We start from the raw sequence: 102,500 nt of genomic DNA, 5'->3' as shown, positions 1-102,500 counted from the left end.
TTAAAAGGAGCATTAATGGTAGTGACGAAGTTTCTAGTTTTGAGTAATGCTCAGCATCCAATCATGGGTTTTTATCTTTTATGGTACCAGGCTGTCCAGGAATGAATGAGTGACAGTCCGATGCCAGACTAATATATGGCTTTGTCCGGATGGCATGCATGGCCACTACAGCAGGTGCAGGATTGTGCACCATGGCACTGGGAGGCATTGTCTTACCAGCACCTTCCTTTAAGTAAAGGGAATACCAAGTATTACCTGATGCTGAACTGCAACCAGCACATGCTGCTTTACTGAAGGTACATTTGGAGTATGCACGGTGTCTCAGAAATAAGCATGTATTTATTTTATGTGCGTTATGGTTTCTGCAAAATGTTGCATATTTTTCTTCATGAATTCGCAGCATTTTAAATTCTCCAACACAGAAAATAATGGGCCTTAGTCATCATAGGGTGCCTATTGTCACTGACTATGGTTTAAAATGACTATGGTTTATCATAACTGCAGCCAACATAGAGTTGCTGTAATTCATCTTGCTAATGTATAGCACCATAACTTACGTGGTTCATTAGTTGAGCAGTGGAAGTTTCCCTACTTTGTGGAGGACTGTACTGGGTCGTTGGAGCTGTTGAAGTGGAGGGAGTGTCCCAACAGTCTAGAGCATCGGTCGGAGCCTTGCTGCATGCAGCATTTTGCAGCACTTGTGTCTCATGGAGGCCTTCAAAGAAATCAATGCCAGGACAGTTGTCTCCGAGCGCAAGCTTTCCAAGGTTGTAGCGAGCTTCTGTAGTCAGCAGAGGTGCATTTGGGAAGATCCCACCAAACACTTTGTGCACGAGTGCCTGGTGTTTACAATATGCGCCCTGCTGACCAGAGCGGCAGGTGCACAGGCCGATGTCAGAGTACACATTGTAAAGCTTGCTATCTGGACTGCTGCCATTTGGGATGACATAATGCCCATCTCTGTTGCACCTAATGTTTTTTTCGGTGTCTTTTGGCAGCTTCTTTAAAAGCCTCTCATAGAGGAGCATGTGTCCAGTCATACGTGAGTGTGCATGGTCTAGTATTCTGTGGAAAAAATATTTCTGCCACACAACAGAGAGGAATTCAGCTAGGGCTACAACATTAAACGCTTTTGTCCTGTGCAAGATTATGTCTTTTAGGACCCTAATCGAGGCCTCTGAATAATTATTTGTGTTGTGGCCTCTTGTCTTCGCTGACAGTCGGAAGAGAAGCACCCATTCTTCTTCTCTCTCCAGTAGAGTGTCGACGTGGGTGATGAAGCCCTTGTGCTGTTGGGAGTAAAGGTCTTGCTTGGCGGCCTCCAATGTGTCTTTTCTATTAGCGTGCATGATCTGCAAGGTTTCCAGCAAAAAAAAAGAATAACTCCAAGCAGAAGCATTTAAACACTAGTGCAATATATAAAAAAACTAAATATTTCAATTCTGAACCACGTTATATGAAGTACACTCCAAACATTTACATGTAGTCTGAGAGCTTAGCTTTGAATTAGTCAGTGTCCAAAATTTTTAGCACTGGTGCTGCCATCTCAAGAGCATCTGCTGTATTGAAGTGCAGCAGCAGGTGGAAACACTAGTATAGCTTCAGCGGCATTGTAAAAATTCTCACTTAATTATGAGCTAGAACAAAGTTGCTACAATGATTTATACATATGCTGAGTTTGTCAATTCGGTCTATAGATCCCTGGAAGAATGAGCAGGTGCGTTAATTTTGGATGCACATTGGGAAAAATTTCGTGAAGGCCTTGACAGTGATTAAGCAAGCATTCACGCAGGTTTGCAAGGCCTGTATGAAATGCTGTTACCAAAATTAAACTTCTTGAATTGGTTACAGACACGGCAGCAGATTTAACTCTTGTTGTGCATCATTTTATTGCCGTATTTGTGGTTGAGATCCTGACCACTCTTCGGAACGAGGAGTGCATTGACACCTGCATGGAGCTACATAGGATTGTCGTAAATGTGCAAACATTTTGTTCCAGGTCACTGTTGCGGCTACCTGGTGTTACAATTATGACTCTGAAAGAAAGCAGCCATCCTCCCAGGGAAGAGCCTGCACTTGTGATGAATGGTGAGACAAGTGTAAAGTCGGGTGCATGTTCAGGACTATCCTTGGCATCCATGGCATTGTGCATGAAAAGCGGACACCAGAACGACAAAGGAGTCAATTCCATCTGCTACTGTACCATCTTGCAGCACCTGGAGACGTCCCCTTAATCGGCCTACTGAATGATTTCAAGGCTCCCTTTTCCAAATTTGCTGCTTTTATTAAAAAAGAGGTGGAGCTACCACCAGAAAAATGTATCAGGGCTATGACATTGCATCTCACATAAAGCGAACAACCTTGGCTATATCACTCTGTTACAACTAATGAGGAAGTGCTGTAGGCTCACTCCCACAGTCTCCTAGCTACTGTGATCCCCGTAAAGAAAATGTAGCTCCCTCTCCTGAAATAAATAAATTAAAGTGGATTTGAAGCTTTAACTGCTGGCCAGGTTTGCTCCAACAGGCTACAAGGTCAGGTGGCGCTTGCGTGTGCGCCAGCCAGGTAAAGCGTCTAAAGTGGAAGCAGAAGCACGGTAAGCACTAGACAGGTGCAGCATTGGAAGTGAACTGCTGCACACGGCCGGTGCTCAGCCAATGGCAGGAATTTGAAAAGCTTGAAAGTCAGTCACGAGGTATGCCTTGCAGGCCCACCTGGTCACGTGATGCGTCACCTGTCCAATCTGATCTCTGCCTTCTGTGCGACTGCCGTGTCCAAGAAACTCGTAAACAGCAGATTTCCTGTGTCACCCATGTTTAGAGCGCTCGAACAGTGTGCACCAATCACTGAAATCTGAAATCATGTAGCAGCCATTGTTTTTTGGCAAAGGGCTATTTCCCACCTGGTTTATAGGCCTATTCGACTATTCCTGTGGAAAGGTTGTTCAAGAGCCTAATGGTCACGGCAAGGTATAGCTTTATTTGGAACTCTATGCATTACTTGAGAGCTTTACAGAAGGGTCATGCATACTGTACGTTATGAGTGCACTTGTGCTGCAGTAGCTTTGCACCCTGACAACTTTGTTGAGGATTGAAGGCGAGGATAGCGACTTTCACCGGTTGCCATGAGCACCTCATTCACGACGGTATTATTATGTCCCTGAAACGCTAAGGTCTTGGCCAGGAGCACATGACCATTCTAGAGAGCTTGGAAAGCAGTTTGATAGGGTCCGCTTTGAAGAAACAGGCACACACAGCCGACCTTTTGAACAAATAACTGCCACTTTTCCCTGGCTATTTTTTGGCTGTAATAGGGCAAGTCCAGTGACTGCAAACTTTAGATACAAAGAACCTAATCCGTGTGACCGTCAAGTTTATTATAAGTCGGCTAGACTGTTTAATCTGGTCCATGATCACGAGGTTGTGTACAGCTCTTTATCTGAACAGTATTGTCTCATTCCACAGTCGCAAATGGTTCCTTGTTCTGCCTGCTTGTCGCTGACACCTGTGCTGCCCCTGCTGTGCTGCATAAGTAGTCCCACAATCTTTGTGATGATGAATTGAGAGGTGAGAACTCTCCTATGCTAGGCTGTACTTTTTACAATTATGCGTGTATGATGCCTACAAACTGAAACACGAGTGGTCAGTGCTTTGGCTGCATCATCATGTACCAGACATGCTATAGTAGCACCCATTCTTCAACCAAATACCATAGGCCTGCACAGCACACATACAATCCATGACTTGTGAGACACTGTCTTGTGACATAGTATCAACAGCACAATACCTGGCCTTTCCACCGCAGTGGCTCAGTGCTTATGGCGCTTGGCTGCTGACCTGAAAGACGCGGGTTCAATCCCAACCACAGCGGTCTCATTTTGATGGAAGCGAGATGCTAGAGGCCTGTGTGCTGTGCGATGTCAGTACATGGCATGGGGCCGTCATTATCCGGAGACCTTCACTACGGAGTCTCTCATAGCCCGAGTCGCTTTGGGTGATTAAACACCCGTAAAACATCAAAACTCTTTCTTCTGAATCGGTCGCTCATTGCTGTTTCTGCATGCATTCAGATTTTTATATCGCTGATAATGAATAAATTCCACACCTTTTGAAAAATGGCCATCAGTGACTTCCTTTCACTTGGGCTGACTCCATGCTTGGCAAGCGTCAGCCACCGCCACTCAGCCTGCGCTACATGAAAGTGGCATAGCAGCTGCCTGGCTTCTGGCCAATGTCCAAGAATTGCTGCTTTCTCAGCAGCACTGTTATCAGTCATAAAAGTCTCTGGTGCCTGCAACAAGAAAAGGCCGCATATTGACAGCTATGGAACAGCTGAGTTATTCCCATGACATTAAGGAAGCTGTTTCTTACATCCTGCGCCGAACCGCCGGCCGTTGGGTTATCTTCACCGATTCAAAAGCATCTCTGCAGATCCTGGCCAACCTGCTGAAGAAAACGAATCACCAGCCAGTTTCCCTGGACATTGGGTATATCCATCATTTAGCTATTGCCGCAGGCCACTACATAACATTTCAGTGGGTACCTGCTCACTGTGGCATTATGGCTAATGAAAAAGCAGATGAAGCGGCCCGTAAGGGCCATCAACATCAGAGATACATTCGAAGTTTTCTCACGAAATCTGATGCGTCCCAAATGGCTAAAAGTTTTGCGTACGAAGAAACGTATCGGCTTTGGAGTTTGCCGACACATCAGTACCAATTTCTTCACTCAGTCGACCCACATCTTAGATCAAGACTCTCACCCAGAATTCCTCGACAACTCGAAACACTTTATCACCGACTTCGTCTGAATGCTGCATGTACAAATGGCCTGCGATACCGTTTTGGACAAATGAACAGTCCACATTGTGACAACTGTGCTTCGATAGAAACTGTGGAACATATCCTGCTTGAGTGCCCTGCGTATGCTAACGAGCGTGCGTACTATGAACATTGCATGCAGAAGCTCTGCCCAGTGCCCCTAACAATGGACAAAGTTTTAGGCCCCTTAGCCTGCTTCAGGCAACAGAGACTTGCAATGAACTTTCTTTTTACATATTTAAAAGACATTGGACATCTCGATAAGCTCTAAATTCACTTGCAGGTTACCTTCATGCATTCTTCTTGCAGTGAACTTCGTCAGCCCATTCGTCGGACTATGCACTCCATCATTCCATAGGTTACATCAATACTCGCCACTGCATCCTTAGTACCCATTTCATGGCTGCATTTTATCTTCGTTTTTTTTTTTCCACCTCTTCCACGCTGCTCTCCTTCAGTCTTTATCTCCCAAATTCCCCTCCCTACGCAGAGTAGCATGCCAGCGATATTGAAACGCCGGCTAAATTCTCTGTTTCTTCATTAAAGAGTCTCTCTCTCTCTCTCTCCCATGACAGACATTTACGGGTGCAGGGTAACATGATTAGAACGAACATTGGGAGGCAGTAGTTTAGCTGCATTGTATGTCAGTTCAGCTGACCTTGCTACATTACCCTGTGTTGCTATGAGGGTATTTTTCACTTCGGCTTTGATAGCATTACTTAAAGGGTCCTAACACTATGCAACTATAATTTCTATCCTTGCCAAACATAGCTTGATATTTCAATGTAGAGGTGACATTTACACAGCATAGTTCAGCGTGTCAGGCAGGCTATACCAAAGAAAGCTTAACCTAACCACTTCAATTCTATAGCTTGTTCATTTGTGGTTGAAGTCTTATATATGACAGGCTGGGCAAGCAGGAATTTAGGAAGCATTGGGATAGGCTTGCATTAACTCAGCTTTTTTTTCATCAAAGTGCAAAGTCATATATTTTAAAATTTGCAGATTGTCACACCGCCTCATGCAGCAAACTATTGAAGCTTAGAAGTTGCAGGCATGGCCTGTGGCCAATGCTGGTATTGTTAAGCAGTGGCTCTGTCTCTGCTGCTTTCAAAAAGTACAGGCTGGCGCAGATCCATATTCTGAATTAATGTTGCCTAACTCATGTATTCTAGCATTACCTGGCATTTCTTCAAACAACATGCAGTATAATTTACAATTTACATGTGCCCACCCCACAGCCTCCAAAGGAAAAGGGGTAGTTGTGCTTCAGCAGCTCGAAGCCTGCTGAGTAGCCCTCAGTAGTCTGACTGCTGTGCACAATGACTGCTATGGGTATGGCACCAGCTGATGTTGCTGTCAGCATAATTGTCACGCTGCTCCTTGTTGAGTCACATGACGTTGTGGAATCAACGAAGATGACTTCGGAGGATGATTCCAGCTGCTGGGCACGCCTCATGATTGGAGTTACCAGGAGCACTGCCCAGCTGCCTGCCCCTCCCTCTGAGTGCACCTTCACATCAACTCCTGCATAAAAAGGTTTTCATGTTTCAGTATGGCATAACATGAAAGCATAGTTTGTGTGGCAACACAGATAATCTTATGAGGCACTGAGAACAAATTGATTCCTACATCGATTCCTACTCTTATATGGACGAAGAGCACATTTTCACTGAAAAGAATTTTTATATGGTAGGAAGGACATTAAAATGGAAGAAGGGTATCGCCATCGCTGCCCATTTTCACAGCTACATTTTAGTGATTTCAGGCGAGATTTCTTGTTCCATGCAACAAAGAACAAAGTATGATGTGCCTGCATAATGTAACTTTATGTATTGCTACTGGCAGTCCACTTTCATCTCACCAGGGAAATTAAACAGCTAAATGTGCAAAATATAACTAAACAAACTCGCAACACAATGTCATCACCGCCATTGCAAGTTTTCATTAAAATAGGGCAAAAATATTGCAGTGTTAACTCCTAATTTTTTCAGCAAAAACATACTTATACTGTATGTTTTTCTCTTGAGTTTGGTGGCTATGCAATATTCCATTCCGGCGCAAATAAGTTTTGAAGTTTGTCATTTCCGTGGCGTCTGTTGAGGTGATTGCTTTAAGCAAGACTGCATTTTCGGCATCACAAACATTCCCCGTGCGTTTATACTTTCTAGCTGCTTCACTAACAAAATTTTCATGCTGTTTTAGGTCATCGTAACATTTTATGAAAGGACTCATTGTTTTCAGTCACTGCTTCAGCCATGCAAGACGAATATGCATATTTTTCAATGATGCTGTGTCGGCATTTCAGCATCACGCGAAGCACGCCCCTGGCCACAGGCTGAATTTCAGTTTCGGCTTGCTGTTCTTGCTTTTTTTAAAATGGGTTCACTAAATAACTTGAAAAATGGTTTTTTTGTTGTGTAGAGTGGACTCCAAAGATGTGATGCTACTGTCAACTTGAAATGTTTGATAAACCTTAGGAGTAGCACTCACTTTAACAGTCCTTGAAGTATTACTGCTAGTCAGACCTCAGAACTTCACCAAGCTCTTTTTTTTTCTTATTCTATTGAGTAGTCCTTTATAAGTCCTGGCCTTATGATCCACGTATTGCAAGTCCTTTATCTTCGTTGTATGCTGTTCTGTGTTTTGACGATTTCTCTAAAAATGGGGTTTGGTGGGATTTTTCTTTCACTCGGAGCATAAAGTGCTTCATGGACCTGTGTTACACAAAGGGGTGCAATTCTTTCAAGACGTATCACATGTTAGTACCTCCGTGTGCAGATGTTTACGCTCACTGCCCGCTTGGTGGGTGTGCTACATTGTAGTTTTGTCTAGGCAAAATATTTGGCTGAAAAGGGTTAGGGCATATTGCTTTCTTAGTAAGCAGAACAAATATTTGTCACTAACTTGTGTTAAGGAAAGCTATCTCCTGGCATTAGGCGTGAATAAATTTTTCGCATTACAAAGAAAGCTAAAGGTGCAGTGGGGTAGGCAACATTTTTGGTATCTTTGTGTAAACAAAGTTAAAGCTGACAAATTTTTCCCTTATTGGTTAATAGGTGCTTGGCATTGCTAAGCGAGTATCTCTGTGTCTCAATACTAGATAGCGATCATGCTCAGTGCATTGTTTCTGTTAATTGTCCACCCTCATCAGTACATTGAACAGGCTAATGAGACACATATTTGAACTTGCTTCACTTCTTCCAGAGCAATAATAATGCATTTAGCTTTAAGTATGTTACTGCTTACAACACAACCTTGCAAAATTGACGGCTTTCTCAAAACAGTTTTCTCGGTGGCAGATGGTCCAGTCTAGTGTCCATAAATATTGGTTCGCAATTCAGCTGTGCACCTGTGCGTAGTGCGCGAGTTTGTGTTGAAGTGGCATAGAAAAATAGACTGCTAGAGGACATCACAACTCAGACTGTTTTTGTGGCGAGCAACTAGAGGCCATGCTGTGTTGCTCCTTTAGCAGCATTGTGCATGGATGCTTCCCTGCTGTGGTGTGGTCACTGAGCAAGGCAACCAGACTGGGAGCACATGCAAAAACTGGTTTAGCCTTCATACTGACATAGCTGCTTATTAGCCACAGAACGATGTACAGAAAGGAACCCTTATGGAGGACTAGAAGTAAACTTCTGAAGGTAGTACATTTTATTCCCACTGGCAGCTCTAGCAAGTGGCAAGCAACAAAAAAAATGTTCCCTTTAACACGTTGTACAAAGGTCTGTGGCATGCACACTTAGCTGTCATCAAGCCCTTCTTTTTTTTGCTTACCTTGTTCTGCATACTCGGGGATTTTCTCCTGCAGCCTCATCAGTGGTTCCTGAACTGTGCCATAATGTGTCTCCCGCCAGGCCTCGTACATATAATAAACAGTCCTTTTCGTTGGGTTTAGTGCACCACTGGCAAGTTTCAGTAGGCTTCCAGTGTCACCTTCAACACACAAAGACCCTTCGTGCAGGCGTATCGCATCAGCCGGAGTAAGTCCATCAGCGAAGTACTGGTGAAAAAGTTGTTTTGTTTCTTCACTGCATCGCAGAAGGCAGAGAGCGGCTGCACTCTCCGTTGCATGGTTGTGCTGGGTGTGCAACTTGATCAATGCACACAGCGGAGAATTTCTTCGGAGATACGCATCATTCTTTTGGGTGTTGTAGTTGACTTTTTTTATCTTTATATCGATCATTGCATTGCAGTTTGTTGTGTTTGGTGTTTTTTTTGTTGAGGCAGTGGAGGTGGCACCTCCGAACTTTGTGACACACCATTCTGCAAAGGACACATGTTCATTCTATAAAACACCACTTTCTTAAATTTTCTAATCTGCACATTGATATACTTCAAACTAATGTTAGGTGTGCATATTTCGCTACCATTGTTAAAAACTTCTGTAAAACACCACTTTTTTCAATGTTCTAATCTGTGCATTGATATACTTCAGACAAACTAATGTTAGGTGTGCATATTTCGCTACCATTGTTAAAAACTCGATCGTGTAAACTGCTGGCCTATTTTTGCATGTATCCTGCCACACTGCTCAGCACAACCTTAAATTATAGTAAACAAAACTATTTACCAAAATATAACTACAAATCATTACTCATGTGCAAAGTCCAGCCTGCAACAAATTTATGCTAACGGCAGTGTTATAATTAATTTGTTTCTGAAACAGCACTTTCGTTCCAGGTAAGGTAGCTTTCCCGCATCGCATGTTAACTGTGATTTCGTGTCGCGAGAATTTTTAACAAAAACTAATTGAAGTTATGTAATGCAGCGCTTGAGATGCTATTCGACGAAGATGGGGAAATATTGTGGGAAAGGTAGCTTGTGGTTGTGCACTGCCGCTGTTTAGACCATATTTCGCGACGTGAAGCTTGCTTTCCTGCAAAGCTAAGGCTCGTCCACAAATGTGCAGTGTATACAAACTACCTTGCAGTTCAATTCCCCCTTCCCGGGGGTGGTAATTAAAGTGCGTGACAATTTTTTACCTTGGAGGATTTTCATGAACTGCTAACGAGAAATTTTTTTTAATGCGTTTGCGGGCGACCCGGATCATAATCGCACAATAATGTATGTGCCGAAAGCGCGGAGTAAACAATTCAGACCTACTTCTGACATTTGCCCTCCTTTTGGGCACTGCAGATGATCCATGATGTATTCGTAGCAGCGCTGTAACGTTTCACCCACTCCGAGGCCCCTTCTTCACTGGGAATGCCGCTTCGTAAAACGACAGTATGTGCTGCCGAAGCAGCAACATCTCGGAGGCATTGCCAACCGAAGCCAAGGCCCTCCTCGGGAGGAGCAAGCATGGTTTCGTTGTTGAACTTTTTTCCAGACTGAACTTAAATCAACGTCAGCGAGCTCCCGCAACTCGGAAGGAAATCGAGCACGGCGAAACCGCGCACGTATGCAGACGAAAAAGACAGCCACTGAAAATACAGTGAGGAGGGTGGAAAGCAGAAATCCTCTATTCTTTCCCCAAGCACGTGCCAGAAGCTGGGTCGTCGTCCCCCCCATTTCTCGGGAGAGGTCGTCTCCGTGGGAAGTAGTGATTTACTGAGAGGCGTGACGCCCGCGCTTAGGGTGCCTCGATGCCAGCTATTCGCGCTAATCCTTCCGGCGCCGACTCATCCCCTGCTGACCGGCAGTACACGAGAGGTAGAACACTGGCAGTGCATCGCGCATTTCGGACGCTGCCCAAAGCCGTGTGAAAATTGGGGAAGAATCCCGAACTGCCTTGTCAGAGCCGCCGGGGGCCGACGACCTTTTCTCGCTGAAGAAATTTCTTTTGCTGTCAGCGGAGACGGCAAAGCCTATGTGTGGAAGCTTCTATGGGGCATCAATGGAATGCACATGCAGCGAGCTGCGTACGCGGAACCTCACGCCCGGCACGCTCCAGGAGGTGCGGGGTCCACAGTGTTCAGGCCGGTGAGCCCTGGGCTCCGTCTACTTGTACATACAGTGCCATTGCATTTTACGAGTGTAGCTAGCAGACGACAGAACAGAAGCGGGAGTTTCGAACATGCGACGCCTTATTTGAAATAGCAGCCGTGGCCACAACGGATCTTCGCCTCAATGGACCGCGTCATAAACTTATGTGCGGAAGACGGCAGCGAACTGCAGGCACGGCCATGCATCACAGAAGATGGGTGGGCAATTCATTTTTCATGAGGATAAGCTGGTTGATGTTACCGACGGTGAGTATATGAGCTTTTTTCTGCTCGAGATGCATGCTCCAGCTAGATTGCTGGCGGTCTCAACGCGAATTTGATGTTGCCCGTTTGCGACACAACTGTGCGTGCGTGCGTGCGCGCGCGCAGTCAACGAGCCCATTTTCATCACACCTGAGGACGCTGGGCTTCACGTGGAGTCGAGCGCACCATCAGGAGGGTCTGCTCCGGCCCTTGCAGCCGCGCCGCCACTTGCAGAGGACATATGGACACCTGCCAAGACCATATTACTAATAGAGCTGGTAAAGGTCAGCGAACTTTAATTCTGGCCCTATATACGCGTACACGTACGTCTGGTGGAAAAGTTTATAATTCACCGCACTGGTTCATTTCTGTGCCGCGGTGGACTGTAAACTTTTGCAACAGACGTACGTGCATTACGTGCTTTATGCATATACGTACGTGCTTTATGCATATTTATTGTTTCTGCCATTTCCTGGTCAGTATACTTATGTTAGGACAATCGATATGTTATTGGACTAATTTATTTCACAAAAAATAAGTGTGCCGTTCATACCTATGCGCGCTCTGTAAATATATATGTACTTTAACAAAAGAGCATTTCTTCTCTGTATAATAAAACCCATGTGTTGCCATTATATGGACTGGGTAAACACTGGTTCATTCCCACGTTGTGGTCTCGCATACATGCTTGGTCTCGCATACATACGTGGTCTCGCATATATGTTCCACATACACACACTCCACAAACGACCTTGTTAGTTTCTTACCATGTGCACTTGCAGTGCGAGCTGACATGACAGCAAGAAAAGGTACCACAGCCTTTTCTATGAGGTAAATATCTGTATGTTAGTAGTGTGATGCATTTCCTGGCATTAATATTCATGGGCCAGTGCGACCACACAGGGCAAGCATCCTCTTCTTGATCAAATTCTTTAACTGTCTCACCTATTGTATTTTTAAACAAGCAAAACACACATTGATATGTGAAAAAAAAAATTATTGCAATGCATTTTGAAGGAAAGGCAGCCAGGCAAACTGACATTTGATGAACCGAGGTAATCAAGCTATAACCCAAAGCTCTCTGTACAGTATGCAGAAGGGAGTACATGTTGGTTCGCAGATGTGCAATCACTAGTTTTCTCTGAAGACTGCATGAGTATGAATATGGCATTACAGAAACCTACTTAGAAGTGGTATGCACATAAACGGCTACCTCTTCAAGGCTATTATGTTGTAAGGAGTGCTCAGCACACAAGTGAAATAAGGACTCTTGCATGTGTCATCTTGTATGCAAGCCCTGTAAACAAAATACACACAGACAATATGGTTTGTTTCAAGGTGTTTTGTGAGGGACATCAGAAACATCACTTCCACTTGTATGTTGTACTACAGGCTTGACAAAACACAAAGAAAAAAAAAATTGTCTATGCACTTTTTTCTTTAAAAAAAAGAACGACATTTTTGAGTGAATGTACATGCTAGTTCATACAACACTTCTTGTCGAGTCATCATGTGCCCCTGCATGTAAATTTTTTTTAACATTTTATATATTTACACAAGCATGCATCTTTAACACAGGACTTGTTAGCCGGGTGGCTCTGTGACTTTGGCATCTGGCTGTTGATCCCTAGGTCAAAGGTATCATATCCTGGCTGCAGCGGCCTCTTATTGATAAAGGTGAAGTACGAAAGTGCCCATGTTCTGTGCAACGGCAGTGCAAGTTAAAGAACCACAGGTGGTCCAAATTAATCCGGAGCCCTCCACTGTGGTGCCCCTCACAGCCCATATGTGTGTTGCTTCAGTGCCTTAAACCCAACAATTTTGAATTTCTGCTAGGACGACGAACAAGTGGAACACATATAATATTGCACAATAAATATACTGTGAAAAAAGACATGCATCCTTCACACACGATTTGTCTGCATTACAAACAAATGGAATACATATAATGGAACAAATTATTTGTACAGTGCATCCTTCACACTGATCTTATCATGAGTATAAATAAATGGATCAAAATGTGTATAATGTACATTGCACCGCTTTCATGGGATTGTCAGCATTTGAAACAAGTCTGCGAACACAATTTATATATGCGTCAGTGCACACACATTAAAGACAGAGTCAAGATAACAGGCGATCCTTCACAACCACCAGAAATGGCAAAAAACACATTTTAGAAGTACGCACTGTGAAAGTACATTTAAACAGGCTGAGCAAATATATTAAGGAAAAGGAACACAGATGCAAGATACGCTAAACTTCGAACATACTACAGCTGGCCCACCAAAATGCTATGAACAGTTACGAAAGCAATGTCTACAGCATCCTTGCAATGCAGTCTCTGAATGTGGGTGGGCATGGTTCAATGCCACTGTCATCATTCTGTGCAATGACATCCAGGCCTGGTGCTGCCACTTCATCATCACCCTCCTCATCATTATTGTAGCATACGCACCAGTTGTGCAGAACACAAGCTCCAATAATGATGAGGACGACCTGCTTGATGGAGATGGCATTTACATAAAACAGCCGCCTGAATCGGTTCTTCAGCAGCCCGAAGGCCCCTTCAACTACAACCCTCTGAAGGCTGTGCATCCGGTTGTAGTTCTCTTGGTATCCAGCCAGCCCTTTTGCAGAGCTTTTGTATGGCGTGAGTAGCCAGGGCAGCAAGGGGTATGCCAAATCTCCAAGCAAGTATCCACCTTCAAAAACATATATGCATTCTTTTTTTGTGTGACCTGTTAATGAAACATAATCTCAATTTAGCTAGAAAATCAAGGTGTGCCATGCACATATTAGATGACAATAAATAAATTCTGTACCACATATAAAACTGTACCACATATAAAAAAATGTACCATTAATATTGCAAATGAAATCAATTTTATCAGATGCCAAACAAAATGCATGCACGTTTCTCTAAAATCATTTTTTCACTTATTTATTTGTATATTATTCACTTTTACGCGGAATATCTTTTTTTTTCCTCATAAGCAATTAGTCATTCCTACCTCGGCACTTGTCTTCTGCATCCTCATAAAAAAAACTTTCTGAGGACCCGGGCATCGTGAACGGATCCTGGATACCCGGCGAACACATCGATGAAGTCTTTTCTCTCATTGCAGGTTGCTTGCAAAATCACCGAATGGTACTTTTTCCTGTTGTAGTAGGACTGCTCCGATTCCGATGGCCTTGCGATTTCGACGTGACATCCGTCAGTGCAACCAATTACTTTAGACAGTCCACCCAACCCTCTTTTGTTGCCCATTTCCTCAAACCGTTTGTGGTACGTCTCCACTCCTCTTCGTTTGGCCAGCTGATTACTTGTTTTGGCAGAGGCGCGCTAGTGTTCCTGTATAGCATATACAGGAACACTAAGGCGCGCAGCCGAAATGAGCGCATCGCGTAGGCTAAATTTTTACCACTGAGGCGAGAAATGAGCCCGTTTCGCTTATCGCGCGTTTTCTGCGAGAATTAATCTTTACCATAAAATAATGTTTCGTCAGCTCGCATCATTATTCCCGTGAACTGTGCTGCTTTACGTACAAGCCCAGTTTGCATTGCATAGCTGGACTGAAGCGCGTTTTGTGCGTGCACATTTCGAGACGCTGCCCAGGATATGAAGGACGCGGTAGTGGAAGGTTTCGGAATGATTTTAGCCACCTGGGTTTATTTAACGTGCACTGACCCTCTGCGTTGCGCCGCCATCGAAACGCAGCCACTACGGCGAAAAGAGCAGGTTGTAATGCGTGCTGTAGGACCTCGCAACTGCAGTCGCATTGGTTGAAGCTGCCCCAATTAACGCACAAACCAGTTTTTGTCCCCGCTTGCGAACCTGCAGCATGCATGCCATCTTGACGCTCATAATCTCCGACGATTCTATACAATGAAGCAACACATCTGGCCATGAAATCGTTTATTTACAATTAAGTGAAGGCCCCATCAACAAGCAGCAAACCATTGCCTCCCTTCTGGGACCAGTAGACCCCAGCTCAAAACTAGAAGGCTTCCTTGGACCAGTAGATCCAAGCAAGAAATCAATTGGGGCCCTACAGGGACCATTTCAACTAGCAGCAAACCAGACGGCTTCCTTCTGGGACCAGATGAAAGCGAACGTTAGAAAGCAGGATACCATTAACAAATTTTTACCTGGAGTGGGGGGGGGGGGGGGGGGGGCATTTGCAGGATTTGATCTACAACACAAGGTTTCAGTGTTTTCCGTTTCTCACTATCCTCCTGACTTATAATGACGCCTGTCTCGCATATCTCGGTGGACACCCGTTCCGTCACGCGGTGCCAACTATACTGCTACTACGACGCCGACCGCTTTTCGACTGAACGAGCGCTAGCTGTATAGGCTATCGCGTAAAAAGCCAAAAGAAGCACAAAATTGCAGGGGAAAAAAAGAAAAATGGAGGGAGAAAGCAGACACGGAAAGGCTTTCGCATTTCCGCTCATAAGCAGACTTAAGTGCAATCCTGTGATTTTTTTGTCAGCGCTAATGCCTGCAGCCCATATCTCTCTCTCACCACCACGATGTACTACCTGAAAGTGCGACTGAGGTGTCCACTGTCCCAGGGGGCCAGTTAAGCGCCTTTCCTTTGCTTTCGAAGAAAATTGAAGATTGTTTTTTGAAACTGGCTTTGTGGAACGGAAACGACGCAGTAATTATTATTATTATTAACTGTCTCGCATATATCGGTGGACACCCGAACCAATTTTGAGGAAAGAAAATGGGGCAGTAAATGTCCCATTTATATGGGTGGACCCCCGAACCGCGCCGTAAGGAAGGGATAAACGTGGTTGGGCTGAAGGTCAAACTCCGGCGTACGCGAAAGGCGTTGCAGCTAGCCCAGTGTAGCTTTCGCTTCAAAACCATACAAAAGCTATCGCGCTACGGCAGCGTTACTTCAGGGTCTCAAGATACGCTCCTCAGAGAAAAAAAATCCATTTTCCTCCGAGACGCTGTCCCCAATGGTGCTTTGCGCATGCAGCGGGCGAGAGATATACGCCAGCAGCTGTCACGTGGTAGTTTATGTATTTCGCAGGCTTTTTTTAAGACTGGTAAATAAAGCTGCGTAAACGGTACCTTGATTCAGCCAGCTGTTTTCAAAATGATCTACAACTGATATCACACTTTATTCCTGAAGCCAATGTTTAAAAAGTTGGATAATTAGTATTTGCTAGCTTATTCACTTTGGGGAAAGAAAACAGTGCTGCAGACCAGGCCACGCGACTCGCAACATTACTCGGTTGGTTTCATTTGGCTAGAACACTCCACATGTTCAACTTATGCAGTATGTTGAGGAGTGCATCACGGATGACAATGATGAATGCGGTTTTCAAAACAGTTGTGGCGTTAGCACTGCATCCTTCATGGAACTGTTGGTTTTTTACCTTAACAACACGTACGTAGAGTGGGACGGTAAGGTTTGTTTGCAAAAATCAGGGGTCTGCATAGGTTCCATTTTCTAGGCAGGGTTGATAGACTAGTTGAGGGAGAGCTGGCCGGAAGTAACACTCGCATTTTCCGCTATGTCGACGATTTTTTGATACTAGGCAGGTCTCCATTCCCGGGAATTTCACACATTCTGGATGTTTTTTTCCCACAATGGGTCAGGACTGGAGTTTACGCATGAAGTTCCTTATCAAAGGTCCTTACGGTTTCTGGATTTGAAATTAACCTTTGATCCTGAGCAAGTCTGTTGGGAGTACTCCCCTCGGAGCGAGAAACCATTGTTTAACTACAGTTCTTTCCATTCTAAACTTGTGAAAACTGGCATTGTTAAGAACCGCATCGGTATTGCCTTGAAGAAATCTTGCCCCCATAGAATGGGATCCAGCCTCAACGCACAGGTCAGCAGGTGCAGGTTACCCGGATGCTCTTATCGTGTCCTGTGCGGAAAAAATGTCTAAAACGCTGAAGACATCCGGGCTCCCCTCATAACTTAGCTCTAATCCAAAAGTAGGGAAGCTGGCGGTTATGCCGTACATCCACGCCCTGTCTCACCGACTTAAGAGAGTAGGAGTCCGATATGGTGTAAGGATGGTTTTTTTTCTGCACCAATAAACTGGGGAAAGTAGGGGCTGCAATACAGAGGAAGTGTGAGGGGAAGGTTAGTAGGAAACAATGCAATATCACGCATGGGAACAAGTTTGTTACCTGTAAGAAAGGCGTGGTATATCTTATTCCTTTGTCCTGCGGGCGTATATACATCGGCCAGACCGGGCGGTGTATCAATGTTTGCCTCACAGAGCATGCCAATTCCGTCAGCAGGAAAGAAAATAGAAATGTATCACAACACTGCATTGCGTGTAATTGTACTCCGTTTTTTTTTTTAATACGACCGTACTGTTCGTACAAGATGACCCGCTCAAAATCTACTTTCCCTCACTGTCCTTAAACCCCATATGCCTTGAATAAATCAGCCCTGCTGCTTTCCACTGTAGGGTGAAGCCCTTTACAGAAAAGTATCAAGTGTTCAGCCGTTTCCTCCTCTACACACGCAACGCACAACGTGTCTATCTCGCGGTACTTGACTCTATATGTCAGTCTGCAAAACTCCCATCCTGGCCTCAAACAACAAAGAGCTTCCCCTACAATTATCATAGATATTTTCTTTGGCAATTTCCTGCTTAAAAATCCTGTATGTTCCCAGTGCTGATTTCGTCAGCATCCCTGTTTTCCACAGAGCTCTCCCTGTTTCTTTAACCTTTTTCTTAACCGATAATTGCTGATTTGCCCCCTACTGCTGTCCAGATATTTGCTTGTCAATTTTCTAGTTCGCTTTCTCCATTTCGTGTCAACATTCTTTATATACAGGTATCTGAAAACTTTCCTAGCCCACTGCTTTTCCTCCATTTTTCTCAATCGTTCCTCAAATGCTATCTTACTGCTAGCCTCTCTGCTCTCGAAAGACGCCCATCCCATATCACCTTGTACCCCCTGATTTGGTGTATTGCCATGTGCTCCCAAAGCTAGCCTCCCTATGCCACATTGTTTAATTTCTAACCTTGTTTGAACATCTGGCCTCATGCACATGTAGGACCGCATTACCAAAAGTCAGGCTAGGAACCATCACCTCTTTCCAGATCCCTCTTACCATTTCATACCTATTGTAATTCCACAGTGCCCTATTTTTCATGACAGCTGCATTCCTACTAGCTTTATTCATTACAGATTTTTCATGCTCCGTCAGATATACTCAGCACCGTTATTTATCCACACCCCAAAATACTTGTACTCATCCACTACTTCTAGCGTGAACTCCTGTATTCTATGCTCGCCGACCTCATCATTAAATATCATGACTGCAGATTTTTCCTTACTAAACTTGAAACCTAATCTCTCTCCCTCTGTGCCACATGTCTATCAACTTCTGTAAATCTTCCTTGTTGTCAGCCATTAGCACTATATGATCGGCGTATATTAGTCCTGGTAATGACTGCTTAATCCATTCTACTTGCTTGAAAAAAGAAAGGTTGAAGCCTAGTCCCCTCCTCTCTAGCTTGGTCTCCAACTCTTGCTGGTACAACATGAACAACAAAGGAGACAGAGGACATCCTTGCCTAAGCCCCCACTGTATCTCTACAGGCCCTGATACACTTTTTTCCCATTTTATAAGCACTCTGTTACCTTTATATATATCTTTAAAAAGATTAATTACTCCATCTTCCACATCCAACGTGCCCAGTATGTCCCACAGATACTCTTGAATAACGTTGTCATCTGACAGCGCCGCCATACGGCGTGGACGCGCGCTCTACGGCGGGCAGAAAAACCCCTGACGCTTCAGGCATGTTCTTCAGGATGCATTGCTTTGGTTTGAGGTGCGGAATGTCGTGTTTATGCCGCTACGCTATCACTAGCGCCATGGGTAAGCAACGGGGTAGGTGCACAAGTTCCTTTTGCCGAGACAGAGTAGCCGGTTGCTGCAACCAGTCGCGGGAGTGGTATATTGGTGGGGTGTCTAGGCGTGCGTGCCTACCCAATGACCCCTACCACGGTTGCTCATTCATCAAAATAAGGCGGGTGCCTGCCGTGACATTCGTTAGGTTAGGGCAACCTGAAAAGAATGAAAAATAAGCCTCTGCCTGCACCACTAACGTACAACAGGCTTAATTCCAATATGAAGATAAATGAAAAGGCCCGAAGGCAGTGATATAATTTTACCACCCATAGGTGGGGAAAATGGGAAAAAATGAGGGGGGTTAAAAGCTACATAGCGACCCACAGTCGGGGGAGCAGGCCCAGGGAGACTTCCCTGATCTCCCCTGGGAAATAGTGGAGAGGATGGGTGAAATGGGTAATGGGAATTGGGATGTGAATGAGGACAGCGAGTTTTTTGCTCTGATCCTTCATAAATCTCAACTCCATTACTGGCCTCCCTGGCTAGGACAGGGAGGGCGTCAAGATTGCCCAATGGTGCGGCTGCACTCGCGGGATGCTCGACCACGCACAAATGCAACGGGCTCCGACCGCCGAAGAAAGGAAAACCTAACCCGTGACAGGAGCGCTGAGGTGAAACGAGCGAGGGGAGGGCTGCGGATGGCGGCGACGGTGCGATTTCGGCTAACGTGCCATGTGCAGCTTTCGCTGTAAAAAGTGGAGATATCCACTTGAGCTTCCAGCCTCCATTGAGAACCTACCATGAAGCATAGTCACATTACTCTATACTCGGGGAACCGTATGTCAACCGCTTAAGGTTGTTGGGCTTTAAGCAGAGAAGCTTATTTCAGCATACAGCAATTCGACGCTGCGTTAAACTCCTCTGCTAAAACTTCACCCAGGGAACGACCAACTGCTTAGGGTCATTAGATGGTTCAACAAGTTCGCAGGCAAGCTAAAGAGCCAGACCACTTCCAGTACACTGGGTCATCTACAAACGTCAAGGATGGCTATATAAATACACCACCACTGAAAAGTACTCAATTCCGGCATGACACGACTCACTGCCACCTCTGCAGAGAAAAAGAGGGAGGACGGGGGGGGGGCTTACTTTTTGTGCTCAAAGATCACAGGAATACCACACAGATTTTTCACCTTGATTCAATAACGCACAGCTGCACAAGAGCACAACTGCTGCACTGCATGCAACCTTTACACATACCAGTCACAACATAGCTTGGCAGTGCAACACTTTGTTCCCAAGAGAAAGAACATTTTGATTTACACTTTACAAATCCAGCATGCACCACACTGGTCAGCTTTCATTCAGGGCACATTGCGCATGCATTGCGAGTATGTGCTCATCTCTGTAAGAGCCACTGAAGTGCTGCTTAGGAGACACACAAATGGACAGAAAGATGCACACCACTAGTGCGAACTTGAAACTGTTTAGTACTCTTTGGTGACACATTTTTTGCATACAGGATTTCACGATCACAAGCAGTGTCATGTATACAATTGAGAAGTTTCACATCATGCAGCAGGCAATATAATGGACAGACTGGCAGATGTGTCAACACGAGGCTACAAGAATATCAGAATGACTGCAGTATAATTACCCATCCCAGAAATACAGCCTCGCACTGCAACTCCTGCAAAGAAAAATGTGACCACTGTTTATAAAAAAGAACAGAGGTAGTAAGCCATAAAAGAGAGTGAGTTGAAAGAGAAATTGTATAAGCCTTTTTGATTAAAACTGCAGATGAAGGAATACGTGTAAGTGATCCATCAACTGCACGCATGAAAGGCGAGACCAAAATGATGGCATGAGAGCGGTGAAGAAATGCGCAAGCCGAAACTTCTCGATTGCATAGATGACATTGCCTGTGATCATGATATCCAGTATGTATAAAGTACGCAATCAGAGCCAAAAACCAACAAAAAACCCAGCAAGTCACACGCCACGTGCTTAAGTTTAGGTGGGAAAACATTACCACGTGATCCTGATTCCATTATCTAGGAACTCTCTACTGGAAAAGCCGATTGAACAATCTCGTGCACCACTGTCACAGCTGCCACGGGTGTTCTCCACTTTTCAAGAAAACCAAAGTGCTGTTCCCTCACAGAGATCGAGTGATGCGAGAGATAGTGGAGGCCTTCCATATAGCAAAAACGGCTTTCGTGTGTCAGTGACACGTCGATCAGCCTTTTGAGTAGAGAGATAGAGTTCCTAGATAATTGAATCAGGATTGCGTGGTAATGTTTTCCCGTACTTGGCGTGCGACTTATTGGGGTTTTTGTGTATATATTGATGCCTGTGAATAAAAACAATTTCAGGTGCGAGTAGCGCTGTCCCCCCTTTGTCGTTGTTCTTGTAGCGGTTGAATTTTTCCTCAATTCTGTCTCGGCAGTTATTCTCATTTAGACCAATCACGAGGCACCAATTAAACAAGTTTTGAGTGATAGAAGTTGTTAAAAGTGTTGCTGCTAAAAAAAAAGATATACATTTATCTCTGCAACATGTTCATGGTCACTATTAGTGGGTGCATGCAAGTGCCATGACACATATGTCCATGTTTCATGCATGTAAAGGGTGGTCCACTCTTATGGTGAAAATGCATGTGTGGCCGCGCTCTTTGGAGCAACAGTGCGTCCATCGCAGCCATACATCAAAGCGGAGTGTTGGATGACATACACCACCACCTCCAGGGTCCCTCTGCTCCTGTTACACTTTGCTTTGATGCACGGCTATGACAGACACACTGGCGCTCTGAAAAGCTCTGCCACACACTTTTATATTCACCTTAGAAGTATGCCACCCTGTAAATTTTATAACCTGGGAAAGTGATCAGGATAGAGTTCCATTTTTAGAACTTGCATATTTTAAGCCTACATCACTTTCTACTGAATTTCACACATTGCCACTAAAAAAAGGTTTAATTACTCCTGCTCAGTTTGTTAATCAGTGGATGAAAGTATATGTATATGCACCTATACATAATGATTGTGTTGACTTGGTTGCTTAAATAAGTGTGAGATATCCTACATGCAAGCTATGGTCACCAGAGGGCATGTGATAAGTACCACAGATCAAAGCTCATGTTGCCATTCGCATTATAAAAGGGCACAAAAGGCAAGTCAAATATACCACTGCTGTCTGCACTTCCGTGGCTAGCTAAGCTAATAAAAATGAATTTTCAGTAAACTTTACCACCCTTACTATTTGAACAATTTTCTGGTGCTCGCCACAACCAAGCAGAAAATATGCATGCAAACACAGACACATTTTCAAGCATTATGTTTATTGACATAAAAATATGCATCTCTTAAGCTCTGATGATATTGCACTCTTAAAACAAGAACACTTGTTTCAACCTAATCCTGGCACTTATCACAAGGCAAGCAGTGTTATCACCCGTACAAGCATGCCTGCAGGCAATTTTTTTTATGCTGTTGCCAGCATGTGAAGCTAAGGACCAAATATTTAAAAAGTATCACTGAAGTCTAACCAGTGACCAAAATATTGTTTGTATGTAGTCGTGTGTCATGGAATGTTTTTCTTCTTGACCCTGAAAAGGGAATATTCATATGGCATTGCCACTCCCATATGATGATATTTACAACAGTAGGCATAGTCCTTGAAGGAACACACTTTGGGTACCGCTCAGACATCATGGACTTTAGGCATGCCTGAGGACGATCCTCTTGGAGGTGGACCACCATTCTTCTTGAGGTTGACAAGTGCAGCTTGCAGGTGCTGCACTGTGAGAGCCAAGTTCTGTATCTGTGTGATGAGAATCATTATTGCATTATATTGAGACTATCTATAAATATTACACTCAAGGTACATTGCTTTCAGTGGCAATATGTGTGGACAGAGAAATAATGAAATTGTCGCAGCAATCATGCTTTCCCTTACTGTGCCAACTGCACAGTTAAGCAGCCATTTAATGTCATCACAGCTACAAAAAAAAAGCTTTTCATTTTGTGGCCCTAAGGCATGCTGCACACAGCATGTTTCACAGTACGCCACTGAAATGTGAATAATTTTAAACCATCACATTTAATTAAAAAAAAATAAACTGGCAGTAAAATGCCACAGGCAAGAAGAGAACATATAACACTGCTTAAAGGACGAACCGTGCACAACCACCAGATACTTAATAAAACTGCAAAACAAGGTGTAGCAACGCACCTTGTTGTTGGTCATTTATTGTACATAGCATGACAGTGTGATATGATAAGGTGATACCATGACCAGGCCGTGCACAATTTTGGAAGGATGCCGTATACACTCGCATAAGGGCCACACTTCTTTTTTTAGATTCGGACAGGGTGAGGCCCTTACATGAAAGTGACATTTTCCACTAAATTTTTGTGACTATAATGCAACCTATATTAAATGCACCCCATTCGTGCAATGACCTGCATTTCAAGACGATTTAGCATGGGCCTAGAGTACCCTTTAGTCATAATGCATTGAAGTTCTCGGCGATATGACAACCGGCAAGAACCGCTCGCAACAAATCAGGTTGGTAGATCACTTTACTGCCAAACGTGACATCACGTGAAGTTGTTCCAAATGAGAATTAAGGTGGAGATAAGTGTGTATAGCTATGGGATTTGGCATTCCTCCGTGATGACAGTTCGGTCGAACTGGCACTTTGTACATGAGACCCGTGGCTGTCAGTGCGAGGTGGGTACATCCTCGCTTGCTTTTCTGCTTTTTTTTGCTGTCGAAAATGTAGCTTCATATTATTATCCTGTTAGGTTATTGTGCTCTTGGTAGCACTCCATCAATCATGTTGCGTGAAGAAAATGTGAAACGTAATTGCTGTTTGCAGACTTTTTTTAATTTATGAGTGTTAAGTTGGAGAGGGGGGAGTGGCCCTTACATGAGCACAACCTTACTTGACTGTATACAGTAAATCATCAAATGCTTGCAAGTTGTTTTAAATCCACCAGTAATAGTAAGTACCTCAGCCTTGGACTGTGCATTAGCCATGCGCTCCACTTCTGCAGCCTTTTCAGCAAGCTCTAGTTTGCCTTGTGTGGAAATAAGTTGCTTTTTGAGGGTTTCACATTCTTCCCTTGACAGCTGAAGTTTTTTTTCAACATTTTGAAGTGCCTGGGCACTCATCTCGACCTGCAACAGTAAGTCACATTGGTTTCATGTCATGGTCACCAACGCACTTCTCTCGGAAAGCACAGCAGATGATGAGAATGTGCCGGAAATAAATGCCATTGTTTCTGCACGACGCTAGCTCTTATGGATTATGATGACAGTTAGCCATAATTCTTACCTGTTTTAGTGAAGAATCCAAGTGAGTCTGAAGTTGCGTTGCAAGCATGTTTTTTGACTGAGCCTGAAAAGAATTGCAATGGGAATCATTGCAGTCAGAAAATCTTGCAGCGCTTCAACAAACATCTGCGAACATACGGCTTACCATCATGAATTTTCTCCTTAAATGTTAAAACTGTGTTGCGACAATACTTCTTCCCATATTAAGCACACTACAATTAATTCTCGGCGTTCCACGCACTAAATCTGAAATTCTCAATCTTTTTAGCCCCAAGAAACCACAACAGCTTTCAAAAGGTGCTGAACAATCCCACATCTTGGCTTCTGTTCCTTCCTGCTTGACATGCGTGCAGGAAGGACCATACAGATGCACGGCACCTGGAAAGAGGCCTAAATTCAATGAACAGGTCTGGCTACAGAGAGAAGCAGCCTGTTATGAGCAATTACAGTACAATTAGTCCAAAAATAAAGTGGGTAAACAAACGATCGGGGCTAAGGCATTCATGGATTTAGGTGCAGGCAGAACCCAAAAATCCCTCTAAAGGACTCAAGGACTCTCATGACATCTAGTAAGACAGCCCCTGCACTATAAATACATCTTGTTAGTTTTACTGAACGCTTTGATTTCAATGAGCATGCACCAATCACCTCGACAACATTACTGTGAAGGAACAGCTTTTACAAGAAAAGCACTCTACTAAAGGGGGTTCTCAATATTTTTGGCCTCGAGAAAACCCAATAGCTTTCAAAAGGTGCTGAGGAACCCCATGTGTCTTGACTTCTGCCCGTTCCTGCCTAACGTGCATGCAAACGAGCATGCAAAGGTCCATAAAAAAAAAGGGAAATTCTATCTAAACAATAGCTGAGAATATAATTTAACAGCATGTTGTGTTGGGCAAATTAGAAGTAATTCATATTGTGGGAATGACAACAGGAAGGTCCATTGTTCGTTTTGCGTTGGCCCACAATATGAAGCTGGGAATAGCGTGCTATAAGCAATTACAGTATTAGTCCCAAAATAAAGTGGGTTAAAGGGAGGGTGGTGTTTGATGTAAGCATGGATTTAGGTGCTGAGGAAGCCCTAAAAGCACTTCAAGGAACCCAAGGGATCTGTGGAATCCAGCTTGAGAACTGCTGCTCTAATGCAGTATAATAAATAAAAGCAACTACATTTGAGAAGTGAGCATAGTCAACTTCAATGCCAATTAATACTGTGTGTATGTATGCGTGTGTGCATGCACGCGCACGCATGTATGTGCATTTCTTAATTGCTTAAATAAACAATTACATTAGCTGAGCTATACAAGGCTTTTAGTAATGAGGCAACAATTAACAGTGTCAAATGTGCACCATATGCAGTAAAAATAAGGATATCTTTTTGTTGAAGAGCACAAAGCTTTTGTAGCATAAGCACCACTCCTAATGGAAACTAGCCAGTGTGCCTGGGGTTCAAGCTAAGAGTAAAAATTTCAGGATACGTTTTCAGAACAGATTTCCGAAAGAACATCTGTCCCATTACAGAGTTCAATGCATTGCACCTAAGCATACCACATAAAAGTTGGTGTGTTGCATTTTGTGTGACTAATGCTGTCAAAAGAATAGGAAGAAATGTGTTGGATAGAAAAATGTTTACACCTGCTTCTAGCTTCACAAGTTGTAGTGGAAAAATCCTCGCGGACAGCAAAACTGGAATCTTTAAATTTTTGCCCATTTAAAGTACGTTCTGTTTGTCTTTAAAGAGGGTCATTTTGGCTACAATTGGTCTGTGCCTAACAGATTTGAGTTTGTCTAGTCTAAGAACCCTTTCAAATTGGGAAGCAGTCATAGATAAATCTAGGTGCTCTGAACAAAACGCTTACGATTTTCTCTTCAGAATCTGCCCTGCTTTCATTTTGTACATTGCCAATGTCAAAGAAAAGCAAGTTATTTCGACACAGTCTTTTTTCAGCATCATCACATCTTGAGTAAATGTTAGAAAGCTTAGAAGAAATGTCTCGCATGGCACTGTCAGCTACAAAAGGATCAGACCTAACAAGTGAGGCTGTCGTCGTTTCAAGGGCTGCCACTCTCAACGTCAGCTGACTTTTTTATCAGTAGCATCCTGCCTTTCTTTAACATCTTTGATTTCAATAAGGATTGTAGCCTGGCCAACTTCAATTCTTTGGACAGTCAGCAAGAGGGTTTCCAATGTTTCCCTTTCAGTTACATTCATAGGCCTAGGATTGCTTTCAATGTCACCTGATAGAGTAACAGACCATAAAAAAAAAAATAAGTAAAGGCGAGATGGCAAAGACAATACACGCTTCAGTGCATCAATACATTCTCCCGGGCACAACACTGCAAATAGGCAATTGCTGTTCTTCACACAGGTAGCACCTTCTAAATAACTAACCTGGAAAATTCTCTTGCCAAAGATGACCTCATAAATTCCTGGACAAAAACTAATTCTTTTGTTGAAATGTTGGCCAGACACAAGAATCTTCCACCCTGCCCTACCTTCTGTTCAAGTCTGCGTTTCAAGGAACATCCTCACTCTCTTCTATTGCGAGCTGCCTCACATGTGTCCCAGACAGTAAGGACCTAGACTGCATGTGTGTTTTCGGCAGTCAGTCACTGAATATGGTTAGCAGCAATAAGAAAGCGAATCTGCTACAAAGGCAAGATGGATTTCCATTGTTACACATGCAATCTGTATTTGTGTCTAATCAAGAACAGCTGCCTGTATTACATTCATTATAATTACTGGCCTTCGAGTTGGGTTTTCTGCCGAACTAGAACTAGTTTAGGAACATGTACCATATGCCTATTGCTGCAGATTTGACACAGTACTGATTTCCAGTATTTTAAAGGAACTAGCAAACTGTTGCAATTTTTCTCTTTCATTCTTTCATAATTTGGATGAAAGGGTTAAGGATTCCTCCTGAAGCCACATACTCAATTGATGCACTGAAGACTAATTTGTCAGCGAGTACACTAACAAAACATACCTCTTCAGCAGCTAAGTTCAACCGTTCTTTCAAAGAACGCAGCTCACGATCTCCTTCCTGGTGTCCAGTTGAGGGAAAATTCTGGAATTTACAGAACAACCTTAAATCCAACAACAGGAGCCTCAAATATGTCGCTCCTATAGTTTCACAACTAGCCCTCTTCGCCTGCCTGGTTTCCTTGCCATATTTCAGCACACAGTTCTCCTTGCACCGCACAGTGATTTCCCAACTAGCAATTGTTACACACCCTATAGGGTCCACTCTGAAGCCTTGTAGGGATCAGGTGGACATATTACAACAACAAAAAAAATTCAACCTTTCTCTAATTACATTTGTTTTTAATTTCCTGGCTTAACTGTCAAAAGGAATGCGAGTGCTACGTTTTCCAGCTTGAAGGCTTTCTACACTCATGCAAAAACTGGGCATGTGTAATGCTAGACAAGCAGGTCACTGCTAATAAGTTTTGCACAAGCACCTTTTGTAATGCCAATTTGGTGTGTTCAAATGTCCTGCTTGACTTTACAACTAGTGTTTCTAGAATAAAAACTTCTGATTGCACCAGGTATTCTGTAGACTATAGTTTGAGAGGAGCTATAATCAGGGACAACTATCTATGGCTATGCAGTGGAAGTTACGAGCACAAGACACTGGCTTCCACAAGCGCTTTGTCCTCATGCACTCACGAACCAGAGACGAAGGCCTGTAAGCTGGCTGCACATGCTCATAGCTTCCACTGCATAGCCACAGAAAGCTGTCCCCGAGTATAGTAAAGAATATCATTTAAGGGGGTTATTAAGCTAGTGGGAAATGTTGAAATACTCAGCCAAAATCAAATTTTTTACAGCCAGGGCTTCTTTAGCATCCTTTACTAGATACAAAAGGTAGCGACATGAAACAATATACCACAAACATCCTTTGACCAATATGAGCTGGAAAAATATACATTCCTGCATTAAAAAATGACAAGTATAACACAGGCTTCCTTTTAACGACTTACAAGTGCAATGCTTTAAAAAATGCCTCTAGCACTCAGGGAGCGAAATTTACTTCAAGCAGCATATGTGAAAACTAAATTTGAGACACTTGGTTATGGGAATATATTAAATCAGTGCATAAAAAAAAGCTCTACTTGCATAAAATTAATTCCACCTCAGCCTACTTGTACCATGGCTAAACATGAACTATGCAGGGCAGCACAGATACTTGTCCTCAAGTAATGCCAGATTTGGAATGTGAAAATTACTTGTCTAGGCACATAAAGTGGTAAACTACCACATTTCTAACCACATTTTTAACTCAAACATAGCAAGCATGACAGCAGAAACATCTTACAGGTGACTACTCAAACCACCTGAGTGAAAGAGTAGTATGCTGCGCCCTAACAGTGCCTCAAAATTTTCACACAAAACAAACATTCATGTCTTAAAAATTCTCCTTTCACTTTTCCTAACCCTAATTTATTTAAATATTTAATTACTAATTACTGAATACAAATCACAAGTTACAATGGTAGTTTTGCAGAGGGTTGTTGTGAGAGGCTAATGCAATTTGTAGAATCTTAAAAAAAGTAATCTGTTGTTGCCCTTCTTCACTCCAGTTTGAAAACTGGGCCCACAAAGAGCACTAGAAGTGCTGCCAAAGTGATGCTTTTAACAGTAAAATTTTTCCTGCAATGCCCTTTTACGAGCAGCATGCTCACTGCCTTGAGCAGCTTCAGTGAACACAAGATAATTTGAGCTGATATAAGGGAGAAACACACACAAGGCATGAGTGCAGTGAGAAAAAGTGAAACATATCCGTGAAACATATTGTTCATACAACATTTGAAGCAAGTTTTGCTCCCAGAGATATGGCTTTATGTTGCTTTCAGGATGAGTGAAATGGTGCTTTCCATGAGCTTGTTTCCTTTTCCATCAGCTGAGTGCATAATGGCGACTAATTTCGCGCATCTGCAACATGTAGGAGGGTCCGTTGTTGAGAACATCATGTTTGTTTGTTTACTTACAATTGCATCTGATAAACAGAAGCAAGCAAGTGCAAAAAATTAATGACAATAGTGTCCAATCAACCACCCCTCCCACAAACAGCAGACAAGGTGGTAGTACTAGTTAACCTGATGTGTGGCATCGGTCACCACAATGAGTCGGGCTGGTGAAAGCAAGCTCACAGCCAGCTTCTCAAGTTAGCTCATTCTGACAGCATCACGAAACCAAGGTCACGCACCAAGCACATCTCTGCACACACTAAGAGCATGTTTCACTGAGCCTTCAACAAGCAGCATCATCCACCCCACTGACTACGTTTCAAAAAGATGCGGAAAGAGATAGTCTGTAGCTTTCAACATTACATCGCCACAGGATGAAATGTATTTCAAAAGCAGGCTCCTCATCTCTCATGTACAGGTGCTTGGAATGCTGATCTCTTGTTAATAGGGCAGTACCACCAATAGAATGAAATCATGACTCACAGAGTACATGTTTGCAAGTGGTCTACACTGAAGCTCGAGAGCTGATGCTAGTTTCATTAAATAACGCTTTGTGTTAGTTTAAAGTGCCACAGAAATTTCAGCATGCACCTTTTTTTTCTTGTCTTCATTTCCTGACCAGTCACAAGACACCGAGTGTCACAAGACACAGAGTGTCAACGCCAGTTCTATCCACTTCTTCGTTTGTCCTTGTCTTTTTGCGCTGCATTCTTTAACCATGGTCAGCTTACCTCCCATTCCACGTCTGTCTGCGTTCCAGTAACTCCAAAGGTCTTGTCATAAGCTTCAGTTTGGGTAATCACATCTTTCAACTCTGGTGGATGACAATGAGCACTTTCACAGCAAGCCACAATGGTTGCATCTGTCTGTATGCTCACACTGACAGGAGTGCTCCCCTCAGCATCTATTCCAACAAGGGCACGTTCAGTGTTCACCATGGAGTTTACTTGCTGAGTGCGTCGGTGATGGTCTGGCACTCCCGACTCCCTCCTTGTGTTGAAAAGCAAGCGCTTCTTTTGTACACTCCTTCCACTTTTTCTCCACGAGGAAAACAAGCCTGAACTTTCTTCAGATGCACTTCTTGTTAAAAAGGAAATTCCACTACCTAACTCTAGTATATTTTCCAATTCTAGCATTGAGATGGAGGCTGGGAAACTTGTGCTTAGGTCATCCCGCTCCTAGCAGAAAAAATATAAGAACAAAGAATGAGGTCAAAGAAAACACAAATGGATGCAAATTCTACAAGACAACCCCCCCCCCCTCCCCCCCCCCCACCAGACAATTTTATTAACGAAAGCCCAAGGTCAAACCACCATGCAACCATAATGCACTAGTAATCAGCATTTTGCATGCACGTAATTTAGACTGCACATGCAGTGCAATAGAATCAGAAAGAAAACATTTTATTTCAAAAAATGGGGTTAAGGAGGGCAAAAAAAAATAAGCTTTTCAAATATAGCCTGACAAACCTCTATTCCCCTGAGGCAACTCGTCACAGTCATCCTAATGCCGTCTACCCTGAACAAGCCCGCACCGAAACATATCATCAATCTTTTTTCCTTAGAACAGCCAAAGACTGGAATGACCTTCCGTCCGAAGTGGCAACCATCATCAATCCCGTTCGCTTCAAATCCGCCATCGAAGACCATCTGTATTCATCCATTTAAAACCCTTTTGTTTGCCCACCCCTCATGTAATGTCCTTTTTGGACCCTTGAGGAAATAAATAAATAAAATAAATAAATAAAACTGTACAACTTGCATACTTCAGGTACAAAAACATAGTGATGAAAGGAATACCTTTGTTCCCTAACAATAGAGGCATAATTACATGAAAAAGCTTATTTGTAGAGGTGTGCGAGTATCCAAAAATTTCAAAAAGCAAATGAGGTACAATAAAAACTCGTTAATTCAAACTTCACGAGACCGGCAAAAATATTTGAATTAGAAATCAACCCCCAAAAAACTGTCAAGAACTGGTTTATTGGGGTTTAATGTCTGAAAGCGACTCAGGCTATGAGGGTCGCAGCAGTCAAAGGCTCCGGAAATTTCGACCACCTGGGGTTCTTTAACATGCACTAACATCACACAGTACACAGGCCTCTAGAATTTTGCCTCCATCGAAATTCGACCGCTGCGGCCAGGATCGAACCCGCGTCTTTCGGGTCAGCAGCTGAGTGCCATAACCACCGCGGCGGCTTGTCAAGAACTAGTTGCATCACAGCAAGTTTCTCTGGTGAAAGACTGGGCAACAGCAGCATCATTCTCAGGTAAGAATAGCGTGGCAATGACTATTTTTCACATTTCAATCAATGCTTTATTTTGCGCATACTCAAGGAGCCATCAAAGCAGAACTGCTCCAAAATTGTGAGGGCTTCCTGCATCCTTCACAGTGTGACGCAGTGGAACTCTACCGCTACCACATTTCAAGTGGCACCGTTGCGTGTGAGGAGGCTTCACCACACAAACAGTGAGCGGCACTTGTTTCGGCACGCTGGAAAAATGGATCCACGCAGATGGAAGCAAAGGAAACTGCTCAGCAGCGCTGAAGCAATGAGAAAAAATAAGAGGGGGAAAGAAAACACCAGGCGACACACCAATCATGATACAGCTCAGCTAGGATAGGTTGTATGGCTAATGCTGGCTGGTCAAGCCGGTGTCATTGCAGTCCAGTGCAAAGCTCAGCAGAGCGAAACCGAAACTAAGTGATTGGACTGTTTTTCAGAGACAGGGGCTGCTCATTTGTCGTCCTGCCTGCCGCCTTGTGCAAGAGACTGCAACATGGAACTTAGGTTTTGGAGAGGGCCACATTTCAACGATCTCTAGCTGCGCTAGTCGCACCTGGATGTGGCCTCACTTTGGAAGCTTGCTCGTATGAACCGGTGCAAGACCCTTAGCATCCGAATTAGCGAGCGTCCGATGCCACAGACCCACATGGGCGTTTGCCGAGATCAAGCCAGTAGTTGGAAATATCCGAATTTCTGAATTAACCGGGGCTTATTTAATGAGCCTCCTACTTGATTCACTGAACAAATTAAATAATGAATGTTGAGAATAATTTGAAACAAATCGAATATGTTCTCAGATTTTTAAATAGTTTGCGAATAACTGGCACAAAGTTCAAATGAAAAGAATTGGTTTTTGAGGAAAGGAAATGGCGCAGTAATTGTCTCACATATGTACATGGACACCGGAACTGCGCTGTAAGGGAAGAGAGGAAGGTGGCAGTGAAAGAAGAAAGAGAGATGAAGTGCTGTAGTGGAGGTCTCCGGAATAATTTCAACCACCTGGGGATCTTTAATGTACACTGACATCGCACAGCACACGGGCGCCCTTTGCATTTCGCCTCCATCGAAACGCCACTGCCACTGTCGGGAATGATCCCTGGTACTCTGGCTCAGTAGACGAGCGCCTTCACACCACTGAGCCACAGCGCGCTGCAATTTTCTCTGGTGACCAGTCTGAAAACAGAATCCACTCCGACACCAGACAGCATGCTGTCACAGTCAGTCTGCATAAGATGGAGAGTTCAGCACCACAACACGATCCATTCGTGTAGTGGTGGTCATAATGCAGATACACAACCTCCAAGGTTTGGAGATGTGGCAGGGCTCCGGCAGGTTTAACAAACCTCGCCTGGACACCCGATCTCTGAGATCATGGCTCATAAGTAACTCCTGCCTGTCTCCTCTACTGAGATGTGTCGACATTTGTATAGCAAAAGTTAATACGTATGACAAGACATGGATAGAGTTCATAGTCTGACTTCGTATTGAAGTCAGTGTTGAAGTCAGTGACAGTGTTGTGTCTTCCGTCAGCTATAGCCCCTAAGTTATAGCATCGTACTGTAGTGCTGCTGGCAGTTTGTATGAATATTGGCGTTATGTATGAATATTGGCGCAAGTAGCAAATATTCAATAAAACATTCAATTTGTATCCAATTTGATTTTGAAGAAGTGCTATTTACACACCCTTACATATCTGCACAGTTATTACATATTCATTACTGTTTATACGTTATAAATTCTACATACAAATATGACATATCCACAATCTCAAAATGTACAGCATAAATGAAAACATACACTAACATGGGCATAAATATAACAACAAAACAAAAACATGCACTTGTACATGACACCATTGTAAAAAATGCACCATAAGCACAAACACAACAGTGCACTATTCCTGAGCCTTGAAGATGAGATCCGCAGTTCCATCCCTGCTACCTAGGCTGTGCATATGACTGCAGTACTAACAGTGCAGCCAGCCAATAAATTTGGCTTATCATGGCTCGACCATTTTAACTGCATATGCTTTTGTTGAACGTTTTTATCATTTCACTAGGAAAAAAAAAGTCTTCGATAAGTATGGGACCAAACTGCATCTAAGAAGTGAATTTCAGGTAAGTAGCACACTGCACTAATAATGGTAATTTGTACAGTAATGAGTAGCTTGCTGCTTTAAATGCTGATAATGTCTTAACTACTGACCAACAACAGACCCAAATGGCTGCACAGAGGTTCATGTAAATTCAAACGAAAAGAAGTGGAGAATACGCACTGGCTTCCTGCAAGCCAATAAACTAAGTTGCACTAATGAAATGTGTTACTGGCACTACAAGAAACACTAAAGCATTTAACCCTATTATGCCCTGTACACCATGCACAATACTAGTGTGTAGAGTTCAATGAGTTTTTACATTCTGCCTCCGTTGTGGCTACAATTTGACGACAAGACATTAGGCTTAGTAATGCAAACTTCGATAGACACATTGCTAACCCAACAGATGACACTGATTTATCAATATCAATGATTTATCAAGCAATATTTTTTTTTTACAAACTACTGAAATGCAAATGGCTGAAGATAATTGCAACAAAAAAAAATTATCTTTCCAGATTAGAAAAAAGTTATAACCTAACACAAACTAATTAGGATATTCAGTTTGTTTATCAGCATCAAATTCATGGTGTTAATGGTGGTGTATTTTCTCACCACTTCAGTTGGCATCACCATGTAAGCAATATATGCAGCATATTATCAGTAGCAAGAAAGGCACTAACCCAGTGTCAATATTTGTGACCAATGAAAGCTAATCCACAGATCTACAATCTTAATGCCTATTATGAGCAACTACAATAAAAGTTATCACCAAGCTAGTCCTTGCAAAAAAAAAAAAAATCCAGCAAGTTACAAGCATCGATTACTTATCTTCAATGCAGACAGCATTTAAAAAATGTAATGAAATTCAATTCCAGTACTGCTGTCACTTTTTGAATGTTACACTTTCTATTCCTGTTCTGATGTCATTAAAATAACTTTATATGATAGTACTGCATATCTGATGCCTAACCAAGGCACTGCATGTACTCAAAGCACTGAAGAATGGTTCATTCCAATGTTCTACAGTAATTAAAAACCACAGAAATGACAGTATAACTTACCACATCATCCTTAAAGGGTATAATATGAGAGAAAAATTTACACTGAAGAATGTTTGATTGCTTGCTATTGTATGTTACTGCAAATATTATTCCTTAGCTACCTTTTGATGCGCTAAAATGAGATGTTTTGAATAGTCCGCCAGAAATTTACATTTACATTACGCATCATTCACTTTCGCTACATTTTACAGAACTATTTCGTTTTACAACTGTATTTCTTTGTTGACTTTTTTACAAACATATTGTTTCCTTCGGTTCGATACCATGTTCGGAACCTTACTTATGTTGCCAGGCAATATTGTTAATTGTTATGCATTTTAGTGGGTTCACTGCTATCTGCCAAGTGATCCGGTCAGCATTTAGCTAAAGGAACCATTCCAGGATATTTCTGGAGACCTGAGCAAGTGAGTGAGTGTAACGTGCAAACAAGTGAACAAACAAATGATTAATGAATTAATGAGTTTTGGTATTTTGCTTACATTTTTCTATGTATACCAGAGTATCGGAATTCAATTTTGATGTCTTCAAACACTAAGAAATAAGATTAATTAGTCCTTATTTACCCTGTACCTTTCTCATAAATTCTGAATAAAAAAAACTTTTAACCATTAAAATCCAAGAACAATCAAATGCTAGCAGCTAAGAAGTTTCACTCGGTGTGTTTTCAGCTCTATACTTAGCACAAAACAACATAACTGCATTGGCATGTTCACAGCTACATACATCACCAAACTGAAGTGTTTATTTTCAAGATGCTGTTCAGGGCACTTTTGAAAGTGCTTTTTCAATGTTCAATACCGCTGGTCATCCCATGCTTGGGCCCAGTATCACAAGGCAATGGGCTGCTTACCTCATACTCTGCATCCGTCTGAGTGTCCACTACATCGAAGCTTCTTCCAGCAGCTCTAGTTTGGGTGACGACATCTTGGAACTGTCGAGGATGATAATGCACCTCTGCATTGGAGGCTGTGACAGTTGCACCTGTTTGTATGCCCACAGTGACATGTGTGCAGTTTTCACTATCTGTGGCAACTAATGAGTTTACAGAGTTCGTCATCCCTACACTCTCAGACCTGATGAACTTGTGCTCAGGTGCTGCTGGCTCTCCTCTTGGCGAGTTGAATATGAGGCGTCTCCGTACGTTGTTTAGCCTTCCCTTCCAAGATATAAGCATGCTCTCCAGAGACTCGCCCCTTTGCTCATAGGCACTTTCATTATACAGCTCTGGACATTCTTGTGCTGCAAGAGGCAGCAATGGCAAACTCTCGCTCTTTTCACTGCTCTGAAATTGACAAAAAAAAAAGAACATAAAGAGAAACCGAGTACAGAACAATGAAATAAAAAAAGGCACTATATAACAAATATGCTTGGCCATACAGAAGATGCACGATGTCAAAACACTGAAACAAAAAAAAACTGGAGATCAGCTTTTTCAAATACTTCTAACTTAACCTGCAAAACCAGAACCCCCAATGATGCAGACTTCACTAACAGCTAAAAAGCAAAACACACATGAAAGCACACAAAATACAATTCACAAAAAGGGAGTGAGCATGCACAGTAAGCACAGGCATACGAGTGTACTTTTCACATGCTTTGCTAATGATCATGACCATAGCCAAGAACTTGCCACCAGGGCAGTGCTTGTGACAACAATGTTATTAGCAAGGTCAGTTGATGAACTTGGTAAATGACGCCTCACGTATTTTAGGCATATGTGGTTTGAAAGAGGAGAACTGTACCCAAAGGCACAATCAGTGTTTCATGTGAAAGTTCCCTAATGCAACTCTTGATCCTTGCTTTTGTTTGTCGTGAGAGCTATGCAAGATCAACTTTGACTAATAAACACTACTGAAGGTGACAAAAAGTATCCTGAACTAAATGAACTGAAGAGTTTGTAAGCAATGCTTCATTCTAGCTTGAAAAAAACCTGCAAGCAGCACAGTAATTGTGGATTTAAAAAGAAACATTTTTACATCTGGTGTGGCCATTCACTGAATCATACTGCTAGTGGTAACTGGTGGGTAGTAAGTGACCATGGGCCACGTTCAAAAGGCATTGTTAATACCATAAAAAACAAATGCATCATGCTCAGCACTCAAGGATAAAAGTTAGGCACCAATCACAAGTTTGCTATACTACAGATTCAGCACCTGAGGAACGAATTCTTTCTTGCATTCAGTGCATACACTCCCACAAGATAATGTTGAAATTAATTTGATTCCAAACAAGGTATGTGAATGCTCATACCCTGAACTGTTCATGTTTTGCACATCGGTCATAGTGTTCATTAACAAGCAAAGGCACGAACTGTTGCTAACAATGGATTTCGGAAATGCTTCACAGACTATGCATTTTGGTATAGGTGCAATGTACATAATCTATACATAACTCATTTAGGTGGAATTTAGGAGTGAATTTTAGTTCCACGTAATACAATTTACAACAAGGGGTGTGTTAGCACTTCCCAACACCATGTATCACCTTCAGTAACAGCAGAGTTCAAAGCACACAAAATAAAATAAAAAGCAAATGAAATTACACGATACATTTCAATCACTTATGTCGTCAACACACATGATAAAATGAATCACACTATGCTAGTGCACATCCCCATATTTCTCAGGTATGGCAACACAGCTTGCTCTATTTTTTTTTATACAGTAGAGCTCTAAACAGGAAATCTCTAGTGGTTGCCAACACATAGCTCTGTCAGTGCAATGCTCTAATCCACATTCACATGACCACCACGCCAGTGTGCTCAGCCCTCGTCCCCCGGAGGCCAGGGAAAGGGGCTAAGGGTGGGAGCTAGGAGGGTAGGACAACTAACGGTGCCAGTACACTTCACTGTCCTAGCAGGGAGTCTGTGAGGGAAAGCACAATGGCAACTGGGAGGGCTGGGAGGGGAGGGTTAAGCTGTGTAGCTGTGATTCTAGCAGAGTGGTATTCGCAGATGGTCGCACGAAGTCCCAAAAATATGGCTACAGCGACAGATGGCATGAGCAAATCTTGACCACGTAATGTAGACGCATCGCAAATACTGGCCATAATACTGCGAAATCCATATCACATCTTAGGTGGCACAAAAAATCAGTAAATAGGCAGCAGGCATTAAATAATGCTTCTCGACGAATAGCAGGCGGTCTTCTTTGTCCCAATTAAACTGGGCTATCTGAAATCCTGACGCTCAATGCTACAACTAGCATTTAAAAAAATATCAGCTAAAGACAAAAAAAATCATGACACAGGTCATTTTCAAGAGGGTCCCTGGTCTCTGCCATACTTGCTAAAAAAAGCTACATACCATGCTCTTCAGTCCCACACAAAAATTCACTATTTTGCAGCTAGGTTACTAACCACTTAAAACTGAAAGTTGACTTCTTATAATGTTTATATAACTGATGGTGTAATGAGTTGGAAAGTGCATTGGTAGCTTTTAAACTGTTCATAGTACCTATGGGTCACAGGTGACCCATACTCAATGGGCACATATATTAGTGTGGGCAAGAAAAAGAAAGAAAAACAATGCTGCCCAGCCCTCTCAATGCGCACAGTAAAAAGCCAATGAGAATGCACATCTGTGTAGCAGTTACAAGCAGTTATAAGGGAAGACTGCAGCAGCAGTCTTGCAGTGGGTGGCACCTGAACCATACAACGAAGAAAGGGAGGACAGAAAGGGGCAGAGTTTTAAAAATACTGATCACTATGCTACCTACGGATGAATTTCACTGTATTTACACTAGCATACACATTATGATTTTTTTGTTTCATAAATGATCAGAATTCATTCAAATATTTCCTTATAGTAAAAGAAAATTTTCTTTAAAGACAGAGTTAATTGCACCAGTCCATTTTGACAAAACGCTTGAAAAAATACATAATAAATGTAGCCATGTAGTAATATTATGACAGAAATGCAACCGAAGTTTTAAAATGCCTCTTGCAATATTTTCTAGTGAGCGTTAACATGAAGCAATGCAATTGTAAAGACCTGTTAGAATAACTAAAGCAGACAAATGCATCACTTTCAAACACACTGATGAGCTCCATCCTTTCAAAAGCTTAGAACTTTCGGTAAAGGTTAAAAAGCTAAAGGTTAGCCTTTGAAATGGTAGTTCTATCTGATCAAACTGTTCAAACAAATGTACCTTTCTGTTGTCTGTTTCAGCTGTCAATACACTGAGCTGCAAACCTGGCATTCCAAGGCTTTCAAATTTACAAAAAGAATTAACTGCTCCGTGCAAAATTCAACAATCACCAGTCTGAGCAGCAAAGCTGATTTTGCCCGATGCAGTGCCTCCAAAAACACAGAACACTATTTATGTGCTCCTATGTACTATTGGGGACAAAAGTATCCAGGACACATGAGCGGAAAGCAAAGCCAATAGAGCTGTTGTTTGACGGCAGCTCAAGACTAGATTTCGGAAAGTGAAAGTTGGCCTCGGCTGCAGTAGTGTGTAATTTTAAAGTAAGGTGATCATAGAAAAGCATTGCGCCTGTGCTTACAGATTGCTTCTCGCTTGCCCTGGAGACTTCTGTCCCCAACAGTACATATATAGACAAGCGTCAGGCCATGGCGTCAAAGAGATGCAGCGGTGCTGGCGTCAGCAGTGACTTTCGTTGTGTAGGCAAAAAGCGAGACCTTCTGCATTGGGTGCGCCACGCTTTTAGCGCCACGTGGGTGCGCCACGTGCTTTTGGGCACAATTCACAGCATGCCGACAAATTGTGGTGCAGTTGGTTGAGTCGCAATGCAGAAGAAAGGAAGCGGCATAAGTTTCCACAAGTTTATTGCATCCACAAGTTTATTGCAGTCAGATAGGCATGAAAGCGACGGGCAAAGGCCGAGGAGCAAGACAAGTTTGGCGATGGATCGGATTCTTGGCAAATTATTACTGCCGAGCTTGTAGGTTAATACACCGAGCTTGTTTCGCCCCTTGGGTTATCATAGTGCGTTTCTGCATTCAAATCTAATAAGTTGGTTCCTGTCTCTGATCGACGTCGCATTGTTGCTGTTCGGTCGCGTGAACTGTGCAAAAATCAAGTAATGCCTGCAACTCGTTCTCATTCTGTCGTGCTCTCAACATAAGTTTAGGCGCGATATACCGTGTGCTTGGGATCGTAAGTTGAACGCAGGGGGCTATTTTCAGATGCTTATCACCTGGACACTGTCCCGAGCATCACTTCACGAACAAAGAAAATGCAAAAAGCTGCTGACTGCCGCCTTCAGCGTTCACACCGTGCCGTGCTTAAAGAAGCACCGGACTCGGGTAGTAGCACGCACGATTTTTTGCTTTATTTTTGCAAATTTCAACAAGTGTGTCGCTGCAACACCGGTCCAATGACGCTAGGATCTCGACAAAGTCGCGCAGTGTTATTTCCCAAATTATTTGAATTTTCACAATGTAGGACAATCAGAACCTGGCGAACACAGCAAATTCCACGCCAAAAGCCACTCCGATCAAGCAGAATGTACACACATCAATAAATTCTAAAATAAGAAGCAAAATTTTATACAGCAGAGTGAGCGTAAATTTCATTTGGAGCTCGAGGAAAATGTCTCTGCACGCGCACGTGGAGCTCTCGGATCACATTTGCCTTATTCAAAGCAGCTAAAGCGTTTATTAATTTCCAAGGTCTCCGGAGTGAAGCGGCTCGGCGAAAATAGGAAGCACATTACAAGGTTCGTCGTGTGAGAAAGCTGATTCGCGTCGTGCATCACGTCGTCCTATCTTGCACTAGCAATCGGATATGCTTTATTGGCCCATAAGTTGAGAACTGTGGATGCTTTTAACTGTCGCCAATTAGTAGCAGAGAAGCACCCGATGAAGCGCTCTGCCTACTAACTCCTTGTGGCGAACAGGCTGAAAAAGTGCACAACTACTCTTCGATCATCAAAAAAAAAAAAAAAAACGTTTCTAACCACAAGCAACGCGCACGCTTTGAAATATTTGCGTACACCAGTTGGTTTTGAAGGCAGCTTGGCGCAGTGCAGGCGTGCCGTGTTTTGCCTACACCCCGCGTCGCTGCCGACCGAGGCGCCACCTTTGTTTACAAACATGACGCTTGTCTATAAGAAAGCCAAAGTGCAATAGAATGGTAAAACTTCCAACTAGACTTTTCAAGTACTCAATGACCAAGCCCTAGGCAAATCAGAATTATCATGGAAAATCTCAATTCCAAAAAAAAAATCAAATGCATCATGCTTACACTTCTGAGCAAAGGGACAATATGAAATATTACAAGATGTATACGTATACCAAGCAGCCAAAAAGAACAAGCACCGGTCTAAGTACTTCTGGCGACGCTAAATGGCCCTTAGGATGCAAATCATTACTTTCTGACTTTGTGACAAAGTTCTCCAACTCTCGGACATAGCTTGAATATTGACAGCTTAGTTGTGACCACCCTTGCCCTTGCTCATCTCCCATCTCTGCCCCATCCTTTGACATAGGACGGCTGGCTCGCCATCCTTACTTGCCATCCCTGCTGATAGGATTTACACAGTACAGTGTGCTGATGCCTTACCTCTACTTTAAACCAGGCAGCTTCTGAAATGAAATTTTTGCTCTCTCCTGCAAGTCGGCACTCATGTCAACGTTTCTAGGCTGATTCATTCATGTGGTACCATTCATCACTCTCAGTATTCTTTGAATTACACACTCTAATGAGTCACCACTTCACGATAACCATAATTTACTGCATCTGGCTGTTTTTTTCCTCCAAACATAGTAGCCAGGCCATGGCACATCTTATGCAAATCCTATGAACTTAAAGGCCGAAATTTTGCTATCAACACTACACAACAATGTCATGACAGCATGCTTTAGATTCACAAACTTTAAGAGGACACATCTGACACAGTTTGCCTTTGGTAACCAAACACAAAAATGACCTCACCTGGGTTTCTCTGCACACCCATGAGGTACCAGGAAAGGCAGAGAAGTACATGCAAAAAGGCAAAATGGAATGCTTTAGAAAACAATATAAAAGATAACCTTCATACCATGTATCACAGATGCACAAACTTCTGTGAAAGGAGAAAAAAAGATGCTAAGATGGCAAGCGATGCAGCAGTAATCGATGTACAGTAATGCACAAAATCTTGCGAGACGTGGATTTGCAGAAAAATAATAATTTCTATGTTGCATCGCTAGCCAGTTGGTTGGTATTTGTTACAATAAATGGAGCACACGTCTCCTCTTTCATGTGTGATTTTCATTGACCTACTTTGTCTGACCACTCACAAACAAATATTTTACTGCAAATTCATACCGTGCAAACTTTTGCCCATAACTGTACTTGCTCCACTACATGCTATATTAGTAAGAACAAGTGTCTCATGCCCACTTGCGATGGGATTTCCTATAATGACTCCTGCTATTTTTAAGGAGTAATGACCCTAGTAGATGCATTCTTCTAGCTGTGAAAAAACAAAACAGTGCTTTGATATACCAAGACAGCAGTAAGAACACCAGAAGGAGCACTTTCCTCATACATGCACCTCTATGTATATGCATGTATGCATGCTACACCATACTGACAGCCTAGTTAATGCCCAACTCAAAGAAGGCTATGTTCAAAATCTAATACTGAACCTCAGGAAATGCAGCAAGAAATACACATTTAACATCTTTACTACTTCACTTGAGTGAATCTTGTTTGACTATCTTATTTTTCTATACGAGCTTTTATATAATATTATAGAATTAAAGAACAAAGGGGAAGGACAAATAATTTCGATAAGTTATAGTACAAGGGAAGACTGCTACAACTCTGAATAGCTCTTTGCTTTGCATACACTAGACCATTTCAAGCCCGTTACCTCGCATGAAGTTGGCTCACACATCTGATGTTCTCAGGGTCATCTTCAACTGGTGCATTTACCTTATGTGTCACCTAGAAAAATGCCGAAAAAACAAATGGAAAAAGTTCTTAGCCCAAGTCTTTCATAATGACTCCAACTTATCAAGAAATTATTTCACTCGTTCGAACAGGGAGAGAAGTAAGCCCACAAGGGAAATGTGTTAATGGCACCAAACTGACAAATGGTAATACTACATGCGAAAGCAACATCCCTGCCTAAGCGATACTTCACAGGAAAGTGCCAGGTGATTTTAGACCTTTCTAGTACTTCAGCAAAAAATAAAACTTAGTGCTTGGGTTTTCTTGCACTTCACACCTATAACAAAAGTATTGCCTTTTAATACACATAGGCAGAAGCTCTGTGTATGATTTTATATCTCACAAAAGCATAGGTAAGGCAGGGATCCACTATACTTTTAATCAGCACATACATTCTCTAGCCAAAGACCGCTTCTTCCAAAACCAACCTAGTAACTTTATGGTTTTCACTGCACCTGACATGAGGCTGCAACAGCGCATATGCCGCAGTACGCATGTGTCATACATCAACTACCACTTCATTCACAAACAGTCGTCCATTATTCCGTGTGCTTAAACACAAACAGCAACATTACAGTGCTTGAAACTGAACTTTTAGGCGAGTAAAAAACTCGTGCCTGAAACTACATGCTCAAGCTCAGCACGAAAAGCATTCAATAAGTATATAAAACAGGTGTTTTGCAATACAGTAATGATCCACACAACTGACCTAGTGAATTAAGAGAAGTTGAATTTTTTTTAAAACAGCGAGTTCGAATTGTTGTTTGACGTTTTTTGAACTTGGACACGAACATCATGCATAAACTGACAAAACTAAGTGCAAAAAACTATTTACCGAATAATGAACAGCCACAGCCCTGGTCCACAAAGCTTTGCTACAGATCATGAGCTGCATGACACTTATACCGATGTCTGTGTCAATACCCCTGGAACTAACAGGTGAAACACACTTTGGTTTGTTGCATGTGTGGTCTAAAGGCAGTAAATTTAAAATTGCGTGATTGTGACGGCTGCATTTTTATGGAGGCAAAACGCTAAAGCACCCGTGTGCTGTGCTATGTCAGTGCACGTTAAAGATCCCCAGGTGGTCGAAATTATTCCAGAGCCCTCCACTACGGCACCTCTTTCTTCTTTTCTTCTTTCACTCCCTCCTTTATCCCTTCTCTTACGGCGTGGTTCAGGTGTCCAAGGATATATGAGACAGATACTGAGCCATTTCCTTTCCCCAAAAACCAATTTTAAAAAAAAAGTCCGCAATGCCTGCAGGCACACAGTGCTTCCTTGTATGAATCTAAGCCTCCAGTCCACCAAGGTGCTGCAACAGACACAGGCCACAGCAGTGACACAATGCAGGCAGAAGCAAAAGCATCACACTTTCGTGCATCAGCAGTCAAGTGATATTCGAGGGCACAGATAAGCATGCACTAGAAAATAGCCATACAATAACCTCACTATGGGAATGAGCACACGTAGGTCAGAGTACGTTTCAATGTTTACAACATCAGACAGATGCAGGATGGAAAGGATGCTAGTTGCGTTCTGGCTGTCTTTTGAATTATTTTCGTTTCAAAGCTGTACTGAGCTATCACATGAAAGAACACATGCAAATCAGAGAGGTCATCATGTTTGCAGCCATCTCTTACTGGCCATTATCTGCTTGATTTTCACAGCCATGATCTATGTTTCAAACAAGATGCATAACCCTTTGAGACGCTGTGTAGACAATTGTGTACAAAGCTAACTCACAACTTTTAAAGCGAAAGCTTTACTACTCCAGCCAGCGAGCCATTTCGGCTCGTCGCGCACTTCAGCCGTATGCACATGGCCGCAGAACGAACTTGAGCTGCGCTCCAACAGATGGCGCCGCCGTCGATGCCACTGCTGTCGCGGCTGCCGTCGCCGCTCGCTCCACCAGATGTGCTCATGTGCTCCGCTGGGGTAGAGAGAGAGGAAGTGTCGCCTCGCGGGAGGTATATAGGTATATGTATGTGTGTGCGTGTGTGTGTGTACACACACACACTCTCGTACACTTACACTACTCGTATATATACACTTTGGAACACTCTCGTAGCACGGCGAAGGAGCCAATGAAAGTTGCATCTCGGATCTTTATACGGCAGGTGCACACGCCAACCGGCGTCACCACATGGCAACTAGCTGTGCGTATTTGCGGCCCATGCCAAGGTGTTAGAACCTTTCTGAGGGTCGTGGCTAGGTGGCTGCTCATGACCGAAAAGTCGGATCCGGTATCCACGAGTGCTGACACGTCATAGCCATCGGCGGCAACAAGAATTTCGGCGGCGGAAACTATTCTTTGACAACTCGTCGGTGAGGTGTTTGGTGCCGTCGTCGATGGGGTCGTCGGTGAGGTCATCGCTGTGGTCGTCGACGTGGTCATCCGTGCCATCGTTGTTGCGGTCGGCGGTGAGATCGTCGTTGAGGTCGGCAGCTGGGGTCGTTGGCGTTCGGGTCGTCACATACAACCGTCGGAGGAAGGCTGTTCACTCTCTGCAGCAGCGGCGGTCCTACCCCCGGAGGCCACCGTCTTCAGTTGTCCCGGCGGGGGGACGTACATCTGAACAGGCCAGCGGATGATGCGTGACTGGGAACCCGTCTTGGAGACGGCGACCTAGACTGACGTCGTGGAGGCGGTGAGGGCAGCACATGATCGGCCAGGTACTGCTCAATGCCTCGCGGTCTCTCACCATAGCGTGGTCGAGGTGCGCTCGGAGGAAATCTTCTTAATCCCATCCGCCAGTATGGGCAGTTGCGGAGGACATGACCAGGCTCCCCGCAGTGGTAGCATAGTGGCCGGTTGTTGGGTGTGCGCCACATGACCGCTTTTCTAACGGGGCGCGGGTCACGCAGCTCGACGGGGGGAAGGTATTCCTGCGTTGGTTCGGCAGCAGGGCGGACTGCCTGCGGCACTGGCCAGGTCTCCGCAGGGCTTCACTGTAGCTCATGATGTACGGCTCCGGTTGTGGTGCCGGTGGTGGCTGGACCACTCGCCGAATTCCGTCACGGACGGCATTGGCTACAGCTGCAACACTGGCAGGTGGAGCATCTAAGCGGAGGGTGCGCAGTTCTTCTCAAACCACACTCCGCACAAGCTCTCGAAGCGCCTCGTCTCCGGCGACTGGCAGTGACGCACAACAGTTGGTGGCCGCAACACTGCCCAGACGATCGACCGTACTGAGCACTGCGTTCCTGCAAGGAACGTTCCATGGCCGTGGCTTCTTTGGCGAAGTCAGCGACGGTTCTTGGAGGGTCGCGTATGAGGCCAGCGAAGAGCTGCTCCTTCACACCACGCATGAGGTGGCGCACCTTCGTAGCCTCGAGCATGGCAGGGTCAGCCCGACTGAAGAGACGCGCCATATCTTCGATAAACATGGTCACGCTTTCATTCGACTGCTGTGACCTGGAGCGAAGGGCGATTTCGGCGTTTTCCTTGCGTGTGTTGGTGCTGAAGGTAGCGAGCAACTCACGACGAAACGCTTCCCAGCTGGTAAAGGATGCCTCATGGTTCTCGAACCATGTCTTCGCCGAGTCTTGGAACGCGAAATACACGTTTTGTAGTTTTCGGTCGTCGTCCCACTGGTGAAAAGTGGCCGCACGGTCAAAGCCGGACAACCAGTCCTCGACATCCTCGCACCGATCGCCGTGGAAGGTTGGCGGCGAGCGAGGTGTGAGGACTACAACCGGTGGGATAGTGCCGGAAGGCTGACCTGTCTGACTGCCAGTAGTAGACGTCATGGTACGCACCGACCTCGTCAGTGGCTGACACTCAGGTTGCAGGCCTCGCAGGCGGCGGCTCGCTTTGTGGATGGGTGTTGTGTCCAAGCGGCGCTGATGATCGTCAGAATTGTCCTCGGGGTCAGCGTTCATGGGATGATACCCAGCGGCTCCACCAAAATGTCGCCGACAAACGTGGGGCGACACAAAAGGGGGCTTTTTAATCCAAAGGCCAAGAAGACCAGCCGCGCGCGTCCGAGCGGGAACGTTGTTTTCTTCGCTTCTACACGAGCCCAGCCATGCCATTCTGTCGCATGGCGGCGCTCGTGTAGAAGCGAAGAAGACGACATTCCCGCTCGGACGCGCGCGGCTGGTCTTCTTCTGAGCAGTGTGGCATTTAAATATATATATATATATATATATATATATATATATATATATATATATATATATATATATATATATATATATATGCGCTTTGCCTGTGTATTGTAGGCATTATAGAGAGTGCGAGAGACACAACAACGACAGAACGAAGCGAGGAAGAGACAATGCACTCAAGAGACGCCAGAAGAGCGCGCCACACGACTCGACGAGAAGCATCTTAACGAAGACGTGGCTAAAAGAAGTCGTGCCACGTCCCGGAGTGACTCTTCAACTGCGGAAGAGACTGGTTTGAGTTCCCGAAAGCGTCGAAATGAGACGCTGCGTAGACAACGTGCCGAGGAAAAGAAGCTTTCGCAATTCAACTAGGGTTAACCAGAGCTAAACCACAAAAAATTTTTTTTCTGGGTGTGCTGCACCTAGCAGCAATTTCTTTGTTTCAGGTGAATGATCCTCCATGTTGCAAATAAGGTGGTGGTAAATGAATTTTAGTGAAAGAACTAAACACTATTTCGGGAAAGACTGAGCGGGGTAACACATCGTCCAGTCAGCCATTTTTATGCACACACATTTTGCCACCAGTAATAACAAATTTTTTCTCGTAATTTCAAACAGAAATTGATTCCATGATCCTTCAACAGCTTACTTGATAAGTCATGGTATTTCGATGTTGCTTTTTCAATCAATTATAACACTTTGCACGAAATTTTGCACACCCCTACAAAAAATTAACTGCTCGTATTTTGCACTGGAAAACTAACAAGTTTCCTTTCTCGAGGCCTGAATTACTATTTCTGTGGAAAAATATTTGTTTTCAATGGAAACAAGAAACAGCGTCTGAAAAAGTTAACGAAAAGTTCATGCATCCGACCTGCTGTCAAAAAGAGAGTGTAATGCTCCAGCAAGACACTGGTTGTTGATCTGCACACTGAACATTGTGTTGGATGGTGTATTATGTTGGGTTTTATGGAACATAAGCAGCTAAGGGTAAAAAGGTCTGTGTTCTTCATAAAATCTTCTGAGATGCATTTCCCTTTGCTCCTTGACTTTTGTGCATAAGAATAAGAGGTGATTTACAGTAGTCACCTCTTCGCATAATTCACATATAGGTTGTTCTTGTTTCGTGGGTATGAAGCTGTGTGCAAGATGCAAGTGTCTAATGCAAAAATGGCAGATCACTTTGATAAAATATTCTTGGTGCCTGCATGACATCCTATCTCCCAAAAGGGCCTTCACAAAGTGCGGCTTGTTTTCTTTATTTGCTTATCCCACATAGCCCACCATTTATATTTCAAATTACCATGCGCTAACTTAACACAATATTAGGGGGATATGTATTTGCTTTGCTGACTGCACCACTGCGAGCTTGTGCAGCAAGTATGACACCTCTCTCTTTACTTGTTGCGAATGTAGTTATATTATGTATGATGCCTCAGACTAAAGGTTAGACTACATTTTTGGAGTTTAGTGCTGTGAACAGGCTCAGAGGATTGACCAACCAATTTTGTAGCGAAAGCTACATTACGGTAGCATTTCGAGCCTTCAGCGTGGCTGCTAGCTGGTCACGTGACCAAGTTCCACTCAGCCAGCTGTAGCTGTCGCGTCACTCCAGGTTTAACCAGACCTAAACCACCGCCAATTTTTTGACCTTCAGTAATTCGGACTTGCACAATATTTTGGACTTTGCTGAGGAGCTGTCACGCATCTCATAAGTCATAAGTAATGTGCACATTAAAACGACCGACATTTCGGATTCTGCAATTCTGTGGAGATCGGTTTTCGATCGAAAGTTAGTTTTTTGACCTAACAGAGATGTGAGTAAGCATCGCTGTCACAATAAACCAGTTCTTCCCCACTGTGAAAGGTGCCATCTTGGATTTAAATGAAGTCAGTCGGACGGGCTGGCTTGGATAGGCTAGGCTATTTGTTTTTCATCGTTGCCAGCGTCCGCAGCGTCCACTGGGAAGGTGCATTCGGACATGCTCGCTTCTTCCCATGAATTCCTTCTCTTGGTCTTCGCAACTGTCGTTGCCACAGGAAATGGACTGTGCTTGGTTCACACTGTGCATGCATTCGTTCGTGGCATGACCTGTGGCTGCGTCACATTGTCTGGTATCGGAATGTGAGGTGATGACATAACGAAAGCATAACTTGGCTCAGACACAGTCTAGTATTATCGCTTGCAAACGATACGTGGGGAGCAGCGAAGTTCGCAAATGGCCAGTTTTTTACAGAAAAGTGACTATTTTGACGTTAATTTTTTTAACTGTTCCATTACTCAGACCGTTTCCCATGTCCCGCTGAGTCTGAAAAATTGGTCGGTGACTGTGATACCATTTTGGGTATTCTCATTTGTCAGTTCTTCTACAGCCTGCATTACCAGCCTATTAGAAACTGCTACCTAGCAGTGTATCAAGTTATTCTATCCGAAAAGGAGCCTAGGTAGAGTTATTTTCAGAATTTGAGAGGAGAGGTGCAACCCACTATACTTGGTAAGCAATGTACATATTTTACAGTAATGGTCAAATGATGTTATAAAATCTGCCTATACTTTGCTTCAGTTTTTCAACCCCTCAGCAGCATTACTAAGTCTGAAAGCCTACTGACATGCTTTTGTTTTCCAGCCACTGCCCCTCATTCACCTGACGTGTACAGCCTTTCCTTACTGTAGCGGTGGCCTAGTGGTTTCAGCACCCACCTTGCATGCAGGAGTTCCGGGGTCCGATTCTGGCAACCACAGATTTTTCAATAAATATAACCTTTCCCCTGGCCTAGTGCTCAGCTTTTTAAATGGTTTGAAAAATGGGTATATGGTCCTATCTCAAGCACATGAAACGTGTCAGCCATGCATTCTTCCGCAAAGCTGCCCTTGCACCATCATCACTGCCATAGCCTCTTCTAGACTACCACTAGTGCACAAGCTCACTGACAGCTGATCTCATTCATAGGTTTGAATTTATTAAACACTGTATGCCCTGCACATTATTTATTCAAATGTGAACATGCTATGACAGTCCCTTTGAAACTGAGCAAGGTGGACAGGCTTGCTCATTCACTGGGTAGCCAAACAAAGCACACATTTTAAATGCTCAGATGGTCATGACCATCCATTCATGTGAAATTTATTTATTCATTTCACAATACTGCAGGACAGATTGCCCCAGGCAGGAGGGGCTTCAAACACAAACATAACACCTAATACAGTAGAACCCTGCTACAGCAAACTATAATATAGTAAAAACTCGAGTATAGTAAAGTGAAACTGCAGTCCCATTTCGCCTTCCATAGATGACTGTACATTTTTGTTTTTCGTTTAAAGTAAAGCTTATTTTGCAAGAAACGGCTATATTAAAGAGCCGTGGCCGTTGCGACGTACTTCCCGCAGAATGATGACATCGCGGCACGCACGAAGTTGAAGATCGCGAGGCCAACGTTTGGAGGCAAATGGATGTCAAAGACGATAACACGGCGTTTTTTTTTTTTTAGATGGTTTCACCACCAAGCTCAAGAGCGTTAGGAGAAGCCAACTTTTCAAAGTCCTTGGGGCCATGAGGCAAAGCGCGCAGTACTCATGGGGAAAAAAAAAAAAAAAGTAAAGCCGGCTGACAATTTAGAAAGAATGCGGCATGGTTCGCTGTGAAAAGAAAGCTAGCAAAAGTGCAGTGATGAGTACAGAAGGGAAGAAAAAGGCGCAAACGTTCGCAGCACGGCAGCGGCCGCACTGCGTGGGTGCTTTTGTCACCCTTGACTGTTGTGTGCGTTTCTTAACTATTGCCTCTTAAATGGCACTGAGGCTGTGGTAGATGACAATTAAGCTGGCGTTATATTTGTAGCCACGTTGTATTTGTGCAAATGCAGTACTTCCACAAGACGTAAACGAAATCCAAAATTTGAAAACTGAACATAAATAACCATCACATAAAGGGTCGATAAGAGTAGGACGGAAGGTATTTCTGACTGCTTCTTTTATAAGCCAACACTTTGTATTTAGTAAGCAGCCAGAGAGCATCCTCAGAGCCATGCCATCACCAACAACTGATTTTTGCTGGTCCGAAAAACTTTACTTATAGAGAGGTTCTAGTAATAATAATGATAAAAAGTACACTGCATGTCACACAATAAAAGCAATAGAGATGACATAACAAAAGTAAAAATGAACGCAAGTTTTGAGTGCAAACCTTTAGGCATGTTTAATTTAGAAAATAATTACGAAGTTCTTCTTCGACTCTGGTAGAATAAAAAAAACACTCGGGAAGCATATATCAGTCACAAATGGTTTGTGGGAAGAAACTGTGTTTGTATGTGTTTGTCTTAGCAAAAAGTGTCTGTAAAGAAAGTGCCTTGGTATGGCAGCTCTTTCCAGTACTGGATTGCATGAGGAATGAAGGAGAGATAATTCTGAATTTACCCATCAGAGTTTATTAAACGAGGAAAATGTGATTGATTTTTCTGTGCACATGATGGAGTGGAATTTTATTACCTTGTATAAATTTTATTAGAGAGTCAGACCTGCATTTATTGAAAAAAAGCTGACTGCTTTGAATAAGCTCTAGTTGATAATTCTTTTTTATTATGTGGGTTCCATATAGCCGAAACATATTCAAGTTCTGACCTAATGAAATTATTGTATGCCAACAGCTTGGTATTGCTAGGAGTGTGCTTTAATTTAAGTCTTAAAAAGCGAAGCTTCATGAACGCAGCGCTGCAAGTATTTCAGAACAGGCACTGTTCACCTCAACAAACTGAGTTCCATTTTCCAGATAAGCTTTCATCCACTCGACAAGATGCACGGGAAGTCCAATCAGCTGCAATTTATAAACTAGTTTGGAATGCGGCACTCTGTTGAAGGCAATTAACAAGATTCTAACTTTTCCTAGTTAATTATCACATCCAACTGCATCTCTTTCCATGATAATATTAAGAATTACAATGCCTCACCTGCTGGCCATTCCTGTGAGAATATGGAGTAGAAAAACGTGGTGGAGAGTCTGAACCACTACTACTGAGTCCAAGTGACAGTGTGTCCTCATTGGCGATTACAGGCCTTTGAAACAATATATTTGATTGAGGACAAACTTCAGAGATGCCAGCCTGGAAATATAATGACGGCATAAGCAACACAAGATAAACTGAAAGCCCTGCATATTTCAGAGGCCAAACTATTTGTTCTTTGTCTAAAGTAGGTAATTCAATATCTGAAACTACAGATGACATGCACTCTGATGAACTGGAATTATGTAAAATATCAAAAGGATTTGCACACTTCTTGGCCTTTTCGACAAAAGAATGGGAGTCAATGTTGTTTTCCCACAAAAAATTCTTTAATCACCAACCCCTCCTTCCCCTTAAATAATAATTATCATCATCATCAGCAGCAGCAGCAGCAGCAGCCTGACTACGCCCACTGCAGGACAAAGGCCTCTCCCATATCTCTCCAGTTAATCCTGTCCTGCACCAGATGCGGCTACCCTATCCCCACAAATTTCTTAATCTCGTCCGCACACCTAACTTTCCGCCGGCCCCTGCTACGCTTCCCTTCCCTTGGAATCCAGTCTGTTACCTTTAAAGGGACTATGCAATGAATAAAAAGTCGCTTGTAAATGTTTTCAATGCTTAGAAATGATGCTAAGCATTCACACCAAGTATGAGTCTTCGGAACTGAGCCGGCAATTTATTATGAATTTTTCAAAACCATGTTTTTTAAAATTTGCGGGCCGATTGGTGTGCTCGTAGTGACCGATTTTGAAACTAAAATCGTGAAAAAAGACATCACTGTACCTATGACGTCGCCAGGCCACCACACGCTCTCATTCGCTGGAGCCACGGCAGCCACGACGTCACGGGCACACTTCCAGTAGCCGTGAAAATCGTCTGCTCGTGCCGCCGCGCGACCCTTTCGGGCAAGCGCGAGCCAGGGCATTGCCTTCGCGCATATGGTTTCAATTTTCCTCTGCCGCCTCCTTCTGTCGGGAGTTCTGGAGCCACTCGTAGTGGCTCGCCGAGTCGCTACCGCCGTCGCTGGCGTTCAGCCGGTACGGCGTGAACGCATAGGGCTCGATGCCCATCGCGGCCGTAAGAGCGAGCAGTCGCGCCTCGAGGTGTGGGTCCATTACTGCTAACAACAGACGACAAGCAAAGAAACCCGACGCGCGCCGCAATCACACCGCCGACGCTGCTGCTGGGGTGCTAGGAGCGACAACCGGAAGTTGCAAAAGGAACGTCAGCGGATGACGTATTCATGGGCAGCGCCCAGTCCCAGAGCTGTTTTCTTTATTTCTTGTCTGGTGCGCCGCGTGTACGAGTTGAGGGAGGAGAGGAGGAGCTTAATTTTTAATCGTCAATATCTTCGGTGTTATTGATGCTAGCTTAAAAATTCTTGCGTTGGGGTGACGAGTGATGAAATGCCAATCTCCCATCTGCTTTACGTAATCTCAATTAATTTATTGCATAGTCCCTTTAAAGACCATCGGTTTTCTTGCCTTTGCATTACATGCCCTGCCCAAGCCCATTTCTTCCTCTTAATTTCGACTATGATGTCATCAACCTGGGTTTTATTCCTGACCAAACAAGGGTTAAATAATCCCCTTGTAAAGTAACCACTGATATCTCGTTTTCCTCATTTATGACACTGAATATGTAGGACCATTTGATTCCAGATCTTATTATAGCAACAGCTGATAAGGCCACATTTCCTAACGGCGCGGCATTGCAGTTGTTGGCAGTGTAACACAGAGCAGCAGTGTGAGGAGGAGAGGAGAGAAACACAACAGGTGAGGTGCACCATGCTGACTGGTTGGCCCACACTTGCCACCAGTAATGCCTTAGGTAGAGACAACAGGTGTTCAGGGTTCAGGGCTGTGACAGTGGTATTGCATCTGTCAGCCCAAATGTCAAGATTGTCCACGTGAGGAAAACGTATTTCAAAAACGCCAGCTCCCAGATCAGTTAGATGACGCCAAATATCAATACATGACAAAAGCCTGGTACTTTTCTTTGATACATCATAAGTTTTTGCAGTGCTTTCACAAAGCAGCTGTATTATATTCTGCTCAATACAAGGCAAAATTGAACACCCAAGAAAAATATATTAGGATTAACTGGTGGTACAGTGATACATCGATGGCATGGTTATCAAGGTATAATGGTTGGCTTGCATATGGTCTACAAGACAACCCATTAAAATGCGGTAGCTGCAGCTGGGATTCCAACCTACAACCTTGTTCTCCTTACTACCCCACCCGACCACTGCTTAGCCACCCCACCCAGCAGCGGGCTGTTGGACTTAAGTAAGCCATACAGACACATTTGTAGAAAGGGACATTCATACAGATATGTATGAACACACACACACACACACACACACACACACACACACACACACACACACACACACACACACACACACACACATGCACACACACACACACACACACACACACACACACACACACACACACACACACACACACACACACACACACACACACACACACACACACACACACACACACACACACACACACACACACACACACACACACACACATGCACACACGCAAGGAGCTAAGCTCAACAAGTTGGTCTGAATTGCTATGAACCATGTAGGCAATGCTAACCTACACTTGTCACAAGTGAGAAAGCACATAAGGGGTAGAGAATAAAGGGAAGAAAATGGTTCAAAAAGTAAACACACTCACCACTTTGCAAATACAGTCGAGCCCACATATAAAGGCCGCGGTTATAACGAATGCTCTCTTATTACGAACGAGGGCAGTGCTAGCATCAAAATATGCATTAAAACAATGAGACTGCATCTCGGATACAAAAAGTAACCGTGGCTGGGTTAACTCGGTTAGAACGAACAAGAAGGTGTCGTAAACTCGGCCCCAAATTCAAAAAACTTGCGCTTCTGGTAAGGGTGGAGATGGGAGAGTCTGCAGGCCTCCGCCAAAAAGAACCAGGGGACCCCAAAAATGCAATAACAAAAAGCCGAGACATTACCGACAAAATGGCATAGCTTCAACAAATGCTGCCTTGAAAATGCATGCCTTCAAAGGCGACACCTGCACAGGTGAAAGACAGGGCAAGCTTTTGTGTTAACCTACTGTGCACAAGAAGGAAGGAACTGCAGGGAACGGCGGCGACCCTTTGTCATCTGCAAGTCTCGTGCGTTCCAATGCTTCAGAACCTACGTTTTTTTATGCTACAGGCTGAATATAAAGGCCTGGATTGGCGTCACTTTTTGGTTTCATGCAACAAGCGTGCAACCAGGCATAAGTTGCAATGGCATGGTGGGTATTGCGCACGATTTGCTTGCCGAGTGGCTTCTTCAGTTAAACCATAAGAGCTCTAACTCGTGCGTGATAACGTTGCAACGCACCATGTGTTGCATTCTCTAACTGTGGTGACAACGTCCTTCTTGTCACCGAATGCTAAGTGCAAGATCCAGCCACAGGTCATGGACGTTATTCATGCGGTCAAGATATCTTATCATTTGTGCATAATCCAACTCATGCTGTTAGCAATTCACACTCCAGATGGCGATGTTCCGGTTCGGCGGTTTGGATATTTTTGTTGGCTGCTATGGAAATGATTAAGGCCGTGTGGATGAGACTAACTACGTAGTGCATCAGGAACTGCAGAAGGAACGACTGAGAATACTGTTGAACATCCACGTGATTGGACGCATGTGGATTTGTAGCAACTGAATGTGGATGCACAGACAGCCAGAAATGATTTTGCCCCGAGATGACTTCGTTGGTGTGGATTATGCATCTCAAAGTCATACAAAAGCCAATGTACACGAAATATGAGCACCGCCCGAATGCCCTGAATTTCACGACAATGACGAGGAGGCCGACATGCTACTAGTGACCGTGAACACTTTAAAGATGATTAGTTATATCCTGTCCTTAAAGCAGCTGAATTGTTGGTGCTTAAGGTCTAGGTGAAGAGCATTAAGTATGATCGCTCTTGAAGGCTTGGAAAGCACCGTAATATGGCTTCCTTTCAAGAAGCCGACGTGCATAACTTTTGTAAGAAATAAATGCCAGTTTTGTTGAACTTCATATTTCTGGCTGCAAAATGAGAAGTCCACTTACTGCGAACCTCGGATACAATGAACGCAACCCGCGTGACCATCAGGTTCGCTATAAGTGGGCTTGACTGTGCATGGTATTTTTTCACAAAATAAGTTTTTAAACAAACTTTTCTTTTTATAAACATTGCGAAGGTTTGAATACTTTCATGGTGAGTGTCCGTAAAGAGGGCACCAGGGCTCATGATCTCAAATCATTAATAAAGTCATGGGAATCACTAACCTAGTGCTATTTATTCAAGGAGTCACTCACCTCTTGCACTTCCAGTCCTGGGTTTTCCAGATGAACTTCAGAATCCTCATCAATGACAGCATGTGGTACTACCACGTCAGCCTGCCTTTAGAGAGAGGTGAACAGAAAAATAAGAAAGATCAAGGAAGCTTCAAACAATCTGCAGTAGAACGGAAAGTTCAGATAGTTGATACATAATTCTTTAGCAAAAACAGCACAGGAACAACAGATGGACCAAGTAGGCAGGACTGGCGCTGACCATCAACTGAAGGTTTATTTGAAAAAATAAAAATACACCTTTTCACGAACAAGAGCACATGTGCTAAAGAAATCATACGCTGATACTTTAATCAAGTGCATCAAGATGCATCAACTCAGTCATGCATGACAACATAAGGGGTGCGGACACACGCGTCTCGGGATTTTACGAGCGTGAAACGCTTCAAGGGGTAGAGACGCCAAAATTTTCTTAGTGTATTTCACCTTCCAAGTGATGCACAAGGCAATAGTAAACATGAATCACTAAGTGAAATTTTCATACGCGCCGTACCTAACTTATAGTTTGATTTGTTCTTTTTATGAAGTTTCGGTTTCAGCAGCCAAAAGATGGCTGCAACGCCACGAGTGAGCACCAGATCATGTGAGGCGTACAAAAACTGCAATACATAGTTTGCAGCGATGTCACAGCGGCCGCCATCTTTGGGCCCAGGAAGCGCAGCAAAAGCTTGGACATTTCCCGCGCCAACCGTTTTCCGCATACACTGTGGAGGCTACCCTGTACATCAAAAAATGGTGCCCATGACGTCAAGTGAAAACTATCTATAAGAACTCTTTGTTCACTTGCTGCCATTCTGGCTTCTGAAGCAGTTTAGCCTAAGGGAAGATGCAGGTCTTGAAATTAATATTTTTACATTAAAGATATCATAATGAAATTAGGTGTGCATATGTGTTTCAAAAATATAATTAGTTTCAGTATATCTCAATTGGTTCCCATATTATAAAAAAATAACTAAATAACTCAATTCTTACGGGTCGTTAGAACATTTTCTTTTTATATTTCTTGGTTTCGACTGAAATGGAGCTGTAGCCAAAGACCTGCCATCTGAATCTATGCTAATTATATTGTTCTTGAAGTACATCACCATATAAAAATGTAAAAATTTTGTCCAAGCACCATAATTATAAAGTATAGTTAAGCGACATCATGGTTTACAAGTTTGAAATGTTTGACTCAGACAAACAAAAACAGCATAGCTCCCCAATTCAGTTCTTCCTGAATTCAGTGGTATAAGATTAATGGAACTTGCACCATAAAAACATATTAAAAACTTCCGTAAGGCTAGTTATGTTGGAAAAAAACACAAAGCTGAGAAAATTTAATTTAAAGAGTGCGCGCCAGCATTCGGAGGTCATTGCAGAGGCCTAAAAAAACAGCGGAATGCGGATGTTCCAAAAATATTTCACAGTAGTCAGTAGTAACAGGTAGTAGCAGAGGGGCTCAGCTTTCAAACACAACCAAAATGGTGGCCATCGGGGAAGCGGTCGTGTGAAGTGACGGGTGCGAAGTCCTGCTGCATTTCGCTCCGAAATCACCATTTCCGGGCTTCATAGACGCGAAATACACAGATATTTTAGCAGTTGGAGGTTCAGTTCAGACCTTGAAAATTTTTAGGCAGGAACTATAGCATGTATTCATCCCGAATACGTTATTTTTGCAAAATTGAAAATTTCGCATTCTTTGATCATGTCAAAACCCCTCAAGAGTCCAAATAAATTAAAATGACAAAGCCGAGATTATAGTTCTGTTTTTTTATGCATCACATAATCTCATACTCAGTTGCGATGTTGCAACCATTGCGGGCAACTAGAACCGAAACTACGGAGGAGAGAAAATTCAATTACAAATTATTTGTTCAGCGCTGGTGAATTCCACATGGTTATCCATGTATACTAATGTCATTTGCATCATTCCAGTGCAAAATCACACTCTGAAAAATTTGGTGTCTCCACTCCTTCGTGATTTCTCTCATTAATTTGTCATTATGTTTGTACAGGACTTCAGCTTTGCTGAGAAGAGAAATGGAAGCAGTGCTCAGGGGAATATGACGATATTCTCTGTAATGCAAGCCTAAGTTCAAGGACAGAGCACCTTTTAAAGAAGTGCTGTGCTCACGCAGGCACCTTCAAGTGTGCCTGCGGAGAAAGCAGGAAGAGAAAGATGGTCTCTGAAAACGGCAGTGCAGGATCAGCATGATTAAGGACCCTAGTTTCCCACGATTCCGAGAAAAATCATGAATTTAGGCATTTTTCGTAGAATTTTGTGCTGGCAGCCAAGTTCCCATCTTTTTATACAACTGTTGTTACAGACATAAGAAGGAATGGCAGTGAGATTGGAAAATGACAAATTTATCTTACTTGCACAAATATAATATGAGAGGAGTTTGAGACCTCAGGAAAATTTTAAAAGATTATTATTATGATTATAAAAAAAACCCGAAACCATACAGGCCAACCACGGTCAAAGGAGGATACGCTCTAGGTCAGGTTTCTACCAGAAAAAAAGGTTGGATTTGGAAGCGCGCCTGGACTTAGTCCTAACTGTTGTGCGACAAGAGCAACTGAAAATTGCTCGAGAACTGAAATCCGGTTTGGTTTAGGTTTGGTTTATGGGTGTTTAGCGTCCCAAAGCGACTCAGGCTATGAAGGAAACCGTAGTGAAGGGCTCTGGAAATTTCGACCACCTTGGGTTCTTTAACGTGCACTGACACCACACAGTACACGGGCCTCTAGAATTTTGCCTCCATCGAAATTCAGCCGCCGCAGCCAGGATCGAACCTGCGTCTTTTGGGTCAGTAGCTGAGCACCATAACCACTGAGCCACCACGGCAGGCTGAGAACTGAAATCCAGTTAGATACTTCATGCAGTTTCTAAGCAAGACAAACAAGGAGAATATTTTGATGTCCTGCTTTTCTTCGCTGGAAATGAAGTGACCCCAACACTCTCTTCCATTGATTTCAAATATTTGTCTATCATAATCAACTCTGTTGATGCAGAACGATCATTCAGTCATGGTGAAGATCTAGAATGAAACAAGCACTAATCTTTAAGTGAAGATGTGAAGATAACAAGAAAACAATACTGGATGCATAGTTACAACAACCACCTTCAATGTTGGAAGAGGGACCTCTGCAGCACGCAAGGCTTATGCTCAAAAAACAAACTTGCATGTTTGTTTCATGCATCTAAAGCTTCCTGCAGAATCTTATGAATTCATTATTCTGCATTCACAAAATTTACAGTTTTCCACTACAGAAAGTTAGGGGCCTTAAACGTGCTCTTTTAAGCTCAGAGTAATGTCAGGCTCACTAGGCCTATCAGCTGTCCACAATAGGAAAGTTCAGCCAAGCTCAAAGGAACACCAGGCTTCCCTGGCATATGATGTAGCGCAGGCTCAGGGGCAGACAAGACTCTTGGATGGGGCAGTTGAAGAAGATCCTAGTGCATATTTTGGTCTTCCTTTGCAGAAAAAAAAAAGTTTTCCCCTCCCCTAAGATTGCCCCAGTACAGGCCCCAGTGCTCGTTTAAGCTGTAAATTATAAACTATAAGGTTTAATGTCCCAAAGAGACATATGGACTATGAGGGGTGCCATAGTGGAAGGCTCTGGATTAATTTAGACAATCTGGGGCTCCCTAATGTGAGCTGACGTCTTCCGCGTTTCACCCCTATTGAAATGCAGCCGCCATGGCTGGGATTCAACTGGCCACAGCCATGGGTAAAAATGAACTCTGAACATAACCAGTGTGCTTAAGTTCCGAGGAATACTTGTTTACCCATGACTGTGGCTAGTCGACTGAGCAGGCTCAAAAAGGTGGAAGTATTATATGCACTACCTCCCTTGGCATCCCGAAGGAAATTAACTTCCAAGGTTAAACAAGGGACTGCCCAATACAAACATAGACGTGAAGGATGCAAGGACAGGTTGGATGATGCACATGACTTGCCCAACAACATGCACTCTTGAACTTAAGGGACCGGAAAAAATGTTCAAACTATCAAATGACTCCAAAAAGACTGTCAAGAACTATTTACATCACGGTAAATTTATACGGTGAAAGACTGCTGGAAGCATCGCAGCAGAACTGCTCCAAAATCGTCCAGGCCTCCCGCATCCTTCATAATGCGACATGGTGGAGCTCCACGGCTACCGAGTCACACCCATCATAAGCGGCACCGTCACTTGAGAGGAGGCTACACAGCATAAACAGCAAATGGCACATGACGAGTGCGCAGTTTTTGCACACTGGAAGAACGCAACCACGTGGATGCAAGCAACGGAAACAGTGCTGAAGCGATTAGAAGAAAAAAAAGGGGGTGGGGGGACGAAAACACCAGCAACGCACCAATCAGTATCCAAAACAGTGCTCATCTAGGGTAGGCTGGCTGGCTGATGCTGGCTGTTCGAGCCGCTGTCACTGCAGGCTGATGCGAAGCTCAGAAAAGCAAGACTGAAACTATCCAGTTGGGCTGCTCCCGGAGACAAGGCTGTCAGTTTTCGTCATGCCTATCGTCACACTCACGTCAGAGATGCGCAAGCAACTCTGCAGCATAGAACGCAAGTTTTGAATGGGCTATTTCGCCGATTTCTTGTCAGGCCGGTCATACCTGGATGTGGCCTCCCTCCGGGGGCCCGCTTGAATTAATCGGTGCCCACAGCGTCCAAATTAGCGAGCGTCCGACACCATAGACTTACATGGTCATTGACCAGTGAGCTGGCAGTTCCAATTATCCGGACCTCCAAATTAACGGGGGTCAAATTAACGTTCTTTTACTAATGCATAAAAAAAGGAGACATGCCACTTATCTAGGAATAAATAAAGAAATTTTTACAAAATACACATGCACTGAAACTCAGGCACACATGAACTTGCTCAGTAATAGCAATACATGATACCAAACCTTAAAAAGAAGGCCTCAAAAGGCACCTCAACATTGCTATTAAAAAGCCTCAAGGAGTGACAGAAATGAACAGTAAAAACAGTACAATGCACTTAGTAAAAATATATGCTTTGCAGCTGGCATATGCGCAATAGACGTAATCACAGCTAGGGTGCATTGCTTCAGTAAACGCAGAGTAAAAGAACCGTATTATGATGACTCGGTTGGCACAGCACTCAGTGACAAAAAAAAATCACTGTCACATGGCATGCTGTCACCTCATATATTTCATACATTACATAAAAACAAAAACAATTTGTACTTTTGATGGAATGTGTTCATGCATTTCTTATTACATCACAAACATACACTTCTAAAAAACTGCATAACCATCCCATGCATACATTCCTCACAATCCCCACCATGATGTTTAATGGCATTAAATCTGAACATATAATGGCAATTCCCAAAATAATAGCATTAACCAGTTTAAGGCATTACGTAAATGTACTTATGCACTTGCAGCTGCGTGGCACGGCTTAACAAGTGCCTAAACTGTCTATGCAGGGGCAGGTTTATAAGGGAAAGTAAGTTTATATATAGGAAAACAATGCTGAACCCCATTTTTTCGGCGAAAAAAGTCAAAGAAATATATATGGTTCAAATGGGACTGCCCACCCCTACCGCTCCCCTCCAAGAGCAACCCATAAATCCACCCCTGCCTCCAGGTTTCCGGGGCAATGATTGTTTGCAACTGCAATAGTATAGACATACAAGTCTTCACACCTCATCATATCATATATTAACATCATACCTGTCTGATTAACCTCCTCCCTACTTTAATTGCTGTCAATCAATCAACCATTCTATAAATAAATAAATAAATCAAACTTCAACACCCTGCAGCTATTGTAAGACTACTTTTTTTCTCTAGAATCCATCATTCGAGTATGTCAGACAAGCCTGGTAGCCCCTGCAATCACATGAGTTTTGAACTTGTCATAACGCTTGTCATAACTATTACCATGAGCTGAGCACATGCAAACTGCTGGAAAGTTGATTAGCCACAGAACATTTTTTGACAAAATGTGACTTACTGCGCAGATAAATTGAAAACTGGGCCATAAACGTCTTCAGGAGAGATCTCACAAAATGTGACGCAATCCATCTGAAAGGATAAAAAAATCTATAGTGCACAGTAAAAGAGAAAAGTTTCAGATGATAGTGAATAAGCCATTGCAAGACAACAGCCATTTTCTCAGTTTTTAAGAGACCAAATCACTTATGACCCAGAGTGTAGAAAAAGTTGCCTTACTTGATTTACGTCTCTGGAGATCACGCAGAAATATATGGTATGAAGTCAGAAGAGCTATCTGTAACCTGGGATACTTCTCTACGATATATACCAGTAAACAGCTAACAAGGTAAATGCTATGCAATGCTGTTGCCGTGATTTATGCACCATTATAGATGTTCTCACCTAGAAATGTTTCACCAAAATGAAGTGAAAGCAACTATCAACTCTCATTTCAAGGGGCTGCAGAAGGAACAGCCTTGGTCAAAAATCTTCAGGCCACATGGTTTGCTTTCAACTCTGCAGTGGCGAGCTTATGACACACCTCAAGCTCTAAATCCCTGTAAAGTGAGGAAAACTCTCGCTCTCATTTGTAAAGAGCTTTTGGTCTTTAGAGGCAGATTAAAGGCTCCACTGTATAGCTCAAAACAACGATGCAACCTGAATAAGTTTGACCAAAGCTGTACATACAGATTATGACAGTGAGATATTGTAAAAATGCTGACAGCAGTGTATTCAGGGGTGGCTCACTGGACTGAAAAAAACCACCAACCTCTTCTCACAATGTGGCTAACCGCATACAAAACAAGCAGCTTCCCCTCATACAACATCCTTCCCAGAAGCCAAGCACATGTCGAAAGGCAGCCCCCTACCAAAAAAAATAAAATAAACTGATTACATCACCAGTCACCGACGACTTACTCTGAGTAGTTCTAAGCAACGTAGAAACTTTTGTGACAGCCTGAAGTGCAATGTTCATAACAAGGATGAAAGCAGACTGCAACAAACGATTCAGAGTTATCAGCTAGAGGAGTAATTAATCCTTAGCATCCAGCTAAACGCAACCATATGGCTGCAAAGATAAGCTATACAGATTTCTCAGGAACTTCGAAGCTGAATAAAAAGTCATTCTAGTTAGGGACTTGAACATGATGACCTCCGTTTGTACAGCGGGGCAGTCACTCTACCAACTAAGCTAACTGCGATGATCAGCAGATGGCATGAAGACACTAAACTGACCAACAACTCAAAATATGGACAGTGCAAGTCAGTCCAATGTTCAATATTGAGCTCACACTATTCCTATTTCATTGCCCTCCTTAGCTTCTGGTCTGCACTGATATCCACCGACTGCTATTTCAAATGCACATCCATACAACATTTTATGAGTGTCGTCAATCCCGATAAATTTTTCAAAGAGACTATGAGTGTCTTCAGGTAGTGCTGCAGTCATTCAGCCTTTTCCAAGTTTAAAACTATACTGCTGACCGTAACATGGCCTTAGAAAATTGGATTCAGTTGAAGGAAAATATGCATGTGGCCATTTCATCATAACAGAAGCATGTTAAGCAGAGAGGTTCTCACCACCCAGTTTCCGGTAGCACGGGCCTCACTTATGATGGTTAGCAACGACTGAATGTCATGAGAGAGGTTTGCGCTGTGCTGTCTAAGCTGATTGTTCTCCTTCTGTAGTGCATCCACCATGTGCTTCATGTCCTGCATATTCATGGAATACACAACACTTTTTAGGCATTGTTCTTCAGTGCTGCAGAAGTGCTGCAGAAAAAGAAATGACAACCTCCAGCCAAAAGAAATGACAACCTCCAGCCCAAGAATTTTAGGGGCCCTTTAAATTAGCCATCAATATACTTAAGGCTTGAACATTTCCTGGTTTTACCCATGCTCAAAGTTTATGTAACATGCAATTCAACACATACGTGAGCAGCCTCTTCTGCGCGGCATTTCCTTGAAACAAGACTCTGAACTTCTTCTCCCCATTCACTCAATGTGTAGACAGTGCTCTACAGAAGAGTTGCAAGAAGAGTTGCACTGTTAGTAAACATATTTTGTTTATGACCTGCAGAAGCAAAATACTGTATTTACTCGCATCTTTAACATACCTTTATACCCAAGAATCTGTCAAAGCTCTGGCAATGCATTCATTAAGTGGGGCAAAATATTCAGAAAAAATTTGAAGCAATAAAAATGGGACAATAAGTAGAAAGGTGGAATAAATACTCCAAATGGTATGACACAACTTTAAAATAATACAAAACACGCTCTTCAGCACATTTTCTGCACTCAAGAGCATGGGCAACAACTTATGTCTTAAATCTGAACATATAACTTGCATAGCAGCTCATAAAACTGTGTAAATAGAACACAATTAGGTCACTCTAGCACAACCCACAGCACGAAGTGCTAAGACCAACCGCAACAAGTACCTGTTGCTGCAATCTTTATTAGGACAGATTGAACACAGAAACCCTCAGTGGCCAGTCCTGGTTTCTGTTGATTTTCGAATCCCCTGCGGAACATTTTTATTGGCTGTTCGTCTTAGAGCGAGATATACTAATCTTGGCATTCTACAGATGGCTCTTTACATTACTGCATTGTTTTTTCAGCATTCAAAAGAGGGTGCTAGCTGGAATTTACTTTCACCAACATACTGTGCACCAAAGAATTGGGCGCCTTTATTACACAACGAAAAGGCAAATTTCACTTTTTGACAGCCAAAGTGGGGGATGCTTTCATTATAAAAGTGTGTTCATTACGCGAGTAAATACAGTAGCAATCAGCTATCTGCCAAAACATCATGCACAACAGGTTAACAGAACTCTTCTTGCTAAAGAAAACTTTATAACAAATATTTAGCAAAATAAAAGCTGCAGAGAGCTTAATTATTTTTATTAATAATAAACATGAACATTTTTATTACTGTAGACATCGTAATTAAACTAAGTGTGTATATTTGTTTCTTCTTCCTGTTTTCAAAATCATAATTAGTTTCAATATACCTCAATTAGTTCCCATATTATAGGAAAATAACTAAAGCCTAATTAGTTATAAATTCTTACGGAACCGCCGCAGTGGCTGAGTGGTTATGGCGCTCGGCTGCTGGCCCGAAAGACGCGGGTTCGATCCTGGCCGTGGCGGTCGAATTTCGATGGAGGGGAAATTCTAGAGGCCCGTGTACTGTGCGATGTCAGTGCACGTTAAAGAACCCCAGGTGGTCAAAATTTCCGGAGCCCTTCACTACGGCGTCTCTCAGTTCGAGTCGCTTTGGGACGTTAAACCCCCATAAACCAAACCATAAACCAAATTCTTACGGGTCGTTAAGACAATTTCTTTCTATAATTTTTTGGTTTAGACTGAAATGGGGCTGTAGCCAAAGGCCTGCCACATGGAGCTATGTTAATTATTTTGTTGCTGAAGTACATCATCATATAAAAATGTTAAATTTTGCCCAAGCACCATAATTATAAAGTATAGTTAAGTGACATTACGGTTCACAAAGTTTGAAATGTTTGACTCAGCCAAACAAAAACAGCATAGCTCCACAGTTTAGTTCCTTCTAAATTCAATGGTATAAGATTAATTGAAACTGCACCATAAACACATAATAAAAACTTCCGTAAGGCTAGTCATAATGGCAAAACACACGAAGCTGTGAAAATCGCATTTGAAGTGCGCGAGCCAGCCATTCGGAGGTTGTTGTAGAGGCTTCAAAAAACAGCGTAATGTGGGCGTTCCAAAAATATTTCATAGTAGTGAGTAAGGGGCCCAGTTTTCAAACAAAACCAATATGGCGGCCATCAGGGACGCGGTCGTGGGAAGCAACGGGCGCTAAGCCCTGCCGCATTTCGCTGCGAAATCGCCATTTCTGGGTTTCGTAGGCATGAAATATATAGATATTTTAGTGGCTAAAGGTCGAATTTAGACCTTGAAACTTTTAGGTAGGAACTTTAGAGTGCATTGATCCTGAATATGCCATTTTTGCAAAATCGAAATTTTTGCATTTTTTTTTATCATTTCAAGACCCACGTCTCCTCTTAATTTGTAACAATTCTATTCTAGTTCTTGCCAAAGTGACCCCACCAGTTCGCAACCTCCTCCTAGCCGCAACAAAATGCAAGAAATACAGAATGGATTTATGCAGGCCTCATCAACGTGTACCCATTAAGTGGAATTCACACGAGGTAGCCGGGTAGTGGGGAAGTTGGATGATGTCGCTGGCCAGCAGAACCTCCACACCCATGGCCAAAGAAAGAGAGAGGGGAATGACACAACCCCCACCACCGCAGCTGAATTCGATTAGCTTATCTACCTTGTCGCTTTGTTCGCCTTCGCTGACCAACTCCCCACAAAGACAGGAAGCGTTTGTGCCAGCCCAGCGAAAGCTCTGTGCATCCCCCAGAGATGTTAGCATAACCGAACTGAGGTGCCAAGGCATGACGGTTTGTGATATTGCTACACTACATGCTGGTGAGGGGTGGAATTCTCCCTTGTGTGAGTAATAAATACCCCATTAAGGAGATCGATCAACAAAAATTGGCCATGACACTTATGCTCTTTACATGCAAAGAGACAGGTTTCCTACTGTCTGATAAGAAAACACAAGCACCAATAAGCTTTCCCGTCATATTATAATAATTTTATTCATTAACTTACTAATACACGGCTGCACACGTATCCAGTGATAAAGAACACTATAGGCTACAATGCACTCTCCATTTGTATGTGTTCCATGTAGTCAATAGCAACCCTGAATAAGCAAGCAAATATGACGATCAGTACTACTGTAATGGATCATTACATTACCCTTGTTACGTCAGCACTTGAACGAAGCCGTCTCTGCATTTGGTCAGTCCGATTTTCCGCCTCCCTTTTAACTTCATCAAGACAGGTAACAAGAACTTCAATATGTTCGAGCAGCGTATTTACCAGTCTCCTCAAAGCTGCATTCGACTCCTAGAAAAGAACACACACAAAGTGCTTGGTGATGTGAGACATTACACGGTACGATGTTGGCTGCATATAGCACAAAAGCCACTAATAACAGTCAACTTAGCTAGAGTGAGCACACACAGTAAGCATGCCTGCAATTTAGTAATTTACATGCTGTAACACTGATAAGTTGACTGATGTATCACTATTATGACTCGATAAATGAGGCAAATAAACAGACAGAAATAAGCAGTGAAAAATCTCTGGCAATCCATTGCATTACTTCCTAGCAAGTGAACTTGTTTTCCTCCAAACATCTTGAAAGCAATATGAAAATGGCAAACACATTCAAATGCCTAAGTAATGCCATACTCCTAAGTAGACAACAGCTAACTAAATGCTTGCAGTCTTAGGTGTACAGTTCCCACGATACTTTCCTGCAGGTGATACTTTCCTGAAACACAGGCTTATTTAATAAGCACTATTGGGCTCTACCCAAGCTGGGACAAATTCAGAATACTCTGCAAAACATTTCCACTACAAGGACAATAGACAACCAAGATGCTCAGTTACCACACCTCTTCCCCGTGAGTGTGACAAGCAGCCAAATCAGAAGTGACAATTACTTTTGCAAATTTTGCAGTTCTCCCAGTCAAGGAATGGAAGTAAAATGTTATACCACTGGTCTTCGTTTAGGGAAACTGAAAATGGTCAATTTTTGTTTGCTTCCAGAAGAAGGCTACGGTTCAGTAGTTTAGTAACCAGCTTAACAGTGTGAATTACACTACATGGCTAAACATAGCAGTCAGTCATGGTCAAAAACATTTCTCCAATTACAGTTAGCAGCAAACAGAACTTCTCAGAAAATTTTTGGTAATGCAAACACCAACTAAAGCACTCACTGCCAAAATTGGGTAACTAAAAAGAAAATATTAAAGATATTTAGCACTTCCGAAGGGCATAGAGAGACAGAAAGCATATTAAGCCTTACTAACAGCTGGAAATTTCAGTTAGCATGCAGTGTTGTCAAGTCAGAGTCTACAACTGACATGACAAGTGCATAGCAATTTCACTGAAACAGAAAGCAAAAGTGACTGCCAATTACAGTCAACAGAGACTGTTCCTCCCTTCTTGCCTTAGAGCCCTGCATTTAGTTTGCAATATTTTTTTATTCTGAGCTCTAGCCTGACAACATATTGTTTCAAAACTATCAACACATGCAGCTTTTTGTTTTCAGTTGAAGCACTGTACTTAAATTCAATTAAAATTAATCTAAATAGCTGCCTTCTTGCCCATTGTTTCTCCTAGATTTTTGTTTACAGAAAAAAAATATCTCTCTCCAATTACATGCTTAAGAGGAGAGAGCCCACATAGCTACTCTGAATGTTAAAGTAGAAAAAAAAAGTAGGGGGGCCCATTTCCATAGACTGGAAGAAGAATTGGTATTGCATGCTCCAGGGCTTCAGCATGGCCAGCTAACAAAATAGCCAGTAATTAAAACAGTGCCGAGAACCATGATAATACATGTTGGGCTTGTAAAGTGATTACAAATGAAAACCTTTTATTTTTTAGCTCAGCTGTGGTGCAAAGACTCCGAAAGTCTTACTTTGGGCAGGGGTGAGGAGGAGGCAAGGCCCTGAGATCCACTTCTAATGCTAGCACTTGATAGCAATTGAAATCTGAACCCCTCCATCCTGCCCTCAATGATGCAGAATCCCCACTCTGGAGAGCAAAACAGAAGTGTTTCGATTTCTTTTGAGTGCAGGCATCAATAAATGTTTTGCTGGTTTTTCATAAAAGTAGATGACTGCTTACTTGTTACGTTGACATCATAAATGGTACAGCACAACAAAACCAGTACTAGAAAGTACGGACACAAACACATTGCTGACTAACAAGACAGTTTTATTACTGCGACAAGGCAGTATATATACAAACAGCATTGGAGTAACTTCTAGACAAATACAAGCAACAGAACAGATCAAAAATAAAACCGCAGTGATGCTACTGTACTCAAGGACAACTTTACGCGCCTCTACAGTAGCTGCTACAAGCATGAGACGACTTTCAGGCCGCCATGGCTGGCTCTTCAGTGCAAGAGAAAAGTATATATGTGCAAGGTGTTGCCTGAAGCTTGTACTTTCTACTGCAGAGCCACAGAAGGCTGTTCTCAAGTATGTAAGAGCTAACATGCTTTTCCAGTACTTGCGATCAAAATGGTTTGTTTCGTTCCCAAGATAAAAGCAACAAATAGCTGCCACAAAATTTTGCTTAACTTGCAGTAATTTTGACTCCGCAGAAAATAATGACAGGTGCAGAAACTAAAGATGTATTCTGAGTAGAATAAAATTCATTTCATATCAGTGATGCACCCGAGCAGTTACAGCTATGTTTGCATAGCTCATTATTCAGTACTTTACAGCGCCCCCAACATGTTCCCCATATGACAGACATCAAATAAGCTGTTTGCTTCATGTAAACAGTGCATTAAATCTGCTATTTTTTATCATATGCAGTGCATTCCTATCATTGAAATTGGTGCTTCTGCAAAAGCTTAATTTTTGGGGCATGTTAAAACCTCTGCATTCTCTGATGTTGGGTCCTACTCAGCATCAACATCACAGAATAGCAGTTTTCTAACGGCCAATCCTTTCTAAGTTATCTTCCTGTATGACAGCACCACCCCTAGGGGACTTTTCCAACGCACTTTTTGCAGTTTTAACTCTTTGCAACCAGAAAGAACAGTAAAGTCTGGCACTGCAGAAAATCTGGTGAAATTTTCAGTACACAGATTGCACGAGCATCAACTTCACCAGTTCAGTGACAGTGAAGACAATATTTGTGAAAAGAACAGCTAAATTCCTTGTCAGTAGATACAGAGTTCACACAGTTGTCTATTACAATAAAGCTGAAAAAAAAAAGTTTAGCAAAAGGACATGTAGCTACGATTTCAGCCTCAATGGAGGAAAGCAATTTCACCGCTTCCATACAAAGCTAAATTATCAGTGAAAGTCCAATAGTTGGTGAGGAAATGATGAATTAAGCATTTGTACACATGGTGGGTGTCTTTGAAATGTCTGAAATTCACAATTCCTGGGTAAAAGAGCGGTAAAGTTGGCAAAACTTAAGGCTGCAAAGGACTAGAACCAACCTACACGACTTCACAACTGCATGTGAAGCCACAGTAGTCTTGTTCTTCCCACTCTTGCAGCCCATGACAAAGTTTTCTTTGATTTCTTCACCATGACTATGTTAGTAAGCATGAAGAATGCCCAGCAACCTAAAGCTTGCTTGTTTATCTAAGAAAATTAACTGTTATACATGGGGAACAGAAAAATGATACATAGAATTGTTTTTGCAACACAGGTTTAGAATTTCTTGCTTCACTAAGCTTGAGAAAACAAGGCAGCAGTTGCAATATTGATGCAGTATATACGCTGCACAAATATTGCAGTTATAAAATACGTATATACACTGCATCAATATTGCAGTTAGAAACCGTTATTTCCAGTATGCACTCTTGGCCAGCATTGTGTGAACCTTTTTATCTTTTTGTACTGTACCATTCATGTCTCACTCCCACTTGGATATCTCCATTAATTGGTTTATGATCTGGTGCATCATATCAAAACATCTACACAGCATTTTTTATTTATTTATAAATGCTGCAATTCCACATTTTGATTTTAGCGGGGTGGGAGAAAAATAAAATATCAAAGACACAGTACAATGGCAAAGCACAAATAACCAGTGGCAGGTTGAATCAATACAAGTTACTAAACAAAAACAACCGTATCAAACAACAAATGATCTCAATGATGGTTGCAAAACTTCAATGTTGATAAAGTTATTCCAGTCAGGTGCCATTCATGAAAGAAATGAAAACTTAAAACAGTTGCTGCATGGTTGGAAATGAAGTTATTGTTAAAGCATGCCTTTGCCTAGTAGCATATCCGGCTAAGGAGTAAGAAAGAAAGGTTGGTTTTATAGTACCCTTTAATTAAATAAAATAAGAACTTAAAGGTGCACTAAAGAGGATTTTGAGGATCTTTTTATCGCGGGAACTGAACCTACACGCTCCGTGCATTCTTAGAAACTTGGAATTATCCTGTGCAGCAGATTTCTGTATTAAATCCCATTAAACGTCTCAGCTCCCGCGTTTTTTTAACTCACTGCGGAAAGTAGGAGGAGCCAATTAACAAGGTTGCCACGGCAAAAATCATACGCGGAGTACTTTTTAGCCAATCGCATGGAGGCTTGCCACTTTGTTGTTGGCGGAGTAATATGCAAAGCGATTTCGAAAATATGCGGTTTGCTGGTCAGGCTATGTTCAGCGAGAGCAGATGGTCGGGAACATCACCCCTGCAGCAGCAGACGAGGAGAAAACATAGTCCGCTTGCTATAGGGCTTGTTATCGCTGTGGTATGTTCTCTGAACCAAAAACATGTAGCAGTTTGATGAAACTATTACTTACGTCACAACCAAAAAAGTAATAAAAATGGCCTTGGGTGTCTTCACAGATTACAGAATTTTCACTGGCCATCACAGAGTGATGAGGTAGAGTCTCACGAAAGCAAATGGTACACGCGTTGTTTTGTTTCTATGGGCTTAATTTTCAGCTTTGTCGCCAACGACTGAAACAACTTGTTCACGGGAACTCAAAGAACAAGATAAAAGCAACACCGGGGCCACAGCACCGTCTTCATGGCACAACGCTCAACCAACATGTACTTCCAGGTTGTGCTGATTGCTGTCCTGGGTAGCCTGTCGCCTGCTGACCTTTCTTTGTTCGCCTTGGCGCCTCCCGACGAACCAGATGCCTTGCTGGATCAGCTATCGCCGAACAGCAGCCTCCCATCAAACTCGCAGCAACCACTCCCGCCAAGACTGGACAAACCGCTCGCTTTCGGCTGGCAACTGGGAACAGCATCGGCTCGCCCTTTCCTGCCCCCATATAAGCGCGCGCTCCTCGACGACCCTTCGGGCCACGGCACCGTCTTCATGGTACTTCCAGGTTAGTTACAATGGAGCCCAGTGTTATCGTGATGACGATGTTTGTCTTGTAGCGGTGTCGTGGCCCCTGCATTCTTTTAAGCACTTCTGTGCTGTACTGGCGTACCTTCAGCGTCTCTTGCTACTTGGCGGCAATATTGAAGCTAATCCCGGACCTATGACCAAGGCTCAGGAAGACAAGTTTGACTATCTGGCTGAGGTAGTTTCATGTCTAGACGCTGGACATACTGATATCCTCGAAGCTGTTAACAAAGTTCTAAGTATTCATATTACGCTTAGAACTGACTTGTAAGTCCTAAGCAAGCTTGTCCAGGAGCTTGAGTCAAAGGTTGGATCGTTGTCAAATGTCCCAGCCGCCGTGAATGTTGATCAAGGAATTTTTAAAATGAAGGGCAAAATTGATGACCTTGAAAACCGCTCTCGAAGGTCTAATGTACTCTTCTTTGGTACCGAGGATGCTGACGAGTCTGAAAACTGGGTGACCTCGGAACGTCTCGTTAGCGACTTTTGTACTGAGAAGCTTGGTGTCACTGCTTCTTCCATCGCCAGAGCCCATAGGCTGGGTCGCTTTTCGTCTGACAAATGCCGTCCTATAATTGCCAAATTTTTTAATGACAAGGATGTAGAGGCAGTGATGAGTATGGTCTTCAAGCTAACAAACAAAAGTTACAGCATTTCGTGGGACTATTCAGAGGCCGTCCGTGTCAAACGTCGCAAGCTTCTGCAGTTTGGCAAGACGATTAAAAAAGAAGGCGACCGTGTGCATCTGGTTTTCAACATGCTTTTTATCAACGATGATAAGTATGAGTGGGACACTACTGCTAATCAGGCTGTATGCGTCACACGGCGTAGTGAGCAATGACATCGCTCACGCAGTCATTCGCATGGCAGTTGTCTGCATCCTTCGTCATGCCAACGTCCATCTGCACATGTTAATGTTTGCTTTCTGTTCACCAACATCCAAAGTGTCTTGCCGAAGAGCGTCGTGCTTTCATCACTCATTGATTCATGCTCAGCATCACTGGTAGCTCTCAACGAAACGTGGCTTAATGATACCATTCATGATAATTGTATTTTAGTACAGGGGTCATTCTTTAATTTTTTTAGGTGGGATAGGAACTCTCGTAGAGGAGGCGGCGTCCTTCTCGCTATCAGAAAAGAATTTATGGTTGTACCAGTCACTGTTAATTCATTTCTCGAGTGTGTTTTAGTCTCAGTGCAGTGCGGGGCAACTAGCATAATAATTGGCGTTTTTTATCGTCCCCCTGACCTAGTAGCTGGCTTCCCGGTAGAATTCTCTCGAATTTTGGGTCAGGTGTGTATGCGTTTTCCTAACAGTAAGTTGATCATCTTCGGCGATTTTAACTTCCCTAGCATTAACTGGCTCTCATTAGCGGTCCCTCCCAGTGACACTGAAGCCAATGCCTTTGTCCACTCCTGTCTTGAATTTTCATTAACGCAGCTCGTTCATCTGCCTACGCAATCCACTACTTGTACTGCTAACATTTTGGACCTTGTGTTAACAACCAATCCCAATATTTGCTCAGACTTAAATCATCTGGACGGACTTTTTGATCACGCCATTATAACCGGCAGTCTTTCTTGCCCTTTTAATGAAAAGAGGATAATAACCAAACAAATCCGATGCTACAACAAAGGCGACTATGTAACTATTAGTAACAAACTGCAGCTTTTTTCTCTGGAGTTCCTGGATGATTATTTATCTCGTTCTGCCGAAGATAATTGGACACTTTTCAAAGATACCGCCACTAATCTTATCAATACATTTATTCCAGTAGTTACCATCAATGAGAATAAATCTGCACCTTGGTTTACTAATCAGCTTCGTCGACTGAATAATAAAAAGAAGCGCCTTTACAGACAAGCTGTTAAGGATTTTTTAAGCGCGTGGACAAAATACAAGGAAGCCGACAAGCTGTACCAAACATCCCTCAAGTTAACCAGATGCCACTTTTTCAACAAGGACTTATCATCTATGCTAGCAAATAACCCTCGCAGATTTCCGAAAGTGATCAACCCTAATAACAATCCTGATATAATTCTTACTGATGACGATGGGATCCCATTTCCTGAAACCCAGTGCGCCCAGCTATTTAACGATGCTTTCTGCTCCGTATTCACTAACGAGGACGTTTCGTCAGTGCCCAGCTTAAATACTCTTCCTAACATATCAATGTCCGAAATATTAGTCAGCCAAACTGGTATATTATGCCTACTAAATAACCTTAAGATTTCTACCAGTTTTGACCAACATGGCTTCAATAATAAGATACTTAAATGCACATCGCACTCCATTAGTTCAATAATAACCACCCTGTTCTCTCAATCATTATCATCTGGTCTCATACCTCATGACTGGCGTATTGCTAAAGTGATACCCATTTTCAAATCAGGTAATCGTTCATCTCCGCTAAATTATCGTCCTATCTCACTAACAAATACTTTCTGCAAACTTCTTGAACACGTCATTCATAGTCAAATTTTTCAGTACCTGGAAAACAACAATCTTATTTTCAAATACCAGCATGGTTTTCGCAAGGGCTTCTCTTGTGACACTCAACTTGCCGGATTCGTTTATGATTTGCACTCGTCCATCGACGCTGGCGGTCAAATTGATGCCATTTTTCTCGATTTTTCAAAAACATTTGATCATGTTCCTAATTATAGGCTTATACTCACTAACCCAGTTGAAAACTCATCCCGCTGTTATTGCTTGGATTGCGGACTTTCTCAATGCTAGACTTCAGTTAACCTCCATTAACAACTACAACTCCTCGTATTCTAAAGTCACTTCTGGGGTACCACAGGGGAGCGTTCTTGGCACCCTCCTCTTTCTAATATATATTAATTATTTACCTAACGCTGTGTCTTCTCGACTTAGGCTCTTTGCCGATGACTGCGTAATATACAGTAATTATGTTTCTATCGCTGACCAACAATGTTTGCAAACTGACCTGGATGCAGTAACCGCATGGCGCACATCTTGGCTTATGCCACTTAATACCTCTAAAACTAAGCTTTTGTCTTTCACTCGCAGTTCTCGCATTCCAACAGCTTATTTCCTAAATAACGAATCTGTCGAACTTACAACTACTTACAAGTACCTCGGAGTTCACCTGCAATCAGACTTAACATGGCTTAACCCCATTAATCTAACTTTAGCATCCGCCAACCGCTCCCTCGGCCTACTAAAGCATAACCTCAGACTGGCTCCCCCGAACCTGAAAAAACATGTCTTCATCACACTCATTCGTCCGAAGATTGAATATGCGTCAGCGATCTGGAATCCTGATCAAGCCTATCTCATAGCTAACATTGAGTCCTTGCAGAACCGTGCTGCGCATTTTATTTTTTCAGACTACTCACACACTATCACCGTCACTGCCTTAAAGAATCACGCTGAATTAGAAGACTTATTTTACCGCCGTAAACTATCACGACTACCACTTTTCCACAAACTATCATCATCCTTCGCTTCACCACTATTTTTTCCAATCACCATCAGCCTTCTTTCCGCGGCTCGACCATCCGCACAAAGTTAAACGCATCTCGTGTCATTCATACCACGCACCATCATTGAGTGGAAGAGTTTACCAGCGCACATAGCCATTGAAACTAACGCCTCCACATTTCTTGCTCTCATCCGCAGCGATGTTGGCATTTGAAATGTTTGTAGTGTTCGAAAGTTTTGAATGTTTTTTTTTTTTTTCCATTTGCTGTACTTTTGTGATTACTTCTGTTCTTTTCACGCCTAATATGTACACTGTAGTACTTTATGCCTAATCTTTTCTTTAAACCTATAACTTGTACTATATTGTTTTTTATTGCCTGCTTTTTATTTATTTGCTGGTGCTTAATCATTTTTTCTACGTTATACCTAGCCTGTTTATTGTTCCTTTGCGCGTTAATGCTGTTCTTTGACATGTTTTTACACTGCCCCCCCCCCCCCCCCCCCCCCCCCCCCCCCATGTAATACCCTCGAAGGAGGGCCTTTAGGGGTATGCTGAATAAATAAATAAATAAATTTTTCCACAACGCTCTTTAGTGCAAATTTAAGTCGGCCGAGACAATTTCTTTTGACTTACTGATGGCAAGTGAACTCTTGTTAATAAGCCAGTAACTGAGGCTCACTTAAAACTTATTAATACAGCTTACACCATTCTCTGTACTTTTTCTACCTTATTAATGTTAGTTTTGGTATAGGGGTGCCAGGTAATGGAAGCATAATCTAGAGTAGGAAGAACAATTGAATTGTAGGCAAGAAGGCCAACTGAAGGAGTAGAAGGTTTTACAGTGCGCCTCAGAAATAACAGCTTGAAGTTTGCAGCAGCAGTTACACAGTATGTGTTTAGTCCCGAGGAGTTCACTGCTAACCCACAGTTCAAGGTATCTATAAGTGTTCACTTCAAAGAGGTTCATACCATTAACAATGTAAACAAATTTCTTCTCCGATTGTCACAAACGATTTTTTCAAAGTTAACTGACATCTGCGAAGATTCACACCAAGCAGTAATATCTTGAACAGCCTTATTTAACATAAATTGATCAGTTATGCTAATCTCAGAATAGATCCCACAATCATCAGCATAAAGTGATTTTAACAGGAACGTCATGAACAATGCAAAAGAAGAGGACCAAATACTGGAAAATGCCAGAATCTACAGTTAAAATGTCAGAACAGTGTCTATTAAATATTATGCAGTTTCCTATCTTTAAGATACACTGAAATCCATTTTACTAATTTCACATTTTTATGTATTTTGTCTAACATGTAAATTAACTTTCTGAGCGCAACCGTATTGAATGCTTTTGGAAAATTCAAGAATATTGCATCCATCTTTCTTCCTTTGTTTACTGAAGTGGAAAAGTCATACACCGGTTCAATAAGTTGAGTGCATGTTGAACATTTACTGAAATAAGGTTAGTATTTTGTGAAAAAATTATTTTCTTCAAGAAATTCAGATATGTGACTACAAATTATATGTTCTAGGAGTTTGCAAGTTATCAAAGTTGATGATATTGGATGGTAGTTTTGAACATAATCTTTCTTTCCACTTTCATGAAGTTTCACCTTAGTGATTCCTCAGTCATTCGAAATCTGGCCCTCACTCAGTGATCTTTAGAATAAAACATACTGAGACTTAGCAACCCACTCTGCATATCTTTTCAGAAAACCATTAGGAATGCTGCCTGTCTGCATAATTTCTTCACAAGTTTCAAAAGCATGTTCAAAATACCTTGTTCATTAACCCTTTCCAGTCATCTGTTGGGCATCGCCCAAAAGCGGAAAAATGCGCATCAGGTCATTTGTTGGACATGGCCGAACACAGCGTTTTGCCTCCTATTTCTGTAGGAAAAATTACACGCCATCCAGTTAAAATTATGTAGCCTGCAAATTGGGTATTCGGCTTTCCTGCCGAGGATAGCAGCACCATACTGATGCAAAAATATTTTTTGTTCACGTGGTTTTGAGGGCCTGAATTGGCACTGAAAAATGCAGCATGACTTCCATTCCAGCGGGTGTGTTGTAGGAAAGTTGTCTAATGACTTTGTAGAAATCGAAGATGACGTTAGTGACGAAGACAACTATGTGCCTCCTTCGATAAGGATTGCATGACGTCTGCAGTGACACAACACTAAAAGGAGGCAGAAGGGAGCTGGTATTTTTTTTTTTTTTGCAAGACATGCGAGAGGATACCTGGCCTCCACCCAAACGAGTGCTTCGAGAGGTACCACACACTAAAGAAGTTCTGCTGAAGCCACAGCGAAGCTAAAAAAAATGCTTTACATAAGTGTTTACAACCAAATCATAACATGGCACTCCTTATCTTTGCGAGGGGCTAGAATGCCTAAAAGAATGCTGACCACAGTGCAGCAGTCCACTCGGGAAAATGCACCTGACTGGAAAGGGTTAATAACATCGGGAATAGGAGGTAGAGGTACAGTGAAACATGGAAAACTGTCACTGTCTAGTGTGAAAACAGATTTAAAGTGTTCATTTCAACCATACAAGATTTTCTTCTTTGAACACCATCATATTCGAAAACAAGTTCTCATAGTCGGGAAAATGCGCAGTGATCATAATGATTCCAGTTCAATGCCCTGCGATAGTGGATGTTTATCCCAGACTCTTCTGCCATATCATCAGTGAAAACTAGCTGAAAAGCATCAGCCACTAACGCAACAGAAAACAGGCACGAACAGTACCTCCAGATTTCGTGCACTGCTGGCGCCTTCCGAGTCCTTCCGCACTTCGGTGTCAATAACGTTCTTGAACATGTTCATGACATCTAGCAGCGATGGCGAGTCGCCAAATGCTGGTTGGATATCACCACCTTCAGTGAGACCTGCAGCTGCAACACAACTTTCTTGTTCCTGTAGCCTCTCCGCATGGTTTCTTTCAAGCTGAAACAAACAGTGCGCGTCTATAACTTTGCTGCACACAGCTCACAGAAGTCAGAAGTGCAATGATAGACACACATGCCCACGGCGTCATCGCTTGTACACACATCATGTATGCCAATTCTATTCCCCACTTTTGAATTAGCCGCCGCACGTTAAAAAGCCCCAGGTGATTGAAATTATCCGGATCACTCAGAGTCGCTTTGGGACGTTAAACCCCACAAACCAAACCAACCCAACTACTTTAGAATCTCCCTGCACAGCCTCCTGCGTGTACAATGCACACACTACGAAAAAACGCATATATGCACATTTTCGATGCCGAGCCACGTTACAAAGATGATCTCACGCATACCATGGTAGCATTCTGGCAGATGAGCCCAGTGATTAACGCTTGCGCTCACCGTTACGTGACGGACTCGAAGAGGTTCGGGCGATTTGGAACTTTCGTCCTCGCCGGACCTACTAGAACTACCGAGGCCATTAGAACGCATCTCGCTCATTAATAAACGAAAGCGTTCGTCCAGTCATTCACAGGGGGCTGTTCACCGCACGTTGTTGAGGCTTGAATCCTGTGGTCTCTTTGATGCAGTTCTACGCGCGGTGACTCTTGCGGGTGCCAGTCGCGTTCGAAACTTCGTTGTCATTCACCCAGCACACCGGCTCCTGTTTTCTGCGCTGGTTCGCCGAGCTCCCTCCACATGGCTAAGGTGGCTAGAGTGGGCAGGTGTGAAAACCGGCCGGGGAAGCATGGCCCCGCAGCGCGCAGATGCCGTGTGGCGGCGCTGACGGCAGAGGCGCGGTAAGGCGTGCAGCCGATATGAGCGCTGCGCGTAGGCTAAAATTTTTACCACTGAGGCGAAAATGAGCCTGTTTCGCCGTGCGTTTTCTGCAAGTGCCAAAGAATGAATCCTTACCATAAAATAATGTTTCGTCAACTCGCATCATTATTCCCGTGAAATATGCTGCTTCACAAGCCCAGTTTGCATTGCATAGCTGGACTGAAGCGCGTTTTAATTGTGCTCATTTCGAGACGTTGCCCAGGATGTGAGCGACGCCGTAGTGGAAGGTTACGGAATGATTTAAACCACCTGGGTTTCTTTAACGTGCACTGACTCTGTGCGTTGCGCCGCCGTCGAAACGCGGCCACTACGGCGAGAATAGCACGTTGTAATGCGTGCCATAGGACCTCGCAACTGCAGTCGCATTGACTGAAGGCGCCCCAGCGCGCACAAGCCAGTTTTTGTCGCCGCTTGCGAACCTGTAGCATGTATGCCATCTAGACTCTCATGTAAGCAATCTCCGACGATTCTAGAGAGTGAAGCAAAACATCTGGCCGTGGAATCGTTTATTTACAACTGAAGGCCCCATTTCAACAAGCAGCAAACCAGAATTGGCTCCCTTCTGGGACCAGCTGACCCCAGCTCAAAACCAGAAGGCTTCCTTCTGGGACCAGTAGATCCAAGCAAAACACGATTGGGTGCCCTACAGGGACCATTTCAACCAGCAGCAAACCAGGTCTACGGGTTCCTTCTGGGACCAGATGAAACCATCAGAAAGCAGAATCTAAAAATTTTCACCAGGGGGGGGGGGGGGGGGGGGGGGGACTTTTGCAGAATTTCATCCACAACACACAAGGTTTCAGTGGTTTCCGTTTCTTCTCACTATCCTCATACCCTTAAGCAAAAAGTGAATCCTTGTGAGGCAATAAAACGTACACCTGATGCTGTCAGTGCAACAGAATGCTCAGAACAATTTTTGGCACATCACCAGTTGACTGTATACAGAATCTCTGCCGCAGCTTCAGCTGAACGCAAGTTTACTTTCCAGGACGTTTGCAAGATTGTAAAATGATACTGATCGTTGCAAAAGGCCTCCAAGGTCCAACTGATTATAGTTGCTTCAGCTAAAAGTTCTTTCGGTATGTTGCCTTTTTATTACAGAGACACGCATGCTGTACTGCTGGGACTCCGGAAGTTTTTTCGGGTGGTGGGGCAGGTCTTCGAGTTTTTTCAGTTGTTTGTCTGTTTATTCCTTTCTTTATTTAAATGTTTAATTTATTTTATTTGCTTTTTGTTAATATTTTCCTATCTCGCTGTTCAAAAGTGTATTTGTAATGCGTTTAAAACCTGAATTAAAACCGCCCCCCCCCCTCCCACCCCCACCCCAGTTCCGGAGTCCCTGGATCTTCTGCAGGCTTCACTATGAGTGGTCAAAACACCCTTCTTAGCCACATAGCCTGCAATGTAATATATCAGCCGCGCATCGCGGTGTCGTTCAGCATAGCTGTGATGGCCTACAGCCACTTCGACTTTTTCCGCAGCCACTTTTGCTGTTGAAGGCATCTCGCCCTCGCATAAAAAACGCTGCTATAGACACTCCAATACAGGCGACGAAACGAACTGAACTGACTAAAACTGCAACGGCGTGTACAAGGCCGACGCGGCTGAGCGGCTGAGCTTACCGCGCCGCTAGCTGCAGCGCCGCATTCCCCCTGGCGGCATTGGTGCGCAGAGAGGTCACGCGCGGCCGACGGAAAGCGGCGCGATCTTCACACCTTTTCATTCTAGCCACCCTAACACGGCACTGACTGCTGTAACCCATGACGTCGCCTCCGGTTTGAAGAAAAGACGTCACGTCCGGCAATTTTTTTGCCGTGGACCCAAAGGCCCGGAAGGAAATACTCATCTGTGTTCTGCTCAAAAGCTCTGTACACCGGCCCAGGTCTACGAAAAAGAGCATGCGCTGAGCGTGTTTGTATATCTTTTGTCAACCCAGCCCGACGTAACTCATGGTCATGTAAAACACGCATAATTACCAGCCTTTTGCGTGCTCCCGAAAGAGGGCGGGAAACTTGACAACAGTCCAATTGAACCACGACCGGCTTTATTTCTTATAAAGCCGGTCGTGAGTTGAACAGTTTGTGCGATGAGTTTTATACGCGGTCCGATTTTCTGTGGCCCCGCAGCTTTGAAAGTCTGTTGAGTGTTGACTTAATTGCACCTTACAATTGTGTGCTGTTACAATTCGCTTTCTAAAATAGGTGCAAAAATTGCGGTGAGATAAGCGATTACGCTTTGATGTCTGCAGAGCGAAACATGTTCTTCTTTTAAATTCATATTTATTTCAGAAAACAGCACTTGAAAAACTGGCAGGCAGTTTTCTGGTATGCATGGGCCTTCCCGATCCTTGCTTCGAGTCCGGCGTTCACTTGCTGGCGCAGAGGCTGAAAAAATAGGACGTTAAAATGCTGAGGCAGCAAAGGCTTTAAGGCGCCACAAGGTGAGCTCTCCACCTTCTGTGAGAATTTTAAAATGAGTGCTGTGCCACCTGCATCGAACATCGGTTTTACGTGGGGAAGATGTTTGGACCCAGGTGGCCAACTAGCATGGAGCGCATGAGGCAACTGTAAAAGCAAGCTTGCTTTTAAGGCCTCTAATCTTAAGACCTTTTCACAGCTGATGCTGTAAAGAGGCCTTAAAGAGATGAACATTGTGGACAATGTGCATATGTCCTTTGACTGTTTGGAAGCTTGTGAGGTGCATAAAACTCAGAAGGCACTGTTGCAGTGTTTGACAGGTCATTGGGGTGATATTAGAAGAAGACATAGTACAGCACAATGGGACAGAGAAAAGGAGCACACAGGATAAGCGCTGGTCCTTTGTGCTCCTTTTCTTTGTCCCGTTGTTCTGCGCTATGTCTTCTAATATGCTATACCAACAAGCCCGGCCAAACTACCACCTTGTTAAGATTGTGGTCATGATATAGGTTTCTTTGATTTGGCTGCACTCTCTGCACTAGTTCTGTGAAGTTCCGCGGTGGTGCCTGCAGCGTCAGTTCAGACAGTTCAAATGCAGCTTGGCACTGGCCGCTTCCAAAACGAATGGTCGAGTGCAGGCCCGATTGTCTGATAGCCTTGCTGTCGTCACGAAATTGCAGCCAACTGCATGCCGCCAACACCAAGACCACCAACCACCAAAATCCTGAAACACTTGGAAGAATTTTCAAGCAGCAAATCGCAAAGAAGTCTTACCATGAACCTGCTCTAGGAAATCATCGTTTCACAGAAAAAAAAATCATTGCATGTCTGCACACAGGCGACTTAAGAATTAGCGTTGAAATGCTCCCCATGCGACTCGACTTGACCGCTTAGGTCTTCATTATGACGCCTCAAACAGTCACTCACCTCCTCCATGTGTAGGTCGAAGAGGCAGAGAAGGTATGGCACGTGTTATTTAATGAAATGATGATAGTTATTTGCTGAAAGCTTTTGGTTTATGGGGGTTTAACATCCCAAAGCGACTCAGGCTATGAGGGACGCCGTAGTGAAGGGCTCCGGAAATTTTTATCACCTGGTGTTCTTTAAGGGAGCATAGACACCTAACTTTTGGGTGCGTGGTTTCTTCTGAGTGGTTATGGGGCTCGGCTGTTGACCCGAAGGACATGGGTTCGATCCCGGCCGCGGGGTCGAATTTTGATGGAGGCGAAATTCTAGAGGCCCGTGTACTGTGTGATGTCGGTGCACGTTAAAGAACACCAGGTGGTCGAAATTTCCGGAGCCCTTCACAACAGTGTCCTCATAGCCTGAGTCACTTTGGTATTTTGCAAATTCTCAAGGTGGGGTCGAAGACCCATTTCTCAAGCATTTCACCCTAAATAAGCCAAGCACCAGACCAGGGGAAAGCTTGTACCCATTGTATCACCGGTGGTTACCCGGCGGCACTGGGGATCGAACCCCGCACCTCCCGCGGGACTTACTTTGGGACGTTAAACCCCCATAAACCAAACCAATCTTTTTTGTAATGAGGTGTAAGGCATTATTATACATGGATAACCACGTGGTATGCTCCTACAGCTGCTAATTAATTTATAACTGAATTTCTTTCTCGTGCCGTTTCAGTTTCAACAACTGAACGATGACTGTGACCTCAAAGAGAGGTTGTAGGTCATGTGAGGCATGAAAAACTGCAATATAATTGGTGCTTTTACATTTGCTGTCATTCCTCCTCTTAAAGAAGGCTGGCTTCAGCACTGCAGTAAATTAAAATAATAAGGAGCAATTATATCGCCGTTTTTCTATGTCTCTAATGACCTAAAACCTCTCTTTGACGTCACAGCTCTCATTCGGCTGTTGAAACCAAAACAGCATGACAGAAAAATTCGATTATAAATTATTTAGCGGTCGTAGGCGAATACCACATGGTGATTCATGCATTGTAGTGTCTTCCGCATCATTATAAAGAAGAAAATGTGCCACCAGAATTAGGTCTCTATGCTCCCTTAACGTGCACTGACATCACACAGTACACGGGCCCCTAGAATTTTGCCTCCATCAAAATTCTAGAGACCCATGTACTGTGATGTCAGTGCATGGTAAAGAACCCCAGGTGGTCGAAATTTCCAGAGCCCTTCACTGTGGCGTCCCTCTTAGCCTGAGTCACTTTGGGACATTAAACCCCCGTAAACTATAAACCTTTCAACAAAGAACTGTCATCATTTCATTAAATAACTAGTGCCATACCTTCTCCACTTCAACCTACACATGGGCGCCGCCATATTGCTGCACCGCAGCTGCACTTACATTTTGGCGAGTGCAAACCAGCCTAGAACTTGTGCTGCACTTCTTGAACTAGTGCAGAAGGTGCAGCCAAATGGAAGAGACCTTGATTATGTGGCTATTTCCTTTGCATTGGGTGGGTGACAGCCTTTTTTTCCCAGTCATTACATAGAAAGAAGAAACAAAAAGGAAACATGGAAACATTCACTAATAAGACAACAGCTTTCACCTGCAGACCCCAAATGAACAAAGCCTGCCTGTTTAGTGAACAAAGCAACTAGGCTGTCACGGATCTAGCAAATTACAATTTTGAAAGTGGGCCTCCTGCTCTGAAATTGGGAATGTTTGTGCCCCTATAGGCAAGCAGTGGCGAGAGGCGAGAAGCCACAGACGAATGTACGTAGGACAGGTAGCTGAACGAGGATGTAGTTCCCATAATTGAAGAATACATGGAAAGACAAGGACGAGACATGTTTATGTTCTTCCTTCTATGTTTGTCGTTTTGTATTCGCAAGTTAGGAGCAGATGTTTGTTGTAGTTTCACTTTTTGAGGAAAATGGGGAGGGGGTTCTTCTTCATCTTGAGACATGCAGCCCAAAAGACAGAGCACAGGAGTGACTTACACAACATTAGTGTTTGCGTTTTGTTCCTGCTGTTCTGTGTGCTTGCACCCTTTGTCCTTAGATGAGGCATTGACATGATCTCACGTGGTGCTATGCTGGTAAAGGATGTGTGCTGCATGCATATGGGTGTGTGGCATTCAGATTCAAGCACTAATTCACAGCTTCTAGTGCAGTAGGAATTATGGGAGCAAAAAACCTCAAGGATGCAGATGAACAGTTTAGCTCTCCAGTTTGCCTTTTCTGAAAAATTCTGTGGCAGGAGGTTTTAATACATGTCAGCCCACCCCTCATATAATACTCCCTTGTGGGCCTTTGAGGTACAGATAAATAAAGAAAAAGTAGTGCCCTTTCAAACAGTACAATTTACAGCTTTGGTGCAAGATTTTCGGTGGCACTTTCAGGGAGTGTTTGCCCAGAGCTTGTAGTGATTGCTTAATGGCACTTGGTCCCAAGAACCAGACAGTTAGCCAATTGCTCGTGTGCCTCTTGATGAGAAAATCTGAGAGGTCAAACTGACAGTTTACCATAGCTGTGAACAGTAATGAGCTGGATGTATTGCCGAAGAGAACCGAGGTTATCTACTTGATAGTGCTAAGAATTTTGGGTTGGTTAGAGCATAGAAGGCTTAACATCATCTTCCATATCTTAATAGATGTGGCATTGTTGGCATGTGTAATTAAAAATTTGTTTTGATGTGTGTGGCTGGTGGGCTGTCAGCTCGGGCATGACAAAGTTGTAAGCTCAACCAGAAGTACCTGTGCTGTTTGAGCCCAGGGCAATAGCTTTAGTGAGGCCACTGCACTATGTCCTTGTTGTACATTTGGCTTTCGTGGTGCTCCAGCTTCCTTGTTCCCCAACCTCTGTTAGGAATGTCACCATGGGGCCGAGCGAAAGTGGTGTGGTGTAATTAGAGCAGTGGCATGGCCATAAGGTCCATCCGAACAGCACTGCGTAAGGCTTGTTTGCTGGATTGGCCCCGCAGTCAGAACTGAGGTGAGTTATTTGTGGGCCACTGTGGAAAAAGACAGTAGAGCAGCGGAAAACATGCCGCGAATGGTGGAGAGCTATAGTTTGGAGGCAACCTTTGATGCCTGCGTTGCCATTGTGGTCAAATTTATCTGTGAGACCATCAAGGGCAGCACCTGTTCTGAATGCATCGCATAGCACTAGATCAGAACTTCAATTTTATAGTTGGCTCATGGGCCTTATTTCAGGAGGTGTATGAATCGGTTCAGATTTTACGCTGAGACGCATCAAATTCAGCAACCTTAGTACTCACAGGTACAGTGAAACCTCGTTAAGGCGTACCTCGTGACACTGCAGAAAAGCTATGTGCAAAGCGGCAATATTGTCACGAAGAAGACGAAGTTGGCAGTGGTGCGAGAACGGAAAAGTCGCGTTATAGGCGAGTGGCCATTAAAATCATCTCACTGCCATCATTCATCGCTGCTTATTATTCGGCTGGTCGCCACTTAACATTTGGTGTGAGATGCGGGGTATCATCCCCATCCTGGTCCTGGAGCTTCGGAATCCTCCGCCTGCCGTGATCGTAGGCCGTGTGCACCTGGTTCACCCCGCCCGGCTGTGCCCTAGCCCGCCGGACCTGAACCGACCTCGCCGCTCACCCCTGGCCCCGTCCCCCGCCCTGACCACAAGACATGTTGACATGACTACACTGCGGCGACCCGAGACGCCGCCCACATGTGAGGACACCACCCTCCTGCCCATGCCATTTGGTGCGTCCAAGGGCTTCGGCTGTCGGCTCCTGGCGACCTGTGACCCGGAAGCTTCATGGACCAGGATTCATTCATGCATATCTTTCATCGTATCGTGGCGGCCAGCACTTCCCCCCATGCCATTTCTGTTGTACCGTCCTCTGAACGCATCTCCACTGAGGTGTCTCTTCGTCGGTGTGTTCTTCTATTCGCTATCGGGACGATCGCTAGGCAGCCCCAGGTAGTGTCACGAAAACGACGAAGCTGGCAGTGGCGCGGGAACAGAAAGGTCGCGCTATAGGTGAGCGGCCATTAATATCATCTCACTGCCATCGTTCATTGCCGCTTATTATTCGGCTGGTCACCACGTAACAATATGCCCAAACTGAAAGCAGCCTGAGTATATCCGTTTACCTGGTAAAAGATACCTGAGGCATTTCAAAGAATGCGCAGGTGAAACCTTTTAATCACATGGCTACTAGCGCAGCCTCAAAGGCGTATAAGCCAGGTCCCGGGTCCCGGCTGCTCTATTAATAATGCGCAGGTGAAACCTTTTAATCACATAGCTACGAGTGCAGCTTCAAAGGCATGTAAGCCAGGTCCCGTGTCCCAGCTGCTCTATTAGGCCATATTTGAGTGAACAAGCAAGTGTCTAGCACGCATGCAGTTTTTTCCAACAGTATGGGTTTAGCTGTCTTCAGCTTCCATGTAGGCGTTACTTTCATTGGATGGCGTTTTGCCAATGATGGAAGCAACAATGTCAATACCAAACTGTGCTGAAGAAGTCTTGGACTGCAAATACATGACCAATCATGCAAAAAAATGAGTCTCCACAATGCCTCCTCTGCAACAAAATACCTCCTGTAAACAGGAGGTATTTAGGAATACCTGCTCTATTCTGAGGCCTGGATTGGGAACAGTTGGGGATAAGAGTTAATGGAGAACAACTTAGTAATCTGCGATTCGCAGGTGATATTGCTAAGTCGCTCAGGAGATGAACTGCAAAGCAAGATCAGTGAGCAGAATGGTGGGTCTAAAGAATTAAAGGAGTATAGACCCATAAATTTTGGGTGCTGTGTTCTTGTTTGTAATGATGCGTAAGGCATTATTAAACATGGATTACCACTTTGTATTCCAGAAGTGTTGCTTGTTGGGCGAGTTGGTGATCCATGAAAATAGAGCAGCGCGTAACAAAACAGGACACAAAGGAGAGACACAGAATGACACGAGCGCTAACTGTCAACTGTTTACCACAACGAGAAACGAAAAAGATTGATAATTAAGTCAGCCTTTCGCTGGTTGCCATCGATCTAGATAGGAGAGCTCTTTCGCTGACAGTGTCACTGATGCCACGCTCACACACTTGTTACCTGCACGCGAAATACTACGAGCCTCAATATCTTCACACTTTCTTACTAATCAGTGAGGAACTTTTGCCATACTCTTGAATTTCGGTTGACGGTGGACCGCCGGCCCCTTTCATGACAAGGCCTAGCGAGTACGCAGGATTCGTGTGTGCGATTTCAGCAATTGCGGAGAGCGAATTCACAAGTTTTAGTGCCTGCAAATAGCTGCTAAGCGTAGTTTTGGCTACAGTGCCCTCAAAGCAGCGACTACCTACACCGCAGGACGCGAGTACAATAAGGGGGAAGTGCCGATATGTGACACGGTCTGCATAGCATGTGCAGAAGGCAGCCGGCAGCAGCCGTCGGCGTCGACTGTGGACAACAAATCTGGTTGTTTTCATTAATTCAAGTAATGCCCGTACATATTTATAGCCAAAGCGATCTAAAATTGACTTTTGGTGACATAAGAGAAAGCAGATACAATTAGCAGGAAGCACCGGTATCCTATGCGAAGCGTTTCCCAAGCAAACGATATAGCATCATCGGTGCTTATTGCAGTGTTATCATGGTGTGTAAATGAGTAAAAGTGCAATTTGTGAGCAAGAGTACATAATATTTAAGATAAGGAGAAGCCACCTTGCATTTTTTGCCACTTAAACGACCAGTACTGTTTGCGCACTGCAGCCATGTAAACAACCTCAGCACGGGGCTGTTGTCATAATCGTCGCACTCCTCAGGCACGATGCGCACGCACAGCAAAATGCTAAATGCTGTACTATTATTTTGAAGCACTCATTTAGATGGCGATGACGATTCATCGGCGCGGGCAGTGAGGGCATTCAAGTCCCGTAGGGTTTTGCAAGCGGCTTGGTCCCTGCAAAAAGGTTCTCGAAGGAAATGTATGTTCGACTTACAAACGCATACATGCAGCGGGGAACTCGTCGCACTCGGCACTTTTCTCTGCTCCTTCCGTGCCTCAATGTTACTCTTGTGCCACCTTTTGATAATTTGAGTTTAATTATCGAGTCGATGGATAGCGGACAAGAACTTGGTAGCTACAGCTACAAAACGCCACGGTTTTCACAGCGCACATCGGCAAAGGCATGCATGGCACGTGCCGCTTTTCACATGCAGGAGCACTTGACTGCTCAATAGAGACCACATTCATAACATACGAACATCATGCTTCTAAGCGTAAATAATAAAGCAGGGGTCCATCGATTTATGCTTCAAGAATCGAAAAACGGGTGCCACCAGGAAGTCTGCTTTCCCAAGGATCACTCAGTTCGCGTACTAAGTTGAAGGCAGAACACGAAAAATGCATTTTTTTTCGCTCAGCTAAAAGAAAAAACTTTTCGAGCGACCGCTGTCTACGGTGTGCATGCAAGCACCTCAACAGCTCGCAGCAGATGATGCGGGGCGTGTATGCCCTCGTGACGTCAGCGATCAGAGGTTGCCAGACCAGCAAGCAGTTCACAGAAGAAATGAAAGAAATTAGTTTTAAAATTATTTACTCCATAGAATCAACTGAAAATTCGGGGAATTGTAATTTAACCTGTTGGGAATTGAAGACAATTAGCAGGGTATGCGTGAAAACAGGCTGTCATGGCCCCTTTAAGTGGCACGTTAACGTCGATTCCCGGCGTCGTTGTTGATGTCCAGGAAACGTGGTCCACAACCCCCAGTGACATCATCAGCAAAGAGTAAAATTTCTTCCGAGGGTGCAGAGAATTGAACCAAGGGCCTTCAGATTGCGAAGCGATCGCACAACCCATGGGCCACAAAACCGCGTTGCTTCGTGCCGAGTAATGATTCATTTAATGTTTGTGTTGCCCTATGACTACGCTAATAAGTAGGTGTGTCACTAGAAAGGAAGGAAACAATATAAACTAAAAAGTGAATGTTTTTCGCCTTCAAAGCATGGAAGTAGTCTCTAGTGCCCTCCATAATTTATTCTTGCTTTGGAAGTTGCCGCAGTGGCTCATTGGTTATATAGTGCTCGGCTGCTGACCCGAAAGACTCTGGTTGATCCCGGCCGCAGCAGTCTCATTTTGGTAGAGGCGAAATGCTATAGGCCCATGTACTGTGCGATGTCAGTGCACGTTAAAGAACCCCATGTGGTCAAAATTTCCGGAGCCCTTCACTATGGCGTCCCTCATAGCCCGAGTCGATTGCTTTGGGACGTTAAACCCCCATAAACTGCATCTTTGCTTTGTATATGCTCATCTCCACAAACGCGAGGCCAAAGCATGGCAGATACGAGAAGCATGGACTCGGTGTGCAGCAAAAGTAATATCGCTAGTAATTAATTACTTTTCTGAGAAATTACTGCTTGAAAGTAACGAATTACATTAGAAATTATGGGGAAGTAATATAATTACTGTGATTTCATTACAGTAATTAAGTTACTGTAAATGGTACGAGACAAGGCCTTTTGCAATTTTAAGGCAAAGGTTTGTGCCACCTTCCCTTTTATTTTTTGTCTCCCCCCCCTTTCTTTGATGTTATGAATGCAGGGTTTTAGCAACAAGCTTGAATTAGCACCTTCGAAAAATTTGTTTGCTGGTCTGCACGTGATTGTCTCTATGTCCATGTTTTGCGCCATTTCCTAGTCCCTGGTATTTATTGGCACTTTCACTTCATTAAAACTTTTGTGAATGGGCTGGCACAAATTTCGGAAAGTTCCTTTTCTAGCACTTGCAAGTTGTTTCCATATTTTCGTTTTCCATGGGGCTGAAGTTTCATGGCACGTCCAGTCCGTCAACTATTTCTTAGCAATTTCAGATACTTTGTCCTGTTACACTTGTGCATTGTGGAAGAGCCTCAGCTGCTCTTAAGATGCTTTGTCTCCTTGTCTTTGTGCAGAGCAGCAGCGGCGTCTTCTCCGCAGTGCTCAGGTGCATTTGGGTGTCATGTCTCTTACTCTTACTTTCGTCCCTGTCTGTGTATGCGCTAGTCAATATGTTTCACAGCATTTGGGCAAAGCATTCAAAAGTGATGACTAGCTTGGCTGGAATTTTCTTTTGGTCTCTGAATGCATCGTATGATCAGAATTTGGCAAAATTGTGGACATGTATACCAGGGAATCGTTTCAAAAAGTTATCCAGGATTTGTATTGTGAATAAAAATAGCAGAACACGCATAATTTTTTGTTTTGTGAAACTGCAGATTACACGAACCAAGAACAAAACATCAAGATTCTACTGTTCTTTGAAGGGCTGTGACGGTGTTAACGGGTGTCTAGCAACCTAGAATTGTCAGGGGAATTTTGCTTACCTGAAAAAATCGGAGAATTGTGAGGGGTACCATCAAGAAAGTGGCCAAGTCTGGGAAAAGGATGGACTGAAATTAACGCAGGGGTCTGGCGCAAGTTTTAATGGCACTGTGAGTGTCCAGTACACGGTCCGTTCTCATTGGCATGACATATTTTTGCTTCTAACGAGTATTAGGCATGGCAGCCTGTCTGTTTTAGCTGTCTTTTTCTTGTCTTCAATTAAGTGAGCATTGTATATACTGGTTGTTTCTGTACAGGTTGCCACACTCCTCATTAAATTTGGGCTGGTGCATATGAATAGACATAGCTACGTTCAAAAGTATTTTCTGTGGAATAAGCCATGGTCATAGTAATGTGCATAATTCAAGCACTTTCAGTATGCTGATGCGAGGTGCCACGCCACCCTAGCGTGGCATCAAAATCGATCTAAATCTTGCTCTCAAGCCTCGTCAATCTTGTAGGCTATCGCAGAAACAAACAAGTAGGGGCTAGTTTCTCTGCGGTTCGAGCTGTGATGACGAGGTCATCAAAGCTGTTACTTTTTGTGGAAATCGCTTGGTACTTGGCCCGTGGCATTGCTGCTGTCAAAAGGGATGCCAGAGTGTGCCTCCATTGGAAAGGCAGTAAAAGGCAGTGCTTCTCACTGATGAGCAAACCAACCTTTGTCAGCCTTCTTGTTCAAGGGTTCCTTCTTGAAAGCCTGAAATCTTCTGTTGCAGTACAATGAGCAGTGTATGAAGGCCCTGAAAGCATGCAGAGTGTTCAGTTTAGAAATTTTCCAGAATTTTCTCAAAGTAGAGTTGTTTGTTTCTTCTATGAAAGCTCAGCACATATGGCCACCACTCTTATGAACCATTAAAAGAAAGCAAAAACTTGAGCATAATTTTAACAAACTTTCAAATCTAAGAGTCTGGATCAGTCAGGCACTTTTCGTCCAGTGAGAAGGGAAACAGCTGCTGAAATTCCTGCACAGATTCCTAGTTGAAATGTGCCAGAATCTGTGGGTCCCTTACGGCCAGGGATTCCAGTATGGTGAAACCCATACACAAGAGTTAAGCGGGCCATGTCCCGTCAAGAATGCTGCATCTGGGGCAGCATTCCACGGCTGGAGGTGTCACAAGGGAGTGTGGAAGAGGTAGTCTTGTTAATGCTCTCACTCTTGTTGTGGCTTAAGCTGCTGTTGATCGATTTTTTGTGTCATTTTATGTTTCTCAGCAATGCCACATCACGTCATACGCCTTTTCAGTGTCTGAACTGTGACAAGAAGAGCATCTCCACCGCAGCCGTGGCCTCATGCTTGAGTGCTCGCCTTGGCTATGGGAGGTCATGGGTTCGATTCCCGCGGTCTCCGGTCCACCTGCACCTCAAAATTCCCGTCAAATGCGGGCACAAAAACGACTCCACGTGGTTAAAACTCGCAGTCCAAAACTCTCGCCTTGTGCCAGTTACAAAACTTACAACGTTAACATTCACTTCTCTAGCCTCACGAGAGATGTGCTATAGCACTCTCCACTCACAAACCCCCTTCGAGCAAGGTGCGGCGGTATTTGCTCGCTACCGTTGTGGCTGGCTCACACGCATCGGCAGGTGTGCATGACGGGTTAAAAAAAAATTGGCAGTGGTTTAGCTTTGCTTAAACCTGGAGTGACGCGATAGCTACAGCTGGTCGAGTGTAACTTTGTCACGTGACCAACCACGTGACGAACGCATGATCAGCCATGGTGCCTCGCCGCCAGCAGCTGCTCCGCACCACGTGACAGCATGGCGGCGCAGCCACAAGTGGCACGCTGAAGGCTCAAAATGCTACCGTAGTGTAGCTATCGCTACAAAAAAAGATGGGCTTCTACCGCACAAGGCGGATTTAGGGTTGCTTGATGGCAAAACTTAGTTCTGATCCGTCAAGGCAACGGTTTGGTCGAAGACCCTTTTCCCAAGCATCTCACCCTAGATGAGCCGAGCACCGTGCCGGGGGAAATCTTGTACTCATTAAAAAACCAGTGGGTACCCCGTGGCACTGGGAATCGAACACAGCACCTCCCGAATGTGAGGTGGATGCTCTATTACATGGCCGCGCTTCGGTGCTATGATCTTCACCAAAAGGCCGAGAAGTGAAAAGCCGAAAGATTGTCGTTCGGCAGCTTACAAAGTCAAGCTGTCATGTTTTTTCCTGAACACAGTTGTGGCTCAGACAAATTGTACCATTCTACATGATTTCCCCTCATTCATTGCGATGCTAAATAAGCTTTAGGATGTGATAAATGATGAGGAATAAAATATTTGTGAAATGTTTCTTTTCATCACTGCATTTTGTGGAAACATGTTTGTATTGTCATTTCAAATATCTGTTTTAATATTTGAACTACTCGAGAATAAAGCACATCGCAGTACTGGCCGGCACTTCGAAAGGCCCTGGTATGCGCAGCATGTGTACGAGAGCAGACGATGCAGCGGTCCCTGTGGCACTTCTTTTGGAGCCCACATGACTAGGGTTGCTGCTCTTTCTCGGGAGTGACGTCATAACGCACCCTGACACTCAGAAATCGAAATCGCTCAGTATAAATAATGCGATAATATTTAACGCACATATTTGAATCGCGGAGCACGTATCACGCGCCTGGTGGGAGTATGCAATATTTGAAACTAAGAACACTTGAACCAAAAATTTGGTGTCTCCGCCCCTTTAAGGTTTTGGGTTTAGCATATGGAGCTGTGACCTCCTGTGTGCCAGCATCAGAAGCCTTTCAGAAACCCTTTCATTGTCTTGACTATTTTCATTCTTGGTCTCTGCCTTGTACACGCTTCTTTTTGTGTGTGGTTCTCCGGCACATCTTGAACAATGTTCCTTTTATCCTTTTTTTGAGGATCTTTCTAATGTCCATACGCAAAGCCACTACAGGAGTGCGTGGGCTGCTGCTATAGTCTGTTGGGAGATGTCCTTATCTTTTTTCTCTCATATGCATTCCATTTTTTGTGTGTTTGTTTGTGGGTTTATCTTAGTGGTTTATTAGTTTCATTTTAATGTTCTGAGTTTGCATACCTTTTTCTCTTTTCATGGCATCCAACCCTGTGTATGACTGACACTAGTGGAGGGACTGCAGCAGCTGACCTTGCATGGCGCAGCATTCTCTAGTCCCAGGCACCTATTCCTGGTTCCAGGCTACTGGCTCAAGATTGTGCCCACAAGTCTGCACCTTGGCCTACAAGCAGAGTCGCATTAGACCCATGTTGGCCAGGACTTCCATGCCAAATAAAGTATTCCTACCGACACGCCTTGTCAGTGATTAATGAAGCGCATGAATAAATGAGTGACAACTTCGTTGGCCCTACAGAAAAACCGTGTTACAAAGCCACCACATTGCTTCCTCTGAATAACCTACTCATCTTTGCGGTAAGTGCTTGCCGTGTGTCGCATCAGAGTCTGAAGTCTTGCTGCAGAACCGCATATTGCCTTCCTGTTTATGCCATTGCAGCAGAAAATGCTTCATAAAGTTGATGAAAAGAAATTTCACCAACATGCTGCTTTGAGGCAACTGCTAAAAGGGTGCTGAAGCCCAATGGAAATGTAAATTAGGTAATGAACAGGATGTTTGTGGCCACTGCGCGTGTCTACGTTTAATGCATAAGGGGGGGGGGGGGGGGGGGGCAGTTTCAACTTTTTTACAGGTGGGTAGCACCTTTTCTAATTGCATTACCACTGAGTGTGGGATGCTTGTACCTATACCACCACCTCACTCAGCACTTGAACATTTACAGTACTAAGGAAGCTCTTGCTGAACTTTGTAATAGGGGGGCCCTTTGAATTGAGTGTTCCTTGTAGGTATTTTACAAAGGCAAGGTAACTGTCCTAGCAGTGCTACTGGGATTGCAACTCGCTGCAAATGCGGCGGATTCAGTAGCACTGGGCCCTTGCTAGCAGTTTGTGAAATTGGCATTACCCGAAACTGCACTGTAAAAGAGCATAAAGAAAACGATGTCTTCCACAGTAATTCATGTCATGCAACATGACATGCAAACCATCACATGGCCAGCTTTTCCATTGTCTTCAGGTTCAAGACATCTGCCAGTTTCTATACGGTAGCTTCAGCCTGTTGCACTGGAAAACTACATTTCTCTTGAAGGCAGTTTTTTAGCAGGAATTTCATGATTTATGCTTCGGGTGCACAAACTGGATAATATCTGGCTTTAACTGCTAACAAGAGGCCCTAAATATCTGCTAAATTTGATTTATAGTCTTCTCTTACTGTTGTGACCTATCTTTCCTCAAGCAGAACAGTGGCCTAGCTGAGCTAGGTGGCTGAGTGAATTCGCATCACCTGTTGTCCGAATATTTTTTTTCTTGGTCTAACTTTTCTCAGCTGCTGAGGGTCATTATTGCCAGAGAGGTATGTATAAGGTACGTGTGTACTCTACACAGAAAGGGAAATCGCTTAATTCAAACCAGCGGTACTTACAAACTGGCACTTCGCTCCCGTCAAAATCGCGTATTTCAGTGCAACAAAGCTGCCGGTAATATAAGCGTACGCAACGGCCGTAGAGCTTGCCTGTCCTGACCGATGAAGCATGGCAATGCAGCATTCTGCGTGCGGCAATCGTGGAGAACCACTCGCCTACTGCCCCTGTCACACGATGCTTTCGAAGTGCAGTTTCTCTTCCCAGCTGCGCTCCTGTTCCTGTCGCGACGTGGAACCAGTTTATTTTAGCGCATGCGGGGCCGATCGAGTGGAATCTGTGAAGCGCTGCTATTAATGCTGTCGGTGCTGATGAGCGGTCGCAAAAGAATGAAAAGACCCATACCAACCCCTCTGGTCGGCCTCTCTTCATTCCAAACTCTGTGTAATGAAGTATTTTTACCCTTCGCTTCAAATCAGCATAATTTGAACAAATTTTCGGTCGTGTAATAGTTGAAGTATCGAGACGTCGAATGCCTGACCATTAGCACGTGGCCATATATATATTTCCCATCTATGGCGCGTGCACGATTTGGCCCTTGGATATATTGTCTTCATCTCCAAAAGACTTGTCGCAAATCTCAAAAGTTTATTATAGCGACAAATTTATATGTAAGGCAGCTCAAACGGAGCACGGCTACAAAACTACCCCCGCATATAAGCGTCCACTCTTGGTGCTCTTAATTCAGTTCCAATAGATTGACCGAAAGTTTGAGCTGTAAAAGCGAGCACGAAACAACGAGAGTTCATTGTGTGAGCGTGTGTTTGAGGAAGGATCATGCATAAACGGTTTTACTACTAAACGCATTGATCATGGTGCTTCAATGCGGCACAGTGAAACGGTGATATCGATACGAGATGGAATTCTGCAGCTGGTGCTTCTAGCCCTCGCAATGAAAAGTGGCAGGATTGATTTTTCCCTTTGCAAAACGAGCATCTAGTAGAACCCCGCTGTTATGTTCACGGTTGCTGCGTTTTACCCGGTGCTATTTTTTTTTTTCCGTATGAGGCCAGATAGTCCAGCTGCCACAGAAGGCTGTACAACTGAAACTCAGTCGCCTATATCTGTTACATAATGCAATTGTTGCATAATTCCCTTGTCGTACGTCACGAAAGTCATCTCACGATGGTAGTTTACACCGTCCCGGAATTCGTTCAAAGCGCACGTAATGGCGACGCCGGCCAGAAAAAGCGAGACTATACACGTACTCTATATAGGCGCTTGTTCGCCGCTGCGTTCGGCGACTTCTGGAAGGAAGCACCCAGGCCAATGCCAACACACTTACAGACCATGTGATTTTTGTGCGTCTGTTGGCACATTTACATCGCCGTTGCGACACTATCGCGAACGACAGCACAAAAACAAAACTATGCCGGGGCAGACGGCACAAACAGCGCTGTACAAAATGTGCTTGCGTGGGTTCGCTCCGACAATTTTGTTTCTGCCATCTGCTTTAATTATTCTTGTCACCTGCACCTTAAAGTACACAATTTCTAGATTACAATAGGCGATGATCCTATGGGATTAATGCGGCCACCGCGATAGCAGCGAAGAAGCGCACGCGTACCGCATCTTCGCATGCTCCAGGCATGCTCCCTCTTCATTGCTAAATCTCTTCCACAGACAGCTGCTCAGGCTAACCCAGACTCATGGCAGTGCGTTTCTGAAGTTCTGCACATGCAGAACGATCGTGAGAACCACACAGCCTTGCTAATTCCAGAGAAGCTGTAGGTGGATATATGTCACAATGATAAAAAACTGCAGGCAGCGCTGCACAATTTTTTTCACGCTAAACATTCGGCTACTACGTTTCCTGGCTGTTCTGTTCTTTTTTTCTTTTCGCGGTCACATGAAAAACGCGATGGCAATGTTCTGTTGCATTCAACGCTTTGCTGCATTTAACAATTGTATATGAACACGAGTGCACACTCAACTCTCACCTTAGGTTGTACATGCAGCCTAGAAACTGAGCTTCATATTGTCTCTGGAACTTTAAATAAAAAAAAACTAATGTTTTGCTGCATATCTAAAGAGATCAAATCATCTTTGGAATACCAGATTTCATCTATATGATTCAGCACATTAGCATACCAAAAAATCATATATTTAGATATCTGCAGATGCACACAAATCGCGTACATCCCCACCTAGACGATATGACCACATATGTCACACATGCCCAAGAATGCTGATTCCATGGCTGCAGCTAAGGTTTTCGGCCAGAAGAATGGGTAACAGGGCGAGCTGATGCAAGTTGATCGCTTGCAACTGAAAAATAATCACTAGAGAAATGCATCCCAGTATGTGCACTCACAATTGCAGCTGAACTAGTTTTTATTGTTATGTGAAATATGTAGTAGTTACGGAAGAAGAAAATAAGTAAGGCATGTATTGCACAAAACAAAAAAATAAATGCCATTCAGCAGGTGCATGTGAGAGTTTTCAGTTGGAAGATATATATATATATGCCGAGCCTGATTTATCTTCTAGAAGGTACTCTATATGCTATAATCACTAAAAAATTGATGGTCTACAGTGCCTTTCTACGAAGACTTGACAATTTTTAATTAGATTTTTTTGTGTTAAAATAGTGTGTCAAAATAAAGCTAACCAGCAGGCTGGTAATCTAGTATATAAGATTTAATTTTTACCAATTACAGTAATGTGCCTTACTTATTGAAAGGTTTATTATAGTCGACCGTAATATCCGCATCAGTTTTTGGATTTTTCAAACTATGATTCTCGTTGCGGCTGCAGCGCAAAGCCAAATGGGTGAAACTGCATGGGCCAGAAGGGCTTGCAGCCGCGCCTACAAGTACGTACCCAGCTATCTCCTCTAGCAGTTCCCGCCACGGGCACTTAAGTATATACTATACACTTTATTCCCTGTTACTGTTTTTCCAAGTTCAGCCGGTGTCAAAGGAGATCTCTTAAAGAGCTATTTCTTATAAAAGAAGAGCTAATCGAAACTAGGACACGTCTCGCACAGAAAGATTACAGCAGAAGCCTTAACACAGCTGCAATGCATGCGTGCAGGCTTTCGACTGGTATCAACTGAAAATGTAGACAGTTTAATTTGACATATCCAAGCTGAAACCACATAGAACCCTGTGGTTTCCATAGCTGGAGACCATTGGATATCTGCCATGCGTATGAAGTTGACCTACTGTTGGCCCAAGACAGAAACATTTAGCTTCTATTAAGTCGCTAACTGGAACTATTTGCAGTCATGTTTCAGGTGCAGCTCAGTTTTGATTATAGTTTCACTTAGTTCCAGCTGGAACAATGCTTTGGAAGTGAAGGTGTGCCATCACATATTAGCAAACAACTATGGTTCTTTGTTTAAAACTGTGGCCAACAGGTTTCTGGTTGAGAATGGGTGATCTTGGTTCATATAAGCTGCAACTATGCCAAATTCTCAATTTACGATATTTCCCTTGCGTGCATGTAAATCCAGATGACAATTATTCAGTGAAGGCCAATTATATTTCACCTTAACTAGCTGATATCATATCTTCTCGACCGCAGAAAAAAATAGGTTTAAAGCTCCTTCAAGTAAGTGCTGTAGCAATATAAGACCCATTTCATTTTCAATGAAAGGGATAGAATTTTTATCAAGTACAAAGATACAGTAGGGATTAAACTGTAATGTGGAACATAGGTCTAATGATTACTTGGGAATCACAAAGCTGAACTTTTCTCATTAAATAGAAGTAAAATAGTTTGCTTATTATTAAGATGCCAGGTTGAAAGCTCTTGACATTTGTTGTTATCAAAGCTGCTGAGGCAAGAAAACTGTAAAGCATAGATCGTACCCCATTAAAGGTGAAGCATGGAAGAATATACATCAGATGAACCCGTGTTCAGTGCAAAAATGATGCAGACAGTACAAAAAGTGCCAGTAGTCCCTGTAGAAGAATTTAAATGCCCAGATTGCAGTATAAATCAATCATAAAACAATGTTCGGAACAATGCTTGCATACAAAGTTTCAAATCAGGTACAAAATAAAATGTACTTCACTTGTCCTGTCTATACATTGATGGAAAGGCATGAATGCCTGACAATGTACCAGACCTCTTTCCTATTCGTCTGTAATTGTAGATACATCAGATAAGGCAGACTATATAATTACTGCAACAGGAAGCAAAAGAAGAATCAAAAGAAGCAAAAGCTACCAGAAACAATTATCCCAGGCACAACAAATGCAGTTTTTTTTTTTTTTGAAACGTTCCAGTCAAACTGATCATAGTGCACTCACAGTGGGAATGTGATTTCGGAAGAAGTGTGCTATCAAGTAGAATTGCGTTTACATGATATGGTGTTTGTATTGTGCCGTGGTTAAACATTTTCAGTCTCACCTTGTCTATGCTCTTTCTGAAGATGCCGTCTGGGAAAGGCACTTTCATTTACCTTCCACACACACATGCACACAGACAACAGCGGCTTTTTCACTGCCAGAAGACTGCGAGTGGTAGTGCAGTAAAACCTTGAAGATTAATACAGCAATTCAGTTGCCCCTTCAGGCTGTGCACAGATGTCACAGTAAAAAGCTCATTGGGTGACCCATAAAAGTTGTCAGGTACATAAAAGCCAGCATGTTGCCTTCCTGTGCTTAGCTAAACCTTGCAGGATCATGCAGCAAACCATCGGTGCAAGGTGAGACCCTATCTCTCCCATGAAGGGGCTAATCTGTGACATCTTTGCAGAGTTTTTTTTTTTTTTCAATCAATAATAACAGTAACAATAATAATAATGCCTTATCCGCATTAAAACAATGTTATGTCTAAGAAAGGCTTCTAAAATACTTCAGATACAACTGCAGCACAAGCACCCAGATTTACATAAAGCAGACACAAAATAATCGTCTTGTGGCAACATGACAGGATCTCTTTTGTAGCCTTCCTGTTCCAGACAAACATCTCACTGACCCCCAACTTCGTATTCTTCAGTGCATCCTTTTTAAGATACACCTATCACCCCTGGCCATTGTTTCGTCTACCATCTGAGAGTCTTCCCTGCATGCCCCATTAGCACCAATCCCTATGCTAACCTGGAACGTTCCCTTTTCTTCTGCCCCATTGCCTTTCAATTACAGCATTACCCACAGCCTCAGACAAGCTGATACTGAACAGTTGGCTTTGGTGACCCTGGCACAGGATGTCCATGGCGCTTCGTATTATGTCATAATAAAGCTGTTTCTCTTTCTCGCACACACACACACGTGCGTGGCTGCTGCAACATCCGTCCATGCGTGTCTTCCTTAATTGGAATGTGGATGTTTGCGCTGCAGTTACGTCCAACGTATCAAAACAACTTGCCTGAAACATTGTTTTCCTCCTAATACATTTTGTTTATTGGTGATTATATTGGAGTGCCTGTCTATTTTTTGGCTTGGTGGGTGCCATTTATCAAACTTTCCTCCCTCTGCATAAATCAAATGGATGATTTTTTGCTTTGTCTGGTGTCTTGAAATAATGCTGCTCACACACCTAATCCTTTTTTTGTACCGTATATAAGACAGTTGATCACTTGCTTTTGTTCTGCTGTTCGATATGCAAGCAATGAGTATCTGTGTGCAGTTTATGTCCAAGTTGAACGAGCCCACGCTTGCCTGTGGCTTGGCTTTATGGGGTTTATCGTCCTAAAGCGACTCAGGGTGTGAGGGACGCTGTAGTGGCGGGCTCCTGATAATTTCGATCACCTGGGGTTGTTTACCATGCACTGAATTATCGCACAACAAAGGCATTTCATCTTCATTGAAATGAGGCCAACAGGGACAGGATCAAACCTACGTCTTTCAGGTAAGCAGCCGAGCACCATAACCACTAAGGCACCTCGGCGGCTTGCCCATGCTTTTAATTTAGTGTTTTGGTGTATGCATTGCATTCGTCATCACCTTTTGGGTCACCTCATCAAGCCACTAAGAGCAATAACTTTTTGTGGCTGCTCCCTCCTTGCAAGAGAAGAAAATTCAATTTGAATTTGAAAAAATTATGTATTAAAATATTTCGTTTCATCACCTTACTTATTTACTCTCAAGTCTCAAGGGAATTATTTAGAGAAATGGGTGAACAGAACAAATTATTAACACAACAAATCAGTTACAGCTTTCTTTAAGGTGATGTTATTGACGATCACAGCGATGAAGGCAAAAAAGGTGCTTGCAATCATTACTTGTGTGTTGGAAAAATGAATTGGAATATAGATGGATGGATGGATGGATGGATGGATGGATGGATGGATGGATGGATGGATGGATGGATGGATGGATGGATGGATGGATGGATGGATGGATGGATGGATGGATGGATGGATGGATGGATGGATGGATGGATGGATGGATGGATGGATGGATGGATGGATGGATGGATGGATGGATGGATGGATGGATGGATGGATGGATGGATGGATGGATGGATGGATGGATGGATGGATGGATGGATGGATGGATGGATGGATGGATGGATGGATGGATGGATGGATGGATGGATGGATGGATGGATGGATGGATGGATGGATGGATGGATGGATGGATGGATGGATGGATGGATGGATGGATGGATGGATGGATGGATGGATGGATGGATGGATGGATGGATGGATGGATGGATGGATGGATGGATGGATGGATGGATGGATGGATGGATGGATGGATGGATGGATGGATGGATGGATGGATGGATGGATGGATGGATGGATGGATGGATGGATGGATGGATGGATGGATGGATGGATGGATGGATGGATGGATGGATGGATGGATGGATGGATGGATGGATGGATGGATGGATGGATGGATGGATGGATGGATGTGTGGGTGGATGGATGGATGGATGGGTGGGTGGGTGGGTGGGTGGGTGGATGGATGGATGGATGGATGGATGGATGGATGGGTGGGTGGGTGGGTGGGTGGGTGGGTGGGTGGGTGGGTGGGTGGGTGGATGGATGTGGATGGATGGATGGATACGGCTGAATCCTTTAAATCGGGCGGTGGCTCAAGCCACCTAGCCATGACTTACGAAATTTTACTCTTCTCTTTGATTTTAGCCACCAATCAGATAACTTTCGCTTGGTTACTTCTACCCGCTTAAAATCTACTTTCCTTTCACTGTCCTTAAATCCCAATGCCTTGGATAAATCAGCTCCGCTGCTTTCCACTGTAGGGTGAAGC

The 102,500-nt window shown here is 43.5% G+C and overlaps 1 protein-coding gene across 1 annotated transcript; it reads right to left on the bottom strand.

Annotated features, from left to right (window-relative positions):
- Nucleotides 1-22,184: 22,184 nt before the first annotated feature.
- Nucleotides 22,185-79,089, bottom strand: LOC144113322 (uncharacterized). The gene is made up of 16 exons (XM_077646324.1): nt 78,769-79,089; nt 78,170-78,367; nt 66,803-66,952; nt 63,919-64,002; nt 63,566-63,697; nt 62,004-62,074; nt 55,991-56,075; nt 51,579-51,731; nt 42,445-42,518; nt 41,520-41,529; nt 35,471-35,902; nt 29,906-30,352; nt 27,191-27,271; nt 24,205-24,267; nt 23,880-24,047; nt 22,185-22,685 (listed from the first exon to the last, which is right to left on the bottom strand). Exons 1-16 carry the CDS (start codon nt 78,865-78,867, stop codon nt 22,566-22,568), a joined length of 2,367 nt encoding a protein of 788 aa, XP_077502450.1. The 5' UTR covers nt 78,868-79,089; the 3' UTR covers nt 22,185-22,565.
- Nucleotides 79,090-102,500: the final 23,411 nt, after the last annotated feature.

The sequence above is a fragment of the Amblyomma americanum genome, chromosome 1 (assembly GCF_052857255.1).
Source record: "Amblyomma americanum isolate KBUSLIRL-KWMA chromosome 1, ASM5285725v1, whole genome shotgun sequence".
Lineage (NCBI taxonomy): Eukaryota > Metazoa > Arthropoda > Arachnida > Ixodida > Ixodidae > Amblyomma > Amblyomma americanum.
This window is presented reverse-complemented; position numbering and strand designations above follow the sequence as displayed.

Excerpts from the sequence above, each read along its gene's own strand:
- LOC144113322 (XM_077646324.1), bottom strand. The coding sequence starts at position 78,867 with ATGAGCGAGATGCGTTCTAATGGCCTCGGTAGTTCTAGTAGGTCCGGC. Across the intron at positions 42,519-51,578 it reads CTCACAGGAATGGCCAGCAG|GTGACACATAAGGTAAATGC; the intron begins GTGAGGCATTGT and ends GCATTTTTCTAG. Across the intron at positions 24,268-27,190 it reads TGAACTTAGCTGCTGAAGAG|GCTCAGTCAAAAAACATGCT; the intron begins GTATGTTTTGTT and ends AATTCTTTTCAG.